The sequence below is a fragment of the Rana temporaria genome, chromosome 2 (genome assembly GCF_905171775.1).
Source record: "Rana temporaria chromosome 2, aRanTem1.1, whole genome shotgun sequence".
Classification (NCBI taxonomy): domain Eukaryota; kingdom Metazoa; phylum Chordata; class Amphibia; order Anura; family Ranidae; genus Rana; species Rana temporaria.
In genome coordinates this window covers 438,887,886-439,032,064 of record NC_053490.1, presented here as the reverse complement: position 1 = coordinate 439,032,064, position 144,179 = coordinate 438,887,886, and the positions used below count along the sequence as shown (strand labels likewise).

At 44.0% G+C, this 144,179-nt stretch overlaps 1 protein-coding gene across 1 annotated transcript; it reads right to left on the bottom strand.

The window, feature by feature from the left end:
• Window positions 1-26,819: 26,819 nt before the first annotated feature.
• Window positions 26,820-109,473, bottom strand: LOC120927603 (Rab interacting lysosomal protein). Its single transcript, XM_040338385.1, has 8 exons — window positions 109,131-109,473; window positions 63,447-63,570; window positions 62,487-62,608; window positions 47,733-47,927; window positions 43,969-44,129; window positions 38,311-38,433; window positions 30,580-30,663; window positions 26,820-27,271 (listed from the first exon to the last, which is right to left on the bottom strand). Exons 1-8 carry the CDS (start codon window positions 109,398-109,400, stop codon window positions 27,163-27,165), a joined length of 1,188 nt encoding a protein of 395 aa, XP_040194319.1. The 5' UTR covers window positions 109,401-109,473; the 3' UTR covers window positions 26,820-27,162.
• Between the last annotated feature and the right edge of the window lie 34,706 nt (window positions 109,474-144,179).

Sequence of the window (144,179 nt, the reverse complement as noted above, 5' to 3'; positions counted from 1 at the left end):
TCATTGACAGATTCATGTACTAGAATCTGAGACCAGAGGGAAGCCCGTTAATCTTACGCAGGCTAATTGGTTAAAATCCAGTTTATTACCTGTGTTGCTTATTTAAGAATGTGGCACCCTATGATAACGAAACTAGCTATTCTCCTCCCAATAATACAAAGACTGCCAAGTCTACCAGTCTGTGTATTACTTAAAAATCTAATATACCTGAAACAACTGAAAGGATTCAAGATATTTTATCTTGTATATAACACTGGCAATTCTAATGCCGCGTACACACCATCACTTTATGTGATGAAAAAAAATGACGTTTTTAAAAACGTCACTTTAATTGACCGTGTGTGGGTGAAAACGTCGTTTAATGTCTTGTAAAAAACGACCAAAAAAAATTGAAGCATGCTTAAATTTTATGTGTCGTTTTTCAAAAGTGCACTTTTTACTTCACAGAAATTGACCGTGTGTAGCAAAAAACGTCGTTTTTTAAGACGTTTTTTCATCCACGCATGCCCAGAAGCTACTTATGAAGCAAGCTTCAATTGTAAAACGTGGTGGAACGTAACCTCACTTTGCTAGAACATTGTGAGAAAAACGATGGTGTGGAGGCAACTTCGTCTTTGAAAATTGAAGTTTCAAAAACGTCATTTTTTACTTCACAGAAAGTGTCGTTTTTTTTCATCACATAAAGTGATGGTGTGTACGCGGCATTAGTGCCTAGGATGGTTCTATAATTTCCCATCTAAATTAGAATCTACAATTTATATATCAATAATGAATAAAACGTTTGAATTCAATATAGATTCAATTTTCTATTAGCAGTACAATTCTTTGTTTGTATCAAATCAAAAACTGTGTTAAAGGAGAAATTAAAATAAAAATGTAAGTTTGGTAACCTAACTGGGTGTTTGAAGCATACAGAAATCCAATAGAATGGTGAATAGCTCTCAACAACAAATTACACTTTTCTTTGTAACCATAGAATACGGCAGGGTGAAAGGTTAAGTGTGCTTTGGCATCTTTATCTTGGGTTGCAGAAGACTATTAACAATAAGGGAAACATGAAACAAGGATGTAAGCACTTTCCAAGCCTTCTGTTAAATAAACATGGCACCCCCAAGAATACAAATTATGCAGATAAATAATTCAAAGAATACATGGATCAGATCCATGTATTTATTGTAATTTTCAAAAATCCATAATTTGTTTAATGTATCATAACGGCAATAAATAGTACTTTTGTATCTGCCTGGCGTTCTAAAGTATGCTAAAGATTGACAATTTGTTAAGTGTTATTATTGGAGCTTTGTCAACATCATCACCACCAAAATTATCAGCTTGCTTCTAAGTAATCCAAAGAACAGACACAAGATAGCTCCAAGTCCCATCAAACCCCTGCACTTCCCTTATTCCTATTATTGTTACAGCCATCGCTACTCTTGGCCATGTTAGACCGGCCAGAACAGTCAGCAGTTTTGTAGGAAACACCTTTTTCCTGAGTATATCAGCAGATCAGCCAGGCTCTTCCTGGCAGCCTCAATCTGTCCTTTGAGTTTGCATACAGTATACGCACGGCTTTTTCTTTAGTCTTAGGACCCATGAATGCTCCTAGGTTGGAACCACAACCAGCAAACATATGAATTATACAAATATAATGAAAATAAATCATAAGTCTAAATATAGCTACCCTACAAGGCAGCCGAACAATTGCCTGACTAATAGGAAATAAGGCACACATGTCTAAGGCTTAAGCTCTGATGAGACAAATTGTCTTTAAGGAAAACGTAGGAAGTGTGTACACAAGAGGATGTGAATACCAGCTTTTTACTGGCTGACTGGGGAATGACTCACTGGTCATTGTGTCTCAAGCTTCGTACACACGACCGGTTTTCTCGGCAAAAACCAGCAAAAAAACTGCTTCTTGCCGAGAAAACCATTCGCGTATACGAGGCTTTGAGGTTTCTCGTCTGGAAATCTGGCCAGAATCTCGACGAGAAAAAAATAGAACTCTTTTTTCTCGTCGAGATTCTTGTCGGCCTGTTTCCAGACGAGAAACCCGAGAGTGTGTATACTTACCTGACGCCGTGGAAACCCGCGCATGCTCGAAATGACTTAGACGCATGCGCAGTAGCTTCCACGACATAGGTAGGGTGAAGCAAGATGGCGGCAACGGCATTGAATGTGACGAGCGCATGCTCGTTGTACGCAATGACGTCACCGCATTCTTGCCTTTCAAGAGAACCACGGTTCTTTTGAAAGGTCAGTGTGTACACTCGGGCGGCAAGAGATTCTTGCCAAGAATCTCGTCAAGGAAAACAACGGGTTTTTCCTGACGAGATTCTTGCCCATGTGTACAGGGCCTAAGGCTGAGGTGAGGACAAACATTTATGCCATATTAGTATTTTGGGCAGGTATAAATATGTATAAGGTGAGAATTATTAAATTAAGATTTAGTTAAATTAGCAGCATAGTGTTGTACTATGTTAGCCATCAAGAAACATTTGGATCTAGGCTGCTACCATTTTTGTTGGTTAACTAAATAGATTGCAGTGCAAGCTTTGGAGGCATTCTGGCCTTTCTCTGCACATCAGCATGCCTCAAAAGCTTGCACTACAATCTATTTAGTTAACGAATAAGTGTAGCACCCCAAATCCAAGCTTTGTTTGTATGTTTTGTGAAGCTCTCCTAAATTACCAAGGTATTGGTTCGATGTACTAAAATCTGGTGCAGCTCTGCACCGAAACCAATAAGCTTCCAGGTTTTCGTTTTTGTAAAAAGCTTGACCACCATGCACATCTGTACTAGATTTTGCTCCCTCTAGTTTTAGTAAATCAAACCCTGTGTCAACTATTTTTCATGCCATTCTTCCTCTTGATCCTCTACTATGTATATTTGGGATGCTAGATGAGGAACAATAATGAGGAACAATATCAGCCATCATTGTTACATTGTCTAGACCAGTGGTCTCCAAACTGTGGGACTTTGCTTGCCTTTTTCTGGCCTTTGGGGCACTATTCCTCCCACTGATATCAACAATGGTGCACTATTCCTCCCCTAATACCAAATGTGGTAATGTTTACTCCCACTAATACCAGGAAAATTTCCACTCCCGCTGGTCACATTCCGGTTCCCCTAGCATGGGTGCATGGGTGCTCAACCTGTGGCCCTTCAGCTGCTGTGGAACTTCAACTCCCATCATGTCTATGACTTTGGGAGTCATGCTTGTAACTGTGAGCAGCTTGCAATGCATCATGGGACTTATAGTTCGGCAACAGCTGGAGAGCCACAGGTTGAGCATCCATGCACTAATGTCTGAAGAACAGTAAACTGGCCCTTTTTTTAGAAAGTTTGGAGACCCCAGGTCTAGATTATTAGTTATAGCATGTAAGTTTGGGACACACCATTTGTTATTCCCATACCCTCTGACCAGACAATTATGGGTATAACAGGCTAACTCCATGTTACTTAGAGAAAATTGGTATACTAACGCATGGGCGCCCCCCCCCCCCCCCAAAAAAAATGTATGAGATTGTGGAAAGAGTTGAAGGTTCAAGGATTAGCACCGCCACATTTAATATTAGACCAGCTAATTGATATTATGAATCGATATAATTAACATTGCCATAGCTATTAAAGCGGGGGTTCACCCCCAAATTTTTTTTTAACATTACATTCAGCCAAGTTGTCAGAATGACAATCGGCTGTTTTTTAAAATTTTATCCCCGTACATACCGTATTTTCACCGCCGCTTGCTTCCGGGTATGTCTTCTGCGGGACTGGGTGTTCCTAATTGATTGACAGGCTTCCGACCATCCCATACTGCACGTCACGAGTTGCCGAAAGAAGCCGAACTTCGGTGCGCAGGCGCCGTATAGAGCCGACTCGCAGTCCGGCTTCTTTCGGCAACTCGTGACGTGCTGTATGCGATGGTCGGAAGCCTGTCAATCAGATAGGAACGCCCAGTCCCGTAGAAGACATACCCGGAAGTGGCGGTGAAAATACGGTATGTACGGGGATAAAATTAAAAAAAACAGCCGATTGTCAACTCGGCTGAATGTAATGTTAAAAAAATGTTTTGGGGTGAACCCCTGCTTTAAGTAGATATCCTCTCCCAATGTACCACTGTTGGTAGGAGCTCACAATATCTTCAGAGAAGAATGGCAGATATAGGGGGTTATTTTCAAAAGGCAAATCCCCTTTGCACTTGAAATTGCACTGAAAGTGCACTTGGAAGTGTAGTCGCTGTAAATCTGAGAGGTAGATCTGAAATGAGGGTAAGCTCTGCTGATTTTATTATCCAATCATGTGCAAGCTAAAATGCTGTTTTTTATTTTCCTTGCATGTCCCCCTCAGATCTACAGCGACTGCACTTCCAAGTGCACGTTCAGTGCAATTTCAAGTGCTATTTGCACTTGTAGTGCAAAGTTGATTTGCCTTTAGTAAACCCCCCCCCCCCCCCCCCCCCTGTCTGAGTCTGTATGGCCTCGTACACACGACCAAGTTTTTCTGCAAAAACCAGCAAGAAACTTGCTGGGAGATATTTTTTTGCAGAGGAAACCGGTCGTGTGTACATTTTCGTCAAGGAACTGTCGAGAAACTCGACGAGCCAAAAAGAGAGCAAGTTCTCTATTTCCTCGACGGGAATGGAGAAACTTGCCTTGTCGAGTTCCTCGACAGCCTAACAAGGAACTCGACGAGGAAAACGATGTGTTTCGCCCGTCGAGTTCCACGGTCGTGTGTACGAGGCTTTAGTCTTATACAATATGTCTTGCTGTATTGTATTTTTATTTGCAGTAAAATGTAACTTTCTGTGCAGTATTGTTTTGTATTACTGTAAACTGTTTTAAAAATCGTAATAAAGATTATCTGATAAAAAAAAAAAAAAGACCCAAAAGACTAGACTAAAGGCCCACACACACGATCGGACAATCCAACCATCTGTATGCTCCATCGTACAATTGTTGTCGGAATTTCCATGGACAAATGTTCGCTGTAAATGCTCTCAAACTTTCCAACAACAAATCTGTTATGTCGGATCATCTGATCGTGTGTGCACAAGTCCATCGGACTAAAATCCAAAGTACAAACACGCATGCTCAGAACCAATGCTAACATCAGACAACAATAGCAGAAGTTGCCCAAAGGGTGGCAGTAAAGAGCTGAAAAACCACGTGATTTGTTGAATGTTCACAGCCAACGCCCCTTAGGACAAAAAAGTCAGATGGAAGTCCGATCGTATGTATGAGGCTTAAATTGCATACTTACATTGGTCTATAGCTAACCACCATTTAAATACGAGGTGTGTCCAGAAAGCAATAAGGGTGATATTTAAAATAATATTTTATTGAACAATTTTACAATTGAATATTGTCTACTTCAATGTTCCTTGTGAGTATACACCACGCTCCCAGCAATTTTTCCATTCTTCATAGCATCGCTGGAAGGCTTCAAGTGGGATGGCTATCAGAGCCTGCATAGTAGTTCTTTGGACGCTATTCCACACTACCAAACTGGTGTCCTTTCTCATGTTCAAATCCTGAGTCACGATTTCATGAACAATTGACTTGGTAATTCCCATTTCCTCTACAATCCTTCTGATAGTGAGCCGTCGGTCAAAAGCAGAACAAAATGTGGATGCAATGAGGTCTATCCTCAACTGTGACCGACGGCTAACTATCATTTTTGAAATTTTTAATATGTATTCAGCCGCATATTTATACTTTCGAAGCAAAACAAATTTGGGCCATTTCCCACATTGAGAATGCAGTAATCAATGTCATTGCATGCCGTTTTTTATGGGCTTACACACATGGACATGTTAATATGTGTGTTTACAAAAGAGGAGATAGCATTTTTCTTCTGTGGTGCACATTATCGTCATTCCTTCATGCAAAGAAAAAGGAACTATTGATGTTTAGAAAATCTGAGCACCTTTTTTTACTTTATATATGGACTTTATTTGCACAGATATGCCAATTTAAGATGAATTCATCATATGTTTAATGCGTTTTTTCTGCTGGGTTGATTGAGAATTCCGGACCCAAATACTCTACTGTGCCTGAACCCAGTGGTAGTGGCCATGAACGACTGAGAAAAAGGCCAGACTGCATCACTGACTTGCTCCTAGTACAAGGCTTCCATTTTGTAATAAATAAGCTATTACACTATCCTGCAATATCTATTATGTCTTCTAGTATACAAAAAAGCACTTTTCCCTTCATGTGCTAAGTGTTGCAGCAACGATGTGAGAATCTTCTTGAACTACAGGCTACTTTGTTTATTCAGATATATTCCTGGACAAGTTAATCTGTTATATTGTTTCATTGAGAACAAGAGACTGCCAACAGTATATGAAAGTTATTGCACTTTACACGTTACCATATACGTAGGTAGCTACAATTTGTTGTTACAATTTTTAATTTGTTTGCTAAAACAGAATATAACCTGACCCTGGTCTCTTCTTCTAGCTAAAATGTAGGTCCAGCTTGGATCAATGTAATCAATGTGTGGCATACTTGGCCGATCGCTGTGAAAGCTGGAAAATACTGTAATAGGCACTGCTACTCCAGTGTTAGCCACTTGTTTTTGGGTCCTATGCTGAATGGCTGCCCTTCTCCACAGTGAACACAGGGGGTTACTCGCTTGGCTCAGGCGCCATTCACAGAACACTTTGCCTTATTCTCAGTGAATGCTAAGCGTCAATAAGCAGCAAGTCAATATGGCAACCCCCCCCAGAAAATAGTGAGTGGGTAGTCATGCCAGTAAGCGGGCAGGCAGAACAGTGAGCGGACCGATGGGTGAGCGGAGCGTGCAGTCGCGCCAAAAACCGTGCCGATGGGTGAGTGGGAAGGGAGGACAGTAAATGGGCTGATGGGTGAGCGGAGCGGGCAACCATGCCAGTAACCAGGCCGATGGGTGAGTCGGTGGGCATGCAAGCAGAGAGCCACTCTGCATCCCCTTAGTTTCGTCCTTACTATGCAGCCATGGGCAGCAGAGACATTACATCATCTCTCTGCTGTGACAATATGCACCTTGTGGCAGGCAGACAATCCGCATCTTATGGCAAGCAAGTGAAATGGCAAATGACAATCCACATCTTGTTGCAGACAAATGACATGGCAAGTGACAATCCACATCTTGTGGCAGGCAAGGAACATTGCAAGTGACAATCCGCAACTTGTGGCAGGTGACGTGGCAAGTGACAATCCGCATCTTGTAGCAGGCAAATGATGTGGCAAGTGAAAATCCGCAACTTGTGGCAAGTGACAATCTGCATATTGTGGCAGACAAGTGACGTGGCAAGTGACAATCCACATCTTGTAGCAGACAAGTGACATGGCAAGTGACAATCCCCAACTTGTGGCAAGGAACGTGGCAAGTGACAACCCGCATTTGTAGCAGGCAAGTGACATGGCAAATGACAATCCACAACTTGTGGCAGGTGACGTGGCAAGTGACAATCCGCATCTTGTAGCAGGAAACTGATGTGGCAAGTGACAATACACATCTTGTAGCAGGCAAGTGACAATCTGCACCTTGGGGCAGGCAAGTGACAATCCGAATCTGGTGATAGGCAACATGGAAAGTGACAATCCGCATCTGAAGGCAGGTGACTTGGCAAGTGACAAGCTGCGTCTGGTGGCAGGTGATGTGGCAAGTGACACACTCGGGGCTCCCACTGATTCAGCATTATGGTGAGTTGAACTATTTTATTTTATATTACAATGTAATGATAAACATAATGCGCTTCAACCATCCTGACACCAAATCAACCACGGTGCCTTGATGAGTGAAGCGCCAACATCAGCCATTGTCCCGATAAAGTTCCTGCATAAAACCTTATTTCCTGGCAGTAACGATTCCGACACAAGGCTCTTGATCTGCCCCTGCAGCCTGATCTGTGTCCAAATTTGTTGCCAATTTGTTTAATACGTATGCCTCAGGGTCTATATCTATCTATATATTGCTGCATTTAGGTAAATTGCTGACATTAACAGATACACATAAAATGGAGAGGTGTATTATGTCAACAGCAAGTCTGTTATGTAAAAAAAGAGTATCTATGGCATGTACAGGTTGAATGGTCAGTTGTTATTTTACCTTGCCACTTAAAACCATCCACATTTTTGCTTTATAATGCAAGTAGTACGTGACTATTTACTGTCTTTGTGATGCACTAAGGTGGCGCCAGATTTTTAGAACATTTATAATTCCTCTGTTGTGTAATACAGTTAACTCAACCCTTTGAACCATGGTACACAGATATTTAGGTTGTAATGCAAAACCCCAAAGCCCCCACAACCCCCGTGACAGCATGCAAGAGTTCTTCTCCCCTCAACCACTGTCTCTTTTGAAATTCGCAGAGCTGTGCAGTCAAAGATCTGTGAATGAGTAAACTACTTCCCCTGTGGAAAATAGACTTGGAGTTTGCAATGGAATATTAGTGCTGTGATCACCATAGTCCATGGACAGTTCCTCCAGCTCTCAAACTGAAAGTCTTTATCCCAGTATAGACATTACACTAAAGGAACGGTCTGCAGAAGCCTGGCATTGCACCTGTGAAGTAATGATTAGTGTTGAGCAGAATACGCCATATTCGATTTCGCGATATATCTCGAATATATAGTCGAATATTCGAGATATATTCGCTAAATTCGAATATTCGTGATATTTTATCGAAATTAAATGATTGCGAATTTTCGCTATTGCGAATGCGAAAATAATTGCGAATTTTCGATAACTGCGGTAGGAGCACTCTGATTGGCTCAGAATATTCGTGATATTTTACAATACAAAATAATTGCGAATATTCGGCAAATGCGGAAGGAGCACTCTGATTGGCTCAGAATATTCTTGATATTTTACAATACAAAATAATTGCGAATATTCGGCAAATGCGGAAGGAGCACTCTGATTGGCTCAGAATATTCTTGATATTTTACAATACAAAATAATTGCGAATATTTGGCAAATGCGGAAGGAGCACTCTGATTGGCTCAGAATATTCTTGATATTTTGCAATACAAAATAATTGCGAATATTCGGCAAATGCGGAAGGAGCACTCTGATTGGCTCAGAATATTCTTGATATTTTACAATACAAAATAATTGCAAATATTCGGCAAATGCGAAAGGAGCACTCTGATTGGCTCAGAATATTCTTGATATTTTACAATAGAAAATAATTGCGAATATTCGGCAAATGCGGAAGCAGCACTCTGATTGGCTCAGAATATTCTTGATATTTTACAATAGAAAATAAAAAGTGTTTTGCATTGGTGGTGATTCTTTACTCTATCCATCTGTCACAGCCGTTTGTCAATCAAACACCTTGAAGATTGAACACGTTCATGCTGCATGCTTTGGACTTTTTTTCACTTCACATATCAAAGACATTTTTATGAAAGATTATTTTTCTATTATTGGGACTATATTTCTTTATATATTTGTTTCACTGTGTATTTCACAAGTTATTTGCGCTTGCTTATTTTATAATTTGCCCACATGTCTTGTCACTAGACATATTTTTTATTCTTGTAGAGCGACTCCATTTTCTGTCTTGTATTAATTTATGTTGTATAACATTTTTGAGTTGCTGCTGTATTCTCCCCTTTTTTTAAGGTATGCGCAATTTTTTCCTTCTTACAAAAAAAAATAATATCAAACATACAAATATTCATAACAGAAACATACACAAAGCCCCCCCCCTTTTGCATCAGAGACAATCAGAGTTCTCCTACCACAGTTATCGTAAATTCGCAATCATTTTCGCATTCGCATTAGCGAAAATTCGCAATTTTTTTTTTTTTTTATATTCGGCAACATAAAAGGATCGCCTCAGCTTAGCTACTTGGCCCAGGGTCTCTAATCATACCAGCAATGCTTTTAGACGTCGATAGGATGTGATCTGTTTTAAAAATAAAATTGAAAAAATGCGAATATTCGGAATTGCGAATATTCATTGCGAAATTCGAAATATATCGCGAATACTCGAATATGCCATATTCGAGCCGAATATTCGCAATACGAATATTCGTGAGCAACACTAGTAATGATTGTGAGTGCAATACTTTTAGGTTGATTTGCAATGTAAAGCCCCCTTACTTTCAGTATGGGCACTACGCTAAAGTTAGTGGGGAATGGGAGAGTTACTTTGCTCCCATTCACAATTTGTTTACATTTTGGGACTTCTGTCATTCCAGAAATGTCCACTGGGTCAGTCTGTGGTCCAGGGATGCAATATCATCCCTGGCCAGCAGTTGGCACCAGAGGGGTTCTGGCGGAGTAAGTTTCTCCAGCAGCCAATCAGAGGAGCTTTTTCCCTCACGGGGCGTGCTGGAGAGGAGTATATCTGTGACAGGTGTCATGTGTTCTAAAATCTTCCAGGTGCGGCATCCATCTTCAGGGTGCGCGCATCCATGGACCCCGACGGCGTGGCCCACCTGGCCATAATTGCAGACTACTTGGAACCTCATCCGGAGGTACAAGGGGACCCCAGTGACTTACTGGGTTCCTGGTTCTATTGAAAGGATCCCAGGCTGGGTGCCGTACGATTGGGGAGTCGGTTTGAGGAGGACCCGGAGGCAGGTTGTCCAACAGAGCCTGAACAAACCAATTGGGGATCCGGTGACCAGAGCACTGACAGGTATGTTTGCTGTCATCTGGTGACCAATGCAGAAATCTACTGGGAGTATTCGCTCCATTTATCTACCTAGCTCAGTTATTGTAATTGGCCTGTGGCAGAGGCCCTAGAGCCAGGCCTGTTTCCTCCCAGAAAAGTGACATCTGGGCTGCCATGCTTATAAAAAGGGGTCTGTCCGGGGGCACTTTACCCACTCAGTTGGAGTGGCGACGAGTTACAAATTGGTACTGTACAGAGCAGTACTGACTGTTCCATTAATATCCAGGCCTGATACTGCAAGGTTCTCTCTCTCTTTCTTCATCAACCTTGTCCTTCCCATTTGATGTTGATGTTGGCCGTGTTGGCTTGGAAAATAAAGCATTGGAAAAAAACCTTTATTCGCTGTCTGGACCTTCGCTCACTGTTTTGTTCTACAACTGCACCCCTGGGCCATATCAAGGTAACTCAATATGCCGATCCCAAAAACAAACCAGCAGCTCCTTCGGGGGTAGCGCTACAGCAACAAAAAAATAAATGTACTTTTTTTGGTCTCAAACATATGTGCATTTTGTATTGTTTTTATTTTGTAAAATATGGACTTAGCTTATTAAAAGGCCCATTGATGACTAAAGCAGTACACGGGTAACATAATTATTAAAAACACATGCACAAAAAAAAGTGTAAATCCACTCCTAAAATACATTACCATTAGCCTAGTTAATTTTAATGCAAGTTATTGCAAAAAAAAAAAAAGCCTCATTGTGAGCATCGATTTCTTTTTGATTCAAGTGTATTAAAAAACATTTAAGAAATCAAGTGCCTACAGTAAAAACACTTGGCATCAAAAATATGATTACCCAGAGCAACTGAGCTGAATTCATCTTGAAGGATTGATAAATTTACACTCATGACACTCAGACAAATGCATTTTCATGAAGAATCCAACACTGCCATCTAGTGGAGAATAGTAATATCTATCATAACTTTTTTACCCAATCTTTATGTACAGTACACCAACAAATTCTGCAACATTTTACACAGTACAATAAAATCTTGGTTTGTGAGCATAATTCGTTCCAGAAACATGCTTCAAATCCAAAGCACTTGTATATCAAAGCATTTTATTTTTTACAGGGTATAAAAGAGATGAGAGGCACCTCTAAGTGTAGCAATATTTCTTACCTTCATTAAATGTAATCATATTGCTACACTTAGAGGCTCCTCTCTTCTTTTTTATACTCAGTGGTGACATGAGGCAAAGTTTATTAAAACATTTTGCTTGTCTTGCAAAACGCTCTTAAACCAAGGTTTTACTGTATATTGAAATTGTTTCCTACCTTTGCAAGGTAACCTACTACTTTCAAATGATTATTATTCCGAATGGAAAGTTAGACAGATAATTTGTGTTTTTTAGGCATTAGTAAAACAATACAGGTAAAAAAAAAAAAAAAATAAGGCCACACACAAACTACAAGCCAACTATACAAACTCATATAGATTTTAAGCATTTCCAATTTCTGTTTCATTCCCTTATAACCTACAGGCTGGCAACACACAAATATTACACTCTCTAATAAAGTTACTAATTATTTAGTTCAAGGTAATAACTGATTGGATATAGACTGAATGGTCTATTTAGAAAGGCCCTGCCACTACACAGTTGTACATAAATGTAATAGACTGCAATATTTGTACAACCAGCAATTATATGGATGACTGCCTTCGTAGCATTGGAGATTCTTAACTTTTCTGTATTATTCTCTAATAATCTACAGAGAGTCACACATTAAATACAAATTGATTGTGTAAACAATACTGTGATGTGTTTTCCAAGCTTAGACTGCAGGATATACAGTAAGTAGCATAGAACTATATTTGCGCTACACTATCTGTGGCATAAGGTATGATCATGGCCAGCACCTATTGCCTCATTTTTACATTTGCAGCTGGCATCTGGGGTATGTGTGAGGGTCCAGTGGTGAGTGACAGAAGGGGAATTCGAATGTTTGCATTGGTCTGCAGTATTTCTCTGTATGTGACAGCAGGGGTCAAGTCTTGGGGAAAAAAGCGTGGGAACTCCCACCCAAGATCCACTCCCCCACCAAAAAAAAAAAAATGATGCGCTCATATGCATAATTACTAAACCGCATGTTTTTTTAAGCAAGTTCTTTCTAAATCCTGCGATAACTCGCGGCAGACCTCTGGAATGTCTCCTGGGAACAATGACAAAAGCTCCCAGGAGACATTGCGGCATCGAGGAAGTGACGAAATACCCGCACACTACCCGATGAATCCATATACAGGAAGCGGCCAGTAACATAAAGGATTACGAAGGTTCGCCTGCCCCTGACAGTGACTCGAGCTGGGCATCGCCGCTTAGTGAAGGATTGGCTCGGGCGGCTCGGCTGCTCTAGTCCTGCAATGGGAACTGCGTTCCTGCTGTGAAAAAAGTGCAGGAACTCCGTTCCCACGCGTTCCCGCAGGACTAGAGCCCTGTGTGACAGTAACTTTAAATATTGTATAATAATATAATATTAATATGTTTAATAACATGTTACTGACCCAATATGTTTGATTAAAACGCAGCTAACCCTTATAAGGGGCTCAGAACAGTAAGGGTTAATTTATATTTGTAGTTAGGGGGGAAACACCATAGTTAAGACATGTTTTTACCACCCCTGCCCCAACCGCTCCTCCTTTAGCTGCAGTGACCAGGGGTGTACATATCGCAGCCGCCGATATAATCCTATATTAAACACACTAAGAAAAAAACAAAATAGCACCCAGTGTTAAAAGTCCACTTTAAATTATCCAAAAGTATTCTGTGCAAGTCCTCTTTTATATCATACAGTCTTCTCACCACACCTCAGTCTTTATTGCCACGACTTCCCCAGAGGACACACAGGGGGCAATTTACTAAAACTGGAGAATGCAAATCTGGTGCATGGCAGCCAATTAGCTTCTAACTTCAACTTGTTCAATTAAGCTTTGTCAAAAAACAACAAAAAGAAAAAACGGAAAATGATTGGTTTCTATGCAGAGCTGCACCAGATTTTACACTCTTCAGTTTTATTCACCAGATTCTCTAGATTAATTTGTCTCACACTCACATGTTCGGCAAAATGTGCTTTAACCCTGAGGTTAATAACTCCACCATCAGCAATCTCCAGGCCACGTTTTTTATAAGCCAAGCATCATTATTATTTTTTACAATTTGTTTAGAAAACCCGTTGGGGGGCTTTAGTAAAATATCAGGGGTTTAAACAGTGGGAATCTGCACCACTCAGAATGATTAGGGTGTGCCCAGGCACACCCTGTGCGCACGCCTATGCCAAGCATTATATCTCATATAGAGGAAAAAAAGAGAGCTCCAATAGTGTGATATGTTAAAAACACCTTATATAATACTTGGCTTATGAAAAACATGGCCTGGAGATTGCCGATGGAATTATTAACCCCATGGTTAAAGCCCATTTTGCTGAACGTAGTGTGAGGCGAATTAATCTGGTGAGTGTACGGGGAAGTGGTGACACCAAAGCACAAGATGTAGTGAGAGGATTGTATCATATAAGAGAAGACCTACACAGAATCTTTTTGGATCATTTAAAGTGGACTTTGTTGTTTTGATTTTTTTCACTTCACGTTTAACACTGAATACAATTTTTTTTATGTGTTTTTTTTTTCCCCTTATTTTCTTAGTGTGTTTAAAGCGGGGTTTCCACTACATTTTGCATTTTTTAAATGAACACTTTGGCCCAGATTCTCAGAGGACTTACGACGGCCCAGCGCCATGTACGCCGTCGTAAGTCCTAATCCGAGCCGTCGTATCTATGCAAATGATTCTTAGAATCAGTTACGCATAGATATCCATTAGATCCGACAGGCGTAAGTCTCTTACGCCGTCGGATCTTAACTGCATTTTTTTGGCCCGCTAGGTGGCGCTTCCGTCGAAATCCGCATTGAGTATGCAAATTAGCTAGATACGCGAATTCCCGAACGTACGCGCGGCCGATGCAGTAAAGTTACGACGTTTACGTTAGGCTTTTCCCAGCGTATAGTTGCCCCTGCTATATGAGGCGCAGCCAATGTTAAGTATGGCCGTCGTTCCCACGCTGAAATTTTAAAAAGTTACGTTGTTTGCGTAAGTCGTCCGTGAATGGGGCTGGACGTAATTTACGTCCACGTCAAAACCAATACGTCCTTGCGGCGTATTAGGAGCAATGCACACTGGGAGATTTCCACGGACGGCGCATGCGCCGTTCGTGAAAAACGTCAATCACGTCGGGTGACAGTAGTTTGACATAAAACACTCCCCCCCTTCCACATTTGAATTAGGCGGGCTTATGCCGGCCGATTTACGCTACGCCGCCGCAACTTACGGAGCAAGTGCTTTGAGAATACAGCACTTGCCCGTGTAAGTTGCGGTGGCGTAACGTAAATCGTATACGTTACGCCCGCCTATAGATACGCTATTCTACGAGAATCTGGCCCTTTATATTTTGTTGTTCCGATGGATGTCATTTTGCTTGTGGGCATAATGAATCCGACAAGCAATTACTTCCTGGATTTCTGGATTGACGAATAGTAAAGCGCCGCCCGTCCTGCAGCGCCGCACCGTCAACCAATTGAGTTTCACAGGGGAGGCGCACGGCATCATCTGACTACATTTGCCAGGAGCATTAGCGACGAGAGCCGAGGGAGCTGACGTCAGGATCCTCGGTGGATAGGAAGGCAGATTTCGTGGGAACGCATAGCAACAGGCATTTCAAGGTGGGTAAAATGTATTTTTTTTTTTTTAGGTGTAATCTACATATTTAAGCAAATTTTTTTTGATGGAACCTCCACTTTAAGATAGCGCCGCTATTTGCCTGATTGGGAGTGGTGAATTGATTGAAATAATTTATATTCAATATGCTATTTTCTCATATTACTTTGCTATTGGTACATTTCCCTTTGAGTTAGCAAAACTATGTAGTATGAGGGCCTACATAAACCATCCATTTAATTTGTATCCAGTCAGGCAGGTCGCTGCACTGTATTGCCATACATTATTGTGGTACTCATGACCATCATCCGTATTGCATATATTTGGGAAAGAGAAAAAAAAAAGAGATTAAGGACTATACAGGCCAAACAAGGAGTAAAAAACTTTGTAAATAAAATCATACAGTAGTTTATTATATAAGAAACATTAAAAAGTTCATACAATTATGTATGCATCTTTTGTATTTAAAGCCAATTATCTAATAGTGCTAGTAGAGTACACTATCTATTAATACACATAGGCAGCATATTGCAACCCATGAACATGTAAATGTCAACCTGTAAATAGCATGATAAAAAAAATAAAAAAAAATAATCCTCCAAAAAATAGAATATTTAGAACACAAGGTTTGGTCCTATAAGTGAAACATGATGCATCTGTATAATCCCAACGCATTTCATGGCAATAATGACACTCTTCAGGGGTGGATGCATGGTAAATTTGTATCTGCAAAGAGACATAGGCATATCACATAAAGTCAAATAATGCAACCCAAATAAAGGGAGCAATGACAGAGCAGAGAAGGTAGAAATATCGAACTCCTGAACCATTATGGACCACACTTAGGGGTTGTTCGTCTTTTCCAATACTTACGCACATTTGGTTCATTCATATCACCATTCCCAACATTTCGTGTCACCTGCACAGCAGCATGTCTTGTGCTATGTATTGAGAGACTGCTGGGCTGGTTCTTGCCTGCGTTTTACTGCGATGCTCTCATGTGCCCCTCCACCCACCTAGTGTTGGTGTGGGCAGGTTTGTCCCTCTGCGCATCGGCGCTATGCAGCGGCCCCGTACATCCGACATCCTCGTGGCATTGTCATGCCAGGGTGTGCGTGACATTTCATCTTGGCTGACCAATGGCGAGTCGCGTCTAAGTTCAAATGCGCTGAAGTCGCTGCCTTGACTCATACACCTCCTCGTGTCATGCCAGCGCAACGCTGGATGGGTCTCTTCAGTTACGCCAGGAGCACACATACTTTCCAACTGCTGTGGGCTATTCTTGCCACCAGCACACTCTGAGTATTGTGTATCTTCTTTATCATGGTTTTGTCAGCTTTTTAGGTAATCACTTTGTTTTACTATTTCACTTACTTATCACCTATAGCATGCGCCCATTTACACCTCCCGGTGTGTATGATAATGATAATTGATAATTATATATATATATATATATATATATTATTATATGCCCGTTTCTATATTTCTTGTTATATCCACTTGGTTCAGGGATCTCCCCTACCTCTAGCTCATTCGGGTCTCACTATTATGCCACGTACACGCGATCGTAATTTCCGATGAAAAAAGGCAGACGGAATTTTTTCATTGAATATTCCGACCGTGTGTGTGCCCCATCTGAGTTTTTCCTTCATGTAATATGCCTAGGTCTCTTTGCAGATACAAATTTGCCATGCATCCACCCCTGAAGAGTGACATTATTGCCATGAAATGCGTCTGGATTATACAGGTTGACATCTACATGTTCATGGTTTGAAATATGCTGTTAATGCATTTACTATATTTGTATGTATCCACTGCTGCATGTTATTGCTGTGCGTTTTAGCCAAACACATCCATATTACATTGTTCCATTTGTTGAGCCTCATCATACACACCTTATTCAAAGTCCCAACTCTTTTCTATGTACCAGATTAAGGGATGGAGATGTATGGTCACAGTCTCATGCAAAGTCCCAAAACCCCCCTTTTTTGCACTCCTACTTTATGGTCCATAATAAAAATAAAAAAAATGCAGACTCCAGTGGAGAAAATGGAGATGCCTTCATAAAATTTCAGTGCAGGGGCAACAGCAGGAAAATGACACGAATATCTGGTAAATAGGTGCTCCCACATGTTGGCATCTACTAAAAAAAGAGGAACCATTTATTTGGGTGGACCAACTCAGTCCCATCCTCAGCTAAAAGCATTTTTTATAGTGTATTTCAAAATTTCAAAATGACCAAGGTCAAAGCAAACCTTAACATCCAGACCTAGTTTTACAACTTTGACAAGTATAACTACCTATCATTGCAACTACTTTGTGTATCCGAGTAGATTAAACCTTGTTTGTTTGTTTTTTTCCCTGGACAGATTGGGTGGGAAAAGTTAATGGATAGCTTCTGATTTTTTTTATGGTCAAAAGAATAATGTCCCAAAAAAGTAAAAAAAAAATATAAAAAATTGTTGTATCCGCTTTAGCCCCGAAGATTTTACCCCCTTCCTGACCAAAGGAGTTTTTACAATTTGGCACTGTGTCATTTTAACTGACAATTGCGCAGTCGTGAGATGCTGTACCCAAACAAAATTTGCATCCTTTTTGCAAATTGAGCTTTTTGGTGGTATTTGATCACCTCTGCTGTTTTTATTTTTTGCGCTATAAACAAAAGAACAGCGACAGTTTTGAAAAAAAAACACAATGTTTTTTTGCGAATATCCCATATTTAAAAAAAAAATTTAAAACTATTTTTTTTCCTCATGTTAGGCCAATATATTCTACATATTTTTGGTTAATAAAAAAAAAAAATCGCAATAAAGTGTATATCGATTGTTTTGTGCAAACGTTATAGCATCTACAAAATAGGGTATAGAATTATGGCATTTTTATTATTATTATTTTTTTACTAGTAATGGCAGTGATCTGCAATTTTTATCGGGACTGCAACATTATGGCAGACAGAGTGGACATTTTTGGGACCATTGACAATTTTACAGCGATCAGTGCTAAAAGAATGCACAGATTACTGTAAAAATGTGTTAACACCATAGGGGCGATCAAGGGGTTAACTGTGTTCCCTCTCTGTGTTCTCACTGAAGGGGGGGTGGGATTTACTAGGGGAAATGACAGATTGCCGTTTATACTTTGTATGAACACACGATCAGTCATTTCTCCCCTTTCTAGCCCGACTATCCCTGGCCCAGTTCCTTCTAAGGGTGTTGAAATTAATCGTAGCATCGATGCATCGCGATTCGACCACCCACGATGCGACATCGATGCTACAACTTGCAAAAATCGATTATATGATGAAGTCACTCGCGTGCCGCTATTTACCTTGTCGATAAAGTGAAAGCAGCAGAAGGAGCCCTGGGCGTTAGCCACGTCTCTTTTCCCACCCCCGATAAACTCAAAGCAGTCAAAGAAGACGTGGGCGAATAGCCGCGCCTCTTTTCCCGCCCCCCCCGCTGACTGCATCCCCAGCCGCCCAGCACTAACATGGGAGACACATGTAGTGGGGGTCACTATCTATCCCCAACGATCGGTCCCAAGCCAACTCCCCAGAGCCTTTCTCCTTGGCTCACATACAGGCTGCCTCAGCTGCTGTGGAAGACCCGAGATGCCAGACAGCCGCGGTTGTCCTCCGTCCTCCAGTTCCACTCACAGGCTGCTCGAGAGTCATCATCAGGTACATTGCACTATGGCAGCATTTAACGGGGCACACTGGCGGCAATAGATGGGCACAGTAGTGGCAGCAATAGATAGGCACCATAGTGGCAGCAGTAAATGGGCACAGTGTCAGCAATTGATGGGCACAGTGGTGGCGTTTGATGGGCACAGTGACGGCGTTTGATGGGCAGCAATTAATGGGTACAGTGGTGGCGTTTGATGGACACAGTGGTGGCGTTTGATGGACACAGTAGTGGCTTTTTATTTTTTTGTTTGTTTGCACCCCCAAATTTTTTGAGCACCAGCCGCCACTGTCTACTAGTAATAATATAACATATTATATATCATATATCTGATGCACCATTATGTGGACTGCAAATTTTCCAAATTATGAAAACATTAAAGTGACCAATGAGCATGACAATGCTATTTCAACATTAATTATGGTTTATGTATGTCTTATTAATTGATTCACATCACCACGTCATTGATTTGAAATTGATACCCTTTGTTTGTATGATTTTTGGTTTTGCATTGCATGTGTGGAGCAGTAATGAGCAAAACCATAAATCATACAAAAAAAAAGGTATCAATGAAGTTGTGATGTGAATCAATCACTATGACATTCAGACATGCATAAACCATAATTAATGAAATGGCATACATTGTTGTTTGGGAGGACGTTATGGGGACATTGTCTGCAGTCCATCTCTTGTATCATGTCCTCAGTCTCTGCCCATCTCTTGTATCATGTCCTCAGTCTCTGTCCATCTCTTGTATCATGTCCTCAGTCTCTGTCCATCTCTTGTATCATGTCCTCAGTCTCTGTCCATCTCTTGTATATGTCCTCAGTCTCCATCCATCTCTTGTATCGTGTCTGCAGTCTCTGATCCTCTTTAGTATCATGTCTGCAGTCTCTGATCCTCTCTTGTATCATGTCTGTAGTCTCTGATCCCCTCTTGTAGTATTTTGGGGTCAGTCTGGAGCTCCTCTTTAAGTTGTCTGCTGTGTTTCCACTTTGCTACATGCAGAGATTTTTTTTTTTTTTTTAAGACCAGACAATAAAAAAAAAAAAAAAAAGAGTTCTTCTAACTGCTTGAATTTTTTTGGATGAAAACCGTCTGCAGAAATCATGATGCATCGCGGAATCTAATCGAATTGAATCGTGGACAAGATGATCGTAATCAAATTGAATTGTGAGGCTAGTGAAGATGTGCACCCCTAGTCCCTTCATTCATTTGATTGCAGTTTTTAATTATGGAGGCTCAGCATCACATGTGGCCTATACCCAAGAATGCAGACATCTTCCAAACATCCACTCATCAAGGCATTCTGATATTTGTACAATTCTTCCCAAGAACCAGACCACTTGTTTGCATCAATTTGCCAACTGTTAGTAAATTTACTGATTGTAAATATCAGGGGCTGATAATTTGTAATGCTGTGTTGACTTTTTAAGTATAAACCAAGCAAACTACTTGTTATTGTCAGTGTTTCCCTATTGTGTTTATACTGTTTAAATATCGAGATTTCGGTAATTTTACAGGTTGTCGGTAAAAATGTGTTCCGCCAGTACATTTTCCATGTTTTGTCAGTAAAAAAAAAAAAAATGCTGCGGGAGGTTGGCAACACTGCTGAGGAGTACCTAGGCAGGGTGCTGTGGTGTTACCTGGATGCCATGTAAAGTATGTACAGCACTTTGCTGGCCCCTCCCACCAACAATGATATGTCTACATTGCATATGGAAGCATATAACTAAGACAGGGCTCGACAAATCCCGGGTCGCCAGGTTGCCATGGCGACTAGAAATAGCCTCCTGGCGACTTGGCTTGGAAGGTGGGCAAAAATTATTATTATTTTTTTGTGAAGTCCCCAGCTCTTCCTTGTGTGAGCTGGCGCCATCTGGTGGTGGCCGTTGGTATTACAAGTTAAGCATTACAAGTTAACCACTTCCATACTGGGCACTTAAACACTCTCCTGACCAGACCAATTTTCAGCTTTCAGGGCTCTCACACTTTGAATGACAATTACTCAGTCATGCAACACTGTACCCAAATGATTTTTTTGTCCTTTTTTTCCCACAAATAGAGCTTTCTTTTGGTGGTATTTGATCACCTCTGGGTTTTTTTCTTAGTTTCTGTGATAAAATTTTGCAAAATATTAAATTTTCTTCATAAATTTTGGCCACAATTTATACTGCTACATGTCTTTGATAAAAATAACCCAATTTTTTGGGAAATTATTTGGTCTGTGTGAAAGTTTTAGAGTCTACAAGCTATAGTGCAAATCATAATAAATTATCACATCTGATCACACCTGATGTTTTGAAGGCCTATCTCATTTCTTGAGACCCTAACAAGCCAGGAAAGTACAAATTCCCCCCAAATAACCCCTTTTTGGAAAGTAGACATCCCAAGGTATTTAGTAAGAGGCATGGTGAGTTATTTGAAGTTGTCATTTTTTCCCAAAACACTTTGCAAAATTAAGATTTTTATTTTTTATTTAAAAAATTTCTCAAAAGTGTCATTGTAATTGCTTATTTCTCTCACATGGCATGTGCATACCACAAATGACACCCCAAAATACATTCTGCTACTCTTCCTGAGTAAAACGATACCCCATGTGTGAGACTTTTCCACTGCCTGGCCACATACCGATGCCCAACCTGCAGGGAGCGCCATCAGGGGTTTTAGGAGCATAAATTGCACATCTAACTAGTTGACAACCTATTACACGTTTGAAGGCCCTGGAACACCAGGACAATGGAATTACCCACAAAATGACCCCATTTTGGAAAGCTAACACCCCAACGTATAATCTATGAGGCATAATGAGTCTTTTGAACAGTTCATTTTTTTCCAGAAGTTTTTGGAATATGTGGAAAAAAAATGAAAACGCATTTTTTTTACACAAAGTTGTCCATTGATAAGATATTTCCAACACATAGCATGTACATAGCAAAAATGACACCCCAAAATACATTCTGCTACTCCTCCTGAGTAAAACGATACCCCATGTGTGAGACTTCTACACAGCCTGACCACATATAGAGATCCAACATGCAAGGAACACCGTCAGGTGTTCCAGAGACACATAGCATGCACATACCAAGAATTACACCCCAAAATACATTATGCTGAGCAAAGCGTAAACAAAAGATTACCTTGGTAATAGTAGCGCAGTTCTACACAGCAGGATAGCACTGGTCCAGGCAGCAGGCAGGGACTTGGTCAGCAACGTCCAGGCAGGGATACTGCAGGTGGTCAGTTCATGCAACAGGCAGAGGCATGATGGCATAGGTCCTACAGGCAGCAGGCAGAAGGAGGGCCTCGTTCAGGACAGAATGGGGACAGGGGTAGAGGCTTCTCCCACCCAAATCTCTTTGAAGCCTCCGGGCAACCAGACCCTAATCTAGCATGAGAAAACAAAAAAGTTTTCTTCATCCAGAAAAACTTTTCTGGCGCCCCTCACATATGTGAGACCCCTGTGTTGAATCCCACTAGTCCAGTAGCAGGGTACAAGATCAGTCCAAGAGGCAGGCAAAAGGCATGGTCAAACAGTCCGAGGTCAGTTCCAGATCAGGCAGAGGCAGTACAGAATCGTTAGGCAGAAGAATGGTCGAAAAACAGTCCAGGGTCAATTCCAAATCAGGCAGCGGTATTGCAAAATCATTAGGCAGAAGGGTGGTCCAATAACAAGCCGGGGTCAGTTACAAAAGCAGGCAGTGGCATAAGGGGTGAGAAGGCAGGAACGGAGGATTACGTTTACCATACTAAACTAATACTTTAGTTTAGTATGGTAACGTTTGAAACAGTCAATTATACAGAGGCCTGGTTGTGAAGGACACTCTGCACAATAATAAACTGTGTCCCGTCTGATTCCTCCACTGGTACACACTCTACATTTTTTTTGAGCTCGTCGGCCTGATGCTGTGGGAGGGATCTTATCCGGGAAGTGCCGTTCGGAGAGCCGACTTAGAACATCCGATCGGATGTTTTGGGGCAGGTCGTTCGGGAATATCAGGGAAGTGGTAATTTCCTCCAGGTAGCCAAGGAAGGGTAGGGGGTTTTGGGTTGATTTGCGGTAAACAATATGGGAGTTGTAGACGGCCAAATGAAAAAAATAAATTGCTACCTTTTTGTACCAATGGTACGTGCGTCTTGTGGCAAGGTATGGTTCCAACATTTGGTCGTTTAAGTCGACTCCCCCCATGAACAAATTGTAGTCCTGAATGCAGGTGGGTTTTTGGATGGTGGTGCCACGCCTTCTGCGGGTTTCAACAAAAGAATCGTTGTGGATGGAGGACAACATATATACGTCTCTTCTGTCCCTCCACTTCACTGCCAGAACCTCCTTGTTCCGCAGACTCGCCGATTCCCCTTTCTTCAGCTTTGTATTTACAAGGCTTTGCGGAAAGCCTTTCCGGTTCTTTCTGGCGGTGCCACATGCTGGCGTCTTCTTTCGGTGCAGGTTGTGGAACAGAGGAAGAGACGTATAGAAGTTGTCCACGTACAGGTGGTATCCTTTATCAAGGAGGGGGTTGATGAGTTGCCAGACAACTTTCCCACTTGATCCCAAGTAGTCTGGGCAATCGGGGGGATTCAGCTGGGTGTCCTTCCCTTGGTACACCAAAAAGGAATAAAGGTACCCTGTGGCTCGTTCGCAAAGTTTGTAGACCTTCACCCCATAGCGGGCCCTTTTGCTGGGTATAAATTGTTTGATTTTAAGTCGGCCACAAAATTTTACTAGGGACTCGTCGACACATACGTTTTGTTCCGGGGTATATATTTGGGGGAATAATTGCGAAAAATAATCTAATAAGGGGCGAATTTTGAAAAGCCTGTCAAAATTGGGGTCATTTCGGGGAAGGCACTGTGTATTATCATTGAAGTGGAGGAACCTCATGATTATAAAATATCGGGATCTGGGCATTGTTGTGGAGAAAATTGGCATGTGGTAAATGGGGCGTTTTGACCAAAAGGAATGTTTTTCATTTTTTGGGTTGAGTCCCATGCAAAAAGTGAGGCCTAAAAAAATCCTGAACTCATCCACTGTAAGGTCTCTCCACTGGAAGGGACGGGCATAGGACGATGTGGGGTTCTTGATGATAAATTGTTGGGCATACAAGTTGCACTGGGCCACAATGCTAGAAAGCAGTTCCTCAGGGAAAAATAAATCGAAAAATTGAATTGGGGAAAAATTGTCCGTGTTTACCTGGACTCCTGGCTGGGCAGTGAAGGGGGGAATGTTGGCTTCTCCGGAATTTGGAGGAAGCCACAGGGGGTACTGAAGGGCATAGGGAAGGCTGGCATGGGTCCTTGACCTTTGTTGCTGGGGTACTGCGGTGCTGGTGGATGGCAATTCAGTAGAGGTGGATGGCACGACGGTACTGGTGGATGGCACTTCAGTATCGGTGGATGGCATGTCGGTGCTGGTGGATGGCATGTCGGTGCTGGTGGATGCCACTGCCTCCTCACCAGAGCGCCTTCTTTTGGCGGGCTGACCATCTTCCCCCTCTGAGCCTGTCGCTGTTCCACTGGTGTAGATTGGCTCATAGTCTACGTCCGAATCCGATTGGGAATCAGAAACAGGGAGCTCCACATTGCTCTCATCAGGTGCAGAAATAATCTGAAATGCCTCCTGTAAGGAATAGCGACGTTTTGACATTGCTGGCGGTGTGTGTGTGGCACAGATGTACACTGAGGTGGCACAGATGGGCAGAGATGGGGACTGAGGTGGCAGAGATGGGGACTGAGGTGGCAGAGATGGGGACTGAGGTGGCAGAGATGGGGACTGATGAGGCTGCACAGATGTCTACTGATTGCACAGATGTGCATGGATGAGGCAGCACAGATGTGTACTGATTGCACAGATGTGCACGGATGAGGCGGCACAGATGTGCGCTGAGGCGGCACAGATGGGCACTGAGGTGTTGCAGATGGGCCCTGATCACAGGTGGGCACAGGCGGTACTGATGGCACAGGCGGTACTGATGGCACAGGCGGTACTGATGGCACAGGTGGTACTGATGGCACAGGCAGTACTGATGGCACAGGCGGGCACAGGTGGTACTGTGGCACGGGCGGTACTGATGGCACGGGCGGTACTGATGGCACGGGCGGTACTGATGGTACGGGCGGTACTGATGGCACAGGCGGGCACAGGTGGTACTGTGGCACAGGTGGTACGGTGGCACGGGCGGTACTGTGGCACGGGCGGTACTGATGGCACGGGCGGTACTGATGGCACGGGCGGTACTGATGGCACGGGCGGTACTGGTGGCACAGGCGGTACTGGTGGCACAGGCGGGCACAGGCGGTACTGTGGCACGGGCGGTACTGTGGCACGGGCGGTACTGTGGCACGGGCGGTACTGTGGCACAGGTGGTACTGGTGGGCACCGGTGGTACTAGGTGGGCACCGGTGGTACTAGGTGGGCACCGGTGGTACTAGGTGGGCACTGGTGGTACCAGGTGGGCACTGGTGGTACCAGGTGGGTACAGGTGGGCGCTGATGGGCACTTTTTTTAACTTTCACTGTAACTGTAATGTTGCAACTCACTCTCTCTCCACACACGCGGCGTCTGTGTGTGGAGAGAGCGCCGGCAATGAGAGATGATCTCATATGTTTACATATGAGATCATCCGTCATTGGCTGTCCAGATCGCGCTGTAAATAGCCGCTGTGATTGGCTATTTACCGCGATCTGTGTGCGGCTGTATCCAGGGGACGCGGCGATGACAGTAGTTCCCCGATGCGCGCTCGTGAGCGCGCGCGGGGAACGAGCAAAGGGGAGGCCGTAAAAACACGGCCTGTTAGGAATTCAGAGCCGCGCTGAGGCCGTACAAAGTCGTACGGCCGTCAGCAACTGGTTAAACAGCAATTCTAATGTAATTTTTCACTATTTTCACTGCCATCTTCTTCCCTCTAATTAGAACCCCCAAACATTATATATATTTTTTATCCTAACACCCTAGAGAATAAAATGGCGATCATTGCAATACTTTCTGTCACGCCGTATTTGCGCAGCGGTCTTACAAGCGCACTTTTTTGGGAAAAAATTACACTTTTTTAATTAAAAAATAAGACAACGGTAAAGTTATCCCCATTTTTTTTTATATTATGAAAGATAATGTTACGCCGAGTAAATTCATACCCAACATGTCACGCTTCAAAATTGCGTCCGCTCGTGGAATGCCGACAAACTTTTACCCTTTAAAATCTTCATAGGCAACGTTTAAAAAAATCTACAGGTTACATGTTTTGAGTTACAGAGGAGGTCTAGGGCTAGAATTATTGCTCTCGCTCTACCAATCGCGGGGATACCTCATATGTGTGGTTTGAACACCGTTTACATATGCGGGCGCTGCTCACGAATGTGTTCGCTTTTGCGCGCAAGCTCGTCGGGACGGGTGCGTTTTCTGGCTCCTAACTTTTTTAGCTGGCTCCTAGATTCCAAGAAAATTTGTCAAACCCTGAACTAAGATATGTAATGAAAATGGAAAAGTTATTTAAAAATTTCATTGGCATGTTGATGAGGGGGGCAGGGAGGAACTGGGAAAGACCAAAATATATGCAGATAACATTTTCCTACAAGAGGCATCCATTACAGAGAGCACAAGTACAGCTTTAACTTCCAGCGCTGCCTGCTAATGAAATCTGATTGTGAGTCACAACCATAAACCACTGCATTTCACTGTTCGGGCCCCAAGTCAAATAGGAGATTTTACATTTTCCTGGAAATCAAAGAATTTAAAAAACAACCAGACAACTACCAGATATCACACTGAAATATTTAATTCTGGTGTATGGACGTTACCAAACAAAAATATACATCAGACTCTAAGTATATATTGTACAGACTATACATTTGCAAAAATATTTTTGTATATAGATTTACCTTTTTTTAAATCACATATGATTTTTTATAAAAATGCATTTAAAATAAAAATGTTAGAAAAATATCAATATTCTCTTACGGGAAAATATACAGTTTACACAGAAAGGGACACCCTTCTTGTCGAATAAAACAGGATTGTGAGGTCAGTCACTTCAGTCAGCAATCAGCACTGGACAGATCCCAGCAGTAATTATACATTTATACAAGATCGGGTATGTACAGGTTCACGCATTGTTATCGGAACTTTCTTTCTTGATCATGTTGATTTCTTTGGAATTGATGATTTCCCAAGGTCCTGGTTCTGTTGTTGGCTTTCCATACCACATGTCAAACCTGATGAAACAATAATTGTAAAATTAGCCAGTGTGTGCTTCAGTTTCAAACGTATTTCAGAGGCATTAAAAATACATCTTTCAGTGCTGCCAGATTCAAACATAACATAACATACATTATGTAGAAAAAAAAAAAATGTAAGAAAAAAAATCTATTGAATCAATAAGCTGACTGGTCAGCTCACCACTGACTGCGGGCAAAGCCTAGCAAGGCGGAGTGTCCAAATGGTGTTTACGTTAAGGCTGCCGCTGTAAGCTGGGAAGTGAATGCAAGATGGTGCCACCATCCCGACCAGCAAATGATTCTGGAAAGAGGGGGGGGGTATAGAAAGTGCAACCCCAAGAAAGATATAGAATAACATTAACCACTTCAATACCTGCCCATTGTAATATGACGTCCACAGATGGGATCTCCCATCCTGGGTGGACATCATATGACGTCCTGGGCTTTGTGGGGGGATGATGCCTGCAGCTAGATATCCTTCTCTTCTGCCGGCGATTCTGTGCAACATAAGAACGATCATAGTAGCGGTTCTGCCGCTTGATCGTTCTTATAGGCGGCGGGAGGGGACATCCCGCCCCTCCCGCCGCCATCCGATGGCACGGGAGAGCCCGGAGCTTAAAGAATCGTCCGGCGCTGGCAGGAAGCGTAGAGATAACTGGTGACCAGATGGTCACCAGTCATCTCTATGACCGTCGGAGGACCCGGACGCGATGTGATGACGTCATGCCCGGGTCCCCGTAAGTAAACAAAGCCGCGATTGCGGCTACTAAGCAACAGTAATCATGAGATTGGTGAAATTTTTTCCACCAAACTCATGCTTTCCAGCCTGGAGGAGAGATGCGGGGTCTTATTGACCCCACATCTCTCCATAAAGAGGACCTGTCACACACATTTCCTATTACAAGGGATGTTTACATTCCTTGTAATAGGAATAAAAGTGATAAAAAAAAAAAAAGTGTAAAAAAATAAATAAATATGTAAAAAAAAAAAAAATGAAAACGCCCCTGTCCCCGGTAGCTCGCGCGCAGAAGCGAACGCACACACAAGTCCCGTCGACATATGTAAACGCCGTTTAAACCACATATGTGAGGTATCGCCACGTGTGTTAGAGTGCCAGCAACAATTCTAGAACTAGATCTCCTCTGCAAATCTAAACTGGTAACCTGTAAAAAAAATTAAAGCGTTGCCTATGGAGATTTTTAAGTACCGAAGTTTGACGCCATTCCATGAGTGTGTGCAATTTTAAAGCGTGACATATTAGGTATCTATTAACTCGGTGTAACATAATCTTTCATATTTTACAAAAAAATTGGGCTAGGTTTACTGTTTTGTTATTTTTTTAATTCATGAAACAATTTTTTTTCCAAAAAAAAAAGGCGTTTGAAAAATTATTACGCAAATACCGTGCAAGATAAAACGTTGCAATGACCGTCGTTTTATTCCCTAGGGTGTATGCTAAAAAAACACATATATAATGTTTGGGGGTTCTGCATAATTTTCTAGCAAAAGAATGATGATTTGTACATGTAGGAGAGAAGTGCCAGAATAGGCCCGGTATTGAGGTGGGTATAAAAGCCCTGTATTGAAGTGGTTAAAAAGAGACCTATATGTGTTACCAACACCCCTAAATGGAATGGAAAAGGGAAAAATAAAAACAAGGTGGAGCTTTAACGGTAACAACTCAGATTCAAAAAAAGTAATGATAATAATTAATTTACCGTTAAAGCCCCACCTTGTTTTTTTTTCATTTTCCAACCCCAAGAAAGAGAGGGGCCGGAAAAAAGGCTCAGATTGGTTGGCTGGGACCAGCAGAAGAAAGGGGACAGGGCCGTGAGGTGAAAGGCAGGAGCTGGTCACCATTCATTCAGGCTGTGGGGGAAGGAAGCTTTACCACCCACCCTAAAAATATTTCTCGGTTTAGGTTGTATCTCAAATGAATCAATCATGACGCAAGAACCTGTCCGGCTGATGGGGGCACTTCGCAAGATTGATTTATTACCCTCTTCATGCTGCAAGTGACAGCGAGATCTGACTGTGCAGCAGAACTCTATTACTGTGTCAGTGAGAGGGTAGGCAGAGACAGTGGAAGACCAGCACAATTGTGGGAGTTCTGAAGAGAGGGCAAATCTCGATCTCCTCATGGGTGGCTATGGGCAAGTGGGCTCATCAGCATTATGGGGCTCAAATGGGCCAGGAATATGTTTTGGGAACTCTGAAAACAAGTGCATGTGGGCCTCAGAAGAGTCAGAGAAAGCTTACTGAAGGCGATCTTAGTTATCACTGGGTGGTGGGTGAGGAGCTCTGCAGTGTTTTTAAATGGTTAATATATCTGTGTTCCTCTAGAAATTTTGCAACAACGTTTTTCTGTCTTTACTGGGTCCCAATTGAAAAAAAAAAAAAAAAAAAAAGGAGTAGGAATGGCCAATCCAGACCTTAAGTAGAATTAAAAAAGTAAAAATTGTCTCTAAATTTGGATAGGTTAAAGGAGGGTTACAAGCTCTCTTAGCATTTTTTAGCCATGAAGAGATTTCGCTTTACCTCCTGTCCCATAGCCAAAACAGGAAGTGAGAGAAAATCCATGGTCATTAAAAAGGGAACATGTTGCTTTGGCCATCACTGGAGACATAGGTTCAATCTAACAGTAAATTTGTTCAAAAACAAAGATTCAAAGTGGCCAAGCAACTAGCATTAGGAGATGGAAAGGTCAGTATGGTGACCCAAGGGTTTTCTTATTTTAGTTAAAGGAGTTGTAAAAGTTTTTTTTTTTTTTTTTTCTAAATAGGTTCCTTTAAGCTAGTGCATTGTTGAAGCACTTACCTTTTGCTTTTTTTTTTCTTTGTTTTCTTTGTCTGAATTTCTCACTTCCTGTTCCTCCTCAGTAAGCTGTTCTGGCTGACTAACCCCCAGCCAGAACGGCTCGAATGATGGGAGCAAGTTTACTGAGGAGAAACAGGAAGTGAGAAATTCAGACAAAAAATAAATAAAAAAACAACATTTAGAAGGAAAATCGAAGGAAAAGGTAAGTGAACCAACAATGCACTACCCTAAAGGAACCTATTTAGATAAGAAACACAAACCTTTACAACTCCTTTAAGTTCAAAGGCCTATACATGCAGTATCCAAACAGCTACAGCAGTCTTTCAAGACTTCTATACATTCATGAATGCTCTCTCAAGCAGTGACTGCTATAAAGTGACATCTGATGCACTGCATCTATTGAAACTCAATGAACACCAAAAACATTATTGTAGTCAATACAACAAATGTTCCCCAATGTTATTCTTATTCATGTAAAAGTAACTTACAAACTCTTGATTTTTGATTCAGGGGGCTTGCCATCCACACAGTCAGTGGTTGTGGTTTGGGTCCATGAGCCATCTTCCTCATCACTGCAAAAAAAGAAATGATTGGAGAGAAGGGAAGCGACAAGGGATAAGAGGGACAAGGGACAAGGGACACCCCCCCCCCCCCCCATTCACACAGGAACAGAGCTGAGGCTGTCAATCAGCTGGAGCTCCCTTATGCGTTACCTTTTTTCTCTTGGTGTCAGGAAAACTTGTCAGAAGTGATTCATGCCAATTAAATAAACAAATCGGCTGCGCTAGGTAAATACACATACATTTCAAATAGCTGAGTAATAGCTTCTAGCACAATATTGCTGGACAACAACATAAAACTATAAAAAGTGCAGCGCTAAACATCTTACATCTAAACAATGCTTACATCCGATTTCCTTATTGAAATAAAAAGTCCTTCCCAAAGAGAATCCAAAAAAGCTCAGTAGAAACAGTTGTGCAAACAAAGTTGGGTGCTCCAAGGGAAATGAAAAACCACCACCGTCACCCAATCACACTGCCTCTTACCATCAGACGTGGACCCTCACAAAGGAGGGTCAAATATGCAGTATAACGACGCTCCTGAAAAGGTCCCCCATGGAGATGATTCACCACCCTCCACACTCCCAATTCTCGAGATTAGCTCCTCCAGGAACTCCAATAATATAAGGAAGAGTAAAAAATACTTCTCATAGTGTAGCATTTTAAACTGAATTCATTGTCTAAAAAGTAATGCACCAACTTGGGTATGAATAAAAACCGCATGTCTGTATATCACAGCCGCATTACCAACCAGCAAGATGGCCGCCGCATCCCGATGCGCAATGACGTCACATAACTCCAACTCCACCCTACACGTTTCATCAGCAAATTACATCGTCCGGGGTATGGCAATTATGCGACATTAGATGCAAATACCAAAAGTAAATCAGGAGCCTTCATCATATAAAGTAGAGTCTCTCAAACACCATAAAAAAAAATTGTATATAGCAACAATTACTATATACACATTATATAAGGGAACCCAATCCCACAATTTAAAAACATCATACTAAACATATGTCAATTTCAATAAAATGCAAAGAACATAAGTCAAAATACAGGCTACTATAACAAGGCTGCATCGGGAGATAGCGCCATCTTGTGGTTAAAAATATTACACAAAGTAATACACAAAAGATATTACATATAGAGTTCATATAAAAATCAATACAAAATTCAATACAAATACAAAAACAAAAGTTACAAAAACCCTATATGTTCATGCGGAAAGAGAAATGAACAGACAGAAATTACACTTAATCTTATTTGAGACAAGTGTACTCTATAAAAAGAGAAATGCTTTGTTCATATATCAGGTCTGAAGTTTACAACCACTTTAAATGACTTGTGCGTTTACAAGCTTGCTTTTGTATTAAAAAAAAAAAAGTTAGAGATTTGTAGTTTGGACACTAGAGGGCGCTCTCTGTACAGTCAATTTGCTTTCTGAGCAGCAACTGCAGATATATCAGCCATTTAGAGAGCCTGTTGTTCTTAATGAATTGGTGGAGATGTACTCAAGGTAATAAGGGCCAGTAGAGCACAACCAAAGCACCATTGTGTAGCACTGCAAAGTAAAACTAGCCACACAGGCCCTGCCAGCTCAGAAAATCTCATCTGAAAATTAAGTCCAGTGGAAAGTTCATGGCCAAAATAGTGACTGCAGCCAATCACATGCAGTCACTGACAGCTGCCACAGAATTGGCTGTAACAATACAAAAGCTGGCTGGGCAGATTCCTCCATCCATGCGGTTTAGCATAGGTAGGGGATCGACTGATTAGCCTGTGGGTCGTCATCTGTAGCAGGAGTAGAGTGTAGCCAATGTTAGAAAGTTTTCCCGTTTTGGATACAGTAGGAAATGGTTAGAACCAGGGCTGTGGAGTCGGAGTCGAGGAGTCGGGGGAAATTTTGGGTACCTGGAGTCGGAGTCGGAAAACAATGCACCGACTCCTACTAAATTTAGATTGGAATAAAAAAAAAAAAAAGCAAGTTTAAATGTCCCAATTCACAAAAAGTTATAATTAATGACTTCTCTACTGTAAGAATAAAGACCAATGCATGCAGTGCCTCAGGTAACCGCAAAACGAACACGTTAAGTGACCGTGAAGAAGCATGCTTTTCATGTGCTTCACTATATGGCACGCAACGCACAATTAGGAGCTGCAATACTTATACTTTCCATAGTGTTGTGTTCTGCTTTTACAGGGAACGCATGTTAGAGAACCAGTAAATGTCCAAATAAAAAAATTCCAACAGGAGTTTTATAAAGCACTAAAAGAAGTTGAAAAGTATGATCGCTCATCAAATCTTACTGTTGAAGAAGCCATCCTTGTTTATCCAGAGATCGTTAGTGATGTGGCCAGAATAGTTACTGCAATGCCACCCACCCAAGTCAGTGTCGAAAGATTATTTTCAGCCCTAAAAATAATAAAGTCTGACTTAAGAGCCTCTATGAAAGAGGATCTGGCAGAGGCAATTCTCTTCCTTAGAACTCTACATTGAATTGATTTGCATTTGCTAAGCCTATAACTACATTTCAAGATTAATATAAACCATTTCTAGGTTTTACAGATTTTGTTTTTGGTTCATTATAGAGAAGCTTTGTTTTTGTTCTAAAACAACCAAATAATGCGGTTTGTATTTTTGAACTGGTAAAGATCCTGTTCCTGATGTTTATGCCTGCTGCTACTATCCAGCCACTTGATTGATTAATACATTTTTTTTTATAAAACTTTGTTTTTATTGTGTTTGTCTTTTGCTTAAACTGTGCAATACAGTAGACTGTTGGCTTCCCAGCCAGTAGTCCTGTGGTAGGTTGCGTTTCTTTCCCTCAAGGAATGTACAAAATACATTTGCATATTAATACAGAGGAGTCGGAGTCGGGGAGTCGGAAGTACATAAAACCGAGGAGTCAGAGTCGGAGTCGGAACATTTATCTACCGACTCCACAGCCCTGGTTAGAACCCCTGTCATTTTTGCCATGTGTGTCCCATTGTAAATCCTCTCTGATCACTGGAACTGTACCCATTGGGATATTTCCCCTGTTCTGGAAACAACTTAAAAAAGGTTTGGCTTGAGATACACTAACCTCTTGGCACCAGCCCTGTGCAAATATGCGGCCTCTCAGCAGGTGGGCATGGAACAGAGCGGCCACATATTTGCACACATTAGTGCCGAGAGCTTGCTTGCCCTGCACACTCCCAGCACAGTTAACAGAAAGCTCCCGATCGCTGCTTGTGATCGGGAGCTTTCCAAACATATGACCGCCGTGGCAGTCAATCACAGTCGTCACATGATCATAAACCTAGCTCCACCTCCCGACATTCTAAGCCCCTTAATGGGCCGGGAGGCGCTGGTTTCAAGGAGTTCATTGAAAAAGGGCCGCCTATCAATTTAAATAATGCCATATACTAGTCAATAAATACTTGTGCTTTCACAGGTTTACCACCTTTAATGACAGTTGTCAGCCCAGAGCAGCGTTTATGTCAAAGTGCACCTGCATATTAGGACTATTTTGTACAATGCAGCAGGCAGTGCGGAGCCGGTTGTATTCCACAAAGTTATCTCTGCTGCAGAGAACATACAAAGATAGGAGAAGCCAGTTACATGACTGAAAGTTCACTTTACCGCCGTTTTAGCGGTGTTATTCAGCGGCTGGCGGGGCGCTTTTAACCCCCGCTAGCGGCCGAAAAAAGGGTTGAAACCACCGGTGCTGCCCATTGATTTCCAGCGGTGTATTCACTGTTCCTACAGCACCTCAAAAGATGCAGGTTAATTATGTCTGTGGTGATGTGGCGTCAGTGCCCACTCAGCCGGTGTAGTGCCAGTGAAATCCCTGCTCTTTCTATTTCCCCACCATCTTTCTGCAGATGGGCCAGATCAGAGTGATTCTGGTTGGTCAACACTAGGCACAGAAAATTACTTAGATCCATCCTAGAAACGCTGCAGGGAGAAGGGGGAGATATAGCGGGGGTTTCGACTGTGTGGGCACTTACAGCTCATCGTTAGATAGGGTGTTAGTTCATCTTTATTATTGTTTTCTGAAAAGGTGAACTAACCCTTTGGTGTTTGGTGGCTCGGTTCTCAGTGCAGAGATGCCAGGGGACAACTGCAGTATCAGTCTGATTCTGCATCCATCTAGGCAAGTATAAATTTCCAAAAAAATCAAAAACATACTTCTTTTAACCACTTTACCACCGGGCCAATTTTGGCACTTCTCTCCTTCATGTAAAAATCACAATTTTTTTGCTAGAAAATTAATCAGAACCCCCAAACATTATATATTTTTTTTAGCAGACACCCTAGGGAATAAAATGGCGGTCATTGCAACTTTTTTTCTCGCACAGTATTTGCGCAATAATTTTTCAAACGCCTTTTTTTGGGAAAAAAAAAACGGTTTCATGAATTAAAAAAATAACAGTAAAGTTAGCCCAATTTTTTTGTATAATGTGAAAGATGATGTTACGCCAAGTAAATAGTTACCCAACAGGTCACGCTTTAAAATTGCCCACACTCATGGAATGGCGCCAAACTTTGGTACTTAAAAATCTCCATAGGTGACGCTTTAACATTTTTTACAGGTTACTATTTTCGAGTTTCAGAGGAGGTCTAGTGCTAGAATTGTTGCACACGCTCTAACGCACGCAACGATACCTCACATGTGGGGTTTGAACTGCGTTTACATATGTGGGCGGGACCTGCATGCGTGTTCGCTTCTGCGCGGGAGATAACGGGGACAGGGGCGTTTTGAAAAAATATATATTTTTAATTTTTATTTTACTTTTTTTTTTATTTTTACATTTTTTTTTGATCACTTTTATTCCTATTACAAGGAATGTAAACATCCCTTGTAATAGGAATCAGTGTGACAGATCCTCTTAATGGAGAGATGTGGGGTCAATAAGACCCCACATCTTTCCTCCAGGCTTACAAGCATGAAATCGATGAAAAAAAATAAATCACTGATTAAATGCCGACAGCCGCGATTGCGGCTTTGTTTACTTCCGGGTACCGGGCGTGACGTCATAACGTCGCGCCCGGGCCTCCGACGGTCATAGAGATGATAGAGATCTCTATGCTTTCCAGCGGCGCTGACCGATTCGCTCTCCGGGCCCCCGATGGCACGGGAGAGCCCAGAGAAGCACTGGATGGCGGCGGGAGGGGAGGGGCATCATTCAGATATCACCGCACAAAGCCGAGGACGTCCCAGGGACGTCCTCGATCGTCAAGAGGTTAAATACTTTTTCTCATCATCTTGTGTGACTGCCATCTGTGTCTGGTTAAAGCTTGGAGGAGACGTTTCAATTCTCCTCCGACTGTCCTATGAGGCTGTATGACTCCTGACCCTCTGTCTGCACAGTGCTGATTGGCCCTGTGCTGATCACATGCACTCTCCCAAAACACCAAAAAAAAAAAAAATTATATATATATATATATATATATATATATATATATATATATATATATATATATATATATATATATATATTTCTGGCAACACACACCAAACTGAGCATGTGCAGAGTGTCTCCAATGCTCTGTACTGTCGGCAGATGGATTGGGGAGGGTAAAAAGGGAGGATCAGAGAAGACAGGATCAAACAGGCTATTTACACAATGCAGGATTAGCCCCTAAGGTTCCACAGCGAGTTAAACAAGCATGCTTTACCACATACTGGTGATACTCGAAAAATGTGAATATCGTGCACAAGTTCATTTATTTCACTAATGCAACTTAAAAGGTGAAACTAATATGAGATGGACTCATTGCATGCAAAGCAAGATAGTTCAAGCCGTGATTTGTCAGAATTGTGATGAATATGGCTTACAGCTCATGAAAACCCCAAATCCACAATCTCAGAAAATTAGAATATTACATGCAATCAATAAAACAAGGATTGTACACAGGGCTGGACTGGGACAAAAATTTGGCCCTGGACTTTATCCAGACCGGCCCACTTTAATTCAATAAAAAAATCACGCCCACCAAAAGGCCCCTACATCCATTATTGTATATCATGAGAGGGTGAGAGAGAGGGGAATAAGGGAAAGGGGGTGAGAGGGGGGGGGGGGGGTGAGAGAGAGGGGGTGAGTGTAAGAAAAAGAGAGTGAGTGTAAAAGAGGGGGTGAGTGTAGGACCCCTTTTTACACTGAGGCATTTTTTAGGCGCTTTTGGGCGCCTGTAAAGCGACTGAAAAACGCTTCCGATGCAGTCCCAGTGTGAAAGCCTGAGTGCTTTCACACTGGGGCGCTGCCAGGGCGTTAAAAAAAGTCCTCCAAGCAGCATCTCTGTTTTAAAAAACGGCCCACTGAGCCATCGGCCCACCGGGAAACTCCCTGTAGTCCCTATGGCCAGTCCATCACTGATTGTACATAGAACAATATCGGACCTCTGAAAAGTAGAAGCATGCATATGTACTCAGTACTTGCTTTGGGCCCCTTTTTCAGCAATTACTGCCTCAATGCGGCGTGGCATGGAAGCAATCAGCCTGTGGCACTGCTGAGGTGTTATGGAAGACCATGATGCTTCAATAGCGGCCTTCAGCTCTTCTGCATTGTTCGGTCTCATGTCTCTCATTGGTCTCTTGGCAATGCCCCATAGATTCTCTATGGGGTTCAGGTCAGGGGAGTTTGTTGACCAATCAACACAGACTGTATAAACTTCACACTGGACGTCGAGCATCTTGCAGTGTGTGCCTCTCCATTCTTCCTCCATACTCTGGCTCCTTGGATTCCAAATGAGATGTAAACTTTGCTCTCATCAGAAAAGAGGACTTTGACCAGTGAGCAACAGACCAGGTCTGTTTTTCTTTAGCCCAGGTAAGACGCCTCTGACGTTTGTTGTTCACGAGTGGCTTGACAAGAGGAATACAACATTTGAAGCCCATGTTCAGGATCCGTCTGTGTGGTGGCTCTTGATGCACTGACTCCAGCCTCAGTCCACTCCTTGTGAAAGTCCCCAACACTTTTGAATGGCCTTTTCCTGACAATCCTCTCCAGGCTGCGGTCATCCCTTCTGCTTGTGCACCTTTTTCTTCCACACTTTTCCCTTCCACATAACTTTCTATTAATGTACTTTGATACAGCACTTTGAGGACATCCAACTTCTTTTGCAATTGCCTTTTTGAGGCTTTCCCTCCTTATGGAGGGTGTCAATGATGGCTTTCTGCACAACTGTCAGGTCAGAAGTCTTTCCCATGATTGTGATTTCTACTGAACCAGACTGAGAGACCATTTAAAGGCTCAGGAACCCTTTGCAGGTGTTGTGGCTTAATTAGCTGATTAGACTGGGACACTTTGAGCCTAGAATATTGCACCTTTACACAATATTCTAATTTTCTGAGATTGTGGATTTGGGGTTTTCATGAGCTGTAAGCCATAATCATCACAATTATGACAAATCACGGCTTGAACTATCTTGCTTTGCATGTAATGAGTCTATCTCATATATTAGTTTCACCTTTTAAGTTGCATTAGTGAAATAAATGAACTTTTACACAATATTCTAATATTTCGAGCATCACCTGTATACAGACTGATTTTACTGTTGTGGGTTTAGTAACACTTTAGTAAAAAAACGGTCACTATAAACTTGTATACAAGGGAGAAAAGTAAATTTTTTTCCCTGACTTTGTAAATAAAGACAAAGACTAAAATACAAACCTGCTGGTTGGAGATTCCACTATTCCCAACATTTTGGCTTTAATCTTCCTTCTTTGTTTCTTAATGGCAGATTTCATGCCAGATAATAGGAGTGTTGGGATCCTCTCATCATTCAGCATCTCCCTTTGAAATAGACAAGAAAAATGCATGTCCATAACTCTTCTAAAGGTGTCATTAAGAGTGTCATTAAGACACATTATAGAGCTCACATTATAGAGCTCACATTATGACAGGACTATACAGCAATTCTGAATGTGGTAACTAGATAACCAGCAAAGTTAAAACATTGCTATAGTATACCATAACATAGCTATAGCATACAGTAGCCAAGCATAGCCATAACTAGAGCTACAGTGCCTTGAAAAAGTATTCATACCCCTTGACTTTCCACATTTCGTCATATTATAACTAAAAACGTATATTTTATTGGGATTTTATGTAATAGACCAACACAAAGTGGCACATAATTGTGAAAGGAAAATGATAAATGGTTTTCAACATTAAATATCTGAAAAGTGTGGCGTGCATTTGTATTTAGGCTCCTTTACTCGGATACCCCTAACTAAAATCTAGCGGAACCAAGTGCCTTCAGAAGTCACCTAATTAGTAAATAGAGTCCACCTGTAACGGGAGGGCCCGTGGGACCCAGAGGCTCTTGCAGGGTGTGGGGTACTCCTGAGCTTCAGCGATGACTGTTGTGTCTAAAGTCATCTTATGTCCACTAGGGGCATAGGATGACTGAGAAATTATATCTTGGACTACATGAGATGGGACAGTAATGATAATTCACAATGTATTTCAGGATATCTTGAAATATTACAGGTTGTTGATTCGGAACCCAACAGGTCAATAGAAGAGTGACTCATTCATGTGGGAACACAGACTATTAAGGGGGTAATTAAGTCAGCTACTGTCATGTAAACTAACTTTAGTCTGGCTTCTAAAGACCTTTCATTGTGTTATGCTAATTGACACTGTATTGTGTGAATTTCTATTGGTAATAGATGTGTATTGTATAGCAGGTGAGAGAAGCCGGAGTCATGATGTCTGACTTGTCAGCTGTAGCTAATTAGCTCATGTGGATGGTGTCAGAAAGTCAGACTAAAAGATGCGTATTGAGCTCATTGTATAATGTTGTGGGTGGAGTTCAGTCATTGTTCCTTGGGGTTTCTAACTGTATAAAAGCCTGAGTTTCCCATTAAAAGATTCTATTAGTTTGAACCAGAGAACAGAGCTGTGTGTCTCGTTTCTGGGGAATCCATATGGGCCGTGTTCGTCTGCTGGATTGTGGAGTGTCGATAAGCTGTCGTGGGTTGGTGGAATGAAATATCTTAAACGGCGTTAACCCCTGACCGTTACACCACCTTTCTGTGATTTAGTCTCAGTATAAATACAGATGTTCAGTGAAGCCCTCAGGTTTGTTAGAGAACCTTAGTAAATTTGTAGAGCGCACAACTAATAGTTGTCCTGTGGACAGATTCTCCCACCTAAGTTGTGGATCTCTGGAGCTCCTCCAGAGTTACCTTGGACCTCGTGGCTGCTTCTCTGATGAATGCTCTCCTTGCCTGGCCTGTCAGTGAAAGTGGGTGGCCATGTCTTGGTAGGTTTGCAGTTGTGCCATACTCTTTATTTTTGGATGTTGAATTAACCACTTGGTATCCAGCCTATTGTGAAAAGATGGCCACAAGGTGGCTCTCAATTGCCGGGAGGACGTCCTCGGCTCCTCTGGCCACTGGGGGGCGCGCGCCCGCCGCATCACTGAGATGCCGATGCGCGTGCCTGGCAGCCACGATGACCGTCAGGCACCCGCGTAAACACACAGATCCACGTCCTATCAGGGAGAGAGGAGACCGAGGCTGTGTCCCTTGTACATAGGGACACAGATTGGTCACCTCCCCCAGTCAGTCACCTCCCCCACAGTTAGAAACACTATGCAGGGTACACATTTAACCCCTTCCTCGGCCCCTAGTGTTAACCCCTTCCCTGTCGGTCACATTTATACAGTAATCAGTGCATATTTATAGCACTGATCGCTGTATAAATGTGAATGGTCCCAAAAATGTGTCAAAAGTGTCCGATGTGTCCGCCATAATGTCGCAGTTCCAATAAAAAAATCGCATATCGGCGCCATTACTAGTAAAAAAATAAATAAAAAATAATAATTCTGTCCCCTATTTTGTAGGCGCTATAACTTTTGCGCAAACCAGTCGCTTATTTTTTTACCAAAAATATGTAGAAGAATACGTATCGGCCTAAATTGAGAAAATATATATATTTTTTAAAAAAAAAATTGGGATATTTATTATAGCAAAAAGTAAAACAATTTTTTTCAAAATGTTCGCTTTTTTTTGTTTATAGCGCAAAAAATAAAAAACCGCAGAGGTGATCAAATACCACCAAAAGAAAGCTCTATTTGTGGGGAAAAAAGGACGTCAATTTTGTTTGGAAAAAACGTTGCCCGACCACGCAATTGTCAGTTAAAGCGACGCAGTGCCGGAAGCTGAAATGTCACCTGGGCAGGAGGGGGGTATATGTGCCCAGTAAGCAAGTGGTTAAACAATGAGCCGGGAGATGTTATTTTTTTTTAAAACCTAAAGCTAACCCTGCTTTAAACTTCTCCAGAACTTTATCCCTAAACTGTCTGGTGTGTCCCTTGGCCTTCATGATGCGGTTTGTTCACCAATGTTCTCTAACAAACCTCTGAGGGCTTTACAGAACAGCTGTATTTATACTGAGATTAAGTTACACACAGATGGACTCTATTTACTAATTAGGTAACATCTGAAGGCAATTGGTTCCACAAAATGTTAGTTAGGGGTATCAGAGTAAAGAGGGCATAGCAATGCTTTAGCACACATAGTAAAAAACATACAAGATTATCATATTGTCAGTGATGTGTTTTCTTGGTTGTGCTGAAGTGAATGAAACCAGGAAACTTGGTCTTATTGTCCTATTGAACTATCTTGCATCTATTAAATGTGGGAGAACTGGGAGGGGAGCCAGCTTAAAAAAAAAAAAAAAATGGATAATATGGACCGCAATAGCGGAGAAGAGAAGAAAATAGAGGGGGAAAATAAAAAAAAGTGAGTGCATATAGGGGAGTTGGCCGAGTGGTTTAGTTGCAGTGTACATTCAATACAATTACTAGAGAACTAATAAAAATATCTTTAAAAAAAAATTAAAAATTAAAAATTACTAGAGAAGAGATAAAATAGCAACATGCAAGGAAAATAAAAAACAGCATTTTAGCTTGCACACGATTGGATAAAATCAGCAGAGCTTCCCCTCATTTCAGCTCTACCCCTCAGATTTATAGCGACTGCACTTCCAAGTTCACTTTTAGTGCAATTTCAAGTGTACTTTGCACTTGTAGTGCAAAGTGGATTTGTCTTTTTTCGTAGATAACCCTCAATGGGTGTCTCAATAAATAGCTGCCTGCTTGCAGTTTTCACTAGTTAAGTTTAGATCCACAGTCAAACACATGGAACAAGCAAGTGCACATCAGAGACTTGGACTCCAGACAAGCAGATATTTGTTCTAGGTCAGTCACAGCCAATTAGAGAAGCAACATAAAAAATAAAAAAAATTGAAAAATAAATAAAAAGTTGGCAGTATCAGAACCCGCACATTTAAAAAGTCAGCAATATCAGCTTCCTGTATTTCAATACCAACATCATTTATATTGTTATTATATTAAAGCAGCAAAAAAATTAATCAATTTTGGATAAAAAATATATTGATTTTATTTATAGAAAAATTGCAAATGTCACATATGGAAATATTAAAAAATATGAATTCATGATATTTTTTATATTTCCATATGTTGCATTTGCAATTTTTCTATAAATAAAATTAAAATATATTTTTTATCCAAAAATGATTTGATTTTTGCTACTTAAAAGCGGAGGTTCACCCTTAAAAACAACTTTGTACCATGCCATCCAGCATACTAGCGTAAGCTACAGTATGCCTTTATTTTTTTTTTTTGCGCTGTACTTACAGTTTAATCCTTTAGTTTCGTTTCAGACTCCCGCGGGGAAAGGCGTTCCTATGAAGAGGGGAACATGATTGACGGCCGGCTATGGCGCTTCACGAAAATAGCCGGAGTAGGACTCGGCTCTTCACGGCGCTATACGGCGCCTGCGCACAGACTAGGAGCTGACTGCGCAGGCGTCGTATAGATCCGAGTCCTATCTCGGGCATTTTCGGAAAGCGTGACGCGCCATAGCCGGCCGTCAATCATGTTCCCCTCTTCATAGGAACGCCTACTCCCCGCGGGATTCTGAAACTAAAGTATTAAACTGTAAGTACAGCGCCAAAAAAAAAATAAAGGCATACTGTAGTTGACGCTAGTATCCCGAATGGCATGGTAGACCAAGACATTTTTAGGGTGAACACCCGCTTTAACCCCCTTGGCGGTAAACCCGAGCGTGACTCAGGGTTGGATTTCAATGATAGGATCGGTAACCCCGAGTCACGCTCGGGCTGGACGTGCAGAGTGTGCAGCGGCGCGGCTTACCTTCTCGCTGGATCCACAGGCAAGTTACTTACCTTGTCCCTGGATCCAGCGATGCCACCCCGCTGTGTGAGCGAGCGGGACCTCCTCGCTCGATTCACAGTGTCCCCGTGTGCCGCCGATCTCCGTTCCCTGCGACGTTACGACGCACGGGAGCGGAGAACGGCGCCAAATTCAAAAAAGTAAACAAACACTTTACATACAGTATACTGTAATCTTATAGATTACAGTACTGTATGTAAAAAATACACACCCCCCTTGTCCCTAGTGGTCTGCCCAGTGCCCTACATGTACTTTTATATAATAAAAAATGTTCTTTCTGCCTAAAAACTGTAGATTGTACAAAAGTGTCCCTTTATGTCAAAAATGGTTTTAGATCAGCTAGAAAACAGCGATAATAAATTATAATCACTTGCAGAAATGTGCGATAGTGATTTGTGGGGAAATTCGTCATAAAAAAAATAAAAGTAATGACAGCGACAATTCTGCAACTGAGCAAATTTCAGTGATTTTGAGTTGATTACATTATTGAATAATTTTTTATAATTATATTATTATTTGTTATAATTATTTATTATATTATAATTTATAATTTTGTTTTAAAAAAAAAATCATACCCGGGATGCCTACAAGATTCTTGTTTGGTCAGATTTAAGTGAGTTATTTCTAAAAATTACAGGCCTACAATATAAAACGCCAAATTTCCTTGCAAAATAATTGTACCGCTTTTGGTACGTAATTCAAGACAGAATCATACCGCCAGGGAGGTTAAAAATCCCATGTGAAAATGTTCTTCTTTTGTTCAAGTATCTAAATCGGGATGCGCAGCCCTCTCTGATCCCCATAGGTGTCATTTCATGTTACAATATTGTCATTATATAACCAATATTCCCCACTCATACACTATATACTGTATCAGAAAATGGCTCAGTGTCATTTACATTTGAGCAATTTGAATAATTCAGCTTCATTCCTATGCAAAAGAGACAAAAATAATTAAATGAATAATAATAAAAAAAAAAAAAATTAAATGAATAATAATAAAAAAAATAATAATATTTTTTTTTTTAATGAATTGGCATAGACTGCAGCAGCAATGTTAATGTATAAATTGTAGTTAAAGGGCTGCATTTGACATTCACCTTTGATAGTATTTTAACTCTTCATTCACCAGAAATAGGTTCGTTTTGAGCTCATTCCTCTCCTGGACAATCTGCTTAACATCTTCCTTGGTGAAGCACATCTGACTTGAAGCAGGCTCCTCATTTACAGTAGTTTCCTGTGACTTACAGTCAGCCGTGTTCTGAATAGGGATAATAATAAGAGTCACGAGCTTGCAGTGCATGAGTTACAAATCAAAGAGCAATACAGAAAGACAAAATAAAGGTTTTGCATGAGTTGGCTATCCTGAAGCTTGTTAGAAGAAGACAATAAACTGCACTTGATCATCATCATATTTCTCTTTGGTGACCCATTTAAACACTAAGGCAATCTAAACTATTGACAATATGAATCATGTTTACAACACCCATATTATAAAACCGCCAAAGGATTGTGACCGTTTACATCTGTAGGTCTTAAAATGACTGTATAATGAGTCACACGCAATCATCCTGATGTGGATTTATGAATAAAATGTTGAAAAACCGGTTGGAGAGGATGAGTTCCAAAAATTTATGAGGGATTCCCAAATACTTCTAATGCCGCGTACACACCATCACTTTATGTGATGAAAAAAAACAGTTTTTAAAAACGTCAATTAAAATGACTGTGTGTGGGGAAAACGTTGTTTTATGTCTTGTGAAAAACGACAAAAAAAATAAAAAATTGAAGCATGCTTCAATTTTTTGTGTCGTTTTTCAAAACGTCGTTTTTTGTGTCACAAAAATTGACCGTGTGTAGCTAAAACGACGTTTAAAACAACGTTTTTATACCCGCGCATGCTCAGAAGCTAGTTATGAAGCGAGCTTCAATGGAAAAGAGTGGTGAACGAAACCTCGCTTTGCTAGAGCATTTTTAAAAAAACGATGGTGTGTAGGCAACGTCGTTTTTGACAATTAAGTTTCAAAAACTTAGTTTTTTACTTGACAAAAAATTTCGTTTTTTTTCATCACATAAAGTGATGGTGTGTATGCGGCATAAAGCACAATGAGAAATAAAATACACAATGCCTTTTCTTTCAAGTGTTAGATGGGGACACTTAGCGCCATTCTGCAGCAATGTATTTACCATGGTTTGAGCATGAAAAGTTGACCCACTGTGCGTTTCATCACCCCTTTCCTCCTCTTATTCACTTGCTACTGAGAGGCTCATGAGCAGATTTTTATTGAGGACTGCAGCCAATTCAGTTAGACAATGCTGCACGGACTTATTTAACAAAGCAGTACAAAGAGCTCTGATAGAAGCATGTGACAGGTTCCCTCCAAGGACAGCCAAAGCATTTCTGGAGCACACAATCCCCTCAATCAGAGCTGGAGGAGAAGTTTAATAGCTAGATTCAGATAGCTTTACGCCAGCGTATCAGTAGATACGCCGTCGTAACTCTGAATCTACGCCGTCCTAAATTTAAGCGTATTCTGGAAACCAGATACGCTTAAATTAGGCTAAGATATGAGCGGCGTAAGTCTCCTACGCCGTCGTATCTTAGGGTGCATATTTACGATGGCCGCTTGGTGGCGCTTCCGTTGTGTTCGGCGTAGAATATGTAAATGACTAGATACGCCGATTCAGAAACGTACGTGCGCCCGGCGCATTTTTTTTACGTTGTTTACGTAAGGCTTTTTCCGGCGTAAAGTTAGTCGAACAAATAGCTGGCCTAGTCAATGTTAAGTATGGCCGTCGTTCCCACGTCGAAATTTGAAAACTTTACCTAGTTTGCGCAAGTCGTCTGTGAATAGGGCTGGACGTAATTTACGTTCACGTCGAAAACCAATACGTCCTTGCGGCGTACTTTGGAGCAATGCACACTGGGATATGTCCACGGACGGCGCATGCGCCGTTCGTAAAAAACGTCAATCACGTCGGGTCACATGTAATTTACATAAAAAACACGCCCCCCTCATCCTCATTTGAATTAGGCACGCTTACGCCGGCCCATTCACGCTACGCCGCCGTAACTTAGGAGGCAAGTGCTTTGTGAATAGTATAGGAGTCCACCAAGTCTGGTAAGCATGCCAACTTTATTTTTTGTTTACACACCAGATCAAGTTTGATAGCACCAGGAGAAGTGCGAGAGACTTTCCATACACAGGATTTTTTTTCAAGTTGCACATTTTAGTTCATTCAAGAACTTTTCAGTTTTTTTAACTATTTTTTAAATCTCTGGAACATTTACTTTTTGAGTTTCAATTGTTTACATACAACATATATGGTTATATTCATTTATATGATATTTTACACGCTGGTTTTCCTGGCAGGAAAACTGCCATGAGAGCTTTGGTCGGGAAACCCGGCCGTGTGTATGGTCGACCACAGTGTTTCCCATATGAAAACTGCAGAGAAAAAGACCGCCGGGAATCGCGTCAGAAAAAAAAAAAGGGGGACATGTTCTAATTTTTCCTGCCAGGATTCCCAGTGGTTTTCCTGCTGGGAAAACTGCCATGGAGCATACACACAGCGGGCCAGATCCACAAACGAATTACGCTGGCGTATCTATGGATATGCCGCGTAATTTTTAAAATGCCCAGTCGTATCTTTGTTTTGTATCCACAATGAATCTCGGCTTGATACGACTGGCGTACGTCTTAGTACGCCGTCGGATCGTAGGTAAATATTTACGCTGGCCGCTAGGTGGCGTTTCCGTCGAATTCCGCGTCGAGTATGCAAATTAGCTAGATACGCGAATCCACAAAACGTACGTCCGGCGCTTTTTTATACGTCGTTTCCGTAAGGCTTTTTTCCGCGTATAGTTACCCCTGCTATATGAGGTGTACTCAATGTTAAGTATGGCCGTTGTTCCCGCGTCGAATTTTGAATTGTTTACGTCGTTTGCATAAGTCGTTCGGGAATAGGGCTTTGCATAGAATGACGTTCACGTCGTAACCTCATGGCTTGTTGCGGGTTAATTTCGAGCATGCGCACTGGGATACCCCCACGGACGGCGCATGCGCCATTCCAAAAAAAGTCAATTACGTCGGGTCAAGACGTATTTACATAAAACACGCCCCCATCACATCTATTTGAATTGCGCGCCCTTACGCCGCCAAAGTTACACTACGCCGCCGTAACTTACGGCGCAAATTCTTTCAGGATCAGGAATTTACGCTGTAAGTTACGGCGTGTAGTGTATCATGGATACGCTACGCCGGACGCAACAATGCGCTCGGGTACGTGGATCTGGCCCAGCCAGTTTTTCCAGCCAAAAGCTGTCATGGCAGTTTTCCCGACGGGAAAACTGGTCGTGTATACGAGGCATAAGGCAAGAGTCTGGGGTCATGGGCGCTCAAGCAGAATTCATATTTGTTCCTTGCAGTCTTCAGCGCTAAAAACTGTTGGAAGCCTATAAAAGAATAGCATGAACCTAACAGCAACCAATCTGTGTTCAGTTCACTGCACTCAAAACATTGAAAGATTGTTTTTGATTGGCTGCTTGCTGTATTAAATAAATCTGTATAAATGTTGCTACATTTTGTTATATATATATATATATATATATATATATATCTGCTGTTCATAAAGTTGGGTGGATGCTATTCCCACAAGCAAGGTCTGAATTTCTTTCAATTTGAAAAGTAGAGTACCATATATAAAAATTGTAAATGAAAATAAAGCCTGCATAAAGTCCCCCTAGACCCACCCACAGGGTGACTCAGACGACATTTATTCTTCCGATTACCAAGTACACGTTTCAGTGCCAACATTGGAAAACGCCTGGAAAACTTGAACTTTAAATACCAGCAGCACATACCATGTTTTTATCGGGAACGGCTTGGGACATAAACAGTTTACGGGTCAGGGAGTCTACTTCTTTCTGTTTTTCTTGTAGTAAGCCCTCCAGTTCAGTTTTCCTCTGCAGGGAGCTCTTCAGCTGGGAGTTCACAACGGACACTTTACGGCGGAGATCTTCGTTCACATTCATAACACGATTTAACTGCTCCTGGAGCTGTGAGAAAAAAATAAAAATAAACCCACACATACATATGTAGTTTTGTACTTTGCAGAGACTACAGAAAACCAAATTGTATAAAATCTGTCAAAACACTGGCAACAGAATATGTGCACTGCTACCACTACATGACACACATTACAACCATGTCAATCAATTTACCAAATTCACTCGGCTGCCAGCTCTGATCAGTGTTCTGGCGGGAGGGTAGTCCCCCTATCAGAACACAATAGCAAAGTGTGGGCAATTGCCACACCAACATTGCTTAGTTGCATTGCTTAGTTAGTATGGCGACCTCTCCATTTTTTTTATGTTCAGCCCGCTGGGTTGAAGGGAAGAAAGCCGACAGCCGGGCTAATGACAGTCTGTGGCCCCGGCTGGCGGCACAGGTGAGAGGCACTCCTCCCCCGCTCAACAACTGCAAACCCCCCCCCCCCCAGGAGGAACCGGAGCAGTGTGTGGATGTCTGCTAAAGGGAAGAGAGCCGACACATTCCGTGCACAGGTGCGAGGCACCCCCCCCCCCCCACTCAACAACTTTAATGCGCACCCCCCACTCAACAACTTCAATTTACCCCCCCCTGCTCAACAACTTTAATGCGCCCCCCTCGCTCAACATCTTCGATCCCCCCCCAATTCTCGGCTCCAGGGGACCCCATCAACACTCAAGCCCAGGGGCCCCCACCACCCTAAGTCCTGCCCTGCAGTTACCCAATCCAGCCAATGTTGGTTGTCTGAAGATCATGTACTGTATATGCCTATAGTTACCTAAAACTGAAGAAAATATCTAACTTGACACGCTTAACAACTGAAAAATGGGACATTATTAAAATATGCTATCCTCTTATTTAAACATGTGGCACAAAAAGCATTTGCAATGTACCTAGTTTTTTTTAACTGACAAAAAAAAAAAACACACACACCAAATAAAAAAAACTACATAACTGGTCCATATTATGCAAAGCGAGGCATAAAATCACGTCGTGACATGACAGTTAAAGGGAATTTCACAGCTGTGGAAAAGGTACTTTCCCATAATTATTTGTCATGTGTGTATTACAGAAGTATGGTTGCAGTCAATGTTCAACATCTATCACCTTGAAAATCATATGTAAACTGTAATAAAACTCTGATGTTGGCCCTGAGGTCACATAATCGATGTCCCAACAGGCGTGACTTTACTTTCAAACAGGTACAGTCACTAGTTATCAGTTTTACATACATTGTTAGAGGATAATGTAATATACAGTATAAATAAAACACAGTCTTTATGGATTCTGGACTGAGTTGTTTGACCTTTAGAAGAAAAAAAATAAAAACCTTTAATGGGATACTTTTTTTTTTAGATTCTATTACTTTTCATTATTCAATTTATTTTAATTGTTTTTACATTTTTATGTAGCATTTAAAAAAAAAACTGGCATGTGTAAATATCTATAGGCTTCAAGACCTGCTGGAGTATGACTTGGCGTCAACTTGTGGTGTGTGTGGTTGTGGTGTTTTTCTTTCTCCCTTTTTTTTTTCCCTCTCTTCTAAAAAGGAAGAAGGAGAAAGAGAAAACACAACAACCACACACACACCGAGTCATACTCCAGCAGGTCTTGAAGCCTAAACACTACTGTATAGATATGTACACATTTTTATTTTTTTTATTTTTTTAAGGCTACAAAATAATACAGAATCTAATAATGAAAAGTAATAGAACATTAAAAATAAAGAAAAAAAAATCCCCAATGCATTATAGTTTCTTATTAAAGGGTCTTTTTTTTATCTTTTAAGGCCTCGTACACACGACCGGATCTGTCCGATGAAAACGGTCCATTTTCATCCGACATGTCCGCTCGGAGATTTTGGTCTGATGGTTGTACACACCATCAAACCAAAATCCGCGCGGACAGAATACGCGGCGATGTGACGACGACGATGACGCGGCGACGTGCGCGAACCCGGAAGTTAAATGCTTCCACGCATGCGTCGAATCACTTCGACGTAATGCGCGGGTTCTCGGGCCAGCGGACATGTCCGATCGGTCATACTGACCGGCGGACATCGTTCCAGCCGACAAGTTTCATAGCATGCCAAGAAATTTTTGGCCGCCGGAAAACGGTCGGCTGGACAAATGTCCGCTGGAAACCGGTCTGGTCGGCCGTACAGACGACCGAACATGTCCGCGGAAACTGGTCCGCAGACCAGTTTCAGAGGACATGTTCGGTCGTGTGTACGAGGCCTAAGACTTTTCTTGGAAAGACTACATATAAAAAAAGCCAACAATTCCCTTTTCTTTTCTCAGATTGCATAGTAATGCATTTTAAACCTTTTGTTGCCAGTGACATGCCCCACACATCATGGCCTTGAAAAAAAAAGGGGTCATGTTAAAATATTACAGAAAGCTCCTATAATGTAGAAGTGATTTAGGACTCTGTATAGCCACCCGATTGCTTAAAATGTTTGCCTGATCTGCTGGGTTAGAGGGTAGGAGAGGGCATTAAAGAGAACATTCCCAAAGCGAATACATATGCGGACTTGTCAGCCACCTTTTGATAGAAAAAGTTTAGTTAACACTAAAAAATGTATAAATAAAATGACAGGCACTCGTCTCTATATCTGGGAGGGGGGAAATGTCCCAAAATTAGATGCTAATGGACTAGTATCCATCAACTGGTAAATGAAAAAGATGGGAATGGGGTGCTTATTCAATAATGTGCCATAAAGTAATATACTCAAAGAAAAAATATGATGAGTATCCAAACATATAAATAAATAAATAAATGTAAATAAAGTCCAACTAAAGCCCAATGGTAGAAGTTAGTTCATATAAAGGCAAAAAGCTCATAGAGATAACTTGATAGAAGAAAAAACAGATAAATCATCAATCAAAACAGACTGTTAAATTTATGAATTGGCCGCTCACCTCCAACAATGACCCAAGGGTCAAACAAGGCTCATCAGATAGTCAGATAAGGAATCCTGCTGATGGATCTGTAAAAGCATCCAGGTTCCAGACGAAGAACTACATCCAAAATTTGGTATCAAAACAGCTTGGATAATTCCACATATAGAGGAAACAGCTCGCTCAAAAGGAATGGCACTTCTTGTATAAATGGCGCTCAAATGAAACAAAGAACAGCCATCGTGCAATATTGCCAAATCTCAATCGGTATACACACTCCTGGGCAAAGGCTTTGTTAAAACTCAAAAAAAAAAGGCCTTGTAGCATGATCTCCCTTTTATACTCAGCCCTATTCTCCTCCCCACAAGACCCTAAAATGTGCTCAACTGGGGGGGGCGTGACCTGGATGGAACAATCTGGTTGCCTGCTGCTGCCACAAGCATACTAGCACAGTCAAATGCCCATAAAGCATGTTTAGATGGTGTATGACCCTAGAACATGTAGCTAAATTCACACCTTTAGCTTCGCCTTTATGCTTTCATGGATGTAATACCTAGGGCATCACCCACCACATCTGACGGCAGTGTCCATAGGCTCAACAGCTTGGATATGGGTATACAACTTAATTTGTTCTGTCCCCAATGCCGATTTACTTTGCAACCCCTGGGAGGCATTGCTTCATAGGCCCATTTCTAACCTTACGAGTTAACAGGAAATTGATCTCCTTTATTTTCCTAGCCACTCACCAAACTATAGCAATGAATTTCATGAAAGTGAAACAGTGGTCAATGGGCATTATGGTCCACAAGAAGCTCACCTCTATATTGAAATTACATGTATTATGAAATTCCTCAAAGTATGCTCTCCTTGACTAAATTACTACCAAGATCTCGGGGCGTGTCCAGCCACAGGAGTGTATGGACGCAGTGTGAGGGAGCTCTGCTATAACAGACTTCCCTGAGCTACTTATATAGCGACTTTTAAGCCCCGAGTGACACCGTTTTGTTCCGGAGGACAGCGGGAACAAAAGAGGGATGGCGGCCAAAAGAAAAACGAGAGAGGGGCTACGTAAGCTGAGTGAGTTCTGTAGCCCTGCTTCACCTCAGAGAATCCAAGATGGCGCCGGCCCCTCTCCTCATGAAAGCAATACTGCCAGCTCTGACATAGCTGTGGAGAAACATAGTGCTTCACAGGCTGAATGCAGCACAGAGCACCAGGAGGACATTCTGAGCCCTGTGAGGCAGAGGAGAAGGATTTCTGATAAAGAAGGTAGCTTTTCCATCATTAACCCTGACACTGCCTATATTCCAGAATGTAATCCTTATGATGACAAACTTAATGCTATACAGACAGCAGGTCAACCCATACTGGACACGACTATAAAAGAAATGATTATGTCCCTCAGGGGTGCCTTACAGCATGACATGCTGAACTATATGCACAAGTCCAAACTAGAAATTGACACGCTGGGGGACAGAGTGGACTATGTTGAGAATAAGATGTGCGATTTTACCTCAGCGCACAACGAGTTAATAGATTCTCACTTTGACCTGGAGGAAGAAGTCAGACAGCTTAGAATTAAGGTTGGAAATATCGAGGACCAGAGCAGAAGAAATAATATAAAATTCAGAGGAATACCAGAAACAGTGAAACCATCAGAGCTGAAAGGCTTTATTAAAAGCATGATTTCAGACCTAATTCCTTCAGTCTCAAAACAAGAATTAGAGATTGATAGAGCTCACAGGCTCCCTAAACCACAGCATATAGCTGAAAAGTTACCGCGAGACGTCATTGCTAGAATTCATTTTTTTGAGGTAAAGGATCAGCTCATGCAATACGCTAGACGCCATTCACCACTACCTGACCCTTACGCTGGGATAATCCTTTTCTCAGACCTCTCCCAAGCGACAATTCTAGCTCGCAAGAACATGAATTCAATCACAAAAATATTCCGCAACCATGGAATGATCTATAAATGGGGGTTCCCCACAAAATTGCTTATAGATTACAAAGGATCCTCCTACGCAATTAAAAGTTTGGATCAGGGTCTAAAACTTCTTCGCTCCTGGGGTTTGATCCCCAATCAAGAGACTGATAAAATGGATGTCAGCGCTCCTGGACCAATACCACAAGACTGGAAGAAAAAAGATAACTTAGTCCACCATTAATTTGGTTCTACCGGTTTTCTAACGTTTGCCTTCAATATTTCATTCGGGAATTACCTGATGGCTCAGGGGAGGACGTTTAAGGGAACTTGTTTGAGTTATTCCCTATAACCTCCTACTTAAAAGTACATGTTATTGTACACAGGAGTTGTTCCACAACTCCTCCTATTTTTTCTGATTTTTGTTTTGTTTTTGTTGTTTGCCTTCCACTATAGTATCTGCACCATGCTGCTTTACCTGATACAACACCTCCACCTACTGGAAATAAAGTATTACTGCATCTGCACTCTGCTTTTTCCACATTTTAACATGCAACTTGTCTACAAAAATGATCTTGCATATCAGCAATTATCCTCTTATCAGCAATGACCCTTAAACTCTTGTCAATGAATGTGAAGGGCCTCAATAGCCCATACAAGAGGAGAGCTCTATGGGCCGACGCCATCAAATTTGGCAGCGACATCCTCTGTATCCAAGAATCTCATTTCGCCAAGGATAAGTCTCCTAAATTTCAACATCACAAATTTCCACATATTTTTGTTTCCAACCACAAGAAAAAGAAAAGAGGGGTGATTACGGCTGTAAAGGATACGGTTTCCTTTCAGCAATTAGACCTTAAGACGGATGACCATGGAAGATATATTATTTTAGTAGCCTCTATCGATAACTCAACGTATACTGTTGTCAACATTTATGCTCCAAATAAGAATCCCCACCAGTTTATCCAGAAAGTGATCAAGATGGCAAGGAAGATTCAGAAGGGTTGTCTTATTATTTGTGGAGACTTTAATGCACCCCTAGACCCGGATATGGACACTTCAAGAAAAAGAAAGACTCCTAGGAAAGGTTTAGCTGATATTTTCTTGAAAGAAGATTTGTATGATCCATGGAGATGCTTACACACTACAGAGAAAGATTTTACATTTTTTTCTAATGTTCACAAGTCATACTCTAGATTGGATTACTTCATCACAGACAAAAATCTCCTACCGAAAATAGTGGACGCAAAAATTCATAATCTAACGTGGTCAGACCACGCTCCTATTATGATAGAAATTGATTCTAATCAAATCTGCCCCAACAATTACTTATGGAGGAATAATACATTTATTCTTGCACAGGGGAAACATCAGTCTGTGATGAAGGAATCTATTGAAGAATTTTTTGTTATGAATGACAATAGTAGTGTTAATGATGCTACTTTATGGTGTTCCCACAAGGCCTACGTTAGGGGCCTCCTGATACAATTAACTGCCAGGGAGAAAAAAAATAGAAATATCAAAATAAACTCACTACTAAAAAAGAGATTGCAAGTCAAGAAGAGTTACATAAAAAAAATCCTCTAGATATTAATTTGGAACGTCATCTTTCCACTCTAAGAATGGAACTCAAATCTATCCTGATAACTGACCATGAGAAGTACTTTAAGAAACTTAATTTAAAATATTATTCAGAAGGTAACAGAGCGGGTAAACTATTAGCTTCCCAATTACGCCAGCGTAGACAAAAAAATAAAATTATTAAATTAGCCCACCACAAATCAGGAAAAGTAATGTTCAATCCCCAAGAAATTGTAGATGCATTTTCACAGTACTATGAAGAATTATACAATCTTAAAGAAGATATTAATACCCCCCAACCTAATACTAATAAAATAGAAACTTTTTTGGATACTGTTAATTTACCCTCCATCGACCCAATATCCTTAGAAAATCTCAATAAACCAATCTCCAATGAAGAAATTTTGAAAGTCATAAATGATCTTCCCAAAAATAAATCTCCAGGTGCTGATGGACTGTCAGGTGAATATTACTCGGTTTTTAAGGATATTTTAGCCCCATATTTATCCAGACTTTTCAATCAAGCAGCAAATTCAAAAACTTTCCCAAATGAACTTCTAGAAGCTGTAATAATAACACTTCCAAAACCTGACAAAGATCCTGACTCTCCCTTGAATTATAGACCCATATCTTTACTAAATTCCGATCTTAAAGTTTATGCGAAAGTCCTAGCAAATAGATTAGTTGACATCACCCCCTCATTAATTAGACCCGATCAAGTAGGATTCGTTAAAGGTAGACAAGCTCCCGATAGCACTAGAAGAATGCTGAATATTATTAACAGAATACATAATGATCGAATGCCCGCCCTACTTTTAACAATTGATGCAGAAAAAGCATTCGACAGAATGCACTGGGGATATATTTCACACACTTTATCTAAATTTGGCCTTAAAGGATTTATACACTCTGCTATTATGGCATTATATACTCATCCCACTGCTAAAGTTTTTTCCTCAGGTATGCTTTCTAGAACTTTCACACTAACCAACGGGACCAGACAAGGGTGCCCTTTATCCCCACTGATTTTTTCCCTTGCAATAGAACCCCTAGCGGAATATATTCGCTCTTCCCCAGATATCAAAGGCATTGCGATTGGTCAGGATGAACACAAGTTGGGCCTTTTCGCTGATGACATTATACTGACTCTGGCCGATCCTGAATTATCCTTACCTTCAGTAATTAATGCACTAGAAAAATTTAAGGAAGTCTCATACTACAAAATCAACATAAATAAATGTTACATATTACCCATAAATATCCCTACTCCATTAACAGTCAGCCTTAAATCAAAGTTTGGATTCATATGGAATAACAACTCGGTAGAGTACTTAGGAATTCGACTTGCACCACTGCCAGCCAAAATGTATGATGTTAACTTCCCCCCCCTCATAGAACAAATTAGTGGCGACCTATCGAAAATGCAGAAAATTCAATTATCATGGGTCGGGAAAATAGCTGCATTCAAAATGCAAACATTACCAAAGATCATATATTACTTTAGATGCCTTCCTATCCCAATTCCGGCTAAATTCTTCAAGCAACTAAACATTAAACTGAGACAGTTTATTTGGAATAAAAAAAAACCAAGGGTAGCCTTTTCCATTCTTACCTCCATTACGGCTCATGGTGGTATGAACTTACCTGACATCAGGAATTACTATTATGCAGCAATACTAGATCAAATGAAATATTGGTTCTCCCCCCAGAAAGATAAACTATGGTTGAACATAGAACAAGATTCTACCAAGGCCTCCGATTTATACACCCTAGCATTAGCTAATATTGTACTCCCAAAAGTAGTCAATCCCAATCTATTAAGTATAAAGGCCACACTATTTGCATGGAAACACATACTTTCTAAATCTAGACATTTAGGAAATAAATCTAAATTATACCTCCCTACAGAAATTATTAACTACTGCAAAATCCGTATGTCAGTAGACGATTGGATCAAACAGGGATATTATCTTTACGTTAACCTCCCCCTGAATTATAAAAATGTCACTTTGTGCAAGCTGGGAAGGTGTAAGCGTCTGAGGGATTTTAACCCGGAAAATACGATAGAGATACCATCGTTAATCTGGGATTATTTATCCCAACAAAGGGATTACGTTAAAAAAGGTATTTCATACTTCTATAACATACTTTCATCCCAGCCAGTTGAAAAAAACACTCATATGATAAAATGGGAAAAAAACCTAGACGTATCCTTTTCCTGGGATCAATGGAAAAAATCATTCCAGACAATTAAAAATGCATCTTCATGCATCGAACATTGGGATAACGCCCAAAAAATTACCAATAGATGGTATCTAACTCCCTACATGCTATCTAAAATCTACCCTACAATGTCCGACATTTGTTGGAGGTGCAAAGAACAAACTGGAAACCTCCTACACACTCTTTGGAGTTGCAAATCACTGAGAAGCTTTTGGAACTCAATATCATCCTTCATAGCAGATTTCACAGGCAACCTGCTTACGCTTACACCTGCCTCAGCTTTACTGGGCATTGACCTGGAGATATACCCTACCATTTATAGAACTGTCGTGACCCATATCTTGATAGCCTCGAGACTAACTGTTACTAAACTATGGAAATCCACAGAAGCACCTAATATTTCCACGGTTATAAATAGAGTGAATACCCAAGCTCAATTCGAGCTGATGCTAGCTTATAAAAACCACACAATCCCCTCTTTTAGGAAAAAATGGAAAACATGGCTAACACATCATAGAGCCTCCGCCTATTTAAAAGATTGCAATATTTAATTTCTACTTGAGTTTTTGAAAACATTTATGCTTAGTATTAAGCAGTATGCAGGTGTAGAGCAATGAATATTTTATTAGTTTATAGTGGATATTTTGTTGGTATTTATTTTACTTTTATTTTTATCTTTATTTATTTATTTTTACTCTTTCTATAGTACAGGCTGTACCATTACTTATCGTGATGTCCTTCCAGTCCTACAGTTAGAACCCAGTTGGGGGTAGACTGGTCTAGGTCATCAAGGCCCGTACCATGTTTACAAGCACAGCCTTTACAGATCTGATTATATCTCTGCTGTTTTGTTTGTACTGCAACTCTGTCATTTATGCTTTTGCTGTATGTATGTACTATTTTATTGAAAAAAAAATTACTACCAAGATCTTGTTATCCATCAAAGACAAGAGGGCGATCAAGTTGCTCGATATAGGAGCTGGCCAGGTCCTCACCATCTCCCTATTCCTCCTACCTCCCTAGCCTTCTTACCCTCCTATGCATGTCTCTTAGCAATCTTCATCTCTCATCCCTCACCTCCATCTCTCTTTTTGCCATTGCGGCACCATCAGTTTTTTTTTTCATCCCAGTAGCTTGGATGGGCAGGCATTGGGCAAGTGTGGTTTTCTTTCCCCCCCACCATTGCCATTTTTAATCACTCTCTATCCCCCCCCCTTTACACACACACACACACACACACACACACACACACGATTGATATCTAAATACATTTTGCCAACCATATCTAGGGCCTTCAGCCCTCTTGTGAAATGCTGAATTCCTCCTTGCCATTATTTGACCTTGATTTCCTTGTTTAACTTAGAAATTACGACACAGAAATACAGTGCAAACAAGGCTAATAAAAATTCTTGTGCCAACATCACTCAACATAAATTTTTTAAAATTGGAATCTCCCCCCCCCCCCCCCCATTTCCGTTTTGGCGGTATAAACACAAAAATGAATAGGAATCTATGGCTATATATATATATATATATATATATATATATATATATATATATATATATATATATATATATATATATATATATATATATATATATATATAATCTCTGACGGGCTAACCCTCCCTTATGCCCGGTACACACGATCCGATTATCGGACGAATGATCTCCGTTTTTTTGTATGCTAATCTCACGTCGAATCTGATGGGTTTACTAAAGTCACGAAAATTCTCGTACGGCAGAATAAAAAATCAGAAGTGATGTCATGTGTTGTAATGCATTTGTATTGTATTTTCGAACGACAGCTGTGCTGATTAAACGAAAATCGTACGATCTGGCATCGTACGAAAAAAAATTCCGTGCATGATAGAATAAAAATCGGATGAACTGTCCTGATCGGCTCTCGGAAGCTCTGTACTAACGATCCGATCATCGTACGATCGTTTCGAAAGCAGCATTTTTCGTACGATTCTCGGAAGTATGTTTGTGTGTGCGTGCGTGCCTGTATATAAGATAAAACACACACACACACACACACACACACACACACACACACCTAGTTTTAGTTTATTCTACAGGTTATAAGGTTTTAAGTAATTTATATAATTGTCAAGTCTAAAATGCTTGTTTTTTTTTCTTTTAAAGTGTATTTTGTGCGTGTACTCGAGAGAGGAGCCGGACTGCAGGAGTTGGGAGTAGGCAGGCCTCCCCCAGAGGCAATTTGCCACCTTTCTCCATGCCCTGGGTGGCAATGGTGGGTGTGTGAGGGGGTCCTCCCACACAGCCCGCCCTACCTGCTCCGCTTTGAAGCCCAACGGGGCAGAGGGACTCCCTATAAGGGAGTGAGAGGATCTAGCCCACTCAACCAGCCCCGTTAGTCCTTTGCCTCTCTTTTTAGAGACCGCGTGGTCAAAGTGCGTGCATGTTAACCCAATTTCGAGTGCGTGCAAGTGTGGTGGTTTTTGTGGGAGGGGGTGGGCGTACTAAGCGCAAGCTTACCTTGCATAGCACACCCACCGGGAGCCGGGCTGAGACCACCAAACTCAATTCACATGTAGCTGAGACCGGGATCCGAACCCCTAGCTGCAGAGGTGAATGGCTTGTCAGCGCAGTGCCAATCGCGTCGAGCCACCGCAGCTCCCCAAAATGCTTGTTTTAACATGTTTGCTTTAAAAAAATGCTCTAGCAGCAAAAGGGTTATTAGAAGTTAAAAGCCTAGATCGAAACCTTTACACCATTGCCTCTTATACAATGAATTCTTTGACACAGAAATATAGTTTTCCTTGTCTCTTTGGTCTCTGCCTAGACCTTATAACACACCCTGCTCAGATGTTTTACATAGTATACAATGAATGGAGATTTCTCATATCAAATCATCTTTAGTCATGTGAAGTGAGACCAACAGTCCAGCCATGGAAGAATTCCTGTGGTGGAAAAACAATCATTATCCTTATGAAACCCTGAGACAGGACGTTAATGTTTGCAAGAAGAATATTTCTGTTCGTACGCAAAAAAAAGTGAAAGCGATAAGAAAACCAGTCTGGCATGTGACTTGTTATGACACTGTATCCTCCAAAGGTGATTTTTATGGCCTTCCCACAGAAACCCCCTCCCTTCTACTTGCAGTTACACACGCACACGGGATTGTCCAGATAGCGAGTCCAACTTCCTCAAGTGCACTTTCTTACAGTCTCCTTCCTTCTCTGGCTCCGTTACTAGCTTGCCTGGCTTATGCACTGGTTTTTAAATTATGTAATACTGAACAGGCTGCCAATTTTAGTCAAGTCCTGCACAAGTTTTCTTCTGACAGACCAATATTATAATGCTACAATGGGCTTAAAATGAAGAATAGGTACATTAGATTGTGAGTGGTCCTAAAAAATACGTATTTTTTTTATTTTAGGGTGCACTGCAGAATATGATTGCAGTCTAACCCAATAATTATGTATTTTTAACTTACCTTTGTACAAAAAAAGCGAAGGAGGAAGACTTAGGCCTCGTACACACGATCGGTAAAACTGAGGACAACGGTCTGAAGGACCGTTTTCATCGGTCAAAGCCGATCGTGTGTGGGCCCCATAGGTTATTTAACCATCGGTTAAAAAAATGCAAACTTGCTTTAAATTTAACCGATGGATGGATTCCTAACCGATAGGTCAAAACCGATCGTTAGTAGGCACAACCATCCGTTAAAAATCCACGCATGCTCAGAATCAAGTCGACGCATGCTTGGAAGCATTGAACTTCATTTTTTTTCAGCATGTCATTGTGTTTTACATCACCGTGTTCTGACATGATCAGTTTTTTAACCGATGGTGTGTAGGCGCGAAGGACCATCAGTCAGCTTCATCGGTTAACCGATGAACAGTCCATCGGTCCGTTCTCATCGGATGGACTGATCGTGTGTACGAGGCTTTAAGATTTGATGAAAAGCCGAAATGAATTGAGAGATGTTGTACCAATCAACCTCCATTTTTCTAGTCTTACCTCCACTTTCCTGTTACATCAGTTGTGTAGGGAGTGCGACCATCACTGTGCCGTTTAACAGCAGAGTTAAGCTTCGTACACACGACCGGATTTTCCGACGGGAATTGTGCGATGACAGGCTGTTGGTGTAAAATCCGACCGTTTGTACGCTCCATCGGACAATTGTGGTTGGATTTTCCACAGTTAGATGGCAGGCTTTAAAATTTTCCACGGACAACGGTCTGTTGTCGGATTTTCCAAGCGTATGTACACAAGTAAAAACACACATGCAGAAGGTGCCCAAAGGGTGGCGCTCAAGAGCTAAAAAAAAAAAAAGTACGCTTGTGTTTGTTGGTCGACAATTGAGGGCCGTTTGTATGCAAGACAAGTTTTTGGCCAACGACCTTCGAACAAAAGTCCACAGCTTTGTCTGCGGAAAATTCGATCGCGTGTACGAGGCTTAAGACCCAGAGTTGTCAAACAAACCTCCTCCACCTCTCTGCAGCAGAAGTGTGCAAGTGCACATGTGCAGAGGGGTGTGGCCGTTACTCAGCTCTGCGGGTACAGAGCAATGCAAGAAAAAGAAATCGTCCTTTTTACCATCATAAGAGTCTTTTAAAAAAGGTATTTTCTACCAAAACGTAGCCACAATTTATGACGTGCAGGGTACAGGACGCAAGATAAAAAGAGATAAAGACAACCTTGGACAGCAGCATTGTCAATCAGATTTATATGGAAATTAAAGCTAAACTCCAGCTAACACTTTATAAGCAGTTAAAGCAACAGTTATTGTCCCTTTTCGGATAAAGGTTTTACATGAATAAAATATGGCCACTGATGGTTTGTCTCAACCCTTTGACACTTTTGCTTCACAGCTTGGTTTGTTAAAGAAAGTTGGGGGGGGGGGGAACACTGTCAGGATCACCAGATGAAAACAAAATGGGGAAAAAGCCCCAAAAAAAAAAAAAAAGAAGATTAATGCAGCCACTACATCTATGGCCCCGTACACACGACCGAGTTTCTCGGCAGAATTCAGCCAGAAACTCGATCGGAGCTGAATTCTGCTGAGAAACCCGGCGTGTACACTTTCGGCGGCTGAGGAAGTTGACGAGTTCCTCGTCGAGCCAAATAGAGAACATGTTCTCTATTTCCTCGATGTTCAATGGAGGAAAGTTGGCTCGCCGAGAACCTCTGCGGCTTCACACAGAACTCGATGAGCAAAACGATGAGTTTTGCCCGTCGAGTTCCTCGGACGTGTGTACGAGGCCTTAGGCCTGTAAGTTGCAATGTATTACATTTTTGCTTTTGGGTCAAGGTACACTTATTTACAACACAGTTATTGCTACGAGCACCCCAAGATGTATTGGCCTTAACTGTTCACAGACATTAAAGAGAAGACAGTGCAGTTTAACAAACCATAACAATATATAGATAATTGCACTTCAGCAGCTTAGTGCTGACAAACTCAGCCAAGACATTTGCGATTTGGTCAGAACTCATGAATGAGTAATGAAGCAATTGTGTTATTAAAAGGGAACCCGTTAGAAAACGGATGACTTATTTTAAAGGAGCTGGCCCTGGGATCGTCGCCATTATCCTTGCTTTACAGTGAATGACTAAGCATCTTGGCAAAAAATTAAGAAAATGACGGTAATTATAAATATGTCCATCGCATACGAATTGGATCCAACACAAAATAATAGTAAATAGGTTACCAATGTCCGGTAACATGATGGCAGTTGGCTATGCATTGTGTGTGTATATGTGTATGTATATATATGTAAATATCTCAGGGAAAGCCTCTTTGCATTGTGTGAACTAGACACAGCTTAGCAGATAAGCTTATTTAATGCTGGAAGCTGTTGCTCCAGCTTTGTAATAAATATGAAAAAAAAAAAAAATTGGATAATAATTATTATTACTACTAATAATAAGAATTAAAAAATAGAGACTTAGGGCAACGAACTTACAGCCTCCGAGTCTTTGTTCCTCTGATGGTTCTCACGTGTGAGCGACCGAATCTCGTCTCTTTGCCTGTCCACCACAACTTTCAACTTCAGCATCAGATCCCGTTCCTCCCTTGCCGCAAATTCTTAACACAAATGTAATCCATTAGAACATTACTTTTTTACATTACAGAATTCACAAAGGTGCACTGAAAATAGATCTCCGACTACCTAAACATCTCAGATTTACTAGGATGGCAACACGTGGCCTGTCTGTGACAAGGCATACACATTTCAATAACACTTCCACAGGTGCTGCAGTTGCTCAAATACAATAGAAGCAGTGGAGATTCCTCCATCCACACTAAAGGCTGAGCTTGCAAAAATAATAATTATTATTATTATTATTATTATTATTATTATTATTAAAAAAAAAAAACACACACTCCACAGAAGGTCTTAGGCCCCGTACAGACGACCGAACATGTCTGCTGAAACTGGTCCGCGGACCAGTTTCAGCATACATGTTCGGTCGTCTGTACAGCCGAGCGGACAGGATTCCAGCGGACATTTGCCCGCCGGGCCTTTTTCGAGCGGGCAAATATTTCTAAACATGTTTAGAAACATGCCCGCTGGAATCCTGTCCGTCGGACATGTTCGGTCGTCTGTACAGACCTACCGTACATGTCCGAGCGGCCGCCATCCCTCGCATGCGTCGAATGACTTCGACGCATGCGTGGAAGCATTGAACTGCCAGGGCCGCGCACGTCGCTGCGTCGTCGCCGCGTATCGAGTACGCGCGGATTTCTGTATGATGGTGTGTACAGCCATCATACAGAAATCTCCGGGCAGACATGTACGCTGAAAACGGTCCGGCGGACCGTTTTTCATCGTACATGTTTGCCCGTCTGTACGAGGCCTGAAAGATTTGCTTTAGTTAGAATATTTGCAGCATTTTGGCAGTTGTTGCAGAATCATTCCTACCTCCCTGGGATTTGGTCTCAGTCAGTTGACCCAGGAGCTTCTGATTTTCCTCAGTGAGATGAGACAACTGGTTCTGAAGATCATGCTCTTTCCTCTGAGCCTCCAACAGCTTCTGCTCCAGATCCTGTGTTACAAAACAAGCGAAACAGATTAATTGAGAGTTTACTTCAGAATTGATATGCTTAATTATTGATACGAGAGCCAGATATTTGCCATCACTATCCCATCTTTTATTTTCTCCCTCAATGTGACTGCAATGTTTTAGATGTATTTGTCCAAATTTCCACCTTATTTGCGATTATCCTTATTCAAGTGGCAGTCCAGTCTAATCCCATCCAATCTTAAACCTACTCCCACACCCATAAATGAGCTGTATCGCTTTAACTGCATTAAAGAAGGTCATAACCAAGCTGTCTGACCAGCATGGCTGGATTAGGAAACTGTATAAACAAAATGGCAAATGATTTGGCAGGTATTGCAGTTTAAATGTGGACAGGGGTGCCCAACCAGTGGCCCAGGGGCAACATGTGGCCCGCGGAGCCCTCTGATGTGGCCCACGACCTTCTGCTCTGGGGTGGCTGATTGGCAAGCCCAGATTGCAGGTTGCCTACCCGCCATGCCAGAGCATTAGTGTTGTGAATGAAGCAAGCGGTAGAGAAAGCAAGCAGCTGTGGAGCAGAGCTGCATAAGCCAATGCTTCCTGTATAGCACCGGCTCCTGTCATAGGTGGAGTGATACCAAATGCACTCTGCCTGGAACAGCAAGTTTATTACTAAAATCACAGTGTATTGTATATTTTGTGAAGAAAAAAAAATATCACAGTGTATATGGACATATCTGTTCTGCAGTGGTTACTGGGCTGCTTTCAAACTGATCCGCAGGTGTAGTGCAGTGCACCTGCGGCTTTACCTGCACTGAGCCATAGACTTCTGGTTTTACCTGCGTGTTTGGTGCACTTTCAGAAAGTGCACCACACCAGCAGGATATACAGTATTTATCGGCGTATATCATGCACTTTTTTGCCCTGAAACTCAAGGCAAAATCGTGGGTGCGCGATATACGCCGATACCCGCGCCTAGTTTGAATGCATGCGCCGCAATATACCGAGCGCAGTACACTCGGGTACATTCGGCCAGGCTCGGCTTCACTCGTAGTCACGCTCTGTGACGTTATGCGTGAGAAGCCGAGCCTGGCCGAATATACGCGAGTCTACTGCGCTCGGTATACGTCGGCAGAGGCTTCAAACTGAGCGCGGGAGGCGGGGATTCGCCATGAAGACAGCGCGGGAGAAGCCGGGAGGACACCACCGAGGCCGCAGACGGACGCCGGACCGGACGAGGCCGCCGATGGACGCCGGGCAAGACACCAAAACTGTAAGTAGTAAAATGTAATAACATAATATAATAAAATTAGGGGTGGGCGCTATACGCCGGAGCGCGCAATACCCTGATAAATACGGTAATAGAAATCTATTGCAAAGTACAGCTGCGCTGCATCCACGGTATGGGTAGACCGCATACCATCAGTGTAAAAGTAGCCTTAGGCCCCTTTAACATGATCTGTCTGACCCAATCTGACCCTCCATTCACCTCTATGGAGCGGCAGATGTAAACAGACTTGTGTCCGTGTACACCCGCCTACCTCCAATCCGATCTGCTAAAAAAATAGAAGTGGATCCATCCCCTTCCATTTGATCAGATGAGAGGGCCCAAAGAGTAGAGTGGGCTGTGTCCACTTTGCATAAGCAGGGTGGACACCGACCTGTCATCTGCTCATTGTGGCCCGCGACTGGTTACCAAGTCGCTTAAGTGGTCCTCGCTCTTAAAAAGGTTGGGCACCCCTGGTGTAGGAGTCTCAGGCACATCTTGCCTTGGGAATCTTTGGCCACTCGTCCTTGAAAGACACGCTCCATATCCCTCACATTGTGAGGAAATCTCCTGTGCAGAGTCCTCCTTAGGTTGCCCCACAGATTTTCAAACAGATTCAGGCCCAGGCTCCGGCTGGGCCATTCTATAAAGACACTTTATTCTTCTGGTGTAGCAATTCTTTTGTTGATTTGGAGGTACGGTACGCTTTGGGTCACTGTCCATCATGCCATAAAAATCAGGGACGCAAGTAATTGGCCCCAAAATTGTTCTGCAGCTGGGCAGCAACCCCAAATATACAGCCAATGTCATCAAGAACTATCTTCAGTGTTAACCACTTAAGCCCCGGACCAATACGCTGTCCAAAGACCCAAGGTGTTTTTACAATTTGGCAATGCGCTGCTTTAACTGGTAATTGCGCGGTCATGCAATGTTGTAACGAAACGAAACTTGCGTCCTTTTCTTCCCACAAATAGAGCTTTCTTTTGATGGTATTTGATTGCCTGTGCGATTTTTATTTTGTGCGATATAAACGCAAAAAGACCGTAAATTTTGAAAAAAAATGATTTTTCTTATAACAAAAAGTAAAAAATATCGAATAAACTAAATTTTAGTCAAACATTTAGGCCAAAATGTATTCAGCCACATGTCTTTAGTAAAAAAAATCGCAATAAGCGTATATTTATTGGTTTTCGCAAAAGTTATAGCGTCTACAAACTAGGGTACGTTTTCTGGAATTTACACAGCTTTTATTTTATGACTGCCTATCTCATTTCTTGAGGTGCTAAAATGGCAGGGCAGTACTAAACCCCCCTAAATGACCCCATTTTGGAAAGTAGACACCCCAAGGAAACTGCTGAGAGGCATGTTGAGTCCATTGAATATTTTTTTTTTTTGTCCCAAGTGATTGAATAATGACGAAAAAAAAAAAAAAAAAAAATGTTTACAAAAAGTTGTCACTAAATGATATATTGCTCACACATGCCATGGTTATATGTGGAATTGCACCCCAAAATACATTCTGCTGCTTCTCCTGAGTACGGGGATACCACATGTGAGGGACTTTTTGGGAGCCTAGCCGCATACGGGGCCCCAAAACCAAGCAACGCCTTCAGCATTTCTAAGGGCACAAATTTTTGATTTCACTCCTCACTACCTATCAAGGTTTCGAAGGCCATAAAATGCCAAAATAGCAAAAAAAATAAACAAATGACCCCATTTTGGAAAGTAGACACCCCAAGCTATTTGCTGAGAGGCATGTCGAGTCCATGGAATATTTTATATTTTGACACAAGTTGCGGGAATATGACAAACTGATTTTTTTTTGCACAAAGTTGTCACTAAATGATATATTTATCGCACATGCCATAGTTATATGTGGAATTGCACCCCAAAATACATTCTGCTGCTTCTCCTGAGTACGGGGATACCACATGTGTGGGACTTTTTGTGAGCCTAGCCGCATACGGGGCCCCGAAAACAAAGCACCGCCTTCAAGTTTTCTAAGGGCATACATTTTTGATTTCACTCCTCACTACCTATCACTACCTATCACAGTTTTGAAGGCCATAAAATGCCAAGATGTCACACAACCCCCCCAAATGACCCCATTTTGGAAAGAAGACACCCCAAGCTATTTGCTGAGAGGCATGTTGAGTCCATGGAATATTTAATTTTATGGCCCCAAGTGATTGAATAATGACCAAAAAAAATAATTTTTTTTTTTAAACAAAACGTTGTCACTAAATGATATATTTCTCACATATGCCATGGGCATATGTGGAATTACACCCCAAAATACATTCTGCTGCTTCTCCTGAGTACGGGGATACCACATGTGTGGGACTTTTTGGGAGCCTAGCCGCGTACGGGACCCCGAAAACCAAGCACCGCCTTCAAGATTTCTAAGGGCATACATTTTTGATTTCACTCCTCACTACCTATCACAGTTTCGAAGGCCATAAAATGCCAAAACAGCACAAAACCCCCCCAAATGACCCCATTTTGGAAAGTAGACACCCCAAGCTATTTGCTGAGAGGGATGTTGAGTCCATGGAATATTAAATTTTTTTGCCCCAAGTCACTGAATAATGACCAAAAAAAAAAAATTACAAAACGTTGTCACTAAATGATATATTTCTCACACATGCCACGGTTATATGTGGAATTGCACCCCAAAATACATTCTGCTGCTTCTCCTGAGTACGGGGATACCACATGTGTGGGACTTTTTGGGAGCCTAGCCGCGTACGGGGCCCCGAAAACCAAGCACTGCCTTCAAGATTTGTGTGAGTGAAATCAAAAATTTATGTCCTTAGAAATCCTGAAGGCGGTGCTTGGTTTTCGGGGTCTCATACGCGGCTAGGCTCCCAAAAAGTCCCACACATGTGGTATCCCCGTACTCAGGAGAAGCAGCAGAATGTATTTTGGGGTGCAATTCCACATATAACCGTGGCATGTGTGAGAAATATATCATTTAGTGACAATGTTTTGTACATTTTTTTATTTTTATTTTTTTTGGTCATGATTCAATCACTTGGGGCAAAAAAATTAAATATTCCATGGACTCAACATGCCTCTCAGCAAATAGCTTGGGGTGTCTACTTTCCAAAATGGGGTCATTTGGGGGGGTTTTGTGCTATTTTGGCATTTTATGGCCTTCGAAACTGTGATAGGTAGTGAGGAGTGAAATCAAAAATTTGCGCCCTTAGAAATGCTGAAGGCGGTGCTTGGTTTTCGGGGTCCCGTATGCGGCTAGGCTCCCAAAAAGTCCCAAACATGTGGTATCCCCGTACTCAGGAGAAGCAGCAGAATGTATTTTAGGGTGCAACTCCACATATAACCGTGGCATGTGTGAGCAATATATCATTTAGTGACAAATTTTTTTTTTTTTTTTTTTTTTTTGTCATTATTCAATCACTTTGGACAAAAAAAAAAAAATCAATGGACTCAGCATGCCTCTCAGCAGTTTCCTTGGGGTGTCTTCTTTCCAAAATGGGGTCATTTGGGTTTTTTTTGTGCTATTTTGACATTTTATGGCCTTCAAAACTGTGATAGGTAGTGAGGAGTGAAATCAAAAATTTACACCCTTAGAAAGCCTGAAGGCGGTGATTGGTTTTTGGGGTCCCGTACGCGGCTAGGCTCCCAAAAAGTCTCACACATGTGGTATCCCCGTACTCAGGAGAAGCAGCAGAATGTATTTTGGGGTGTAATTCCACATATGCCCATGGCATGTTTGAGCAATATATCATTTAGTGACAACTTTGCGCAAAAAAAAAATATATATATATATATATATATATTTATATATCCCGCAACTTGGGTCAAAATCTAAAATATTCCATGGACTTGAGATGCCTCTCAGCAAATAGCTTGGGGTGTCTACTTTCCAAAATGGGAAAAATGGGAAAAAAATGCTTATGTCACACATCACCCACTCTTCTAACCACTTGAAGAAAAAGCCCTTTCTGACACTGTTTGTTTACATAAAAACCTATTATTTTTTTGCAAGAAAGTTAAGTTGAACCCCCAAACATTATATATTTTTTTAAAGCAAAGGCCCTACAGATTAAAATGGTGGGTGTTGCAAAAAAAATTTCCACACAGTATTTGCGCAGCGTTTTTTCAAACGCATTTTTTGGGGAAAAAATACACTTTTTTTTATTTTAAAGCACTAAAACACACTATATTGCCCAAATTATTGATGAAATTAAAATTATGATCTTAGGCCGAGTACGTGGATACCAAACACGACATACTTTAAAATTGCGCACAAATGCGCAGTGGCGACAAACTACATACATTTTTAAAAGCCTTTAAAAGCCTTTACAGGTTACCACATTAGATTTACAGAGTAGGTCTACTGCTAAAATTACTGTCCTCGATCTGCCCTTCGCGGTGATACCTCACATGCATGGTGCAATTGCTGTTTACATATGACTCCAGACCGACGCTTGCGTTCGCCTTTGCGCAAGAGCAGGGGGGGACAGGGATGCTTTTTTTTTTTTTTTTTTTTTTTAATATATTTATTTCGCTTTTTCTATTTTATTTGTTAACTGTTCCTTCCATTTTTTTTTTTTTTACCATTTTTATTGTTATCTCAGGGAATGTAAATATCCCTTATGATAGCAATAGTTAGTGACAGGTACTCCTTTTTTTTTTTAAATGGGGTCTAATAGACCCTAGATCTTTCCTCTGCCCTCAAAGCATCTGACCACACCAAGATCGGTGTGATAAAATGCTTTCCCATATTCTCAATGGCGCCGTTTATATCCGGGGGGGGGACATTCCCTCCCACTGAATGTAGAAGCAGTCTAGAGGCTAATTAGCCGCTAGGACTGCTTTTACATGAAAGCCGACCGCTGGCTGAAAAGAATGATACCAAGATGATGCCTAAACCCGCAGGCATCATTCTGGTATAACCATTCAAAGTCCAGCAACATACCAGTACGTTGATGGTTCTTGTTGGACATGTATTGTAATCTTTTTTTTTCCATGCAGCCTGTTGGCTGAACGAAAAAAAGATTGATCGGTGGGTATGCCCACCATTAGAATACCTCCCTTCATCCACCCACTTCTAATGATGGGCATACATGCACCATTTATATATGCCGAAGCATGGGGGCATCCTCCCGCAAAAAAGTTATGCCGCGTACGGTCGGACTTTTCTATGCCGCGTACACACGGTCGGACTTTTCTATGCCGTGTACACATGGTCAGACTTTTCCACGGGAAAGCCTCCGTAGGAATGTCAACCGTATGTACGCGGCATTAGGAGCAAAATCGCTCCTCCGCCCCTAATGCCCCTATGCTTCGGCATATATGCTCTTTTTTGAACTGTGGTGGTGAAATCACCTCATACAGCATTGGAGTCGCGGCTTTATATATATCGTGGGAGCAAACGCTGTTGCTGTCACGCTAAATAAATCCGCACTGCAACTGAATGGCGTACCTGCTAAGCAAATGATGGTTAACATTAAAACAAAGTAACATTCCAGTATAACAGTAAGATCATACCATACCTGCAAAGCAAATACCTATAAAAAAAACATAGTAAAAAATAAAACATTTTTTAACGCAACCTGTGCCTAAAATATATATATGCCGAAGCATGGGGACATCCTCCCGCAAAAAAGTTATGCCGCGTACGGTCAGACTTTTCTATGCCGCGTACACACGGTCGGACTTTTCTATGCCGTGTACACATGGTCAGACTTTTCCACGGGAAAGCATCCGTAGGAATGTCAACCGTATGTACGCGGCATTAGGAGCAAAATCGCTCCTCCGCCCCTGCTGCCCCCATGCTTCGGCATATATGCTCTTTTTTTTAACTGTGGTGGTAAAAACACCTCCTACAGCACTGGAGTCGCGGCTTTATATATCGTGGGAGCAAACGCTGTTGCTGTCAAGATAAATAAGTCCGCGCAACAGCTGAATGGCGTACCTGAAAACAGTAAAGTAAATTACATACCTGAAAAGCAAGCATGAAAAAACACAACAGCAATAAAACTTTGCAGAATAGAATACAGTAAAAAAGAGCAGAACAATAGAGAGAGAATAGAGAGGGAGAGAACAATAAAACGACAACTATTTTTTTGTTTTTTATTTTTTCCTTTTTAACACTTTTTTTTGTAACTGTTCAACTTTTCGGTTCCAGGTTTGGGTCTCTCAAAATGCGATGGCATCTTGGGAGACCCTGTGTAAGTGTACTTAGCCTGTGTAATGTTTTGCCCTACACTAATAATTAACTCGTGTGTGGAAGCGTTCAAAACATTCCCCAATACAAAGACCAGGATTGTCAGGACAGCGGGGACAAAAATAACGGGTGTCACGCCTAAATCCGCGCTTTCTACAGACACGACATTTTCTTTGGGGGGCTCGTTGGGTAGGGGTACTCTCGAGGGCATACGAAAAATGCCTCTCATGCAGTCGGCTTACTGCATTTGGTTGGGGATGGTGAGGTACAGTACCGCCTGGATACAGGAGTTCTGTGATGATCTCCTTCTGGAATGCAAGAAAGGATCCATTCTGTCCTGAAGCTCTGTATAAGACGTGAGCATTCAGTAGAGCCAATTGAAATAAATGTAGAGACACTTTTTTGTACCAGCGTCTCGTCTTACGGACAATATGATACGGCGCCATCAACTGGTCGTTGAGGTCCACCCCTCCCATGTTTTGGTTATATTCGTGGATACAGAGGGGTTTCTCCACAACACCAGTCGCCGTACGAATTTGTACTGTCGTGTCTGCATGAAGGGTGGTAAGAACGAAAACATTCTTATTGTCCCGCCACTTCACAGCGAGCAAATTATTACTTCTGAAGCAGGCTCTCGCCCCCAGGCTAAGACGGGAATCTACAAGCCTCTGGGGGAAGCCCCGGCGATTAGGTCGCACGGTGCCACATGCTCCAATCTGATGATCGAACAGGTGACTAAAAAGTGGCACGCTGCTGTAATAATTGTCCACGTATAAGTGGTACCCCTTTCCGAATAAGGGTGACACCAAGTCCCACACGATCTTGCCAGCGCTCCCCATGTAATCTGGGCATCCTTCCGGCTCTACCTCACTATCTTTGCCCTCATAAACCCTAAAGCTCCATGTGTAGCCTGTTGCCCTGTCACAGAGCTTATAGAGCTTGACCCCGTATCTGGCACGCTTGTTGGGAAGGTACTGCTTGAAAGACAAGCGGCCAGAAAATTTAATCAGGGACTCGTCAACGCAAACAACCTGCTGGGGATTAAACAAGGCTGCAAAACGTTCGTTGAAATGATTTATGAGGGGCCGAATTTTGTAGAGCCGGTCAAATTCAGGGTCTCCACGTGGACGACAAAGTGCATTGTCACTGAAATGCAGAAACCGCAGGATCGCCTCGTATCGTTTCCTGGCCATGTGAGCAGAGAACACGGGCATATGGTCGATGGGATGTGTGGACCAATACATCCGCAACTCCGGAAATTGGTGTATGCCCATGTTGAGGGTAAGGCCCAGAAAGGTTTTAAATTCGGAAACCTCAAGAGGTTTCCATTCTTTGGCAAGGAGAGACTGGGGGTTAGCGGCGATGTAGGTACCAGCATATAAATTACTCTGGTCCACAATAGATCTAAAGAGATCTTCCGTGAAAAACAGCGAATAAAAATCAAGTGCCATAAAATTCGCTGTATCCACCTGAATACCGGGTTGGCCAGTGAATGGGGGAAGTACGGGTGCTGCAGAAGTGGTGGGGACCCAATCAGGATAGGCGAATTCTGCAGGAAGGGCACTATGGGCACGACGGGCCTGTCTCTGTCTTCTTCTTGGTGGCAGCGGGACACTACTTGTGCTTGCCACATCGCCAGCTTGAACTGCACTTATGGGACTCGCTACGTCACCACGTGATACTGCAGTGCTGGATGAACGACCAGGGTGTACTAGGCCGCTGGTGCTTGCCAATCCACCAGAAGGAATGGCGGCGCTAGTACTGGCTCTCTGCTCCATACAAGGGTCCTGCGGTTCTTGCTGCTCAACAACATCAGAACGGGGTCGGGTACGCCTGGCCTTAGCAGGGACCACTACTCCGTCGTCCGAGCTATCTGACATGGAGCCGCTGTCGTAAACAGGATCGTATTCTGAGCCAGATTCTGTCAGATACGTGACCTCCTCTTCTTCACTATCTGACATGCACAGAATCCTGACGGCCTCTTCACCACTGTACATTCGCTTTGCCATTTTGGGTTTTAAATTTAGTGGTACACTGGTGATGATTCACAGGTAAAAAAAGCACCTGACTATAGAAAGGAAAATGTAGAAAACGCTTCCAAAAAAAACTGTTAGCGATCGCAGGGATCAGGCCTGTCTCTACGAACGCTGCAGTTGTGTGTTGTGTTTTTGAAGTGACAGTGATCGATCGATACTGCACTTGGGTGGGTTGGGCAGAGGGGGAAAACGCAGGTGCTAGCGGGTATCTGGGCTGATTCCGCTAACAATGCGTTTTTGGGTACCCTAAACTGCTGGGTACGCTAGTATAGATCTGATCAGATCAGGTATCGATCCGTTCAGATACTATACCACTAAGGGGGGTGTATGCTTTGTGGGTGTAAGCGGTACTGGCACTAACCTAACACTGCCTGGGGCGACGCAGACCCTGACTGACGCTAAAATTTAATTTATATCACCCGCCGGGCGATCAGGGGGTTAAACCTTTATTGGGTTATATACGGCGGGTGCCCTGATGCTATAAACAGCAAACTAACCAGCGTCAACCGTAACACTTATACGGTGATCACTGGTGAAAGGGTTAACTAGGGGGCAATCAGGGGTTAAAAACTTTATTTATGGGGGTACCTAACGCTATAGAACTTGGCGGGGAACCTCAAAAAAAGCTAACTGCCTAGCGGCAACAGTGACACTAATAGAGCGATCAGAAAATCGATCGCTTAGTGACACTGGCAATAGGGGGTGAAAGGGTTAACTAGGGGGCAATCAGGGGTTAAAAACTTTATTTATTGGGGGTACCTAACGCTATAGAACTTGGCGGGGAACCTCAAAAAAAGCTAACTGCCTAGCGGCAACAGTGACACTAATACAGCGATCAGAAAATCGATCGCTTAGTGACACTGGCAATAGGGGGTGAAAGGGTTAACTAGGGGGCAATCAGGGGTTAAAAACTTTATTTATTGGGGGTACCTAACGCTATAGAACCTGGCGGCGAACCTCAAAAAAAACTAACTGCCTAGCGGCAACAGTGACACTAATACAGCGATCAGAAAATCGATCGCTTAGTGACACTGGCAATAGGGGGTGAAAGGGTTAACTAGGGCGGTGATCAAGGGGTTAAACCTTTATTAGGGGGGGGTAGGGGGCTACCCTGGACCTAAAGGGGGCTAAAACTAACTGCCCTGACACTTTTTTCTGTAACACTGACACTAAATGCAGAAATCAGAAAATAAATGATCCCTGCAATCAGTGTCAATGTTACAGGAGACTGGGGGGGGGCGATCGGCGGTGACTGAAGGGGTTAAAAGGGGGTTAAATGTGCCTAATGTACAGGTGTCAGTGTGCTGTTAGGTGCAACTTACGATTGTGATGTCTTCTCTCCGCAGCGGTGGTCGATATGACCACCACGAGGAGAGAACACACACTTCCCTCTTCCTGTGTTTACACTAAACACAGGAAGAGGAGGGGGGAGTTCAGTCATTGGCTCAGAGCGATCGCAGAGGGGGAGCTGAAAACGGACAGCCGCCCCCTCATCACGGATCGCTTCTGGAGCCTACCGAACCGCCGCATGTACCGGGGGGGGGTCCAATCGGACCCCCGACCGGCGTCTAGGCAGGGACGTACAGGTACGCCAATGTGCCTGTACGTGCCATTCTGCCGACGTATATGTACAGGCGGCGGTCCGGAACCGGTTAAGAAGCCCCGACCTCGACATCATGGAGTCTGTCTGGGATTACATGAAGAGACAGAGGGATTTAAGGCAGCCGACATCCACAGAAGATTTGTTGTTAGTTCAGCTGAACTCGCACCATTTCATTCTCGCATGTCAGTCCCGATTTCCGTAAGACAGAAACTACTTTATGAAAATCGGTGAGCCATCGCACCGATTAGGACGATGCCACTGCCGCCGATTTGACATGTCAAATTGCATGTCAGATCGCTCCAATGTGAACCGGGGATAAGGCCCCTTTCACACTACCGCGACTTCAAAGTGGCGCAATTTTGACACAATTTCAGGGAATACCTGTGTAAATTTTAGATCTATGGACCTCAACTTTCATCAAAGTCGGACCAAAGTAGTACAGGGACTACTTCGAAGTCGTACATATATGAATGGTTATCATTGGAAATCATGGGGAACGATTTGTCATGCGACTTTGCAGTCCCAAATCGCAGGACAAGTCGCACAAGTGTGAAAGGGGCCTACAGAAGGTTTCTGATCTGAATGTACCAGACTTCCATTCTGCATGTACCAATTTTATTTTATTTTTTTTATATAGATGTATGACGACAAATTAAGGATTAGTGCTTTCCAAAGGGTCAGTGCCTAAAACCAGACTGACGTCTATTCCAACCTTTTTTTACCATGGAAGGGAAGCCTATACCTCACTCAGAGGCTCATTTATTACCTGATACAGTACAGTATGTGTCACTTAAAGTGGTTGTAAACCCACTCTGACAACTTGCACCTACAGGTAAGCCTAGATTAAGGTTTACCTATAGGTGCAAGAAATGGCTTCTTAACCTACACAGATATTTTTAGGGCTGGACTGGGACAAGAATTTGGCCCTGGACTTCATCCAGACTGGCCCACTTTGACAGATCTCTCCCACGGCGGCCGGACAACTCCCACACCCACCAACCACCCAAGCCCCCTCTCCCCCTTCACTAGCCACTACTTTATTAGAGTAGAACGGCTGGTACTGGTACTCTTATAGGCAGTACCAGTGGGGAAGCTAGACATTATTTCACCCAGGGCAAACAATCGGTTTGATGCCCCCCCTTATGGGACAAGATTAGGCAGAAGTGAGAAACTCAGAGGCCATAGCTGTTGAGTCAGCTGTCCCCTCCCCCCTGCTCCTCTGTCGTCCCCCTGCTTCTTTGTTCCCCCCAGGTGAACGCTGTGGGGAGGTAGAGACAGAGGAGCGGAGGGGGCAGCGGTCCACTGCCACTGAAGCCGGCCCACTGATCCATCGGCCCACCGGGAAACTCCCTGTAGTCCCAATGGCCAGTCCATCCCTGGATATTTTCAGAAAACACTGCACCGATGTAGACAACGGCGCAGGCGCACTGAGCGTCCAGGCATCATGATTGGGATCATGCCAGGATTATTCTGCTCCCGCGCGCATTTGCGGGATTGCGCCGGTTACGCACGCGTGACGTCATTGCTGCTCCGGCCAATCACAGCGCCGGAGCGGCGATACCCAGAAGAATCATGGAGGGGACATGGCAGCGGCGGAGGAGAAGGGGAACGAGAAGCCCTTCGGGGGCCTCAATCTCAAGTAAGTCATTTCTCTTGCAGGGTTTTTGTAGGGAAAAAAAAAAAATCGCCTTTACTTCCTCTTTAAAAGCATCTAAAAAGTGCTTGTGAATGTAAGTAGTTGGCATGTCTGTAAATCTCATATCACCCATGTTTTCCTTTAAGAACAATGATGAATGCCCCACGTTGTCACTCCTACTTTCATTTTTAGAATGTTTCAGCTTTTCTGTTACTTTTTTGTTCCACTCATTTAAAAGGCAGACAGAAGGGAACAATGGCAAACATATCGTTTCATAACAGCAACTTGTATTTGTGAGAAGGAAAAACAAAAAAAGTTTCTGGCAATTTTCAGGAACGCATTTATAGAACGATTGAATTCTTCCTGAAAAATGCCCGTTTGCCAGAAACTTTTTTTTGTTTTTCCTTCTCACAAATACAAGTTGCTGTTATGAAACGATATGTTTGCCATTGTTCCCTTCTGTCTGCCTTTGAATGAGTGGAACAAAAAAAGTAACAGAAAAGCTGAAACATTCTAAAAATGAAAGTAGGAGTGTCTCTGGCTTCAATATATGAGTTGTTCACCTTTAACAGATATGCAATTCAAGAGGGCCATAATAAAGTCATGTTCCTGCACAAGCCATACCATTACGCTCCAACACCCAGCCAATAACCAGCAATGCTACAGCTCTTCCTGGTAATGTCAAAGCTGGCCTGCCCCTTTCCACACCTTCCTTCTAGCCAATGTGGCAACTTGTCATAGTGATAAATCATTGGGTATGTGTGGGAAGCAGGAGGGAACAGACAAGCCTTGACAATACCAGCAAAATGCAGGCAAGCCAAACATTCTGCCATGGTTTTGAGGCACCTCTAGATGCCTGGATGTTATACTGGGCAACAGCCTTCCACCCCTATGACAAGAGACCACAGTCCACCAGCAGTGGCGGTGTGTCCATAGTGGGCACAGGAGTGCCGCCCCCTCTCTCCTGCACCCATCAATTAAAGTGGGAGTTCACCCGAAATTTTTTTTTAACATTAGATTCATGCTCATTTTGTTAAGGGGAATCGGGTAGTTTTTAAAAAAAAAACGAAGCAGTACTTACCGTTTTAGAGAGCGATCTTCTCCGCCGCTTCCGGGTATGGGCTGCGGGACTGGGCGTTCCTATTTGATGGACAGTCTTCCGACAGTCGCATACATCGTGTCACTAGTAGCCGAAAGAAGCCGAACGTCGGTGCGGCTCTATACGGCGCCTGCGCACCGACGTTCGGCTACTTTCGGAAAATCGTGACGCGATGTATGCGACCGTCGGAAGACTGTCGGAAGCCTGTCACTCAAATAGGAACGCCCAGTCCCGCAGCCCATACCCGGAATCGGCGGAGAAGATCGCTCTCTAAAACGGTAAGTACTGCTTCGTTTTTAAAAAAACTACCCGATTCCCCTAGACAAAATGAGCCTCAATCTAATGTTAAAAAAATTTACATTTCCGGGTGAACCTCCACTTTAATACATAGATTCATGCATTGCATACATATTGTCACCGCTGGTGCCCACTATTCAGGTGTCCGGCCCCCTGTTGAGCGCCGGCCATCTGAATAACAGCGGTGGGTGTGTTTTGGAAGTGCCTGATTAGAGCGAGAGGCTCCAATATGCTACGCGATTAGAGCCTGTGGGCTCTAATCAGCTTCCAAATGGTTAACCAGAGGGTGCACAGGCTGTGTGTTCTCTGGTAAAACAGTGCTGTGTTAGGGAATCGCTTCCCTAACACTGACCCGCCTCTCAGCCAATCGGGTGCACCGGGTCTGGTTACCGGTCACCTGATTGGCTGAAGCGACATCAAGGGCGGGAGACGACATCAAGGGAGCGGAGGAAGCGTGGAGAGGACGGCGCTGACCCAAGGAAGGTAAGTGCCGGGCTGGGGGGAAACTGGCTGCATTTGGGGGGCGCAAACTGGCTGCGTTTAATGGGCACAGTAGCAGCAATTGATGGGGGGGGGGGTTTCAGTTTGTTTGCGCCTCCCCAAAAATTTTGAGCACCAGCCGCCACGGTCCACCAGGTCTGTAAGAAGTGTGCACAATCTGCCTACACCAGATCCTATAAAACAGGAGGTATTATAGGATCCAGTGCAATCCATCTGACTTTGGCACAGTGTTTCCTAGGTAGGATCAGCAAGTTCCAAACGGATACATTTACAGAGTCACACTTAACATTTTCTTGTCTCTATCCACTTATTATAATATTAGGCATAATGTAGAGTAGATTAAGGTGTTACTAAACCCAGGACCCGGCATTCAATATAACTGGTCTCCCACAGTACACAGAACATGAAAATGCACTAGTTTTAGTAAATATAAACTGCTAAATACTTGTTCTCATCAACAGTATATAGCAGTCTTGTGGCTTCTATCAGTGTCTGGTTTAAAGCTTGTAGGAGGAGTTTTCATTCTTCCCTGATTGTCCCATGAGACTGCAGGACCCCTGACCCTCGGTCTGGACAGTGCCGATTGGCCAGGTGCTCAACACATACACTCTCCCAAAAAACAAACACACACACACACAAACTGAGCATGTGCAGCTTGCCCCCAAGGCTCTATTCTATCAGGAGATGGTTTGGGGGATTGTGGAGGAATGTCGAGGGGAGGATCAGAGAAGGCAGACCTTTTACACAATGCAGAGGATTAACATTTTAGGTTCCACAGTAAGTGCAACAAGCATGCTTTACTGCCTATACAGGCCGATTAGTGTTGTGGGTTTATTAACCCTTTAGTGAGAATCAGACTGCAACTCGGATCAATTTTGATTTTAACCACTTGCCCACCGCAGTACAAGAATATACGTCCTCCACTTTGTGCAGTGATATCTGAATGATGCCTGCAGCTACGGGCATCATTCAGATATCACCGTCTTTAGGTGCACAATAAGAACGATCAAAGCGGCAGTTCTGCCACTTGATCGTTCTTATAGGCAGCGGGAGGGGACGCCCCCCCCCTCCCGGTGCTTCTCCGGGCTCTCCCGTGCCATCGGGAGCCCGGAGAGCGAATCAGCCGGCGCTCGCTGAAGAACCATAGAGATGACTGGTGACCAGGCGGTCACAGTCATCTCTATGACCATCGGAGGTCCAGGCGCGATGTTATGACGTCACACCCGGTACCTGGAAGTAGACAAAGCCGCAATCTGGAGGAGAGATGTGAGGTCTTATTGACCCCACATCTCTCCATAAAGAGGACCTGTCACACTGATTCCTATTACAAGGGATGTTCTAGGGTTGTCCCGATACCACTTTTTTAGGACCGAGTACAAGTACCGATACTTTTTTTCAAGTAGTCGCCGATACCGAATACCGATACTTTTTTTAAATGTGTCCCCAAATGCAGCCATGTCCCCCCCATATGCAGCCATGTCCCCCACATATGCAGCCATGTCCCTTTAGCCATGTCCCTCACATATGCAGCCATGTCCCTCTAACCATGTCCCTCACATATGCAGCCATGTCCCTCTAGCCATGTCCCTCACATATGCAGCCATGTCCCTCTAGCCATGTCCCTCACATATGCAGCCATGTCCCTCTAGCCATGTCCCTCACATATGCAGCCATGTCCCTCTAGCCATGTCCCTCTAGCCATGTCCCTCACATATGCAGCAATGTCCCTCTAGCCATGTCCCTCACATATGCAGCAATGTCCCTCTAGCCATGTCCCTCACATATGCAGCCATGTCCCTCTAGCCATGTCCCTCACATATGCAGCCATGTCCCTCTAGCCATGTCCCTCACATATGCAGCCATGTCCCTCTAGCCATGTCCCTCACATATGCAGCAATGTCCCTCTAGCCATGTCCCTCACATATGCAGCAATGTCCCTCTAGCCATGTCCCTCACATATGCAGCCATGTCCCTCTAGCCATGTCCCTCACATATGCAGCCATGTCCCTCACATATGCAGCAATGTCCCTCTAGCCATGTCCCTCACATATGCAGCAATGTCCCTCTAGCCATGTCCCTTGATGTGGCGGTGCGATGCGGCGGCAGCGGCGGGGGGGGAAAGTATTCTATTTAGGTATCGGGGGTATTTGCACGAGTACGAGTACTCCCGCAAATACTCGGTATCGGTCCCGATACCGATACTGGTATCGGTATCTGGACAACCCTAATGTTTACATTCCTTGGAATAGGAATAAAAGTGATAAAAAATAAATAAAAAATAAAAGTAAAAATAAAAAATGAAGTAAAATAATAAAAAAAAAAAAAATATTTTAAAACGCCCCTATCCCCGGTAGCTTGCGCGCAGAAGCGAACACACATGCAAGTCCCGCCCAGATATGTAAACGCCGTTCAAACCCCACATATGAGGTATTGTCGCGTGCGTTAGAGCGTGTGCAACAATTCTAGTACTAGACCTCCTCTGTAACTCGAAAATATTAACCTGTAAAAAAAATGTAAGCGTTGCCTATGGAGATTTTGAAGTACCGAAGTTTGGCACCATTCCATGAGTGTGCGCAATTTTAAAGCGTGACATGTTAGGTATCCATATTTCACATTATACAAAAAAATTGGGCTAACTTTACTGTTTTGTTATTTTTTAATTCATGAAACTTCCCAAAAAAAAAGGTGTTTGAAAAATTATTGCGCAAATACCGTGCGAGAAAAAAAAGTTGCAATGACTGCCATTTTATTCCATAGGATGTCTGCTAAAAAAAAAAAATATACATATCTACATATATATATATATATATATATATATATATATATATATATATACACACACACACACACACACACACACACACAGGTCATTCTCAAAAAATTAGCATATTGAAATAAAGTTCATTATTTTCTGTAATGTACTGATAAACATTATACTTTCATATATTTTAGATTCATTACACACAACTGAAGTAGTTCAAGCCTTTTTATTGTTTTAATATTGATGATTTTGGCATACAGCTCATGAAAACCCAAAATTCCTAGCTCAAAAAATTAGCATATTTCATCCGACCAATAAAAGAAAAGTGTTTTTAATTAAAAAAAAGTCAACCTTCAAATAATTATGTTCAGTTATGCACTCAATACTTGGTCGGGAATCCTTTTGCAGAAATGACTACTTCAATGCGGCGTGGCATGGAGGCAATCAGCCTGTGGCACTGCTGAGGTGTTATGGAGGCCCAGGATGCTTCGGTAGCGGCCTTAAGCTCATCCAGAGTGTTGGGTCTTGCGTCTCTCAACTTTCTCTTCCCAATATCCCACAGATTCTCTATGGGGTTCAGGTCAGGAGAGTTGGCAGGCCAATTGAGCACAGTAATACCATGGTCAGTAAACCATTTACCAGTGGTTTTGGCACTGTGAGCAGGTGCCAGGTCGTGCTGAAAAATGAAATCTTCATCTCCATAAAGCTTTTCAGCAGATGGAAGCATGAAGTGCTCCAAAATCTCCTGACAGCTAGCTGCATTCACCCTGCCCTTGATAAAACACAGTGGACCAACACCAGCACCTGACATGGCACCCCAGACCATAACTGACTGTGGGTACTTGACACTTGACTTCAGGCATTTTGGCATTTCCCTCTCCCCAGTCTTCCTCCAGACTCTGGCACCTTGATTACCAAATGACATGCAAAATTTGCTTTCATCCGAAAAAAGTACTTTGGACCACTGAGCAACAGTCCAGTGTTGCTTCTCTGTAGCCCAGGTCAGGCGCTTCTGCCGCTGTTTCTGGTTCAAAAGTGGCTTGACCTGGGGAATGCGGCACCTGTAGCCCATTTCCTGCACATGCCTGTACACGGTGGCTCTGGATGTTTCTACTGCTTCCGCAGGTCCCCCAAAGTCTGGAATCGGTCCTTCTCCACAATCTTCCTCAGAGTCCGGTCACCTCTTCTCGTTGTGCAGCGTTTTCTGCCACACTTTTTCCTTCCCACAGACTTCCCACTGAGGTGCCTTGATACAGCACTCTGGGAACAGCCTATTCGTTCAGAAATTTCTTTCTGTGTCTTACCCTCTTGCTTGAGGGTGTCAATGATGGCCTTCTGGACAGCAGTCAGGTCGGCAGTCTTACCCATGATTGCGGTTTGGAGTAATGAACCAGGCTGGGAGTTTTTAAAAGCCTCAGGAATCTTTTGCAGGTGTTTAGAGTTAATTAGTTGATTCAAATGATTGGTTAAGAGCTCGTTTAGAGAACCTTTTCATGATAGGCTAATTTTTTGAGATAGGAATTTTGGGTTTCCATGAGCTGTATGCCAAAATCATCAATATTAAAACAATGAACATGAAGGAGAGAAGTGACAAAATAGGCCCGGTGGGCAAGTAGTTATCAACTGGTTAACAGCAAAGCACCCAACTGTCCCTGATTTTGAGGGTCCCTCTGTCCATCATTTTGGTCTGATCTATATAGTTGTATAAAAAATGAACTATTCACCTATCAAATTGTTTTACAGTGATAAACCTTTCTGCCAATTTCTAAATTGCTGCATTTGTTAATTGCAAAAGCCAATATAAAGGAATAGTAGTGGTAAAAAAGCACTTGTAGGTTTAACCACTCATTTTGTACAATTCTCCTTTAATTGGGGCGTGACATGGGGGCGTGTCCTATGTCTACATACTTTTGCTAATAAGTGTACCTCATTCCCATCACATAAAGTTGGGAGGTATGCAACAGTACCATACATGAGAGTACAAAGCGGTGCTCAACTTATTCGATACAGTCAGGTCCATAAATATTGGGACATCGACAATTCAATTTTTTTTTGCTCTATACACCAAATATTTATGGACCTGACTGCAGGGCTCGACAAATCCCGGTCGCCAGGGCGACTAGAAATAGATTTTTTTTTTTTTTGTGAAGTCCCCAGCTCTTCCTTGTGTGAGCTGGCACCATCTGGTGGTGGCCGTTGGTATTACAAGTTAAGCATTACAAGTTAAACAGCAATTCTAATGTAATTTTTCACTATTTTCACTGCCATCTTCTTCCCTCTAATTAGAACCCCCAAACATATATATACATTTTATTCTAACACCCTAGAGAATAAAATGGCGATCGTTGCAATACTTTCTGTCACGCCGTATTTGCGCAGCGGTCTTACAAGCGCACTTTTTTGGGAAAAAATTACACTTTTTTATTTTAAGCAACAGTAAAGTTATCCCCATTTTTTTTTTTATATTATGAACGATAATGTTACGCCGAGTAAATTCATACCCAACATGTCACGCTTCAAAATTGCGTCCGCTCGTGGAATGCCGACAAACTTTTACCCTTTAGAATCCTTATAGGCGATGTTTAAAAAAATTTACAGGTTGCATGTTTTGAGTTACAGAGGAGGTCTAGGGCTAGAATTATTGCTCTCGCTCTACCAATCGCGGGGATACCTCACATGTGTGGTTTGAACACCGTTTACATATGCGGGCGCTGCACACGTATGTGTTCGCTTCTGCGTGCGAGCTCGTCGGGACGGGGTGCGTTTTCTGGCTCCTAACTTTTTTAGCTGGCTCCTAGATTCCAAGCAAATTTGTCAAACCCTGTCTGACTGTATGAGGGGCTCCAGAAATCACCAAAGGGCCACACATAAAAGTCACTGAGTATTCAGCGTCAGACAGCAGACACACAACAGGATAGTCAGACTGGAAACCAGGGCTGTGGAGTCGGTAGATAAATGTTCCGACTCCGACTCCTCAGTTTTATGTACTTCCGACTCCGACTCCTCTGTATTAATATGCGAATGTATTTTATACATTCCTTGAGGGAAAGAAACGCAACCTACCACAGGACTACTGGCTGGGAAGCCAACAGTCTACTGTATTGCACAGTTTAAGCAAAAGACAAAGGAAGGGGCATTTATTCTAAAACATGATTTTCCTAGGAGAATCCCATAGTCATGTTTAAAGTTTAAGCTAACAATCGGAGTTTACAAGTTTTTATAGCCTTAGCTAAATGACAGCAGTTTTTCCAATGATTTACAGCTTCAGTCTTGAACTATTGGCCCTCCATTCCCTTCACTTATACAAGTGTCTCACTCTCTAGTCCTGCAAAAAACATATTTTATTTAATCCCTTATCAGTGAGAGGCTAGGTTACACATGGATGCTGCGTTCCCTGTAAAAGCAGAACACAACACTATGGAAAGTATAATTATTGCAGCTCCTAATTGTGCGTTGCGTGCCATATAGTGAAGCACATGAAAAGCATGCTTCTTCACGGTCACTTAACGTGTTCGTTTTGCGGTTACGTGAGGCACTGCATGCATTGGTCTTTATTCTTACAGTAGAGAAGTCATTAATTATAACTTTTTGTTAATTGGGACATTTAAACTTGCTTTTTTTTTTTTTAATTCCAATCTAAATTTAGTATAGGAGTCGGAGTCGGAGTCGGTGCATTATTTGCCGACTCCGACTCCAGGTACCCAAAATTTCCCCCGACTCCGACTCCTCGACTCCGACTCCACAGCCCTGCTGGAAACAATACAAGAGATGGTTAGAGATTGTGGACATGCTGCAGGAGATTTTCAGAGACTTATGCCCTGTACACACGATCGGAATTTCCGATCGGAATAGAATTGTCCGTCGGAATTTCGTTCAAGCTGTCTTGCATACAGTGTGTATGCAAGACAGCTTGAACGAAATTCCGACCAAATTCCAACCGTCCAAAACGCAGTGAAGTAAAACATTACGACGACCTGAGAAAAATAAAGTTCAATGCTTCTGAGCATGCGTGGTTTTTTCTCCATCGGAGTTCCACACAGACGACTTTTCATACTGGGGGAGTATGAAAAAAAAAAAAGGGTCCTGTGCGAGTTTGGTCCGAATGCAATTTCAGCCATACAGTCTGTATGGCTGAAATTGCATTGCATGGACATCGCATGTCATTTGCAGTGCGAATAACATGCGATCTCACACCACGCAGCAATGTAAACTGGCCCTTAATCCTTTTCAAAAATGTTCTCAGAAACCGTTCCTTCCTCTCCTGAAAACAAAACAAACACTCCCTTGGCAGAGGAAAGCCACAGTTGGCAGCAAGAGAAAAAACAATTTGTTTAACAGAAAGGAAAGTGAAACTTCACAAAGAGGGCAAACCCAGAAACATTGCCAGCAGTGACTGCAATGCATTATAGTGTACAGTAAAACCTTGGTTTGAGAGTAACTTGGTTTGAGAGCGTTTTGCAAGACAAGCAACATTTTTTTTAAATAAATTGTGACTTCATATACAAGCGATGTCTTGATATAAGCGTCACGTCACAACGGAGTATAAAAAAGAGCCGCGTACACACGAGTCCATCCGATGAGAACGGACCGATGGACCGCTTTCATCGGTTAACCGATGAAGCTGACTGATGATCAGTCGCGCCTACACACCATCGGTTAAAAAAACGATTGTGTCAGAACGTGGTGAAGTAAAACACAACGACGTGCAGAAAAAACGAAGTTCAATGCTTCCAAGCATGCGTCGACTTGATTCTGAGCATGCGCAGGTTTTTAACCGATGTTTTTGCATACCAACCATCGGTTTTGACCTATCGGTTAGGCGTCCATTGGTTAAAGCAAGTTCTACATTTTTTGACCGAAGGTTAACTGACCGATGGGGCCCACACACGATCAGTTTGGACCGATGAAAAGGTCCTTCAGTTAGTTTTCATCGGTTTTGACCGATCGTGTGTACGCGGCCTTAGAGTCATATGCCAAAGAGCTAAATGTTGGTCTCATCCAACCACATGAGGTCATACCTTCCATGAACATAAAAAAAAAAAAAGAAGAAGAAGAGCTTTGAGGGTCATAGCTCCGCATCCTGAGGGGGTGGGGGTAGGTATCCCAAGTCCTATCCCACCACTAGTAATTTGAGGCTCCTACTACCTATGGTTTCCAGAGATATGTGGCTCCTTGCGCAGCCTGTCAGGAGCTACATACAGAGCGACCAGTTTAAATACAAGCTGGCACACTGTTTGCAGCAGACTGAGAAGATGAGCTCACAGTGCCTCTCCTCACTTCTTGTCAGAGACATATACACAGTAATCAGTGCATCTTTATAGCACCGATCGCTGTGTAAATGCCAATGGTTCAAAAAAAGTGACAAAAGTCTCAGATTAGTCCATCGCAATACCGCTAAAAATTGCAGATCACTGCCATTACTAGTAAAAAATAAAAAAAAATTATGTATGTATAATTTTTTTTTAATAATAATAATAATAATTATTATTATTATAATAATAATAGCCAAAAATCTTTCCCATAGTTTGCAGACGCTATAACTTTTGCACAAACCAATCAATATACGCGAATTGCAATTTATTTTTACCAAAAATAAGTAGAAGAATATACATATTGGCCTAAACTGATGGAGACATTTTTTTTTTTTTTTTAAGTTGTTGCTTTTTTGTCTATAGTGCAAAAAATTAAAACCGCAGAGGTGATCAAATACCACCAAAAGAAAGCTCTATTTGTAGTAGGGGTGCAACGGATCACAGTTGATCCGTGATCCGAACGGGTCACCCCCTTCGGATTTGATCACACTGTGATCCGCGGATTGCCACGGCTCCGGAGCTAGGCCGAAGCCGCGGCCTTTCCTAATGTTACGGCGGCGGCTCCGGAGCTAGGCCGAAGCTGCAGCCTATCCTAATGTTATGGCCGCGGCTTCGGCCTACCTCCGGAGCCGCGACCATAACGCTAGGAAAGGCCGCGGCTTCGGCCTAGCTCCGGAGCCGCCGCCGTAACATTAGGAAAGGCCGCGGCATCGGCCTAGCTCCGGAGCCGCGGCCATCTTGGTACACCCGGCGGCGGCCCTCCTCTGTTTACACCCACAGAGGAGGAGCCCGCACTCGGACACACCGCTCGGGGAGTGCCTGTCGGTACTAGCTGAGGGGGGGGTCACTGTACTGAGGGGGGGTCACTGTACTGAGGGGGGGTCACTGTACTGAGGGGGAGGGGGGGTCACTGTACTGAGGAGGAGGGGGGGGTCACTGTACTGAGGAGGAGGGGTCACGGTACTGAGGAGGGGGGGTCACGGTACTGAGGAGGGGGGGTCACGGTACTGAGAAGGGGGGGGATCACTGTACAGAGGGGGGGGGGGTCACTGTGAGGAGGGGGGGGTCACTGTACTGAGGAGGGGGGGGGGTCACTGTACTGAGGAGGGGGGGGGGTCACTGTACTGAGGAGGGGGTCACTGTACTGAGGAGGGGGTCACTGTACTGAGAGGAGGGGGGGGTGTCTGCACTGAGGGGGTACTATAGTTGGTGGGGGGGGGACATTACAGTGGGGGAGATTTTTTTTTTTTTTGCCGATCCGAAAAATGATCCGATCCGTGACTCCTGATCCGAGGAACGATCCGAACCGTGAGTTTTTTGATCCGTTGCACCCCTAGATGGGGGGGGGGGGAGGCACGACGGCACAAATTTTGTTTGGGTGCAATTGTCAGTTAAAGTGACACAGTGCCAAATTGTAAAAAGTGCTCTGGTCAGGAAGGGGGTAAATCTTCTGGGGCTGAAGCAGATAATGTGAAAGATGATGTTACGCCAAGTAAATATATACCCAAAATGTCACGCTTTAAAATTGTGCACACTTGTGGAATGGCGCCAAACTTTAGTACTTAAAAATCTCCATAGGCGACGCTTTCATTTTTTTTTTTTACAGATTACATGTTTAGAATTACAGAGGTCTAGTGCTAGAATTATTACTCTCGCTCTAACAATCACAGCGTATGTAACCTGTGTGTATCTGGCTCCGATACTAGCCAGTGCCTCACCAGCCACTGGCCTCATCGCACGTCCATGGTATCCAGGCAGTCTATGGCTAGAGACATGTGCTTGCGGTATCATTTAACCACTTAAGGACCGCCCAACGTCGATATATACGTCGGCAGAATGGCACGGCTGGGCACAATCATGTACCTGTACGCGATTGTATAATGCCCAGCCATGGGTCGCGGGCGCACGCCCCCGTCCGGAGCTCCGTGACCGCGGGATTCGCGGACCCGATCACCGCTGGAGTCCAGCAAACGGTCCCCGGAGCTGAAGAACGAGGAGAGCTGTGTGTAAATACAGCTTCCCCGTTCTTCACTGTGGCACCATCATCGATCGCGTGTTCCCTTATATAGGGAATCACAATCGATGATGTCACACCTACAGTCACACCCCCCTACAGTTAGAAACACAGATGAGGTCACACTTAACCCCTTCAGCGCCCCCTTGTGTTTAACTCCCAAACGGCAACTGTCATTTTTCACAGTAAACAATGCATTTTTTGCTGTGAAAATGACAATGGTCCCAAAAATGTGTCAAAATTGTCCGATGTGTCCGCCATAATGTCGCAGTCACGAAAAAAAAAACGCTGATCGCCGCCATTAGTAGTAAAAAAATAATTAATAAAAATGCAATAAAACGATCCCCTATTTTGTAAACGCTATAAATTTGGCGCAAACCAATCGATAAACGCTTATTGCAATTTTTTTTACCAAAAATAGGTAGAAGAATACGTATCGGCCTAAACTGAGGAAATTTTTTTTTTTTTTTTTTTTATATATTTTTGGGGGATATTTATTATAGTAACAAGTAAAAAATATTTAATTTTTTTCAAAATGGTTGCTCTATTTTTGTTTATAGCGCAAAAAATAAACCGCAGAGGTGATCAAATACCACCAAAAGAAAGCTCTATTTGTGGGAAAAAAAGGACGTCAATTTTGTTTGGGAGCCAAGTCGCACGACCGCGCAATTGTCAGTTAAAGCGACGCAGTGCCGAATCGCAAAAAGGGGCCTGGTCCTTTAGCTGCATTTTGGTCCGGGTCTTAAGTGGTTAAGCACAATGGCTACCTTGCTCATAACAATGGGCAGCAATGGTCTATGGATACCAGTTAGTTCGTTTTTCACACGCATCCTAAAAACGCCAAGTTTTGTTTACCCCACTATAAAATATTTTATATGCAACAAACACCGCTATGCAACTCATTTTTGAGGCCAAGGGAGGTTTTTAATGCACACATTTAATTTGTATTCAATAGAAAAATCGGTTTTATTTCTAAAAGGTATATAATAAAGTTGGTAAAGCACAATGATTAAAAGAAAATGTCCTTGACAGGAAAAAAACATTACATTTAGTACCTTGTTTGCAGCCATGATGTATCTCCACAATCTGTAGAGCAATATTAGACACTATTATAAATACGGATAGTCTGAAAGAAATCCTCTCCCGGCAGTAGCCATTTCGCCATGTTCCACCTTAGCAGAATACACAACAGGTGTGCAATGCTGCATGAATGTTCTGGCCTTATTAACATTAGGAACTTCAATTGTTTTAGTGTCCTGTAAATTTAAATAGACAGAATTTCCCACATCCAGATAGGACGCTAAAGGAGAAGTCAATTATTCAAATGTTGTATGATCTTCGTTGGCAGACGATGAACATTTAGCAAATCAGAAGTTCTCAGCTTACATTGAATTGATAAAAAAAAAAAAAAAAAAAAGGAACAGAAACCAAGAATGCCATTGAGGAAATGAGAAGTTGTAGAAGATACTTTGTTAGCATTTGGGAACAATGCACAGAATAAAAATGTCCAGTGACCATGACAAACTGTCAGAGCCGGTTCACACAGGGGCGACACGTCAGGAGACTACAGGCCCACAAGACCACAATGTAGTTGTAGATCAATGTAAAAACTGCTTAAAAGGGAGGCACGGGAGATGGAATGGAGCAAAGCTTGACTTAAAGCTTAAAGACTTAACATTAGATTCATGCTCATTTTGTCTAGGGCTATTTTTTTTTAAAAACGAAGCAGTACTTACCGTTTTAGAAAGCGATCTTCTCCGCCGCTTCCGGGTATGGTCTTCGGGTCTGGGCGTTCCTTCTTGATTGACAGGCTTCCGACGGTCGCATCTATCGCGTCACGAGTAGCCGAAAGTCGGTGCGGCTCTATACGGCGCCTGCGCACCGACGTTCGGCTACTTTCGTAAAATCGTGACCCGATAGATGCGACCATCGGAAGACTGTCAATCAAGAAGGAACGCCCAGACCCGAAGACCATACCCGGAAGCGGCGGAGAAGATCGCTTTCTAAAACGGTAAGTACTGCTTCGTTTTTAAAAAAAACTAGCCGATTCCCCTAGACAAAATGAGCCTCAATCTAATCTTAAAAGTTTATTTTTAGGGTAACCTCCACTTTAACATGGTTAAAATTGGTTTTCACGGCTGCTCAAGGCCTTGTTAGGGAGGTTTGCCCTCATTTCCTGTGGGGAAAATCTCCATAGGGGATGTAGTCCACAATTAAAAGTGTTACTTTAATTAATTCACCGACCGATTTTTTGTCATCTTAATTTCGTTCTAGGTCAGTGACTCAAAGTACTTAACCACTTAAGCCCCGGACCCCATTTTGCAGCTAAATGCCCAGGCCAGGTTTTGCGATTCGGCACTGCGTCGCTTTAACAGACAATTGCGCGGTCGTGCGACGTGGCTCCCAAACAAAATTGGCGTCCTTTTTTCCCCACAAATAGAGCTTTCTTTTAGTGGTATTTGATCTCCTCTGCGGACAATTTTGAAAAAAATGCAATATTTTTTTACTTTTTGCTATAATAAATATCCCCCAAAAACATATATAACATTTTTTTTCCCTCAGTTTAGGCCGATACGTATTCTTCTACCTATTTTTGGTTAAAAAATAAATAAATAAATAAAATAAAATAAAATAAAAATCGCAATAAGCGTTTATCGATTGGTTTGCGCAAAATTTATAGCGTTTACAAAATAGGGGATAGTTTTATTGCATTTTTATTTACCCGCTAGAAGGCAACAACGTATATATACGCCCATCTGCCTGTCCGTGCCATTGTGCGGACGTAAATAGTCGTGCGGCGGGCGTTAAGGGGTTAAAGTGTTACTAAACCCAGCACCCTGCATTCACTATATCTGGGCTCCCACAGTACACAATAAAAACAGGTACTCTAATACATCTCCGCTGTCCAATAAAACTAAAAAATTGAATAATTTATATATATATATATATATATATATATATATATATATATATATATATATATATATATATATATATACACACACACACACACACACACACACACACACACACACACACAAATAAAAAGTCATAAAATGTGATCTGATCTTCATCTAAGTCACAACAATAGACAATCACAGTCTGCATAAACTAATAATACACAAAGAATTAAATGTTACCATGTTTTTATTGAACACATCATGTAAACATTCACAGTGCAGGTGGAAAAAGTATGTGAACCCTTGGATTTAATAACTGCTTGAACCTCCTTTGGCAGCAATAACTTCAACCAAACGTTTCCTGTAGTTGCAGATCAGACCTGCACAATGGTCAGGAGTAATTCTTGACCATTCCTCTTTACAGAACTGTTTTAGTTCAGCAATATTCTTGGGATGTCTGGTGTGAATCGCTTTCTTGAGGTCATGCCACAGCATCTCAATCGGGTTGAGGTCAGGACTCTGACTGGGCCACTCCAGAAGGCGCATTTTCTTCTGTTTAAGCCATTCTGTTGTTGATTTACTTCTATGCTTTAGGTCGTTGTCCTGTTGCAACACCCATCTTCTGTTGAGCTTCAGCTGGTGGACAGATGGCCTTAAGTTCTCCTGCAAAATGTCTTGATAAAACTTGGGAATTTGTTTTTCCTTCGATGATAGCAATCCGTCCAGGCCCTTACGCAGCCACAAACCACAATGCCCCACCACCATACTTCACAGTTGGGATGAGGTTTTGATGTTGGTGTGCCTCTTTTTCCTGTTTTTCCAAACAACTCAACTTTGATTTCATCTGTCCACAGAATATTTTGCCAGTACTGCTGTGGAACATCCAGGTGCTCTTGTGAAAACTGTAAACGTGAAGCAATGTTTTTTTTGGACATCAGTGGCTTCCTCTGTGGTATCCTCCCAATCCATTCTTGTTTAGTGTTTTACGTTTCGTAGATTCGCTAACAGGGATGTTAGCATATGCCAGAGACTTTTGCAAGTCTTTAGCTGACACTCTAGGATTCTTCTTCACCTCATTGAGCAGTCTGCGCTGTGCTCTGGCAGTCATCTTTACAGGATGGCCACTCCTAGGGAGAGTAGCAGCAGTGCTGAACTTTCTCCATTTATAGACAATTTGTCTTACCGTGGACTGATAAACAGCAAGGCTTTTGGAGATACTTTTATTACCCCTTCCAGCTTTATGCAAGTCAACAATTCCTAATTGTAGGTCTTCTGAGAGCTCTTTTGTGCAAGGCATCATTCACACCAGGCAATGCTTCTTGTGAAAAGCAAACTCAGAACTGGTGTCTGTTTTTTTATAGGGCAGGGCAGCTGTAACCAACAACTCCAATCTCATCTCATTAATTGGACTCCAGTTGGCTGACACCTCACTCCAATTAGCTCTTGGAGATGTCATTAGTCTAGGGGTTCACATGCTTTTTCCACCTGCACTGTGAATATTTACATGGTGTGTTCAATAAAAACATGGTAACATGATGAAGCCGAAGCAAGTGTAATCGAGCCCCAAGTGGGTAATTTTCCTAATGGGCACCAATGTAAAAAGGGCCCTTATCCCACTGACCACCAAGCTACAGGGTCCCTTCATCACTTATCAATTTAGGGGGCACTTCACTGACCACCAATGTACGGCATTTTTTCCCCACACATTTTCTGCCTAAATTACCATTTTATTTCCCCAAAAAATTGTCATTCAGTATCATTTCAGATATGCCAAGTAAAACCTATAAAAACCATCAGCAGTCTGGTGCGGGCAATTTTCCTAGTGACTGTATATGTCCTTTAGCCAATAACCCAACCTAAGACTTTTATTGGCTTTGTAGATTACTGAAAATGGGCCTCATTTTGTAGTCAAAGTTGATTAAAGGTAAGCCGTCACCCAGAAACTACCTGCGTAAGAAAAGTTTTTTTTTTTTTCCAAACTGCCTCCCTTAGGAACCAAGACAGAAGTAACATCTATAGCTAGATTCAGGTAGCCGGGCGCATCTTTGAGGCGGCGTATCGTATTTACGCTACGCCACCGTAAGTCAGAGAGGCAAGTACTGTATTCACAAAGCACTTGCCTCCTAAGTTATGGTGGCATAGCGTAAATGGGGCCGGCGTAAGCGCGCCTAATTCAAATGAGGGGGCGTGTTTTATGTAAATGATTGGTGACCCGACGTGATTGACGTTTTTTACAAACGGCACATGAGCCGTCCGTGTACATATCCCAGTGTGCATTGCTCCAAAGTACGCCGCAAGGACGTATTGGTTTCGACGTGAACGTAAATTACGTCCAGCCCCATTCACGGACGACTTACGCAAACCACGTCAAAATAAAAAATTTTGACGCGGGAATGACGGCCATACCTAACATTGACTAGGCCAGCTATTTGTTCGACTAACTTTACACCGGAAAAAGCTGTACGTAAACGACGTAAAAAAAAATGTGCCGGGCACACGTACGTTTCTGAATCGGCGTATGTAGTTATTTGCATATTCTGCGCCAAACTCAACGGAAGCGACACCTAGCGGCCAGCCTAAATATTGCACCCTAAGATACGACGGCGTAGGAGACTTACGCCGCTCGTATCTTAGCCTAATTTAAGCGTATCTGGTTTCCAGAACACGCTTAAATTTAGGACGGCGTAGATTCAGAGTTACGTCGGCGTATCTACTGATACACCGGCGTAAAGCTACCTGAATCTAGCTACTAGACTTTCTTTGGCTGTGGCCATCATACATCAGCTGCGCTGTTTTAACCGGCTAAGCATGCACTACATGGCTGTAGATAGACTAATAAATATTATTATTCTGGATTTATATAGCGTCAGTTTACACAGCGCTTTACAATAAAAAGGGGGACAGTACAATTAAAATACAGAAGGAATAGAAGAGCCCTGCTCATGGAGCTTACAATCCAAAGGGAGGGGGAGGTGATACAAAAAGGTAATGGCCCGGATTCAGAGACGACTTACGCCGACGTATCTATTGATACGCTGGGTAAGTTCAAAGATGCGCCGTCGTATCTATGTGCTGTATTCAGGAACCAAGATACGCCTGAATTTTAGCTTGATACGACCGACGTAAGTCTCCTACGCCGTCGTATCTTGGGTGCATATTTTTACGCTGGCCGCAAGGGGCGCTTCCGTAGATTTACTCGTCGAATATGCAAATGACCTAGATACGCCCATTCCTGAACGTACTTGCACCCGTCGGATTTAGCTACGCCGTTTACGTAAGACTTAAGTCCGGCGTAAAGTTACCCCTGCTATATGAGGCGCAGGTAATGCAAAGTATGGACGTCGGAACAAGCGTAGATTTTTACGTTGTTTACGCAAGTCGTACGTGAATGGGGCTGTGCGTAGGTTACGTTCACGTCACAGGCATTGAGCCGGTGTATCTTAGGGAGTAAATTCGACGTGATACTGAGCATGCGCCGTTCGTTCGGCCATGCATTTACATGGGGTCACGCTTCATTATAATACTACACGCCCACTGCCTTGCTAATTTGAATTAGGCGGGCTTACGCCGGCCCATTTACGCTACGCTGACATAACTTTGGGAGCAAGTGCTTTGTGAATACTGTACTTGCCTCTCAATGTTACGTTGGCGTAGCGCATATGAGATGCGCTACGCCCGCTCAAAGATACGACAATGTATCTGAATCGCGGCCAACGGCTTTAAAGTTAAAATGATGATCTGACGGAGGAGACTCAAGTACAGTTCATAGGTGGAAGTGGGGTAGGCTTCCCTGAATAAGCGAGTTTAAGTCAGGGTTTGACAAATTTGCTTGAAATCTAGAAGCCAGCTAAAAAAAAAAAGTTAGTAGCCAGAAACGCACCCCGTCCCGCCGAGCTTGCGCGCAGAAGCAAACGTGAGTATGAAAGCGGTGTTCAAACCACACATGTGAGGTATTGTCGCGACTGGTAGAGTGAGAGAAATAATTCTAGCCCTAGACCTCCTCTAACTCAAAACATGCAACTTGTAGAATTTTTTTAAACATCGCCTATGGAGATTTTAAAGGGTAAAAACTTGGCGCCATTCCACGAGCGGACGCAATTTTGAAGCATGACATGTTGGGTATCAATTTACTCTGTGTAACATTATCTTTCACAATATAAAAAAGAAAATTGGGCTAACTTTACTGGTGTCTTATCTTTCAAATTAAAACGTGTTTTTTTTTCCCAAAAAAAAAGTGCGCTTGCAAGACCGCTGCGCAAATACGGTGTGACAGAAAGTATTGCAACGACCGCCATTTTATTCCGACCTGGCGCCTGCATTTCGTTGAACCCTGGTTTAAGTATCGCCTAAAGGCAGACAGGGTAGGAGCTGACCTGACATACTGGGGCAGAGAGTTCCAGAGCATGGGAGAGGCTCTGGAGAAGTCCTGTAGGCGAGCATGAGAGGAGATAACAAGGGAGCTAGAGAGCAGGAGGTCCTGGGTGGAGCGGAGAGGACGATTTGAGCGATATCTGCAGATGAGATTGGTGATGTAGCTGGCGGCGATGCTGTGGATGGTCTTTTAGGTTGTGGTCAGCAGGTGCGGCCCGTCCATTACAGGCGCAGCCCTCCCTCTCCATGCTTTCGGTCCCTGATCTACATTTGGGGTGCCAGATACATTGATACCAATAGAGGTTTTTTTTTTTTTTCATTCAAGCATGCGATTAGATCCTGAGACCCTAATAGGCTTAAAAAAAAAGGGTGGGCTTGGGGCAAAAGCACTGCACCCCGAGCCCACCTAGTTGTGTGACAATAGCATTCGTTATTTTCACACTAAATGTCCTCCCGGCCAATCAGGAAGCGGGGCTAACAGTATGAGTATGGAGTACTGGCTAAGCTGAACATTAGGGATGCCCGGTCCCTAATCTACATGCAGGGCGCCAGACACATGGATTCCAATGAGGTTTTTATTTGTATTTATTTTCAAAGCACATGATTTGAGCCGGAGGCTTTAAAAAAAAAAAAAAGTGGTGGGCTCATATTCGCTAGTAAGTGAACGTATTCGCCAGCACACCATAGAAAACACTTCCGTCCAAAAGGTTTATTTTATTGAGAAAGATCACATCACAGAAACGTGTGCAACGTTTCAGAGCCGCGCAGGAACCCTTCGTCAGGCATGTGATAATATTCACTAATGTCTTCCTGTTTCTCCTCCCAGCCAATCAGGAAGCAGGTCCTGAGACCCAATTGGCCAGAAGGAGAAGCGACGATTGGGACACGGAGGGGGGAGGCCACCACTGCAGCGTGACCTGCATGGGCCCATGTAAGTGCAGGGCTGACGAGGGCCTGGCAGGCGAGAGGGGGATGTGGGGGGGGGGGGGGGGGGGGGGAGGTGGGTAGGTTTAGTGTGGGGTGGAACAACAGGGGGGTCTGGTCTAACTGCCACGCCCCCCCCCCCCCAACCGATGGAGTACCAGCCTCCACTAGCATGGCAGTTGGACTAACACTTACCAAAGTAGAACTGCCTTTATACATAGTACGTGTCCACTGACACTGCGCTTGTTTACATTGCCTTTTGGTTTTCTATTACAAGCATGCACATAAAACTATAAAAAAACATCAGCAGCCTGGTGCGGGCAATTTTCCTTGTGACTGTACATGTCCTTTAGCCAATAACTCAACCTAAGACTTTTATTGGCTTTGTAGATTACTGAAAATGGGACTTATTTTGCAATCAAAAGTCATTAAAGGTAAGCCGTCACCAAGGACCAACCTGAGTATTTTTTCAAACAGGCAAGTCCTTTATGAAGCAAAACATTTGTCAAATTTATAGAACTTCCCAGCTTTCCATACATTTCTGCAGCTTTAAATATACCCGATAGAAATTTTACAGTGGACCTATGCTTTGCCAGCCCCCTAGCACCCAATATTTTCTTTGCTGCCTCGTTCACTGCGGTTTGCAGTTTGCTTCAAGGCCATCCTGGTCAGAGCTTCCCCAGGAGATCTCACTGGGCAAATAACAAAGAGCCAATAGCAAAGAGCAAATAAAGAGCCAGCACTGACACGAGAGGAAGAGTAGTGAGCAACATGATCCCGAATGTACCTGCTGCCATTTCTCTTCCCAGAAAAGTGCAATACGGCAACAAATAGCAATGTGCAATGTAGAGCTGCACGATTCTGGTCAAAATGAGAATCACGATTTTTTTGCTTAGACTAAAGATCACGATTCTCAAAAACTGAATGCCAGAAACCCCCCCCCCCCAAATAAATAAATAAACCTGTGATTTATCTGAAAATATAAATATATAAAAAAGAGACCAGTGATATGTCAATGTTAAAGACCATATAACTCCTATGAAAAAAGCAGAATCAAAGTTTGATTCTGCTTTTTTTCATAGGAGTTATATGGTCTTTAACATTGACATATCACTGGTCTCTTTTTTATACATCAGAAGCAGTACCACCAGCAACCATTGGGTGGCGCATGGATACACACAGTTGTACAGAACTGTGAGGAAGATTAATACATCAGAAGCAGTACCGCCGGCAACCACTGGGTGGCGCATGGATACACACTACAGTTGTACAGATCTGCAAGAGAAGCCCAGGCATCCATCCAGCGCCGCAGGCTGCCAACGTCGGTTCCGATATCGGCGCCATTTGCGTTCCACGCTGGTTACGTGGAACCGGCCGTGAAACAGAAGAATCGCGGGTCATCCCGCAGGCGGGGAGAATCGAGATCGCGATTCTGTCGGCGATTAATCGTGCAGCTCTAGTGCAATGTGCAAACGCAAGTTGGTTTGGAGCTTGCACAGGTCTTTTCCCCCCCCCCCAATCGTGGCAGCCAAATGGGAGTGACCAGGGAGCAAGGAAAGGGGAATTTTACTTTGCCTTGCATGGTGGCCAAAGAAATGGAGTGTTTGCCAAAAACAAGTCTGACACTTGTAAAAGCATTTAAAGCAGAGTTTCACCCTAAATATGAAGTTTGTCTGACTGATAGCAGCAGCATAAATATATGTGCAATCCATCGTTTTTTTTTTTTTTCGTAAGGCGATGTTTACCTTTATAATCCTTCATTCAATCTGGCTTCCTGGTTTATTCCCCGCGGGAGTGGGCGTGTTGTTATATTTCCCCGGCTGTTCGCAATGTCTCCTGGGAGTGATGTGTTGAGACTCCCAGGAGACGATTTATAATGTAATCCCGCGTTCTCGCGGGTCGCGCGACGTGTCATGTGACGAGGGCGGATACTAATTCGCCATTTTAAGGAAGGGAACACACTTACCTTTTCTATCAGCTGCTCAGTGCACGTTCTGAGCTCTGGCTGATAGAAAAGATGCAGTGTATGTCGTCACAACGGGGCGTGAACTTCTCAGGACGCTGGCCGTTGTGATGGCAACTGTGTAGTGTTGACGGCGCCGCTCGCCGTCAACACTGCACATGCGCGGGATAGAGCGGTTAACAGCATTCACCGTATCTCGGAAGGATTTGCTTGTGGGCTTCAGAGTGCCCACAAGCAAGATGGAAAACGTCCATCTAAGGATTTTTATAAAAGATCTTTTGCGGCAGAATGACGATGCTGGCGGCTCAAATATTAGGACACGAGTAGCAGATTAACCAAGGTAAGAGCGCCAGAAGCATGTAAAAAAAAAAAAAAAAAAAAAACGAATACCAGCAGAACCCCCGCATTAAAGTGGTGGTAAATCCTTACAGACCACTTTTACCTATGCGGTCTAGGAGATATTTCCAAAAGACATGAACCGATGTCTACGGCGCATGTGCACTGCTTAGCATACTAGCTCATTATGCCTTTTTCTTGCAGAGGTTTTTTTGTTTTTGGTTTTCTTCAAGAGGGTTTACTTCCTCTTTAAAGCTTTTGGGCACGTTTACAAGTGTCAAGCGCTTGGGTGTTAATTTCACTGGCCAGAATTATACATTTGTTCTGGCTATTGAAATTAGTTGATGTTATTGTTTTTTCTGCCAAAACTCTGCTCTTCCAGTGGGGTTCCTGCCTCTAAAAGTCCCTGCCACTAACCACTGCTAAAAACCTGTGTTCGCATGAACACATATACTAACGTGCAAGAGCGTTCAGAGGCAGGAAAAAAAAAAACAAACAAAAAAAAAACGCCTGATGCCCCTAGAAGCAGCTGCAAAACATCCAGTGTATGAGGCCTAAAGCAGAGCTTTACCCATAACAACTTGATAAATAAAAAAATACGTTCTTTAGCAAGGAGCTTACATTCTACATGAATAATTCTGCTACCAAAATAAGTGCGTGCTGTAAATTGCCTCCAGCATTGATCCTGTTTCTTCTTGTTGAAGGCTGCCAATTTGCTGAAGCCTGGAGCCCCTGATCAGCAGTAAAGCTTTAGGCTGCGAGCAGCTCGACATTTTTGGCACATTGCTAAAAAATGGAGAGCAACTGAGCATGTGCGGAGCAGGGTAAGCTAATGCATTACTATTTTTTAAACAGCATAGGCACTTATTTTTAAATGTTTTACATAGTTATACCTGCAAAAGGGGCCAGCCTGAAGAGATCTAGGAGGACCTCATTTGGTATCTTAAAGTGGAACTTAAAGCGGGAGTTCACCCAATTATATATTTTTTTCCCTTTTCCCCTTAGATTAATGCTCGTTTTGTCTAGGGGAATCGGCTAGTCGTTTTAAAATATGAGCCGTACTTACCGTTTTCGAGCTGCATCTTCTCCGCCGCTTCCGGGTATGGGTCTTCGGGAGCGGGCGTTCCTTCTTGATTGACAGTCTTCCGAGAGGCTTCCGACGGTCGCAACCATCGCGTCACTAGTAGCCGAAAGAAGCCGAACGTCGGTGCGGCTCTATACTGCGCCTGCGCACCGACGTTCGGCTTCTTTCGGAAAATCGTGACGCGATGGATGCGACCGTCGGAAGCCTCTCGGAAGACTGTGAATCAAAATAGGAACGCCCAGTCCCGCAGCCCATACCTGGAAGCGGCGGAGAAGATGCATCTCGTAAACCGTAAGTACAGCTCATATTTTAAAACAACTAGCCGATTCCCCTAGACCAGGGATCCTCAAACTACGGCCCTCCAGCTGTTGTAGAACTACACATCCCATGAGGCATTGTAACACTGACATTCACAGACATCACGAGGCATGATGGGAATTGTAGTTCCTGAACAACTGGAGGGCCATAGTTTGAAGACCCATGCCCTAGACAAAACGAGCATCCATCTAAGGGGAAAAAGGGTCATGTGCGGGTGAACCTCCTCTTTAAAGCGGAGTTCCACCCGAAAGTGGAACTTCTGCTTAATCCACTCCTCGCCACCTTACATGCCACATTTGGCATGTAATTTTTTTGGTATAGCTGGATGGTATAGATCCGAGTCCTATATCGGCTATTTTTGGAACGCGTGACGCGCCATAGCCGGCCGTCAATCATGTTCCCCTCTTCATAGGAACGCCTACTCCCCGCGGGAGTCTGAAACTAAACTAAAGGATTAAACTGTAAATACAGCGCAAAAATAAATAAAAATAAAGGCATACTGTAGCTGACGCTAGTATGCTGGATGGCATGGTAGACAAAGAAATTTTTATTTTTAGGGTGAACCCCGCTTTAATATAAGAGTAGCATCATTTATAAGTACCCGTGTTTCCCCGAAAATAAGCCCGGGTCTTATATTAATTATGCCAACAAAAGACACAGTAGGGCTTATTTTCAGGGTAGGTCTTAACCATGTAATGTGCTGTCTTCTCTCCCCCTCTCCCTCCCTGCCTGTCAGGAATCCCCAGTGTGAACCGAGTTAAAATGCTTGTACAATCCTATAATCCACTCTATTACAGTAGTATATAATGTATTGTACATTATATACTACTGTAATAGAGTGGATTATAGGATTGTACAAGCATTTTAACTGTGCGTTTCTGTAATATAATTGTGCCAAATACATTTGTTATAGCGCTGCTCTGCACTTCTGTTACCCGCCGGAGCTCTCTTCCCCGCAATTATATTACAGAAACACACACATTGTACATTATATACTACTGTAATATAGTGGATTATAGGATTTTACAAGCATTTTTAACTAGGGCTTATTCTTGGGGTAGGGCTTATATTGCAGCCTTCCTGGAAAATAACGCTAGGTCTTATTTTCAGGGTAGGTCTTATTTTTGGGGAAACAGGGTATAAAATAAAAGAGAGGAGCCTCTAAGTGTAGCAATATGGTTACATTTAATGAAGGCACAACATTTAGCAACTTATTGCCACACTTAGAGGTGCCTCTCTTCTCTTATATACCCTGTAAGAAAAATGCTTTGATATACAAGTGCTTTGGATTACAAGCAGGTTTCTGGAACGAATTATGCTTGCAATCCAAGGTTTTACTGTATTTCAAATTGGGTGTTGAAATGACCACCAGCCGGAACCGAATGCAATCATAAAGATAAAATGTCACCAGCACACCAGGATCTCCGAAAATGGGTCCAAAAATGTAATCACATAGTAGCAAAAAGAAACGTTTCAGAGACAGGCAGGACCCTTATATCAGGCAGTGACCTGATAAGGGGTCCTGCGTGGTTCCGAAAAGTCACTTTTTGCCGCTATGTGATTAAAGTTTTGGACCCATTTTCTGAGATCCTGCTTTGGAGCGGATGTGTCTCCCGTCTCATTGAGCCGTAAAGGGTCAATTTGCCAAAACACTAAAATAGTATATTGTATAACTGTGTAAATTTTGCTTGGCAAATTAGGCAAAAGCCCAGCACAATAGTCTTTACATATGCCACCTGTTTCTATTCAGGGATACAGAATGAGCCGCACAGTAGATTGCTGGGTGAAAGGCCTTGTTCTGCTGTTCCCATTGGCAGTCCATGTTATGGAAACAACACAGGGCTCATCCAAGGAGAAACTGCCATGTATTATTTACAGGTCACTCACATTGAAAAGAGTATAAAAAAGACTCGTCCCAGTAACTTCTTATCTCTGGTTGGCATGATATCAAGTGCTCTGTGTATCAAGGTCAGCCATGACAGGATCGAGTCATAACAAGCAATGGGTTGGGGCCATTTCTAGGTCGAGTCTAGTTTCCCCAAGTATCAGTTCCCTTTACTTCCAGTCACACACACACAAGATATTTTTGTACTTAACCCCTTAGCAGAGTTCACCAAAGGCTCTTCTTACAAAACCCAACTCTTGGGCGCAAAATCCCAAAGCAACCAAGCCGAATTCTACAACATGAATTCCAATTGGCTGCTAGGAGTTACTGTATATAAAAAGGATCATCTGTATGTACTGTGGACACCTCAATTATAATAAAAAAGAAAACCCCATTTAGAAGCTTGTGTTAAAAGGAGTTGTAAAGAAAAAATAGTTTTCACCTTAATGCAATCTATGCATTAGGGTGAAAAAACATCGGATGCTGCTGAACCCCCCCCCCCCCCCCCGAGCCCCCGTTATACTTACCTGACCCCTCGAAAGTCCCGCGCAGTCCCGATATCCTCTTCGCCGCTCAGCCTGGCCGCTGATTGGCTACAGCAGATGGATTGAGAGCAGCGCAGCCATTGGCTGGCACTGCGGTCAATCACATCCAGTGACGCGGCGCGCTGAGGGGCGGGGCCGAGTGATACAGCGAGCGGCTATGGCCGCTCGCTGTATCACGGGAGCGCACCCGCAATTACGGACCACCATGCGAGCTCGGGCATGACTGTGGTTAGTAATAGCGGGTGGACCAGAGACAGCCGCCGAGGGACCCAGAAGACGTGGAACGGGTCCACTCTGTGCAAAACGAACTGCACAGTGGAGGTAAGTATCACGTTTGTTATTTTAAATTAAAAATTTTTTTTCCTTTAGTGACACTTTAACTCAAAGTTCTGAATAGGGCATAAAACTCTTATGCCACGTGTACACGATCGGAATTTGACAACAAATGTTCGATGGGAGCTTGTTGTCAGAAATTCCGACCGTGTGTACGCTCCATCGGACATTTGCTGTAGGAATTTCCGACAACAAAAATTTGAGAGCTGGTTGTCAAATTTTCCGACAACAAAATCAGTTCTCGTAAATTCCCAGGGGAGTAGACAATTCCCGACAGACAAAATTCCAAGCATGCTCTGAATCAAGTACAAGAGGGGAGCGCTCGGTCTGGTAAAACCAACGTTCGTAATGGAGATAGCACATTCGTCACGCTGTAACGGACTGAAAAGCGCAAATAGTCTCTCACCAAACTTCTACTAACACGAGATTAGCAGAAGGAGCCCAAAGGGTGGCGCACTTGGTATTGAACTTCCCTTTTATAGCGCCGTCGTACGTGACCGCGTTCTTGCCGATCGGAATTTCCGACAACATTTGTGTGACCATATATATGCAAGCCAACATCCGTCGGAAAAAAAAATTGTCGTAATGTCCGATCGTGTGAACAAACCCCAGGAACCAGCACAGCTAGCAATCAGATCAGTGTTTGTTGTTAGTTGTAAGAGTCAGTTTATGAAATTTGTTTCAGGGATTTTTCAGTTTCTACCCAACTAGGAAACTTATGGCAGACATGTTTTAAAAAAGGAATAGAAATTTTAAGAATATGGAATTATTTATTTTAGAAAGTTGGTATTTGCATGGCGTTTTTTGGGGCTTCAGGTGCCCATTAGTGCAGCCAGTGAGGGGCGCTCCTGTATGCTGTACAGTCTTAGGCCCCTTTCATATTGAGGAGTTTTTCAGGCGGTACAGCGCTAAAAATAGCGCTGCTATACCGCCTGAAAAACTCCTGCCCAGCTACCTCAATGTGAAAGCCGGAGGGCTTTCACACTGAGGCGATGCGCTGGCGGGAGAGAAAAAAAAATCTCCTGTCAGCAGCATCTTTGGAGCGGTGAGAGGGGCGGCGTGTATACCGCTCCTTCCCATTGAAAACAATGGGAAACCGCGGCAATACCGCCCGCAATGCGCCTCTATAGAGGCGCATTGCGGGCGGTATTAACCCTTTATCGGCCGCTAGCGGGGGTTAATACCGCACCGCTAGCGGCCGATTTCCGCGGCAATTTCGGCGGTATAGCGCCGCTATTTTTAGCGGCGAAATACCGCCACTACAGGTCCAATGTAAAAGGGGCCTTAGTGCTTGCTTACACCAGATGCAAACACACTTTGAAACTGAACTGCATATGCAAGAAAAATTTATTTTCGCTCGCTGTTCACCCAGGTGTGTTAGGAAAGCGAATGAATATTCACTTTCCTAACACTGAAGCGCCTCTCCACCAATCAGGTATTTGGGTCTGTTACCCGTCACCTGATTGGCTGAAACGGCAGGCGACCGCTATTGGACGCCTATCAGGAGGAGAGCATGGGAGGAGACGCATGAAGGAACCCGCTCGTCGCCATCACCTGCTGCCCCACCGAGACTTTAACATTTAATGGGCATAGTGGCAGCATATGATGGGCACACTGTCAGCATTCCAAGGACCTCGGCTGTGGAACGCGCTACCAACCAACCTCCAAATGGAAGAAAATCAACGGGCCTTCAGGAAAAAACTCAAGACCCACCTCTTCTGAAGGATAAGGATGGAAATGGATACCAAGCGCCTTGAGGCGATTCAGTTGGCATTTGTAGCGCTATACAAGTTATTCACTCACTCAGCATTTGATGGGCACACTGTCAGCATTTGATTGTTTTTACTAGGGTTGTCCCGATACCACTTTTTTGAGACCTAGTACAAGTACCGATACTTTTTTTTCCCCCCCAAGTACTCGCCGATACCGAATACCGATACTTTTTTTTAATGTCATGTGACAGTGGCAGTATTTTTTTTACAATTTTATTTTTTACAAAAAAAATTTTTTTAGGGGGGGGGGGGGGGATTATCAGTGTGTTTTTTTTATTATTAGCATTTTGTTTTTCTAATTATTTATTGCAATTATAGGGGAGAAGGCAGCACAGGGAGCACGGGGGGGAAGGCAGCACACGGAGCACGGGGGGGGGGAGAAGGCAGCACACGGAGCACGGGGGGGGGGAGAAGGCAGCACACGGAGCACGGGGGGGGGGAGAAGGCAGCATACGGAGCACGGGGGGGGAGAAGGCAGCACACGGAGCACGGGGGGGGGGGAGAAGGCAGCACACGGAGCACGGGGGGGGGAAGGCAGCACACGGAGCGCAGGGGGGGGGAGAGAAGGCAGCACACGGAGCACGGGGGGGGGGGGAGAAGGCAGCACAGGGAGCACGGGGGAGAAGGCAGCACACGGAGCGCAGGGGGGGGGGGAGAGAAGGCAGCACACGGAGCACGGGGGGGGGGAGAAGGCAGCACACGGAGCACGGGGGGGGAGAAGGCAGCACACGGAGCACGGGGGGGGGGGGAAGGCAGCACAGGGAGCACGGGGGAGAAGGCAGCACACGGAGCGCAGGGGGGGGGGAGAGAAGGCAGCACACGGAGCGCAGGGGGGGGGGGGAGAGAAGGCAGCACACGGAGCGCAGGGGGGGGGGGGGGGAGAGAAGGCAGCACACGGAGCGCAGGGGGGGGGAGAGAAGGCAGCACACGGAGCGCAGGGGGGGGAGAGAGAAGGCAGCACACGGAGCGCAGGGGGGGGGGGAGAGAGAAGGCAGCACACGGAGCGCAGGGGGGGGAGAGAGAAGGCAGCACACGGAGCGCAGGGGGGGGGGAGAGAGAAGGCAGCACACGGAGCGCAGGGGGGGGGGGAGAGAAGGCAGCACACGGAGCGCAGGGGGGGGGGGAGAAGGCAGCACACGGAGCGCAGGGGGGGGGGAGAAGGCAGCACACGGAGCGCAGGGGGGGGGGAGAAGGCAGCACACGGAGCGCAGGAGGGGGGGAGAAGGCAGCACACGGAGCGCAGGGGGGGGGAGAAGGCAGCACACGGAGCGCAGGGGGGGGGGAGAAGGCAGCACACGGAGCACAGGGGGGGGGGGAGAAGGCAGCACACGGAGGGGGGGGGGGTGGAGAAGGCAGCACACGGAGCAGCACCAGCCGCCACTGACAGGCACTGACCCCAGCGGCATGTCTTGTGTTGCTTTTTCCAAGTCCCATTTGCATACACCGTTTTATATATGTAAACAAGCATGTATACACAGACGCTCCCATTTACCTTGTGTGAGCCAAGCACTTTACAAGCAGTAACCCACGCCACCCACCCAGAATGCCCTCTACTGAGAGCAAACCAATACAGGTGGATTTTCACCCATAGCTACGTTACTACAAGAACAAATTATTGACACTTTTATAAGGCCATTACTGCATAATACATCCAGCTGCTGCTGCGGGATGTTAACATAAGTGAGAGTTGCAGGGCATTACCATTATTTGCCCTAAAGCAGCCCATTAACAACGAATGGCACTGCCACACACCACATATGAAGCCGTGCCCTTATGCCTGTTGCATTATTGCAATGCTTTAGTCTGAATGGGCCTATAAATTAAACTGGTCATGCAAGAAATACAGAGACTACTATTGTAGACCACTAGTGGCACTGCCCGAGGGCCCCATGCCACTAGGGGGCCCCCATCAGGGTTGCCAGGCTCAGTAAAACCAGGGACAGTATGTAAAAATCTATGTTTTTTTACATCTGTCCCTGATATGTCCAAAACCGACATGCTTTTGATGTGAAAATCCAGAGATTTTAGCTGCCCCGCCTCTGCACTGCCTCCTGGCGTGGTGGCCATCTGTAAGCCCGGGGGGCCCATAATCTCCTATTGCCCAGGGGTCCCATAATCTTCTATTGCCCGGGGGCCCCATAATCTTCTATTGCCCGGGGGCCCCATAATCTTCTATTGCCCGGGGGCTCCATGAGTTGTCAGTCCGCCCCTGCTTTATACCCTACTGTATTTATTGCAATATTTTTTCATTTAAAATTTATTTTTTTAAGCGGTTGTATGCCCAACCAAAAAAAAATCACCTGCAAGTCAAAGGCATAATGAGCTAGTATACTAGCTTATTATGAAATACTCACCTTAGAACGAAGCCCCCATACCGCCCCCCAGTCACCGCTGAGGGAGGTAACATGTCCCCTCTGTTACTTTCGGGTTTGCAACTCTGAAGCTGTGAGTGGCCGGAGCTGCGATGACGTCACTGCCGCGCAGCAGTCCTCCGTTCCGGAAAGGAGCTCTGATTTTCTGGCAGCATCCGCCGGACCTTCAGGGCCTAGGTGGAGAGAAGTCGCCGCCTAGGCAGAAGTAGGGCAGGAAGTCCCACTCCTAATGAAGCCCCCCCCCCCCCCCCGGATTTACTCCCTTTGCCGCCCCAAGGCCGGGTTCTTCAATGCCACCCCCCGCCTGCGCAGTACAGGGGGGACATTATCCGCCAGGGACTTTTTCGGCAACACACGAAGAAAGAGGGGGGGTTTGCTGCCGAATATGACATTGAGAGGCGGGGGTGCTGCTGTCGAAAATTGAGAAGCAGGGGGGGGGGGTGACATTGAGCATTGGGGGGTCTGACAAAATGACATTGTTGGCCTTGTCTGGAATCCGGCCCTGCCCCCCCCCCCCCCAAAAAAAATGACATGACAAATGTGGCATATAAGGGGGCATATAAGGGGGCAAGGAGTGCTTAAAGCGGAAGTTCCACTTTTGGGTGGGACTCCGCTTTAACAAATTGAAGCCGAACTCCATTAACACTTTACAAGCAGTTACAGCAATATTTTTTTTTTCCCTTTCATGATAAAGGTTTTACATAAAACAATAAAAATAAATAAAAGCACCCATGTCGGTGATAAATGGTTTGTCTCATCCCTTTAACTGCTACATTTGCAGGACAGCTTGTTCTGTTGAAAAACAGACCCACTGGCTGGATCAAAAGATGAAAAAAATAAATAAATGATGAATGCGGAACACAGGTGTCAAATTGGTGGCCCTCCAGCGGTTGCAGAACTACAAATCCCATGAAGCATTGCAAGGTTGACAGTTACAAGCATGACTCCCACAGGCGGAGGCATGATGGGACTTGTAGTTCTGAAACAGCTGGAGGGCCACCAGTTTGAAACCCTTGCACGCCTAGCGGGTCTTCTTGGCAATATTTTGGGGTGTACACCCTGATCCTGGTGATGCAACATGAGACAACGTCCCACCAAACTTCTTCATCATTACAGACATAGGTTGTGCGCACAGGGTGTGCCGGATGTGCCCAGGCACACCCTAATCACCTTGGGCAGCACAGATCGCCCCAACTGCCCTGGCTCCCCCTTCCTTCCCCCCCTGGCAACACTTCCGGTATTCTGCCGATGAGTGTCCCCCCGGGGGATTATCTCCCTCTTGTACTGCGCAGGTGCACAGTTTGCCTCCAAAAATAGACAAACATTCGGCGCATGCGTGGACAGTAAGTGGCCAGTCGTCTGAGCGAATCGATTCGGTCAGCCTCCTGGCTCTTTTTTTAACATCCTCCATGTCCACAGGGATGGTAAGGAATGAGCCTGGATGTCAGAAGTGTGCGCAGGTGCCGTCTAGAGCTACATGTTTGTCAATTTTCGGAGGCAAGCGCCTGCGCAGTACAGGGGGGGGGCATAATCCGCCGGGGGACCTTTTTCGGCAAGACACCGGCTTCTCTCCTCTCCCACCGGATGTTGCTGCGGGGATGTTTTAGGATGAGTGGGGGAAGGAGCCAGTAAATATGCAATTTACCGGTCCCTTCCCTTTCTGAATGAACAGAGTGATCGATCGGTAGTGTGTGTTTGAGCTTTGGGGTGCACACCCTAATGTAATAGGCTGCGCACACCTATGATTACAGATCAAGTGCATAATAGTATGTGACTAACTATTAGTACTCGGATTTCCTGTGACACCCAATGATCACTAATAATAACACTTGTAGTAAATGGCTCTTAGTCAGGTGAATAGATGATCGGAATGTATTCTGATCGGAATGATTGGACAGACCTCCGATTATTTACTATGGAACAATAAAGAGATCACACGGCACATTGTACTGCACGCCTGCCTAGTGCAGCGCCATATCTGGAGAAGTCATGTAGTTACAATGTACCATGCGGTCTCTGGGACTTGTAGTCCCCCTGGGATTGTACAGATCAGTATACACACCGGGGACTGTCGCTCCTCTCTGCCCATACTCTGCACGGCTCTGATCAGCAGCTCCTCCTCCGTACAGCTCCGTTCTCTCCCGGTGGCCGCGAAACTCTCCAGCAGCTCCAGCACCCGAACCACCTGCGGGACCACCCCGGACACGGAGTCCGGCCCGTACTGCTCGGTGAGGCTCTGCAGCTCGGAGCCCAGGCTCTTGGCCATGCTGTACACATCCTCCAATGATAGAGCAGCGGGATCCCGCCGCCATACCGTCCCCACCGACTCCATCCCCCCGACCTGCTATGTCCAGATCGTCACCGCTGTCATGAGCTGGAGAAAACCCCGCCCCCCGAGCACGGAGGGACCGCCCACATGCTGCGTCCGTTATGAGAAATAGAGTGAGAACGCGTAAACCCCGCCCCAAGAACAAAGGGACCGCCCACTGCCCGAACAACACACACCGCCCACACACGGAGCTGTCACCGCACTAACTACACGAAGCCCCGCCCAAACATGAAGCTGTCACAGACATTAGAAGCCTCGCCCACACACATTGCTGTCACCGCCTACTACACGACGCCCCGCCCAAACACGAAGCTGTCACAGACTATTAGAAGCCTCGCCCATACACATTGCTATCACCGCCTACTACACGAAGTCACGCCCACACACATTGCTGTCACCGCCTACTACACGACGCCCCGCCCAAACACGAAGCTGTCACAGACTATTAGAAGCCTCGCCCATACACATTGCTATCGCCGCCTACTACACGAAGTCACGCCCACACACAGAGCTGTCACCGCTCGGACTACACGAAGTCCTGCCCACACAGGAGCTGTCACCGCAGTGGCTCCACAAAGTCCCGCCCACACACGGAGCTGTGGCCGCTCTGACCACAGAAAGTCCCGCCCACGCACGGAGCTGTGGCCGATCTGACCACAGAAAGCCCCGCCCACACACCGAGGACCCCTGCTTTTTGCTGTGATTTGGGCTGACAGACGTTCCATTTACTCTACTCAGTCTTTAGGGTCCATTTACACTAAAAACACATTTACTCAGTACCGAAACAAGGTAATCCAGGGCAAGGATGCCGAATTGCGCACTCCTCCCCCACAATTAAAGCGGAGTTCCACCCAATAATTGAACTTTCGTGGATCGGATTCCTCCCCTCCTACGGTGTCACGTTTGGCACCTTTCAGGGGAGGGGGAAGCGGATATCTGCAGATCGCTGCAATATTGTGCGGCAAATTACGCAATGTCCGGCACTCCTCCTTTGGAATCCGCATTGGAATCCATGGTTCGGCACCAGGGCTCAAGTCCTGCGGGAACGCATGGGAACGGAGTTCCTGCACTTTTTCCACAGCAGGAACGCAGTTCACTTTGCAGGACTAGAGCAGCTGAGAGCAGCCGAGCTGCCCCAGCCAATCCTTCACTAAGCGGCGATGCCCAGCTCGAGTCACTGTCAGGGGCAGGCGAACCTTAGTAATCCTTTATGTTACTGGCCGCTTCCTGTATATGGATTCATCGAGTAGTGTACGGGTATTCCGTCACTTTCTCGATGCCGCAATGTCTCCTGGGAGCTTTTGTCATTGTTCCCAGGAGACATTGCAGAGGTTATCGCGGGATTTAGAAAGAACTTGCTGTTTAGTAATTATGCATATGAGCATATCATTTTTTTTTTTGGTGGGGGAGTGGATCATGGGTGGGAGTTCCCACACTTTTTTCCCCAGGACTTCACCCCTGTTCGGCACCATTGATATGTAGATCAGGGGGGAGGACTTATGGAAAGGGGAGGCGGCGCCTGTGCGCCCTCTATGGATGGGACGCCACTGTTTTTGATTGCACTGCGCTACAATGGTGTGAACGATGCCCATAGGATTACCTTGAATTTGGACCTGCAGTTGCAGTGCGGTTGATCCATCCGACCGACCGTGGGGGGGGGGGGGGGGTGCAGCTGATCCAACCGAGAAAAAAATACAGCACCAGCCGCCACTGAGGGGTACAGAAAGAACCAAGAGATTGTTTTGTAAAAAGCAGCACATAATACACACATTAAAACATGTAAGGCACACACCTGACCCCTATTGTGCAGAGTATTGCAATAAGCGCTGGAAGCTTCTTGGATGCAGAAATGAGAAATATATTACATGTCTTACAGCATGGAGAAACATGAACAGGAAACAGGAATATACATGAGATAGACAATACATCCTGTTATAGCATAGAAAACATGAACTATACAATATAATACTACAGCGCCACCTACTGCATAGATAGGTATAATGCATACAGTATTGTCAGTTTCTTAAAGCGGGGGTTCACCCCAAAAAAATGTTTTAACATTACATTCAGCCGAGTTGTTAGAATGACAATCGGCTGTTTTTTTTTAAATTTCCTTGCCGTACATACCGTTTTATATATATATGTTCACCGCGGCTTCCGGGTATAATCTGCGGGACTGGGCGTTCCTAATTGATTGACATGCTTCCGACCGGCGCATACAGCGCTTCACGAGTTGCCAAAAGAAGCCAAACGGCGGTGCGCAGGCGTTGTATAGAGCCGACTCGGCTTCTTTCGGCAACTCGTGACGCGCTGTATGCGCCGGTCGGAAGCATGTCAATCAATTAGGAACGCCCAGTCCCGCAGATTATACCCGGAAGCCGCGGTGAACATATATATACAAAACGGTATGTACGGCAAGGAAATTTAAAAAAACAGCGTAATGTCATTCTAACAACTTGGCTGAATGTAATGTTAAAACATTTTTTTGGGTGAACCCCCGCTTTAACAACTTTACATTACATCAGGGTTCGACAAACTCCAGGCGCCAGAAACCGTGTCCTGGCGCCTGGGCTGCCGCCAGCCCACTCACTGCAACTCCCGACGCCCCAGACATACAGCTCCGGGCGCCAAACGTTCTCCTCCCCGGCTGGTCTCCATGGTTCACTCCTCCTGAAACCCAGATACATTATTCAGACAGGAATGTGGTTCAGAACAGTACCTGACAGGAGGGTAAGGGGGCACTATGCGCGCCACATTACTCTTGCATATGCGTTCTTCCATGCTTAGGATGCATTTAAATGATGGGGAGCTGGTGGTGGTGAGGGATGATGATGATGAGGGATGATGATGTTGATGAGGGATGATGATGATGAGGGATGATGATGATGATGAGGGATGATGATGAGGGATGATGATGATGATGAGGGATGATGATGAGGGATGATGATGATGAGGGATGATGATGTTGATGAGGGATGATGATGATGAGGGATGATGATGATGATGAAGGATGATGATGTTGATGAGGGATGATGATGTTGATGAGGGATGATGATGATGAGGGATGATGATGTTGATGAGGGATGATGATGATGAGGGATGATGATGATGATGAAGGATGATGATGATGATGAGGGATGATGATGATGAGGGATGATGATGATGATGATGATGAGGGATGATGATGATGAGGGATGATGATGATGTTGATGATGATGATGAGGGATGATGATGAGGGATGATGATGATGAGGGATGATGATGATGAGGGATGATGATGAGGGATGATGATGATGAGGGATGATGATGAGGGATGATGATGATGAGGGATGATGATGATGATGATGAGGGATGATGATGATGATGAGGGATGATGATGATGAGGGATGATGATGATGAGGGATGATGATGATGAGGGATGATGATGATGAGGGATGATGATGATGATGATGATGAGGGATGATGATGATGAGGGATGATGATGATGATGAGGGATGATGATGATGAGGGATGATGATGAGGGATGATGATGAGGGATGATGATGATGATGAGGGATGATGATGATGATGAGGGATGATGATGATGATGAGGGATGATGATGATGATGATGATGATGATGATGATGATGAGGGATGATGATGATGAGGGATGATGATGATGAGGGATGATGATGATGAGGGATGATGATGATGATGATGATGAGGGATGATGATGATGAGGGATGATGATGATGATGAGGGATGATGATGATGAGGGATGATGATGAGGGATGATGATGAGGGATGATGATGATGATGAGGGATGATGATGATGATGAGGGATGATGATGATGATGAGGGATGATGATGATGATGATGATGATGATGATGATGATGAGGGATGATGATGATGAGGGATGATGATGATGAGGGATGATGATGATGAGGGATGATGATGATGATGATGATGATTGCAATGTTCTTGATCGGCTTGCAATTAATGATTGTGAGAGGGGGTTGCAATGAGGGGCTTACAATGATGATGGCGAGGGGGACTTGCAATGAGGGGGTGATGATGGTGAGATGGGGAGGCTTGCAATGATCATGATCGGTTTGCAATTAATGATTGTGAGGGGGGGCGTATAATGATGAAGGGGGAGGGTTGCAATGATCGTGAGTGGCTTGCAATGGTGAGGGGGGCTTGAAATGAATTTTTATAGTCCGGCCCTCTAACGGTCTGAGGGACAGTGAACCGGCCCCCTGTTTAAAAAGTTTGAGGACCCCTGATCTAAGCAATCACATTCCAGACTCAAATAAATCCCCAAGGGAGGTCAGATTATGCTGGAACATCCAAATACCTTGGCTATGATGGCTTCTAACCTACTACTCTTGATCTTCATTCTTGTACTGGGCTTGTAAAAAGAGTAAGGCGAGTAGACAACAAGCTGAATGTGGGCTTAGTAGACTGTATGCTTTCTCAGTATATTAAATGATAAAACATAATATTTATTGCAGAAACATAATTGTATAATAATTACATTCAATCTGTCTATAGATTAAAGATGACGATGCAATGGTAGAATTTCCTACAAAAAAAACTCCTTTTCAGAACACTGGATTTTCTAATGGTTAGTGGGGTCATAGCGATCGTCATTTTCGATCAGAGTGACAAGAAAATTAGAAGGAGCAGACATTTTTCTTGATTGAAGAAAATTATAATTGTGCTTGTGGGTTTCATTCAGGAAAAATCTTACATATTGGAAAGAAACATGTTTAATATGTCTGGGATTCCATTAAAGTAGCAGGTCTGGATGAGAATTTACAGACTGTTGAACAAAATTGACTCGATGATGGCAAGATAGAATGTTTTCACAAAAGATTTTTTATGAATATCTGAAAGAAAATTGAACTGTGTAGGGCCAGTTTATATTTCAATATTTTTATTGAAGAAAAGAACAGAATAGTCGGCATACACAGGCCACTCGTTAGACAAATAGCATTTCAATGAAGGAAAACAGAAAATAAAAATAATAGCGATTCCATTCATTACACAGTATTAAGGCCTTGTAATTAGAGATACAATAAACAAAAAAAAAAAAAAATAGAAAATTAGCCCTAAATAGAGACAGGCCAAAATCACCGCAAGCCCCAATAGGAGCTTGGGCACCATTATACAATCTAACACAAGTAAATTAAGAGTCAAAGAGCAATACCGTGTAATATATAACAAGGAATCTTTATCCGTTTCCTGAGAGTCTAAAGATCAGATAAGATTCCAAAATGACCTAGTATACCGTATGGTCAAACACAACAAGCATTAAAGGAAGAAAAGAAAGAGAAAGAGGGAAAAAGGAAATAAATTAAAAATAAGAAGAGAGGAAAAATAAGAACAAGAAAAAAGTAAAAGGGTATGAGAATAAAAGAGCAGAAGAGGGTCAACTCAGAGCTCATTGGGGAACCGAGATATACTGAATCCAGGGGTCCCAAATTTTCTCAAATTTCTCCGATTTATTATGGAGTATATGCGTGAGTTTATCATTTACCATAATCCAATTTACCTTATTTTTAACAAAATCCAGGGGGATACTCAATTGTTTCCACTGACGGGCTATTGCGATTCTTGCCGCTAGCAAAATGTACAAGATTAATTTCACTGATGTCCTGGGCACCTCATCAGGCAATCTGTGAAATAAAGCTATCTCGGGGGATCTACAGATATTCACCCCCGTCACTGAATGTATCAAATTAAAAATCCTGATCCAGAACCTGATCGCCGTAGGGCACTGCCACCAAACATGATACATTGTCCCCAATTGACCACAATGCCTAAAGCAATCAGGCGAAGCAGATACATGCATTTTAGCCACCCGAGTCGGTACCAAGTACCACCGTAAAAGAGTTTTATAGTTGGCTTCGATTAACGTGGTATTGATAGAGATTTTAGATAAGTTGTAAGCCATATCTTGCCAATCTGACAATTCAAAAACAATATTCAGATCTTTTTCCCAATGCTTCATATAAGGGAGCTTTGATTTTGGTTCAGCGAGGGACGTATAGACCACAGAAACCCGTCCTGCTACTAGCCCCTTTGCCTGGCAAACCAACTCAAATGGTGTGAGAGCCAGTGGTTCTGTAACAAGATTGAGCTTGCGTCTGACAAAAGATATTATTTGGTTAAATCGGAACAATTCACTATCAGGTACCTGTAACTCATCCTTAAAATGTTGGAAAGAATGTATCTGATGACCATTAAGATAGTCCCCAATTCTAAGCAATCCTTTATTCAACCACCAATGAAATGGTTGTGGTGCCAAACCAGGTGGGAACTCTGGATTACAAAAAACAGGGGCTAAAGGAGTGTGTGGAGATGCTAAGGATGCCCGGTGGCGTACTCTGTCCCAGACCGCCAATGAATGTGATAAAGAAGGGCATAAAATAGGAGGGCGTAGTCGACTGGGAAGCCACATCAACGTTCCTATAGCCAGAGGATGACAGGCGAGCGCCTCAATCGAGACCCAAAGGGGCGTGGGACCAGCCGCTGTAGTATAAGCTAATTGAGCCACCTGAGCAGCTTGGAAATAGTTTTGCAAATTAGGGAGGCCCAGACCTCCTTTTGTTTTTGGGGCATATAAAGTCTGTTTGCTCAGCCGAGATCTCTTATTATTCCATATAAAGCGGAGAGCCTCAGCCTGTAGACACTGTAAGTCTCCTCTCGGGATAGCCACTGGTAGAGTTCGAAAATAATAAAGTAATCTGGGTAGGAGCGTCATTTTGACAGAGTTTATCCTGCCAAACCAGGATAAAGAATAGTCAGCCCATCGACGAAGATCATCTTTCAGTTTTTTAAACAAAGGGGGGTAATTAGCCTTGTAAAGCGTCTCAATAGAGGACGTTATTTGAACCCCTAAATAAGGGAGAGAATGTAGTGCCCATTGAAAATGAAAATCATCCCTAAGGTTCTGCACTATGGAGTGGGGAAGGGAAACATTAAGGGCCGTTGTTTTGTTAGGGTTTAAGGAGAGACCAGAGAGTCCAGAAAACTGATCTACTAATGACATTAAGTGGGGGAGGGTAACTGTAGGATCGGTAATATACATGAGAACATCGTCAGCAAACAATGCACATTTATGGACTTGTTGCATGTAGGGCCAGTTTAAAGTGGTTTTAACCCCCCCCCCCCCCAAAAAAGGGACATATTGCAGTCACAGATCCAGCCTTCCATCCCTCCATCCCAGCTCAGCTATCCCTGTGCAATACTCTGCAATACCCCTATAATCTGCAATACCCTGCGCAATACTCTGCAATACCACAATATTCTGCAATACCCCAATACTCTGCAATACCCCTATACTCTGCAATACCCTGCGCAATACCCCTATAATCTGCAATACCCTGCGCAATACTCTGCAATACCCCAATATTCTGCAATACCCCAATACTCTGCAATACACCTATACTCTGCAATACCCTGCGCAATACCCCAATAATCTGCAATACCCTGCGCAATACTCTGCAATACCCCAATACTCTGCAATACCCTGCGCAATACTCTGCAATACCCCAATACTCTGTGCGATACTCTGCAATACCCCAATACCCTGCGCAATACTCTGCAATACCCCAATACTCTGCAATACCCTGCGCAATACTCTGCAATACCCTGCAATACCCTGCGCGATACTCTGCAATACCCCCATACTCTGCAATACCCCAATACTCTGCAATATCCTGCGCGATAATCTGCAATACCCCAATACTCTGCAATACCCTGCGCGATACTCTGCAATACCCCGTGCGATACTCTGCAGTCTTCCCAGCCTAGATGTGAGATGTGGGGTCTTATTGACCCCGTATCTCACTGTAAAGAGGACCTGTCATGCTATATTCCTATTACAAGGGATGTTTACATTCCTTATAATAGGAATAAAAGTGATAAAAAAATGTATTTTTGGGGAAAAAAGTGTCAAAATCAAGTAAATAAAGTAAAATGCATTTTTTTTCCTCAGTTTATGCCGATACGTATTCTTCTACATATTTTTAGTAAAAAAAATCGCAATAAGCGTTTATCGGTTGGTTTGCTCAAAATTTATAGCGTTTACAAAATAGGGGATAGTTTCATTGCATTTTTATAATTTTTTTTTTTTTTACTACTAATGGCGGCAATCAGCGATTTTTTTCGTGACTGCGACAGTATGGCGGACACTTCGGACAATTTTGACACATTTTTGGGACCATTGTCATTTTCACAGCAAAATATGCATTTAAAATGCATTGTTTATTGTGGAAATGACAGTTGCAGTTTGGGAATTAACCACAGGGGGCGCTGAAGGGGTTATGTTTCACCTAGTGTGTGTTTACAACTGTAGGGGGGTGTGGCTGTAGGACTGACATCATCGATTGTGTCTCCCTATAAAGGGGATGACACGATCGATGCAGCCACCACAGTGAAGCACGGGGAAGCCGTGTTTACACGCGACTCTCCCCGTTCTTCAGTTCCGGGGACCGATCGCGGGACCCCAGCGGCGATCGGGTCCGCGGGTCCCGGTCCCGGAGTGTCGGACCGGGGCGCGCGAACCAGGGATGGGTAGATGTACAGGACGTGCCGGTACGTCCATCTGCCCAGCCGTGCCGTTCTGCCGACGTATATGTACAGGCGGCGGTCCTTAAGTGGTTAAATTACGTTTTTTTAAAACAACATTTTTTTCATGCTGAAAAATTATCGTGTGTACGCGGCATAAGAATTGGTTAGCTGTGATATATTACATTTTAATGTTTCTGCATTTGTTTGCAATGCTCTGCATGTATTGCAGTTTAGTAAACATGGGCTAAGCAGGATGTATTTATAGCTGTGAGGCAGCAGATGGTTGGAGATTATGAAGAGAACAGAAGCCAGATCCTGCATGTTTTATTCTGGAGAGCATATATTGGCAATGTGACTTGGATTGCTTACTCTAAACAGTGTTTAGCACAAATTACTCCAGTCAGTGGAATCAAAACCTATCACTGCAGATCATACACTGATAGCCAACACCACAGAGTGCCAGTTCCAAGGCCTAGACTTTTTTTTATAACAAAAGAGTACTTTTACACACACTACTTTTAGGCAGCAAAAGGTATTTAACTGTTTTATTTACTACAATAATTGCATTTCCATGTTCTGTGTACTGTGGGGACCAGATATAGTGTATTCAGGCTCCTGGGTTTAGTCACATTTTAAGACCAGCTGTGGACTGGTGTACAGAGAGAGCCATGGGCTCAGAGTGGGGCATGTCTGTGCTGGGAAACTGTCATAAATGTTATAACTTCCCACACAAATATCTATCCCTGACCCCATTCATCAGATGCTCCAGATTTTCCCATCTGAAAGCTGAATGCAAACAAAAGGCAGGGGTTACTGGTTGATGTCATTAACCAAACATGGCAAGTCACACTGGAGGCAAACCTGATAGGGAACTGGTCTCAGATCTGGCTCCACCCATCCAATTCCTCAGCTGCAACACTGTCAAAAGCAAGGTGAACCTAATGGTGAAACAGTCTAGAAATTCCCCATCAGCCCACCCCACTGCAAAACTCCCCATGCATATGCCTGTCTGAATCTTGGGCCACTGTCTGGGGAAAGTAGAGCTGAGCTGCACTAAGAACAGAGAGTCTGGTATAGACACTAAAACATCAGTGCCACCACCTCCTAAGAAAGATCCATGTATCTGTTCCTGACACTTGTACACTCAGGGCCTGATTTACTAAGCTATGTGCGCTGCGCTGGTTCATGCATTAATTAGTACTCCGGGTGGAGGCTTAATCAGGCGCATGAACCAGCGTAGCAGCCGGCGCATTGAAACTAATATGTAAAGCCGCGCCGAACTCCCTATAGAAGTCTATGGGAGAAATCAAAAGTGTTCATTTTAAAGGCTAATCTGCAAGTTTAGTCCTAAAAAGTGTTTGGGGACCTCAGTCCTGCCCCAGGGAACATGTATCAATGCTTTTTTTATTTTTTAAAACGGCCGTTTTTTCGGGAGCAGTGAAATTAATAATTCTTAAAGTGAAACAATAAAAGTGAAATATTCCTTTAAATTTCGTACCTAGGGGGGGTGTAATGTCAGCATGTGAAATAGCGCATTTTTCCCGCACTTAGAACTCCCCCTGCACAAAGTGACATTCTGAAGGAAAAAAGTCATTTAAAATTTCACACGCGGCTATAATGAATTGTCGGCTCTGACAATTCTAAAGGGATTCATTCATAAAACAAACAAAAAAATGTGTAGGGGTTCCCCCAAATTAAATTACCAGGCCCTTCAGGTCTGGAATGGATATTAAGGGGAACCCCGCCGTAAAAACCAAAAAAAAAAAAAGACGTGCGGTTCCCGGCAAATATCCATTCCAGACCCTTCAGGTCTGGTGTGGATTTTAAGGGGAACTCCACCCCAAATTGAAAAAAAAAATGGCGTGGAGTCCCCCTAAAAATCCACACCAGACCCTTATCCGAGCACGTTGACCTGGCCGGCCGCAGAAAAGAGGGGGGGACAGAGTGCGGCCCCCCCCTCTCTCCTGAACCGCACCAGGCCACATGCCCTCAACATGGGGAGGATGTCCCCATGTTGATGGGGACAAGGGTCTCATCCCCACAACCCTTGCCCGGTGGTTGTGGGGGTATGCGGGCGGGAGGTTTATCAGAATCTGGAAGACCCCTTTAACAAAGGGGACCCCCAGATCCTGACCCCCCCCCTGTGTGAAATGGTAATGGGGTACATTGTACCTCTACCATTTCACCCCAAAAAAAATGTCAAAGTGATAAAAATGACAGTAGCCGGTTTTTGACAAATCTTTTAATAAAATCTTCTTTTCTTCTTTCCTTCGGGGTTCTTCCGCTGCTTCTTTCTTCTCGTCCACATCTTGCCCGACGTCTTCTTCTATCTTCTCCGTCCGTCCTTCCGCCTTCTGGTCCCGCATCTTGCCCGTTGTCTTCTCCGTCCGCCTCCTCGTCCGCATCTTGGGTCTTCTGCGGTCTTCTTCTCGGTCCGCCGCCTTCTCGTCCCCTGCGTTTGAATTGTAATTGGCCGCCGTTTTCCCGCTCCTGGGACCCGCCCCCCTCTGACGCCACAAGTAAACTCCTTAGAAGGTCATGTGCGTCAGAGGGGGGCGGGGTCGCAGAGCGTCACACAGCGGGGGAATTCAATTTCAATCGCGCCGCCCGGAGAAGAAGTTCACGCCGTGTCACACTCATGTGACCCCGCCCCCCTCTGACGCCACAAGTAAACTCCTTAGAAGGTCATGTGCGTCAGAGGGGGGCGGGGTCACATGAGTGTGACACGGCGGGAACTTCTTCTCCGGGCGGCGCGATTGAAATTGAATTCCCCCGCTGTGTGACGCTCTGCGACCCCGCCCCCCTCTGACGCACATGACCTTCTAAGGAGTTTACTTGTGGCGTCAGAGGGGGGCGGGTCCCAGGAGCGGGAAAACGGCGGCCAATTACAATTCAAACGCAGGGGACGAGAAGGCGGCGGACCGAGAAGAAGACCGCAGAAGACCCAAGATGCGGACGAGGAGGCGGACGGAGAAGACAACGGGCAAGATGCGGGACCAGAAGGCGGAAGGACGGACGGAGAAGATAGAAGAAGACGTCGGGCAAGATGTGAACTAGAAGAAAGAAGCAGCGGAAGAAACCCGAAGGAAAGAAGAAAAGAAGATTTTATTAAAAGATTTGTCAAAAACCGGCTACTGTCATTTTTATCACTTTGACATTTTTTTTGGGGTGAAATGGTAGAGGTACAATGTACCCCATTACCATTTCACACAGGGGGGGGGTCAGGATCTGGGGGTCCCCTTTGTTAAAGGGGTCTTCCAGATTCTGATAAACCTCCCGCCCGCATACCCCCACAACCACCGGGCAAGGGTTGTGGGGATGAGACCCTTGTCCCCATCAACATGGGGACATCCTCCCCATGTTGAGGGCATGTGGCCTGGTGCGGTTCAGGAGAGGGGGGGGGGCCGCACTCTGTCCCCCCCTCTTTTCTGCGGCCGGCCAGGTCAACGTGCTCGGATAAGGGTCTGGTGTGGATTTTTAGGGGGACTCCACGCCATTTTTTTTTTCAATTTGGGGTGGAGTTCCCCTTAAAATCCACACCAGACCTGAAGGGTCTGGAATGGATATTTGCCGGGAACCGCACGTCTTTTTTTTTGGGGTTTTTACGGCGGGGTTCCCCTTAATATCCATTCCAGACCTGAAGGGCCTGGTAATTTAATTTGGAGGGACCCCCTTTTTTTTTTTTTTTTTTTTAATGAGCAATGACTCTATTCTTTATAGCCATGAGTACTTTAACCACTTGCCCACCGGGTTAATTCTGGCACTTCTCTCCTTCATGTGAAAATCACAATTTTTTGGCTAGAAAATTAATCAGAACCCCCAAACATTATATATTTTTTTTTAGCAGACATCCTAGGGAATAAAATGGCAGTCATTGCAATACTTTTTGTCACACCGTATTTGCGCAGCGGTCTTACAAGCGCACTTTTTTTGGATAAAAATCACTTTTTTGAATTAAAAAATAAGACAACAATACATTTTGCCCAATTTTTTTCTATATTGTGAAAGATAATGTTACGCCGAGTAAAATGATACCCAACATGTCACGCTTAAAAATTGCGCCCGCTCGTGGCATGGCGTCAAACTTTTACCCTTTAAAAAACTCGATAGGCGACGTTTAAAAAATTCTACAGGTTGCATTTTTTGAGTTGCAGAGTAGGTCTAGGGCTAGAATTATTGCTCTCACTCTAACGATCGCGGCGATACCTCACTTGTGTGGTTTGAATACTGTTTTCATATGCGGGCGCTACTCGCGTATGCGTTTGCTTCTGTGCGCGAGCTCGTCGCGACGGGGCGCTTTAAAAAATTTTTTGGGGGTTTTCTTATTTATTTTTATTTAGTTTTATAATGTTTTACACTGAAATAAAAAAATAAAAAAAAAATGATCAGTTTTCTTCCTATTACAAGGAATGTAAACATCCCTTGTAATAGGACTAGTGTGTGACAGGTCCTCTTTATGGAGAGAGGCGGGGTCAATAAGGCTGGAAAGCATGGTATTGCAAAAAAAAAAAAAAGATCTCATGCTTTCAGCTGCAATCATGTTCGTTCACCACAGTGGTGTAGTGTATAGCACTTTGACCTAGCAGCAAAAGAGTCGTTGGTTCGAATCCCGCCCGTGACAGCATCTGCATGGAGTTTGCATGTTCTCCCTGTGCCTGCGTGGGTTTCCTCCCACAATATAAAAACACGCTGTAAATCGGTTCCGGTCTAAATAAGCCCTAATATGCAGTAGTATATTAAGGTTTGGTTCTGCCCAAGGCCTGACTACATATCTGCACCTCCTAATAGAAAAATGACCCACCCCTTCCTGTCAAGGTCACACCCTGTTTTTGTATAACCCCGCCCAGTAATTTTCAGGGGACCCACACACTAGTTCTGGGGGGGCACTGGATTCCCTTAACCACTTCCATACCAGGCACTTACGCACCTTCCCGCCCAAGCCAATTTTCAGCTTTCAACACTGTCGCACTTTGAATGGCAATTGCGCGGTCATACAACACTGTACCCAAACAAAATTGGCGTCCTTTTTTCCCCACAAATAGAGCTTTCTTTTGTTGTTATTTGATCACCTCTGCGTTTTTTTTTTTGCGCAACAACTAAAAAAAGACTGCAAATTTTGAAACAAAAAAACCTTTTTCTTTTTTTAGGTTAATTTTTTTGTAAATAAGTTTTTCTCTTTCAATTACGGGCACTGATATGGCGGCACTGATGGGCCCCGATGAGATGGCACTGATGGACATCGATGAGGTAGTACTGACGGCACAGATGAGGTGGCATTGATTGGCGGCGCTGCTATGCGGCACTGATGGGCACTCATAGGCGGCACTGATGGGCACTCATGGGCGGCACAGATGGGCGGCACTTATGGGTGGCACTGATGGATACTTATGGGCGGCACTTATGGGTGGCACTGATGGATACTTATGGGTGGCACAGGTGGGCACTGTGCATGGATGGGCACTGTGGGGCGGCACTGATTTTCCCAGTCAGTGCCCATTTGTGGGCACTGATTGGCATCTTTTTTCTTATTTTTTAATGCTTTTTGTTTTTTTGTTCTATATTTTTTTTGTTTTTGCACACCCTGGTGGTCCAGGGTGGGCATCCCTGGTAGTCCAGTGTGGTGATCCGAGGGGGGGCTGCGCTGATAAACAATCAGCGCGAACGCCCCCTGTCAGGAGAGCCGCCGATCGGCTCTCCTATACTCGCGTCTGTAAGACGCGAGTGAGGAAGAGCCATCGATGGCTCTTCCTGTTTACATCGTGATCAGCCGTGATTGGACACGGCTGATCACGTGGTAAAGAGTCTCCGTCTCCGTGAGAGACTCTTTACCGAGATCGGAGATGCAGGGTGTCAGACTGACACCCCGCATCACCGATCGCCGCGCTGCGTGCCCCCACAGGCGCGTGCGGCATGAAATCCTGCAGGACGTCCTGTCAGGATTGTGTAACCACTTCCCGGACGTAAATCGGCCATAGGCTGGGCGGGAAGTGGTTAATTTGCATAGTTTTTCTCTCACTTCCTGTTTGGCTATGGGGCAGGAAGTGAAGGCAAATCTCCCCAATTGGACACAGATAATACAAAATAAACTGACAGGGCCTATAACCCTCCCTCACTCTATCCAAAATGAAAGAAAATAAAACTTGTTGATTATAGTTCTTGTCAGGGGCGGACTGACCATTGAGTCACTCGGGCACTGCCCGAGGGCCCCATGCCACTAGGGGGCCCCATCCGGGTTGCCAGGCTCAGTAAAACCAGGGACAGTATGTAAAAATCTGTGTTTTTTTTAGATCTGTCCCTGATATGTCCGAAAATGACATGCTTTTAATGTGAATATCCCAAGATTTTAGCTGCCCGCCTCTGCACTACCTCCTGGCGTGGTGGTCATCTGTAAGCCCAGGGGCCCCATAATCTTCTATTGCCCAGGGGCCCCATGAGTTGTCAGTCCGCCCCTGGTTCTAGTTTAAGCACAAATTTCATAGAGTTTTATTGAGAGCCCTAAGAAAATATAACCATGCCAATAGGCCAGGATAGAGCGTTGCTAATATGTAGGAATGTGTGTGTTAGAGCACCCCACCCAATGTTAACTAAAAAATTATTAATTTGCAAATAAGTATTATCTGCTCATTTTTTTGGGGATGTCTGCACCCCTGATAGTGACAACATTTGTGAGGTGTCTTCACCCTTTCTAATTCATTCACTTCCTGTCACATAGCCAAACAGGAAGTGAGGGTAAAACCTTACTAATATATTTTCTTGGGGACACAGAGATCAATCTAAATAGTTTCCCATTATGTAAATTGCACTCTAGCATTTTGCTGTGTACACCCCAAATTATTAGGGATCTTGGACTTTGGGGTCCATTTACTAAAGGCAAATCCACTCCTACAAGTGCAAAGCAAGGAAGAAAACAAAACAACTTTGCTTCTACAGGATTGGATGTTAAAACCATCAGTGCTTCCTCTCTGATTTTCAGCAACTATGCTTGTACTGCAGAGTGGCTTTGCCTTTACTAAACCCCAAACTAAATAATCATTTGGGGCAGGGATCCTCAAACTACGGCCCTACAGCTGTTGTAGAACTACACATCCCATGAGGCCTTGTAATGCACTGACATTCACAGACATGACTAGGCATGATGGGAATTGTAGTTCCTGAACAACTGGAGGGCCGTAGTTTGAAGACCCATGATTTGGGGTGTACACAGCAGTGCTGGAGTGCAATTTGCTTAATGGGGACACTAGTTAGATTGACCGGTGTCCCCAAGAAATGACACTGGTAGGGTTTTAACCTCACTTCCTGTTCAGCTGTGTGACAGGAAGTGAAGCCAATTTTAAGAAAAGGGACACAAAGCTCAACACAAAAATAAAAAAACACAAAGCAGGGGTTCTAACACTCACTTGGCTTCCCTCAAACACCCACAATTTGAATAGGATTGCCTTGCGCTAGATTTAAGCACAGTGCTGTAAATCAGCACGTCAAGCCTGTCCACCAATAGCAAACCCCCCCCCCCCACAGGCCATGTTTGCAGGTTTTCCTTCATCTTGCACATGTGCTTTAAAATAGTCTGGACAGCAATTCTTGATAAGAGAAATCCCCAAAACATGTCCTGTCGGGGGTACTTGAGGGCTGAGGACCACTGCAGAATAAATAAAATACTTACCAGTTTTTGTCTTTAAAGTCAGGGAGAATAAACATGGCAAACATTTCATGATTACACACCAGGAAAGAAGCTTAGACAAAAATCACACATAATTTGTTAGGCCCTAACCTAGTTCAGCTGCAGCTGTCAACATATGTAGCATGAAAAAGTAACAAAAGACAAACTTAACAATTTTAAAGTAATTTTTATTGGTCAACAAAACAAGGAAAGCAAAAAAAGACAAACAAACAAAAATACATTTCAAAATTCTAATTAACCATAGCTTTACACATTTTTCAGAAAATAAGGCCACATAGACAAATACATCAAAGTGAACATCATTTAAAAATAAACCAAAACCATTGGCAAAATAAAACAAAACCCATGCAACAAACCACATTTGTGTTTAGCAACAGCATTTCTGCCAGCCTGCCCCTTCTGAGGGCAGCTGAGGACTGATCGATCCAAGCTTTTTATAACAGTGCTAGTAATGAAGCAATTGAAATCACATGACCAAATTGCAGTCTCTAGTTTGGGTGAGCTTGTAATTGGGCACACCTGCAATTAACCCAAACCACGCTCTATGAGCATCCAATGAGTGTTTTTCACCTTTTAAAAAGAAAGGATATTTTTTTTCTAAGTGTTTGAGCATGCTCAGTTCATCACACATGTAGGAACCAAGCTGCAATGGAATGAGAGCTTTTTTTTTTTGGTTTCCCCTGATCTGATGCTTTCCAGCCTGAAGGGGAGGTGTTAAAGACAGAAGTAAACACGCACATTTAATAATCTATTTGTGTGAAAAAAAAGGTTGCCAATTTTGTTTGGGAGCCACGTCGCACGACTGCGCAATTGTCAGTTAAAGCGACGCCGCGCCGAATCACAAAAACTTGCCCGGTCATTGACCAGAAATATGGTCCGGGCTCAAGTGGTTAAAAATTAACAAAACACAAAAGTGAGCCCAATTTTTGGGGATAATGTGAAAGATGATGTTACACTGAGTAAATAGATACCTTACATGTCACGCTTTACTATTGGAAACACTCCTGCAATGGGGCCAAAATGAATTCCGTGAATATCCCCATAGGTGACCTTTTTCTTTTTTTTCCAGGTTACCAGTTTATAGTTACAAAGAAGGTCTAGTGGTAAAAGTATTGCTCTCGCTCTAACGCACGCGTCAATACCTCACATGTGTGGTTTGAACGATGTTTATATATGTGGGCGGGACTTGCGTAAGTCCCGCCCACATATGTAAAAATTATTTTTACTTTTTGCTATAATAAATATCCCCAAAAATATATATTCAATAAACTAAAAAAACCCTCAGTTTAGGCCGATACGTATTCTACATCTTTTTGGTTCCAAAAAATCGCAAATAGCGTTTAGTGTTTGGTTTTTGCAAAAGTTATAGCGTCTACAAATTTTTTTTTGTTGTTGTTTTAACTAGTTATTGGGGCAATCAGCGATTTTTATCGGTACTGCGACATTATGGCGGACACATCGAACAGTTTTTTGGAACCATTGGCATTTTTCTAGCGATCAGTGCTGTAAAAAATGCATTGCTTACTCAAAAAATGCCACTGGCAGGGAAGGGGTTAACACTAGGTGCGAGGGAGGGGTTAAATATGTTCCCTGGGTGTGTTCTAACTGTAGGGGGGGGGGGGACTGACATGTGTAAATGACAGATCGCTGTTCATGAAGGGGAACTCCAGACCCCCGGAAAAAAAATAAGGTGGGTTCCCTCCAGGTGCATACCAGGCTCTTAGGCTTGGTCTGGAACATAAGGGGTTAAACCCGCGCAAAAAAAATAGCGTGGGGTCCCCCCCAAGATCCAAACCAAGCCATTATCCCAGGCACGCAGTCTGGTCAGACAGGAATGGGGGTGGGGACGAGCGAGCGCCCCCCTCCCTCCTGAGCCATACCAGACCACATGCCCTCAACATGGGGGAGTGTGTGCTGTGGGGGAGGGGGGCACTGCCCCCCCAACCCAAAGCACTCTTGTCCCCATGTCGATAGGGACAAGAGCCTCTTCCCGACAACCCTGGCCGTTGGTTGTCGGGGTATGCGGGCGGAGGGCTTATCAGAATCTGAGAGACCCCTTTAATAAAGGGGTCCCCAGATTCCGGCCCCCCACCCTATGTGAATGAGTATGGGGGTACATTGTACCCCTACCCATTCACCTGGGGAAAAAAATGGAAAAAAATAATACACCACACATGAATAAATTAATTTATTAGTCAGCCGGGGGTCTTCTGCCGGGGCCCCCCACCACCACCCCATTAGGCCCCGGGCTTCGCCATCTTCTGCCGGAACCCCCTTCACCAGTGAGGCTCCTGCCTTTGGGGGAGGGTCCCGGGCTACTACGACGGTTTCTGCGGGGGGGGGGGTGCACTGGCACCCCACCCCCGTCTTCAGCGACGTAATTCACCGGGACCCCCTTCACCAGGGAGGCTCCTGCCTTTGGGGGAGGGTCCCGGGCTTCCACGACGGTTTCTGCGGGGGGGGGGGTGCACTGGCACCCCACCCCCGTCTTCAGCGACGTAATTCACCGGGACCCCCTTCACCAGGGAGGCTCCTGCCTTTGGGGGAGGGTCCCGGGCTTCCACGACGGTTTCTGCGGGGGGGGGTGCACTGGCACCCCACCCCCGTCTTCAGCGACGTAATTCACCGGGACCCCCTTCACCAGGGAGGCTCCTGCCTTTGGGGGAGGGTCCCGGGCTTCCACGACGGTTTCTGCGGGGGGGGGTGCACTGGCACCCCACCCCCGTCTTCAGCGACGTAATTCACCGGGACCCCCTTCACCAGGGAGGCTCCTGCCTTTGGGGGAGGGTCCCGGGCTTCCACGACGGTTTCTGCGGGGGGGGGTGCACTGGCACCCCACCCCCGTCTTCAGCGACGTAATTCACCGGGACCCCCTTCACCAGGGAGGCTCCTGCCTTTGGGGGAGGGTCCCGGGCTTGTACGGTGTCTTCCGCCGGAGGGCGCCACTCTCCGGGCTTCTGCGATGCCTTCCGCTTCTGCCTGTCTCCTCCGCGGAGCACAGGGCTTGTCTCCGCTGTCTTCTCCCTTCTCTTCCATTCGATGTTGACACGACGAGGTCCGGCGCTGGAATGCCGTCTGAGCAGTGGGCATGGACTTATATAGGGCAATGCCACCATGTGACCTCAACCCATGTGACATCACATTCCCATCATGCCCAGGGAATGTGATGTCACATGGGTTGAGGTCACATGGTGGCATTGCCCTATATAAGTCCATGCCCGCCGCTGACACGGCATGTCAGCGCGGAACCTCGTCGTGTCAACATCCAATGGAAGAGAAGGGAGAGGACAGCGCAGACAAGCCCTGTGCTCCCGGAGGAGACAGGCAGAAGAAGGAAGAGAGAAGAAAGAAGACGGAAGAAAGCCCTGGCTCCGCGGGGGAGCCAGGCAGAAGAGGGAGCAGAGAAAAGACCTGGGAGTTGGCGCACCCCCGGCAGAAGACCAGGAAGACCGGAACCCTGGCGGAAGGCACCGGAAAGACCGGGGGATAGGCGCCATCCCCCGGCAGAAGACCCCGAAGTCCGGATGCCCCTCCCTAATGAAAAAGAGCTTAAATGGGGTGGGGGCATCCGGCGGAAGGCTCCGGAGAGGACCGAGGGATGGCGCCCTCCCCCGGCAGAAATCACCGAAGCCCAGGGTCCCGGCAGAAGATCGGGAGAGAAGAAACCCCCCCTTCTAAGAGAGCTAAAGAAGAAAGGGGGGGCTCCGGAGCTGATTAATAAAATATTTTATTGTGTGTGGTGTTTTATTTTACTTTACATTTCCCCCATGTGAATGGGTAGAGGTACGATGTACCCCATACTCATTCACATAGGGTGGGGGTCCGGCATCTGGGGGCCCCCTTATTAAAGGGAGCTCGCAGATTCCGATTAGCCCCGCCCGCATACCCCGACAACCAATGGCAAGGGTTGTCGGGAAGAGGCTCTTGTCCCTATCGACATGGGGGCAAGAGTGCTGTGGGGTGGGGGGGCAGTGCCCCCCTCCCCCACAGCACACACTCCCCCATGTTGAGGGCATGCGGTCTGGTACGGCTCAGGAGGGGGGGGGCGCTCGCTCGTCCCCGCCCCCATTCCTGTCCGGGCCAGACTGCATGCTTGGGATGAGGGCTTGGTTTGGATCTGGGGGGGACCCCCGCGCCGAATCGGCGCGGGTTTAACCCCTCACGTTCCGGACCAAGCCTAAGAGCCTAATGTAGCCCTGGAGGGGGACCCGCGCCGATTTCAAGTTTGAAATTTGGCGCGGAGTTCCCCTTCAGGGCTGAAAACAGCTCGGAGATTCCCGTGCGCCGCGTCACGCAGCGCATTCACGGGTACGCCGCTTGGTATTTACCAAGATTTTCACGGCGTACTGACAAGGCGCACGGGAATCCCTGACTTTTCTCTCTGCGCATGCCCAGTATGCAAATGAACCTCCCGAGGTTCAGGCGCACTGTGCAAGCGTACGGGGATCTGTTTTCAAAAAACACTTTCCCTTTCAATTCGGCCCGCCAAACACTTCAAAACACATGTCACTTCACTTCCCCTGCATCCCCCCACCTCCCCCCCTAATAAACTCCCGCCCAAACCCCCGCAATTTACAGTTTAATGTGCCGTGCGCCAGGTCTGTACTGGTGCACAATGCACCCTCTCCTGGGCGCACGGAGCACATTAGTAACTAGGGAAATACACTGCACTAGCAGCGTATTTCTTTAGTAAATGGCAAAACGGCTGCTACTCCTGCTTTTACTCCATGAGTCATGGAGTAAAGGCTTGGTAAATCAGCCCCTCAGTCTCTCTACGCTCTACAATCGAAAAGATACATGAGCCGTTTTTGGCTCCATAGACTTCAATGGAAACCCCTGTAAGGGCCCTTTGACACGGAGCGGATCAGTAATGATCTGTATTTGGCTCCTTCCATCTTCCCATCAATTTTAACCATCTTCCCTGTTCCTGCTGAAGAAAAGCAGGCCCAAACCATGATGCTGCCACCACCATGTTTGACAGTGGGGATGGTGTATTTAGGGTGATGAGCTGTGTTGCTTTTACGCCAAACATAACGTTTTGCATTGTTGCCAAGCACCTTCTTCCACATGTTTGGTGTGTCTCCCAGGTGGCTTGTGGCAAACTTTAAACGACACTTTTTATGGATATCTTTAAGAAATGGCTTTCTTCTTGCCACTCTTACATAAAGGCCAGATTTGTGCAGTATACGACTGATTGTTGTCCTATGGACAGAGTCTCCCACCTCAGCTGTAGATCTCTGCAGTTCATCCAGAGTGATCATGGGCCTCTTGGCTGCATCTCTGATCAGTCTTCTCCTTGTATGAGCTAAAAGTTTAGAGGGACGGCCAGGTCTTCGTAGATTTGCAGTGGTCTGATACTCCTTCCATTTCAATATTATCGCTTGGACAGTGCTCCTTGGGATGTTTAACGCTTGGGAAAACTTTTTGGGGTAAATCCATGTACCTTTGCGCAATAATCCGCCGGGCGCAGTGTATCTAAGATACACTACTTTTATTTTTTTTCGAAACCTCAAAGAATTCACGACGTAAGTTACGGCGGCGTAGTGTATCTTTGACAACATAATGGCGCGCTATTCAAATCTCTGTGATGGGGGCGTGTTTTATGTAAATACATCGTGACCCGACGTAAACAACGTTTTTTTTTAACTGCGCATGCGCCGTCCGTGGGGGTATCCCAGTGCGCATGTTCGAAATGAAACCGGAACAAGCCAATGGTTAAGATGCGGACGTCATTCTACGCAAATCCCTATTCGCGAACGACTTACGCAAACAACGTAAAAAATTCAAAATGCGAGGCGGGAGCGACGGCCATACTTAACATTGAGTACGCCTCATAATAGCAGGTTTAACTATACGCCGTAAAAAGCCGAACGCAAACAACGTAAAAAAATTCGCCGGACGTACGTTCGTGGATCGCCGTAACTAGCTAATTTGCATACTCAACGCGGAATTCGACGGAAATGCCACCTAGCGGCCGCCGAAAAATTGCACCTAAGATCCGACGGCGTACTATAACGTACGCCTGTCGGATCAATCCGAGATGCAGTCGTATCTTGTTTTGTAGATACAAAACAAAGATACGACGCGCAAAATTTGAAATTACGCGGCGTATCAATAGATACGCCGGCGTAATTGTTCTGTGGATCTGGCCCTTTGTATCCAAATCCGGCTTTAAACTTCTCCACAACAGTATCTCGGACCTGCCTGGTGTGTTCCTTGTTCTTCATGATGCTCTCTGCGCTTTAAACGGACCTCTGAGACTATGACAGTGCAGGTGCATTTATACAGAGACTTGATTACACACAGGTGGATTATATTTATCATCATTACACATGTGTGTGTAAATAAAAAAAAAATCACAAAAATAAAAATGCATGCTAACAAAAGCACCATGCATTTTGGTGCAGCGGCATTAAAAAATAAAATTAAAAAAGGCCCATGCACTTTGGTGCTATTGAGGGGTGGCAGGCAGTTCATTCTCAAATGAATAGGCTGTTCTGCAGCAAGGCACATACTTTGATGCATCGCATAGATGTGAAGTTGAACCTTTAAAACACAGTCAAGAGGCCGAGGGGCATCAAAAACCACAGCAGTGATAGCTGATATTCCTGGTCGTCCTACGGCGGCACACAATGGGTTAAGCTTTCCATCTAACCCCTAAAGGAAGAAAACTTAAACAAGCAGTGAGACAAGTTAAATCAATTAATCAATTAATCAAGCACAGCAAGTCCACCTGTCCTGAAGCTATAAACCTCCCCCAAGAACACACACAGACGTATTTTTTTTCTTTCTTCTTACCACAGATGAAGAAGACGTGAGGCAAGTGCTCACACCCGGTGCTTCTGGGTTGCTGAGCTTAGGGGCGGCTGTATACTGGGTGCTATCCTCGGTCCCTCGGCCTGCACCCCCACATCCCCTGGTCCGGCAATAAAGGACGTTGTTTTCCTGAGGAGGCCGCCATGTATTCCCCGCTCAGCGGCTGAATGGATACCGGGGATGTTTGCGCTCCATAGGCCGGAAGTCGCCGCAGAGGACCGCGCAGACCTATGACGCACTTCCGGGAGTTCCGGAATTCGCGTCTAGGACCGGAGGAAACGGTAAGCGCCGATGGCGAATTAAATACTCGTTTTTGGATAGCGATTGCTGACCGTCAGCTTGCATGAATATGGTGTACAGTATAGGCGGCTGGGGTCCGGAGATCCCAGTGCTCTGCCGCGTCACTCCCGGTCCGGGTCCCTGGCTTATTTCTGACCGGCGGGATCTGCAAATGGCTGCACTCAGCCTAGGCAGCAGATCCCTTGGCCGGTCAGAGGTAGGAGGCATGGTCCTTATTTTTTTACTTATTTTAAACTTAAAATCTGCAGCAGCATATTATTTAAGTGGCAACTTATGCAACAAATGTGAAAAACGCATCTTGTTTGAATCAATCTGATAATGCTAGTTCTTTCCTGTCATGGTTTAAGGGAGAAATGTGTAACACATTCAAAGAAATTAAAGACTCTCTGGTGCCCAAAAAGGAAGTACCAGAGATATATCCCCTGCTGCATCTAACTCCTCATCTGGGGAACGTAGTGCCTCCTCATCCAATCCGGAAGTTGTTTTTGATGATTTGGATGACCACTTGTACTTGTTACCCAAAGATAAGATTCCCAAGTTACTGTCTGCGGTAATGAATACTATAGAATCTTCCAAAGATGTATCGGCTAGACTAAAGAAGGATCAGCTATATTATTTTCCTCAGATCCCAGATATGAGATTCCCTTCTCATCCCATTCTGAGTGACTGGTTCAAAAAGGTCTGGGCCAATCCTGACAGAAAATCTGATGCGGGGGCCCGCTTTAAATCCTCTTATAGGCTGGACTTCCGAATTTTCATCTGAGTGGGAAAATCCACCTAAGCTGGATCTGGCGGCTGCCCGGATGGTTAAAAATCTCTGTTTCCCTCAGAAGAATCCTCCAGATTGTCCGACCCTTTAGAGCGCAAGGCAGATAGCTTGGCTAAAAAGAATTACCTAGCGGCGGCTTCCACCCCAAAAATTGCGGCTTCCTCAGTTCCGGTAGCCAGAGCCCTAAGGATGTGGCTGAGGAAGGGGTGTCTAGAGACTCTTTGTTGAAAGGAGTTGACATGATGAAGTCGGCCGCAGAGTTTTTATGTGATGCTCCTGTGGATGTTCTAAAATTTTCGTCCAGATCCCTCGCCTTGTCCAATGCGACCAGGAGGGCGCTTTGGATAAGGGAATGGTCGGGTAACATATGATCAAAGTCAGTTTTGTTAACATGCCTTTCCATCCTTCATCCATGTTTGGCCCTCATCTGAAAGATATTCTCAAATCTTACAATGAGGAGAAAGACGCTGCCTTTCACTTAGAGAGGAAAAGGTCGAGTAAGCCGGTTTACAGGAGTTCCAGATACTCCACGAAAAGGAACTATTCCTTTCGGGGCAGAAGGTCCTACTATAAAAAAAGGCAAGATTCAGCGACAGCCAAGAAGCAGCCTTTCAATAAGCCCAAAGAAGCCTGACGCCATCAGCGCCTCTCCTCCAGTGGGAGGCAGGCTGAGGTTTTTTTCTCAGATCTGGCAAAAGACGTTGTTGGACTCCTGGGTAACGGACATCGTCTCAAGAGGGTACTCTCTAGAGCTGGGGTCTTTTCCACCACAGAGGTTCATGCTCAACAAGCCCTCCAACCCAGTAGTTCTAGAGTTGGTGGAAGATTTCATAAGAAAGCACGCTCTAGAAAAGGTTCCAGATCAAGAAAGATTCCAAGGTCTCTACTCCCCGATATTTCCAGTACCCTAAGCCTCAAGAGGAGGGAGGCTAGTAATAGACCTGTCTTACCTAAATCAGTTTTTGTCAAACGCAAATGCAGAATGGAATCAATTCGTTCTGCCATTGCGAACATAGAAGAAGGAGACTTCCTAGCGTCAGTCGACCTTCAGGACGCATACCTGCACGTCCCTATTCTCAGGGCACACAGGAAATATCTACGGGTCGTTCTCCTCTTCAATCTCCAGATTCTCCATTTTCAGTTCACATGCCTGCCATTTGGCATTACCTCGGCACCTCGAGTTTTTACGAAAGTGGTGGTGGTCCTGACTGCAGCCCTGCGGCTACAGGGGATATGTGTGACACCCTATCTAGACGACTGGCTAGTCAGAGCTCCCTCAGAGGCCATGTTGAAACAACATCCTCACAAGACTCTACAAATGCTGGACGCCCACGGTTTCATAGTAAACGTAAAAAAGTCTTCTCTGAACCCTACTCCAGTCATTCCCTACCTCTGGTTCACAATAGACACCCTTCAAATGAAGTTGTTCCTTTCAGATCAGAGGGCTACCAATCTTCAACAGGCGGTACAAGATCTCTTGCAAATCGATCACTGCTCAGTGAGGAAGGCAATGAGAGTACTGGGAATGATGACATCATCCTTGGAAGCTGTTCCTTCGGCCAGGGCTCATTTCAGAGTGCTACAGGACTGCATTTTGACCCAATGGGACAAGAGCCCAGACTCTTTGCAGAGAACTATCAACATTTCTCTGGCAGTGAAGCAGGATCTCCGTTGGTGGATGCACCCACAACATTTCCTGAAGGGCAGATCCCTCAAGGCTCCGTCTCAGACGGTCCTCACCTCGGATGCCTCAGGCTTAGCCTGGGGTGCCCATGTGGAGGATCATTGGGTACAAGAAGCCTGGTCGCAAAGGGAGCTTCTAATGTCTTCGAACTTGAAAGAGCTCACGGCAATCAGGAAAGCACTCGTCCATTTCAAGTCCAGAATTCTTCACAAGGCGGTTCAGGTACAATCAGACAACTTAGCTGCAGTATTCTACCTGCAGTATTCTACCTGAACAAACAGGGGGGAACACAAAGCCCTTCCATGCAGAAGGAGTGTGCCCGCATCATGCTCTGGGCGGAGGAAAACCTCCTTTCTCTAACGGCCATCCACATCAGAGGAGTGGACAATGTGAGAGCGGATTGGCTCAGCAGGAATCCGATCGGCCCGGGAGACTGGGAGCTGAACCCTCTGGTCTTCAGGAAGATCACCTCCAGGTGGGGTCTGCCAGATTTGGATGCGATGGCCAACTCTCAGAACAGGAAGCTTCCCCAGTTCTGCTCCCTATCCAGAGTGGGGATTCCGCTAGCGATAGACGCTCTGTCGATAAGCTGGAGGAAGTTTTTCGTCTATCTTTCCCCCGATTCCACTGATCCCGAAAGTGCTGCAGAAAATTCGGGACGAGGAGGTGAGAGCAATAGCAATTTGGCCCAGGGGGGCATAGTTCCCGCTAGCCTTGAATATGGCAAAGGATCAGGTCTGGAAGTTACGCATCCAGAAGGACCTTCTTCTCCAATCGGAGATGCTCCACCCAGACCTCGAGAAACTCCAGCTGGCGGCATGGAATTTGAACTCAAAGCCTTAACGGCTCAAAGCCTATCTCAGGAGGTTATTGCTACCCTTCTAGCCTCTAGGAAGCCTGCTACCTTAAAAGTCTACAGTAGAGTGTGGACCCTCTACTCGGCCTGGTGCGCCAGGAATTCATCTTCTCCTGAGCAAGTGGCATCTCTCTTGCAGTTCTTACAAGAGGGCTTCCAAAAGGGTCTGAAGCCGAACACTCTGAGGGCACAGTTGACCGCCATTAACTCCTGCCTGAACGGAATATTTTCAAAAACACCTCTCGTCAGCAGGTTTTTCAGAGCAATTATTAAATTACGACCATCCTTCCATAAGCCATTACCAGCTTGGAGCTTACCTTTAGTGCTAAAAAGGCTAACATCACCTCCCTTCGAGCCTCTGGAGAGTTCATCCTTAAGGTTCCTCACTTTCAAATGTATCTTTCTGGTAGCAATTACATCCGCCAGAAGAATAAGTGAGCTTCAGGCCCTCTCATCCAAAGAACCCTATCTCAGGTTTCTATCGGATGCAGTTATTCTAAGGACTATGCCGGGTTTCCTTCCCAAAGTCTCCACGTCCACGAATATCAATCAGGAAATTGTATTGCCTGTGTTTGAAGATGTTTCTGAGGATGACCTACACCTCTTGGACGTAAAAAGAACCATCTCTACCTACTTACAGAGAACCTCGGGGTTCAGACAGTCCGAGGCACTGTTCCTACAGTTCCAAGGGCCAAACAAGGGGAAAAAGCGAGTAAGTCATCGCTAGCAAGATGGATAAGGGATACCATCAAGCACTGTTATTTTCTAGAAAACAAAGAATCCCCTCTTCTCTTAAGAGCTCACTCCACAAGGTCTACAGCTATGTCCTGGGCTGAGAGGTATCATGTTCCAATGGACCAGATCTGTAAGGCAGCTACGTGGGCTTCACCGAACACGTTCATAAAACACTACAGAATCGATGTAGTTTCGTCCGAGGGATCGGCCTTTGGCTCGAGAGTGCTTCAGGGTGCCATAAACCATTGATGTCCCTCCCTTTCTTTTCTTGCACTGCTTTGCAAATCCCATTGTGTGCCGCCGTAGGACGACCAGGAATAGGAAAATTTATTCTTACCTGAAATTTTCTTTTCCTGTAGTCCGTAGGCGGCACAGGTTTTCCCTCCCATTAAAATTACTATATTGCTGCATAAGATACGTCTGTGTGTGTTCTTGGGGGAGGTTTATAGCTTCAGGACAGGTGGACTTGCTGTGCTTGATTAATTGATTAATTGATTTAACTTGTCTCACTGCTTGTTTAAGTTTTCTTCCTTTAGGGGTTAGATGGAAAGCTTAACCCATTGTGTGCCGCCTACGGACTACAGGAAAAGAAAATTTCAGGTAAGAATAAATTTTCCTAATAGCATGGCTGTTTTGTACAACGTCACTACAGTACTACCCTACCTCACTGCGCACTCACTGCTCTATGTTTTCCAAAAAGCTTAAAAAATAAATTGTATGGCTGGAGCTACACTTTAAAAAAGTACCAGTTCAAAATTACAAACAGATTCTACTTAACAACAAACCTACAGTGCCTGTCTTGTCTGCACCGCCTGTATACTGCTGTTCAAAGTATATAGGGCCAAAGGGGCTGGTAATGACCTGGGGGCGGGGAAACCCATGCTATTTTTCTCAATGATTTTCATCCATATTGCAGGGACCAGACATTACATTAAAGCCGCAAGCAGTTTTAAATTACATTTTTGTTATAGTAACACCCAGCAGGTACGATATTTAAAGGAATTTTTCAATTTTTTTTTCACTTTAAGCATGAATGAATGAATGACTTGTATAGCGCAACTCATGCGAACTGAATCACCTCTGGGTCATTAAAATAACTGGTCCAGAAAAAACGACCTTTTTTAAAACTTTTTTTTCCATTGATACATGTTCCCTGGGGCAAGACCCATGTTCTCAAACCCGTTTTACGACAATTACTTGCATATTAGCCTTTAAATTGAGCACTTTTGAATTCGAACATTCGAGTCCCATAGACTTCAATGGGGTTCTAAAAGTTTGCGGTTCTGGTGCGAACCGAACGAGGGGGGGGGGGGGGGGTTCGGCTCATCCCTACTGACTGGTCTCCCAGTTCCTGCCACTGAAAAACATCCCCACCGCATTATGATGCCACCACTATGCTTCACTGTAGGGATGGTTTTGGCCAGGGGATGAGCTGTGCCTGGTTTCCTCCAGACATGACGCTTGCCATTCAGGCCAAAGAGTTCAATCTTTGTTAAATCAGACCAGAGAATTTTGTTTCTTATGGTCTAAAAGTCCTTCAGATGTCTTTTGGCAAACTCGAGATGGGCTGTAATGTGCCTTTTATTCAGGAGTGGCTTCTGTCTGGCCACTCTACCATACAGTCCCGATTGGTGGAGTACTGCACAGATGGTTGTTTTTCTGGAAGGTTCTCCTCACTCCACAGAGAAATGCTGGAGCTCTGTCAGAGTGATCATCCGGTTCTTGGTCACCTCCCTAACCAAGGCCCTTCTCCCCCCAGATCGTTCAGTTTGGCTGGGCGGCCCACGCTAGGAATAGTCCTTGTAGTTACAAACTTCTTCCATTTACGGATCTTGGAGGCCACTGTGCTCATTGGGACCTTCAATGCTGCAGAAATTTTCTGTACCCTTCCCCAGATCTGTGCCTCAATAAAATCCTGTCTCGGAGGTCTACAGAACATTCCTTGGACTTCATGGCTTGGTTTGTGCTCTGACATGCACTGTTAACTGTGAGACCTTATATAGACAGGTGTGTGTCTTTCCAAATCATGTCCAATTAACTGAATTTACCATAGGTGGACTCCAATCAAATTGTAGAAACATCTCAAGGATGATTAGTGGAAACAGGATGCACCTGAGCTCAATTTTGAGTGTCATTACAAAGACTGTACATGTGATATTTTTTTCGCTTTTTATTTTTAATAAATTTGCAAAGATTTCAAACAAACTTCTGTCACGTTGTCATTATGGGGTATGGTTTGAAGAATTTTTAGGAAATGAATGAATTTCATCCATTTTGAAATAAGGCTGTAACATAACAAAATGTGGAAAACGTGTTGTGAATACTTTTCGGATCTGTTGTCTGTATTTTTAGGTGCACTAAGATGTAATTGATAATTGGGGAATCCATATTTGGGGAATCCACAATCCCTTTTCTGTATTTTCAGGTTTCTGAAGATGTATATTTTTGCAACTTTTTCCTGTATATGCAAAATCTTAATAAAAGCAGATTATATATAAAAAAAATCAATGCAGACTAAGGCTTCTTAAATTTAATCAATGAACATTTGTTGATTTAAATAATGCTTTGCCATGTAACTTTTTGTTTATTGCATCTGACATTGACCTTGTTTGTAAACCGTCATTTAAAAAAAACAGAGACATCGACATATTTGGATACAAGCTGTTACAAGAGTAGCATAAGCAGGCATTAGGTTTCAGGTCAGTGATACAAAAATAGATCTTTGAAAAGGTCTCTTGGTTGGGAATATGTTAGCTTCACATTCTAACTGATCAAAGATGACAAGGTATTAATGTTACAGTATCATCCACTCATTGCAATTGCGTTTGTATAGAAATACATGGGAATAGTACAACCTTTTTTTGTATTAAATAGGCCAAATAATTAGAATTTAGTCTCATCTGACCACCTTAACCACTTAAGCCCCGGACCAAAATGCAGGTAAAGGACCAGGCCCCTTTTTGCAATTCGGGACTGCGTCGCTTTAACTGACAATTGTGCGGTCGTGCGACGTGGCTCCCAAACAAAATTGGCGTCCTTTTTTTCCCACAAATAGAGCTTTCTTTTGGTGGTATTTGATCACCTCTGCGGTTTTTATTTTTGTGCTATAAACAAAAATAGAGCGACAATTTTGTAAAAAATGCAATATTTTTTACTTTTTGCTATAATAAATATCCCCCAAAAATATCTAAAAAAAAAAATTTCCTCAGTTTAGGCCGATACGTATTCTTCTACATATTTTTGGTAAAAAAAATCGCAATAAGCGTTTATCGGTTGGTTTGCGCAAAATTTATAGCGTTTACAAAATAGGGGATAGTTTTATTGCATTTTTATAAAAAAAAATTTTTTTTTACTACAAATGGCGGCGATCAGTGATTTTTTTCGTGACTGCGACATTATGGCGGACACTTTGCACAATGTTGACACATTTTTGGGACCATTGTCATTTTCACAGCAAAAGCATTTAAAATGCATTCTTTATTGTGGAAATGACACTTGCAGTTTGTGAGTTAACCACAGGAGGTGCTGAAGGGGTTATGTTTCACCTAGTGTGTGTTTACAACTGTAGGGGGGTGTGGCTGTAGGAGTGACGTCATCGATTGTGTCTCCCTATAAAGGGGATGACACTATCGATGCAGCCACCACAGTGAAGCACGGGGAAGCCGTGTTTACACGCGGCTCTCCCCGTTCTTCAGTTCCGGGGACCGATCGCGGGATCCCAGCAGCGATCGGGTCCCACGGTCCCGGAGCTTCGGACCACGGCTGGGTAGATGTACAGGACATGTCGGTACGTCCATCTGCCCAGCCGTGCCATTCTGTGGACGTATATCTACAGGCGGCGGTCGTTAAGTGGTTAAAGATTCTGAGGCCATATGGAAAAAGGTTTATAACAAATAAGTGCACCGCTTTGTTGTAATATTAATATATATGTGTATGTATTGTATATATATTGTGTTCTATGTATGGCACAGTATATATGTGTTGCATACGGGCATTCCAGGACAAGTCTATTTTACACATCAAAACTGTGCTCAGGCCACATTTGGTATCTGTAATCGAATTGCACATATCAAAGGGGACTTGTTGATGTTAATATGCAAGAATCCAGGACACGTCAATTTTATACATAAAAAGGGTGTTAAAGCTTGTACAGGTTACATTGGTACCTGTCAATATAATTTCACATATCAAAGGGGACTTGTTGATGTTAATATGCAAGAATGCAAATAAAGCAGGTGATGATTGTAGCTGTTTCCGACTGGGGGTCATTATCTGTCACTCTGAAAGACAGAGTGTAGATCAAAGACGACAAATCAAATTGTTCAGCCATTCAGTGGATAGGCAATATAATTCTGGAGGTCAGTCTTGTCTATCCCCATGGATATGAAGGCACAGGTCTAGAAATGGTCTAGGAAAGATGGGACTCTAAAGCTACTATTCTTTGTCATATTTACTCTGTTGGAGTTTTGACATCTGTTGCAAATATTTGATTTTGTTCTGTGTGGGAAGTCAATTAATTGGGTTGCTGCTGGAAAACTACTTTTAAACATCAATTATCTAACCACTATACATTACATCACTACACGCTTAACTATATATATATATATATATATATATATATATATATATATATATATATATATATATATATATATAGGAATATCCCATGAGGGAAATAAAGTGCAAATAAATGTAAACAAATAAAATAAAGTGCAAAGTGATAAATATTAGAATTCAAATAAATCACAAAAATCCATAAAGTGTTCTTGTAAATAGGTCAAATGTTTGTGAAACCAACATGCCAATCAGTGGCATCACTAGGGTTGGTGTCACCTGGTGCGGTAAAATATGGTGTCACCCCCCCCCCCCCCTATAACCTTTTCCAAATATTTTTTACCCCACTGTTTGCTCTCTGTTCCTTTCTTCCCCTTTTCTCACTCTCCCTATCCATCTTTCTTGTTCGTTCTATCCCTTCTTCTTTCTCTCCATTTTCTTTGTCCCCTCCCCCCACCTCTCTTTCTCCAGGACCAGAATTTTCATCTCAGGAGCCTATAGGCACCGGACTCTGAAGCGCCTCCCTCCCCCAAACAGCGTTGCCTGCCCCCTACAACTTTTTTTATACACTGAGAAAACATGAAAAATCTAACAGAATGCATTTCTTTGAGAACCTGAAAAGACAGCGTGCTGCCTGACATTTTGGAGAACAACATTTACATTATATACACTACAAAGTATGATGCACCAAACTGTTAATCATATTGCCCCCTAGCAGCCTGCAATGCAGAGTGGCTGGAGTGTCAAATTGCTCCGGCTGCTCTTTGATGTCATGCTGATTTAGTGGGAATTTGCCCTAAAAGGGAAAGAGGGGGTGGAAGGTTGGAGACAGAAGAGGGGAGAGAGAGAGAGGAGGGTGGGGGTGATAGAGAGGGGGATGAGAGAAAGGGTGGGGGTGGGACAGAGATGGAGGAGGTGGGGGTGAGACAGAGATGGAGGAGGTGGGGGTGAGACAGAGATGGAGGAGGTGGGGGTGAGACAGAGATGGAGGGGTGGGGGTGAGACAGAGATGGAGGGGGTGTGGTGAGATAGGGAGGGGGTGGGGTGAGACAGAGATGGAGGAGGTGGGGGTGAAACAGAGATGGAGGGGGTGTGGGTGAGACAGAGATGAAGGGGGTGGGGGTGAGACAGAGATGGAGGGGTGGGGGTGAGACAGAGATGGAGGTGGTGGGGGTGAGACAGAGATGGAGGGGGTGGGGGTGAGACAGAGATGGAGGGGGTGGGGGTGAGACAGAGATGGAGGGGGTGGGGTGAGACAGAGATGGAGGAGAGGGTGGGGTGAGACAGAGATGGAGGAGGGGGTGGGGTGAGACAGAGATGGAGGAGGGGGTGGGGGTAAGACAGAGATGGAGGGGGTGTGACAGAGAGGGGGGTGACAGAAAGGGAGGGGGTGGGGGTGGGCACCTGTTTCTATGCCGCGCCCAAAGTCTGGAGACAGAGCGGGGACTGATGTGGGCAGCAAGTCACAGGTGCAGCAGTTGAGCCGCGCCGCCCGCGCGGAGAAACTGAAAGTACTGTGTGTGATGTGACTGACGTCACATCGTCACACAGTGCAGTGTGACAGGCACACTGGCTGAGCTCTGCTGAGGCTCGCCTCGCCGCTTGCAGGTGGCTGGCTCAGTAGGGGAGCGGAGAAAGACATACACGCGGCGGCGCTGGGCATTTAAAAAAAAAAAAATAAATTACTCAATGTCGGGATGGTGTCACCCCTCTAGCGGGTGTCACCCGGGGACGGACCGCACCCCCCTAGCAACGCCTCTGATGCCAATCCACTTTTAAAATTATCAAAATACATATATAGATGAAAATGATCCCTTCACAATCATCTACCTCTGTGCATATTATCAGATTCCTGAGGAAGTCACGAGGGGTAATGAAACTCGTAGAAGGGATCTAAGAGGCTGACAAATGCGGAACAAGGAAGGGACAGATAGAGTGTAACAGATGGAGGGAGCACTGATGGTGAAACATTCATCCTTGCACTAGTGATATATGCTATATACACATACCTGTATGTAAGTATTTCTAAGCCCTGGTTCACATTGGTGCGTTTTGACATGAGATTTGACATGTCAAATCGGTGGCATTTGCCGGCAATGGCACCGTCGTAATCCATGCAACGCTACATTTGTGGCGCCGCACCGATTTCAAAGGGTAGTTTCTGTACTTCTTTTTGCGATTTTAGAATGCGATTTCCATTTGTGCAGAAACCACAGATGTCTGAAATCTCCACCGAAATCAGAACCGACGGGTCGGGAGTGAAATAGTACGAGTTCAGCTGAACGCGCACACTTTCATTCCCGCACTCAGTGTGAACGAGGTCTAAATGTGAGTGCATATGTCTTGTACGGTCTTGTAAAGTACATAAGGTGAGGGAACAACCGGTGGAAGGAGCACAGAAATCTGACAATATGCAGAGGTGGAGGATTGTAAAGAGATCGTTTTCATCGATATATCTTTATTATTTTAAACATTTGACCTATTAACAAGAACACTTTATGGATTTATGTGATTCATTTTAATTCTAATATTTATCACTTTGCACTTTTTTTTTTTTTTACATTTGTTTGCACTTTATATCCCTTATGGGATATTCCTATGTATATATATATATATAGTTAAGCGCTGCACTTATTTGTTATGTTTTTTCACATATTTTAAGGAAGTGTGGAAAGTGCTGCACTGAATTAATATAGCAGCTCACAAGGTTTTAGAAGTCTACATATGGAAGAGGTGTTATGGTCAGATGAGACTAAAATTGAATTATTTGGCCTCAACACCAATTAATATGTCTGGCTGAAATCCAATACAACTCTCCATCCAAATAACAC

What these genes read in the sequence shown, in the direction of transcription:
- LOC120927603 (XM_040338385.1), bottom strand. Translation starts at nt 109,400, where the DNA reads ATGGAGTCGGTGGGGACGGTATGGCGGCGGGATCCCGCTGCTCTATCA. An exon ending in CCGTTCCCGATAAAAACATG is followed by an intron (nt 44,130 to 47,732) that starts GTATGTGCTGCT and finishes ATCCCTATTCAG; the next exon opens with AACACGGCTGACTGTAAGTC. An exon ending in GTGGAATCTCCAACCAGCAG is followed by an intron (nt 30,664 to 38,310) that starts GTTTGTATTTTA and finishes CTTTTTTTGCAG; the next exon opens with TGATGAGGAAGATGGCTCAT.